General features: G+C 37.1%; 17 protein-coding genes and 2 pseudogenes across 26 annotated transcripts; 9 read left to right on the top strand and 10 right to left on the bottom strand.

The window, feature by feature from the left end:
- The first annotated feature begins 4,819 nt into the window (after nt 1-4,819).
- Nucleotides 4,820-9,436, top strand: LOC125214625 (kinesin-like protein KIN-7F). The gene is made up of 14 exons (XM_048115727.2): nt 4,820-4,995; nt 5,230-5,450; nt 5,530-5,619; nt 5,689-5,789; nt 5,868-5,981; nt 6,058-6,139; nt 6,262-6,320; nt 6,400-6,465; nt 6,548-6,672; nt 6,756-7,092; nt 7,172-7,276; nt 7,348-8,199; nt 8,270-8,541; nt 8,632-9,436. The coding sequence occupies exons 2-14, from the start codon at nt 5,252-5,254 to the stop codon at nt 8,951-8,953; spliced, it is 2,724 nt and encodes a 907-aa protein (XP_047971684.2). The 5' UTR covers nt 4,820-4,995; nt 5,230-5,251; the 3' UTR covers nt 8,954-9,436.
- Nucleotides 9,123-11,060, bottom strand: LOC125214626 (uncharacterized). 3 transcript variants are annotated; one of them, XM_048115728.2, is made up of 2 exons: nt 10,771-11,060; nt 9,123-10,118 (listed from the first exon to the last, which is right to left on the bottom strand). In XM_048115728.2, exons 1-2 carry the CDS (start codon nt 10,966-10,968, stop codon nt 9,252-9,254), a joined length of 1,065 nt encoding a protein of 354 aa, XP_047971685.1. In that variant the 5' UTR covers nt 10,969-11,060; the 3' UTR covers nt 9,123-9,251. The 3 variants fall into 3 exon arrangements, with proteins under 3 accessions (XP_047971685.1, XP_047971686.1, XP_088924625.1); XM_048115729.2 differs by having other exon boundaries at nt 10,780-11,060; XM_089068499.1 differs by lacking the exon at nt 10,771-11,060 and adding an exon at nt 10,197-10,755.
- A 1,930-nt stretch (nt 11,061-12,990) lies between these two features.
- Nucleotides 12,991-17,779, bottom strand: UMAMIT21 (nodulin MtN21 /EamA-like transporter family protein). Its single transcript, XM_048113896.2, has 7 exons — nt 17,514-17,779; nt 16,615-16,677; nt 16,382-16,498; nt 15,320-15,554; nt 15,078-15,236; nt 13,972-14,123; nt 12,991-13,341 (listed from the first exon to the last, which is right to left on the bottom strand). Exons 1-7 carry the CDS (start codon nt 17,684-17,686, stop codon nt 13,179-13,181), a joined length of 1,062 nt encoding a protein of 353 aa, XP_047969853.1. The 5' UTR covers nt 17,687-17,779; the 3' UTR covers nt 12,991-13,178.
- Nucleotides 17,780-21,872: 4,093 nt separating this feature from the next.
- Nucleotides 21,873-22,898, bottom strand: LOC148930263 (uncharacterized; annotated as a pseudogene).
- A 2,825-nt stretch (nt 22,899-25,723) lies between these two features.
- On the top strand, nt 25,724-26,228 carry LOC125213382 (histone H4). The gene has a single exon (XM_048113897.1). The coding sequence runs from the start codon at nt 25,788-25,790 to the stop codon at nt 26,097-26,099; it is 312 nt and encodes a 103-aa protein (XP_047969854.1). The 5' UTR covers nt 25,724-25,787; the 3' UTR covers nt 26,100-26,228.
- Nucleotides 26,229-28,020: 1,792 nt separating this feature from the next.
- LOC125213380 (putative mannitol dehydrogenase) lies at nt 28,021-30,202 on the top strand. Its single transcript, XM_048113895.2, has 5 exons — nt 28,021-28,167; nt 28,683-28,796; nt 28,886-29,399; nt 29,604-29,757; nt 29,842-30,202. Exons 1-5 carry the CDS (start codon nt 28,085-28,087, stop codon nt 30,042-30,044), a joined length of 1,068 nt encoding a protein of 355 aa, XP_047969852.1. The 5' UTR covers nt 28,021-28,084; the 3' UTR covers nt 30,045-30,202.
- Nucleotides 30,203-30,923: 721 nt separating this feature from the next.
- Nucleotides 30,924-32,065, top strand: LOC125216797 (uncharacterized). Its single transcript, XM_048118568.2, has one exon. It carries the CDS (start codon nt 30,962-30,964, stop codon nt 31,904-31,906), a length of 945 nt encoding a protein of 314 aa, XP_047974525.1. The 5' UTR covers nt 30,924-30,961; the 3' UTR covers nt 31,907-32,065.
- An 886-nt stretch (nt 32,066-32,951) lies between these two features.
- Nucleotides 32,952-35,622, top strand: LOC125215103 (Transducin/WD40 repeat-like superfamily protein). Its single transcript, XM_048116415.2, has 8 exons — nt 32,952-33,185; nt 33,291-33,393; nt 33,829-33,936; nt 34,088-34,197; nt 34,362-34,469; nt 34,550-34,595; nt 34,714-34,845; nt 35,222-35,622. The coding sequence occupies exons 1-8, from the start codon at nt 32,977-32,979 to the stop codon at nt 35,303-35,305; spliced, it is 900 nt and encodes a 299-aa protein (XP_047972372.1). The 5' UTR covers nt 32,952-32,976; the 3' UTR covers nt 35,306-35,622.
- A 3,868-nt stretch (nt 35,623-39,490) lies between these two features.
- On the top strand, nt 39,491-45,655 carry LOC125212959 (cellulose synthase A catalytic subunit 2 [UDP-forming]-like). Of its 3 annotated transcripts, XM_048113274.2 has the most exons (13): nt 39,493-40,072; nt 40,877-41,072; nt 41,190-41,389; nt 41,519-41,736; nt 41,929-42,195; nt 42,353-42,707; nt 42,837-42,974; nt 43,122-43,247; nt 43,433-43,645; nt 43,729-44,002; nt 44,069-44,265; nt 44,347-44,697; nt 44,801-45,655. In XM_048113274.2, exons 1-13 carry the CDS (start codon nt 39,992-39,994, stop codon nt 45,383-45,385), a joined length of 3,201 nt encoding a protein of 1,066 aa, XP_047969231.1. In that variant the 5' UTR covers nt 39,493-39,991; the 3' UTR covers nt 45,386-45,655. The 3 variants fall into 3 exon arrangements, with proteins under 3 accessions (XP_047969229.1, XP_047969230.1, XP_047969231.1); XM_048113272.2 differs by having other exon boundaries at nt 39,491-40,072; nt 44,069-44,697; XM_048113273.2 differs by having other exon boundaries at nt 39,491-40,072; nt 43,729-44,265.
- A 1,011-nt stretch (nt 45,656-46,666) lies between these two features.
- On the bottom strand, nt 46,667-49,185 carry LOC125212960 (Tetratricopeptide repeat (TPR)-like superfamily protein). Its single transcript, XM_089067419.1, has 2 exons — nt 48,848-49,185; nt 46,667-48,639 (listed from the first exon to the last, which is right to left on the bottom strand). The coding sequence occupies exon 2, from the start codon at nt 48,624-48,626 to the stop codon at nt 46,689-46,691; it is 1,938 nt and encodes a 645-aa protein (XP_088923545.1). The 5' UTR covers nt 48,627-48,639; nt 48,848-49,185; the 3' UTR covers nt 46,667-46,688.
- Nucleotides 49,186-49,891: 706 nt separating this feature from the next.
- LOC125212958 (Splicing factor, CC1-like protein) lies at nt 49,892-56,983 on the bottom strand. The gene is made up of 13 exons (XM_048113270.2): nt 56,184-56,983; nt 54,533-54,611; nt 54,355-54,411; nt 53,989-54,044; nt 53,305-53,530; nt 52,804-52,890; nt 52,627-52,701; nt 52,394-52,477; nt 51,757-51,821; nt 51,483-51,678; nt 51,302-51,390; nt 50,925-51,039; nt 49,892-50,174 (listed from the first exon to the last, which is right to left on the bottom strand). The coding sequence occupies exons 1-13, from the start codon at nt 56,852-56,854 to the stop codon at nt 50,133-50,135; spliced, it is 1,842 nt and encodes a 613-aa protein (XP_047969227.1). The 5' UTR covers nt 56,855-56,983; the 3' UTR covers nt 49,892-50,132.
- A 2,194-nt stretch (nt 56,984-59,177) lies between these two features.
- LOC125214697 (ethylene-responsive transcription factor ABR1-like) lies at nt 59,178-60,383 on the top strand. Of its 2 annotated transcripts, XM_048115827.2 has the most exons (3): nt 59,178-59,250; nt 59,459-59,753; nt 59,884-60,383. In XM_048115827.2, exons 2-3 carry the CDS (start codon nt 59,492-59,494, stop codon nt 60,297-60,299), a joined length of 678 nt encoding a protein of 225 aa, XP_047971784.2. In that variant the 5' UTR covers nt 59,178-59,250; nt 59,459-59,491; the 3' UTR covers nt 60,300-60,383. The 2 variants fall into 2 exon arrangements, with proteins under 2 accessions (XP_047971784.2, XP_088923888.1); XM_089067762.1 differs by having other exon boundaries at nt 59,192-59,753.
- A 105-nt stretch (nt 60,384-60,488) lies between these two features.
- Nucleotides 60,489-64,859, bottom strand: LOC125214696 (26S proteasome non-ATPase regulatory subunit 12 homolog A-like). The gene is made up of 11 exons (XM_048115824.2): nt 64,709-64,859; nt 64,423-64,620; nt 63,357-63,464; nt 63,162-63,266; nt 63,001-63,057; nt 62,696-62,889; nt 62,230-62,329; nt 61,985-62,097; nt 61,726-61,879; nt 61,523-61,600; nt 60,489-61,081 (listed from the first exon to the last, which is right to left on the bottom strand). The coding sequence occupies exons 1-11, from the start codon at nt 64,709-64,711 to the stop codon at nt 60,863-60,865; spliced, it is 1,329 nt and encodes a 442-aa protein (XP_047971781.1). The 5' UTR covers nt 64,712-64,859; the 3' UTR covers nt 60,489-60,862.
- Nucleotides 64,860-64,982: 123 nt separating this feature from the next.
- LOC125211855 (uncharacterized) lies at nt 64,983-71,752 on the top strand. Of its 3 annotated transcripts, none has more exons than XM_048111798.2 (14): nt 64,983-65,313; nt 65,535-65,660; nt 65,915-66,046; nt 66,380-66,535; nt 66,661-66,764; nt 67,262-67,444; nt 67,558-67,711; nt 67,858-67,967; nt 68,628-68,803; nt 69,121-69,184; nt 69,278-69,396; nt 69,736-69,825; nt 70,378-70,492; nt 70,837-71,752. In XM_048111798.2, the coding sequence occupies exons 1-14, from the start codon at nt 65,019-65,021 to the stop codon at nt 71,005-71,007; spliced, it is 1,995 nt and encodes a 664-aa protein (XP_047967755.1). In that variant the 5' UTR covers nt 64,983-65,018; the 3' UTR covers nt 71,008-71,752. The 3 variants fall into 3 exon arrangements, with proteins under 3 accessions (XP_047967755.1, XP_047967754.1, XP_047967752.1); XM_048111797.2 differs by having other exon boundaries at nt 65,529-65,660; nt 65,921-66,046; XM_048111795.2 differs by having other exon boundaries at nt 64,984-65,313; nt 65,529-65,660.
- A 1,841-nt stretch (nt 71,753-73,593) lies between these two features.
- On the bottom strand, nt 73,594-78,264 carry LOC125209253 (TSL-kinase interacting-like protein). 2 transcript variants are annotated; one of them, XM_048108858.2, is made up of 8 exons: nt 78,099-78,264; nt 77,436-77,569; nt 77,074-77,186; nt 76,739-76,980; nt 76,417-76,660; nt 75,244-75,909; nt 74,703-74,826; nt 73,594-74,569 (listed from the first exon to the last, which is right to left on the bottom strand). In XM_048108858.2, exons 2-8 carry the CDS (start codon nt 77,557-77,559, stop codon nt 74,565-74,567), a joined length of 1,518 nt encoding a protein of 505 aa, XP_047964815.1. In that variant the 5' UTR covers nt 77,560-77,569; nt 78,099-78,264; the 3' UTR covers nt 73,594-74,564. The 2 variants fall into 2 exon arrangements, with proteins under 2 accessions (XP_047964815.1, XP_047964814.1); XM_048108857.2 differs by having other exon boundaries at nt 73,594-74,539.
- A 5,465-nt stretch (nt 78,265-83,729) lies between these two features.
- On the top strand, nt 83,730-84,361 carry LOC125213931 (dirigent protein 4 pseudogene; annotated as a pseudogene).
- A 79-nt stretch (nt 84,362-84,440) lies between these two features.
- Nucleotides 84,441-86,947, bottom strand: LOC125213930 (uncharacterized). Its single transcript, XM_048114730.2, has 3 exons — nt 86,685-86,947; nt 86,230-86,310; nt 84,441-85,130 (listed from the first exon to the last, which is right to left on the bottom strand). The coding sequence occupies exons 1-3, from the start codon at nt 86,841-86,843 to the stop codon at nt 84,729-84,731; spliced, it is 642 nt and encodes a 213-aa protein (XP_047970687.1). The 5' UTR covers nt 86,844-86,947; the 3' UTR covers nt 84,441-84,728.
- A 1,089-nt stretch (nt 86,948-88,036) lies between these two features.
- WRKY13 (WRKY DNA-binding protein 13) lies at nt 88,037-90,314 on the bottom strand. Of its 2 annotated transcripts, none has more exons than XM_048114728.2 (3): nt 89,907-90,314; nt 89,583-89,819; nt 88,037-88,643 (listed from the first exon to the last, which is right to left on the bottom strand). In XM_048114728.2, exons 1-3 carry the CDS (start codon nt 90,176-90,178, stop codon nt 88,472-88,474), a joined length of 681 nt encoding a protein of 226 aa, XP_047970685.1. In that variant the 5' UTR covers nt 90,179-90,314; the 3' UTR covers nt 88,037-88,471. The 2 variants fall into 2 exon arrangements, with proteins under 2 accessions (XP_047970685.1, XP_047970686.1); XM_048114729.2 differs by having other exon boundaries at nt 89,583-89,807; nt 89,907-90,312.
- Nucleotides 90,315-105,581: 15,267 nt separating this feature from the next.
- On the bottom strand, nt 105,582-111,071 carry LOC148930262 (uncharacterized). The gene is made up of 3 exons (XM_089066402.1): nt 108,690-111,071; nt 108,414-108,533; nt 105,582-105,941 (listed from the first exon to the last, which is right to left on the bottom strand). Exons 1-3 carry the CDS (start codon nt 111,069-111,071, stop codon nt 105,582-105,584), a joined length of 2,862 nt encoding a protein of 953 aa, XP_088922528.1.
- Nucleotides 111,072-113,526: the final 2,455 nt, after the last annotated feature.

Genomic DNA, 113,526 nt, shown 5'->3' with positions numbered 1-113,526 from the left:
CCTCCGTCCCCAAAACATAAAGCAATTTGTGTACGACATGAGTTTTAATGTGTAGAATTGGTAAAGTAAGAGAGAAGGGAAAAAAGTAAGAGAGAATGAGAAAAAGTAATTGAGAAGTAGTGTTAGAAATGATGTGTAGGGTTATTATTTATTGAAAACACTCTCTAAATGAATGTGCTATATTTTTTGTGGACGGCCAAAAATGATAATTGTGCTCTATTTTTTTGGACGCCCAAAATTCTTTTCCATGACAATCTCAGTCAATTATCAACGCCGTTCCAAAATTCCTATGCAGCTTCTTCCCTTCCATACAAAGGTCTATATTTTTCTCCTCAACTACATGTATACGAAAATCTCCATACCAAGACTTAAGACTTACTTCATAGTTCCATACAAAGGGGAGATTATGTTAAAAAAGACATTGCTACTTGAATATTAGATTCCCATTTAAATTTGACACACATCAAAACAAGAATCCAACATAATATATATTCAGCACAAAATAAATTAAAAGGAATTCACGAAGAAAAGAAGAATAAAATGTAAATATAAAATGAAAAGTTATTACTCCATAATCGATTTATTAAAAGAATACATCAAGGTTAACAAGGATAGTAACAATTGCAAAAGCTAATATTTTCTGGAATAGATATAACACAGTCAGATCTATATTTTGTAATTGCGCGCCTAATAACATAGGCTTTGCAATAGTCTGCACATTCTCCTCCCGGCCCCACTCTACATCTGATTTGATCACTAATTTGGCAAACCTTTGACGTGCCATCTTCTCCTGCGAACATTTATCAGTAATCATCATTTTTATTGACATATTGTCGTAGGATACAATCCATAATTAAAAAATATTAGTGACGAATTTATCATCACTAATATTATATGCCATCTCAAAACTTGAATAGAGAGAGATATTTATGTGCTTACCCGCTGCTGAAGCAAGAGAGAGATAAAATATGACTAGCAAGAGAGATGCGATGAGCTTAGCCATTTATGATATGAAATGATATAGCTAAATAAATAAAATTAAGTGAGATTGCAATGTTTTCGAATAAATTAAAACATGCATGACCTATTTATACGTACAATTTACGAGCTAATAGAATTTCAGATCCTAGGCATTCATGGTAATTAATCTCTGCATTCATTTTAAAAATAACTAAAATTTCTGCAAGATTAACTTGCCATCTGTCTTTTACTATAATTTTCTGCTTAAATCAAGGAGTGGTATTATATGCTAACCAAACGTTAGGATGTACTGATTTAAAATTTTGTTTTGATTAGATTCCTGATTCCAATTAAATAGAATGTATTTATTGCTTTAAATTTTTGTGTTGATTAAAAGTCAGCATATATTTTACTATATTTTGAAAAATATCTAAATTTATTATATAAATTGCGGGATTTATTGTTATACTTTGCATGATTAGCAATTGATTATGATATACAATGATATAGTAATTAGTAAATAAAATTATGTGGGATTGCAATGTTTACAAATAATCCAAGCATGACCAATATATATACGTTCATACATTTACGAGCTAATTAATCAATTTCTGATTCTAGGTTTTGATATTCATTAGAGAGAAAAATAGTGATGATATTCGACTAAAATAAAGGTTGATTTAAATCATATACAATAATGCAATGATTCAAAAGATTATGGTAAATAAAAGTCAAAATACACCAGTATTAATTATTATATAGATTGCTTGATTTACTGTCATAAATTGCATTAAATTAGAATTTCTCTCATGTAATTTGAATGAAATCGATATTTACGTCAAAGTAGTACGTAGACAAAAATTTGAAATTAGTATACAAAATTAATCATGCCGCTAGACAATTTTTATTATAGGGACGTGAATGAAAGAATATACACTCCATATCTCTCTCTAAGGGCATCCTTAACCCCATCCCGGATTTGGGCCGCAAGTCCCCTCCACGTCACCATTCCCTCAAATTTGGGATTCCAGGCCACAACTCGAACCACAACTATTCATTTGCACTATTTACAACTATAACATATTTTAATCGTAAAATAGAATACGTTGAACAATTAAAACCGGGAAAATCATTGTTCAGTCGAAAAATAGAAAATTAAAAATCCGAGGAAAATTTTTTACAAATCCTAGAAAAAATAATTATTAAGACCTAGAAAATAAAAATTACATCCTATAAAAAATATTAAAATAATTTAGAGGATAGGAATGGAGAAATTGGTGGAAGAATGTTGAAGAAATAGATATAATAAAATGGCAAAAAAATCAAAAAAAGAAAAAAAAATAAAAAAATTGGGGGTTTGCGGCCTGTCCCGATGCATATAACCCTGAGCCGGGCCGGACCCCGGGAGCGGTCCAGGGACGGAACTGCAGTCCCAGGACCGTCCCGGGCCGTGACTCTCCCCCCTCCAACGCTGAAATCGGGCCAGGACTCGCGAGTTACGACCCGTCCCAGTAGCGTTAAGGATGCTCTAAATCATGTGGTAATTTATTCAAATAAACACGTAAATTAAATGGATCCTATCATGACTTTAATTCTAAATCATGTGGTACTTCATTCAAATCAACACGTAAATTAAATGGATCCTATCATGACTTGTATTTTTCGTGATACTATTGGGAAAATTGACTTTGCATTTTTACATGTAAAGTGAAATGATATGAAGGGGTGGGTAGGTAAGGTATACCTTACCGAAACCACCATACCGTATACCTTACCGTAAATACGGTATGCGAAAAAGTCATATCTTTACCTTACCAAAGTTTTTGGTATACCGAACTTCGGTATACCTTATATTCGGTATGACAAATTTCCATACCGATACCGTACCTCATTTTCGGTATACCGTACTGAAGTTCGGTATACCTTATTTTTGCGGTATACCTGACTTTCAACATCAATTAAAATAGAAAATTAGAGTTTTTAAAATATTATTTATAATTTATAATTTTAAAAATAAATTAAATATAATTTATTCATAATTATATTTATATTTCACAATAGATTTATAATTTAAAAATATATAAAATATATTTTATATACAATTGTGTTTATATTATTGTGGCATATACCTTAATTTACGGTATATACCTTAGTTTACGGTATATACCGAATTTCGGTATGCAGCGGTATACCGCGGTATTTGAAAATTCATATCGTTACCTTACCGCAATCTTTCGGTAAGGTATCATACCATACCGAAAGTCACGGTATACCAAAACAACGGTATTTTTGATATTTTTTCGGTACGATAAGACCGGTTTTTCGGTATTTCGGTATTTTTCCCCAGCCCTAGATATGATTTGTGAGCATCATTCGTGTGCATCGAAACTCTAATTGGTCTAATGCATTTAATTAGCGTTACGTGTTTTTGTATACATTTATTTTGATTCTAACATATTAAGAATTAGTTATACAAATTTTTAATTGTACAATTTTCATAAAAATCAACTCTATATTATACAAGTTGATGTAATAAAATTGTTTAACTCCCTCGGTTTCTTCATAGTTGAGTCATTTTTCAATTTTGAGTAGTTTCTTTATAGTTGAGTCATTTCTATATATTGTAACATTTTTATCTTTCTTATTTTACTCTCTTTTACTTTATTCTCTCTACTTTATTCACTTTATATTTTATTCTCTTTACTTTTCCTCTCTCTTACTTTTTTATCTACTCCCTCCGTACGATTAGGAGTCTCAGATCTAAATGGTGCGAGTTTTAAGAAATGTTAAGAAAAGTGGGCGGAAGAAAGTTAGTGGAATAGGGGTCTCACTTGTATATATTAGTTTTAAATGATATGTGAGTGGAATGAGTCAGTAGAATGTGGGGTCTCTTTACCATTTATGATATTCATGAACCGGAACTCTTATTTGTGGACGGACCAAAATGGAAACGGGACTCTTATTTGTGGACGGAGGGAGTATTTATTTAACACACTCAATATTTCTTTATAAAACTCCGTGCAAAAAAATTTCGTCACAACTATGGCGAAACGGAGGGGTATATTTTAGTGGCAGCTAATATTCTAAAATCATAGGTAGATACGTGGGACTTATGAATTCCACACCAAATGTTGAAAGTTGGCCTTGGACCCCGAAAAGTACTTCTACACCTATGGCCTATGGGTTCGTCGTGGGAAGCTTCTATGATTAAGAGACAATAACTTTGAGAGATACCAACGTTTTCAAGAATATAGAAGCTTTTCAAGGACGAACCCATAGGTGCAGAAGTACTTTTTGGGGTCCAAGGTGACCCGAAAGTAGTTGACGGCCACCTCCCGGGACAGAAGATGACGAGCCGGCAAAGAGTGAGTAATCATCAGCGCCAGAGGAAGAGAGGCTCGAAGTGCATCAGAGTAGCTTATCCGCCGTCGCGGAGTGGATTCCTTGTCGTCTGTGCTTCCACTGCCACTACCTTCCCCCTTCGGCTTCTAGGAACTTTCTTGATGGTCTCTGTGATGCCACCAATTCTCAAAGGGCCAACAAGTGACGACGTCATTTATATCTCTGCAATTGCATCAAATTTCAACAAGAAACGTGTCTCTGTTTTGTAGTATTATTTCTTTCATCTCTAAGAATATGGACTTAATTCTATTTTTTGGCTACAAAAACATAGGTTATAGTTTGTGGATGATTCTATTTTTTCACATCCAAAATGGGTAGTTCAATATTCAACTTTTTTAATACGAAACCAGAAAACTTGATTAATATATAATATATTAATTCGAATAAGTCAGGTGAAAAGTTGGTTAAATTGGTTATATTACATTTCACAATCCGAAAAACCCAATTCAACTGCATTTCCATTCCACATTCAAACTCAATCTCTCTCTTCCTCTCTCTCTCTAGCCCTCCATTTTCATAAGGGCTGAGAAGGAGAGGAGTCTGAATCATCATCAACCAGTTTCCTAATACCAATCACAATCCAACATTATATGGAAACGATCTCTTGATCAGACAGACTTTCCCAAGTTTCAGGTAAATTCAATGTTGTTTCTCAACCCCTTGATTCATCACATTTCACATTAATCCATTAATCTAATCATCCATAAAATATAGAAATTCACCAAAAAGGATGGCAATTTCTCATAAACTGCCATGCCATGATCACAAATTAGTATATTTCCACATGTAATCTTGATTGGTTGTTGCAAGATTTACCTAGTTTTTCGTTCGTGTTGGCAAATTAGTAATGTGGATGATTGTGATCAGGAGTTCAAGGGGAAGAGAGAAAATGGAGAGTGGAGGGGAGTTGATCAAAGGGAATGAGGAGAGGATTTTGGTGTGTGTGAGATTGAGGCCGTTGAACGACAAGGAAATCTCGAACAACGATGTTTCAGATTGGGAATGCGTCAGTAGTGATACTCTTGTTTACAAGAATGTCGGCCATATCGCTTCAGCCACATCCACCTATCCCACATCCTACACATTTGGTAACAAAATCCTTTGATATTAGCAAATGATCATGATAGTACGGATGCATTGGTGTTTGATCTTTGCTAATCTTTGTAGATCGCGTGTTTGGGAGTGATGGCTCCACGAAAACAGTGTACAAGCAAGGAGCCAAGGATGCTGCTATGTCAGTTGTCCATGGAGTGAATTGTGAGTAGTCTGTTTTTCTTATTTTCTTTTTATCCAATCTGTGTTTGAGACTGATGAGTGTCTCTCTAGCGACTATTCTCGCGTATGGTGAGAGGAGCAGTGGGAAGACGTATACGATGACTGGGATTACTGAGTCTGCTGTTGCAGATATATATGATTATATAGAAAAGGTGCTCTTTTTTAATGCTAATATTTCAGATTTAGAGGCTAATGTTTGGTTTGCTTATCTGATGAGTGATGATTTTCAGAATCCGGAAAGAGAGTTCGTTGTGAAGTTCACTGCTATGGAGATATATAATGAATGTGTCCGCGACCTGCTTAGTACCGATAACGCCCCTCTAAAACTCGTAGATGATCCAGAGGTGAGCCCTCAAGACCTATATTCTCAAACACTGCCAAATGCATATTCAGTCGTCTAATATGCAAGATTTTCTGTAGAGAGGAACCGTGATAGAGAATCTCACCGAGGAAATCTTGAGGGACCGAGATCATCTCACTGAGCTGATGTTTATCTGCCAAGGTAAGGAAATTGTTCATTTGTCTTTGCAATCAATGATTTTGTTATAAAAAGGGATGAATTTCATCGGTCCAGTCGTTGGCCTCTTAATTCTGAGTATTTCTTTCTGTCTACGGTTGCTGCAGCTCATGGAGACGCGTCGCCTAATAAACTGAGCCTCCGATCTCACCAGATTATTAGACTGGTATTACAAATTTCTCTGAGTTTCTGCATAACCTCATCTGAAAAAGACTAATGACGATTAACGATGACTGTTTCTGCAGACGATTGAAAGCTCTCCACGCAGCAATTTAGAGTGGGACGGCTCCAGCACTCTTGCAGCCACCGTGGTATGCAAATTCGACAATGAAAGCAGTAGTAACACATCATGATATATCGCTTCCACGTTTCAAAAATTTTAATGTGATGCAGAACTTCGTTGATCTGTTTGGAACACAACGATCGTCTCAATCATCGTCTACTGGAACGAGGTTTAAAAAAGGCAGACACATTGATCAAAGCTTGCAGACTCTGGGTGCTGTTATTACCAGCCTGAGGTAGTTAATATGTCAAATATAAACATTTTGAAAAATCAAAATCTGCTAAAATACTTGAATTCTGTTGTTTGCAAACTATACAGCAAGGGAGGAGAAGAAACCATACCTTATAAAAACTCCAAGCTAACTCGAATCTTGCAAACATCGCTGGGAGGAAACGCTAGAACTGCCATCATATGCACGATGAGCCCTGCTCGTAGCCACATTGAGCAATCAAGGAACACACTTCACTTTGCGAGCTGTGCAAAGGAGGTACTTACCAATGCACGTGTCAATGTAGTCGTCTCCGACAAAGCATTGGTGAAGCATCTGCAGAAGGAGCTGGCAAGGCTCGAGGATGAGATAAGAGGTAGCCCTTCCAGCGTCTCGCCTCAAAATTTCTCAGCATTACTCAGAGAGAAAGATGATCAGATTGAAAAGGTATAAAGAGATCTTGTGACAGAATTCATGTATCTTGACAATTTTATACTTATATAAGAAGAAATAAAAAAAACTGCAGCTGGAGAAGGAGGTCAAAGATCTGATCCTGCAACGAGATATTTTCGAGTCGCAAGTTAAAGATCTGTCGAAAATGGTTGGAGACACTGCAAGTTCAATCACACAGGTAGGTAAATGCATCAAGATACCTTATCATGCTTATCTTTACGAGTTGATGGTTTGTTCGGTGTTTTTCAGCAATCAGGAGTGGGGAACTACCCTCACTTACGAGTGCAACGTTCACCGGATGTATACCACCAAGAGCAAATCAGTTGTAAATTGTCATACTCGGATGCTGAGGCCTCGGATATCTTCAGTCGCAGCAATTCAGAGTGCCGTCCTGCAAAAGTTGCGTATGTTAATTATAGCAACAGCAATGCATCTCCAAGCACCCTACCAAGCGCTTCACGCTATACCGAGAGTGAACTGTTTTATGGTTGGCACGAGATCGACAACCAAACTAGTTCCGATTTGGAGGACTTGTGCAGGGAGGTGAACTGCCCCGACAAGGAGTATTGCAGAGGTGCAGAGAATAATTCCAAATTCTCGTATTTTCAAGTCGACACTCGATTTCCTGTAGGCAAGGTGCATGTACCACCCAGAATAAGGCCCTCCAAAGAATCAACTTCAGCAACGCCTGCTAAAGAGAGCGATGATCATAGCTCCACCGAGACTCCTGAGAGCACTGTGTCATCTCTTCCAAAGAATTCTATGTCGCATGATCAAGCTAGGATCGGATTTCTCAATAGAAGTATGCAGTTGGTGAGGAGCCTGAGCTGCAACTCTAGTCATATCTCCGGATCGCCTTCTCCATGGTTCAAGATCACAGACTACACACCAGAAAAAGAATGTCAGAGCTGTAAGAGGAAGCTATGTGAATTAAACTCTGGTTCCGGCTCGGAGAGATGCCAATCTCGCCCCAAAGGCTCGCCTGGTATGGAGAGCGCCAGACCAGCAAGAGGAGCTTCGAGTGGCGATAACTGTGCTCCCGACACGAAGAAAAAAGGCAATGATCTTCTCACTACTGAAGAAGAAAAGACTAAAAACAAAGTAGGTTCATTTAAAATTTCTGAAAATTACTATGATTTTCTTTCTTTTTGAGATGCATGTTTGAGTGCAGGAAAAGGTGAAGGATGTGAAAGAAGATAAATTCAGAGGTCTTACAAGTTGGCCAGTAGAATTCAAGAGGCTTCAGAGAGAAATAATTGAACTTTGGCATGCTTGCAATGTTGCATTAGTCCATAGAACATACTTCTTCATGCTCTTTCAAGGCGACCCCACGGATGCTATCTATCTCGAGGTGGAGATCAGGAGGATGAAGTTGTTGAAGGACAAATTCCTTCAAGGGGAGAAGGTTTTTGTCGATGGACAACGCCTATCGCTCTCCTCAAGGTTCGAATTCCATGTTACCTGACAAGACTAGAAAGTTATACACCGCTTTGAGTTAGATTGTTACAGTTTCTGTTTTCTCTTGATGAACAGTGCGAAGGCCCTTCGTCGGGAGAGGCGGATGTTGAGCGACCAGATGATGAAGAGGATGACGGAGAGAGAAAGAGAGAAGCTCTTCACCGAGTGGGGAATCGATCTCGACTCCAAAATGAGAAGGCTGCAGCTGGCTAATCTGGCTTGGTCCAAGGCAGGAGACATAAACCACATCAACAAGAGTGCAAATCTTGTTGCAAAGCTGGTCGGGTTTCTTGACCCAGGCCAGACTCCGAGCAAAGAGGTGTTCGGGATGAATCTAACGCCTAAGTATTCCACAGGAATCTGCACTTACAAACGCAGTCTTGGATCTCTCCTATGATGTTCTTCACTACATACGGCTGCATTTGTAATAGTTTATTGACATGTAAAATAAGGGCCCTCTAAAATTTTGCACACATTGCTCTTTCTTGTTTTTGCATTTAACAAACATTAAAAATTTTACATAGATTTTGCAATGTTGCTTAACATTGTCTGCTTGCGGCAGGAAATAGAAAAAAATAATTTAAATAAACAATCAAAATGCAAATTTTCACACATCAGAACTTGCAGTCTCAATCATGATTAACTAATTCAAAAGATTTTTGCTGATTCTAGATAGGCATAGTGGCATTCCTCAATTACTTTGCCTTCTCTTCTTCAGCTTTAGGTTTTTCTGCATCCGATGCTGGCTTCTGCTCCTCAACCGAGCATGTTTGGGGCTCCAAAACATGTTTGTCTTCTACTTTCTCTGATGTCTCAGTCTTGGAATTCTCAGCAGGTTTCTCTTCGATCACGTTCTCATCTGTATCTGCAGCCTTCTCCACCTCAGGTAACTCGGGTTTCTCAATTGATACCTCACATGGCTTCTCTTCTGAAAGCTTCTCTTCAGCATCTGAGGCTGGTTCCTGCTTCTCAGTTTCTTTTGGTTCCTCGGGTTTCTTCTCTTGTGTTTCAATAATCTCAGCTGGACACTTTTCCACACTTCCCTCAGCCTCTGGTGTTTCAGGTGTCTTCTCCGGAGCTTCAACCGTTGTAACCTCTGGTGTTTCAGGTGTCTCCTCCGGTTTCTTCTCAGGTGTTTCCACAATCTCAGTTGATTTTTCATCTGTTTCCTTCTTCTCAGAGTCCAGAGCTGGACACTCAGCCTCTGGTGTTTCAGGTGTCTTCTCTGGAGCTTCAACCGTTGTACTCTCAGCAAGCTTCACTTCCTCTACTTTCGTTTCTTCATCCGAAGCTGGTTTCTTCTCCTCAGCCTTCTCTGTCTCCAGAGTTTCAGGTGCCTTATCAGCACAAGGTATCTCTACTGCCTTGTTTTCCTCAGGTTTTTCTGTCTCAGCAGGTTTGTCTTCAATTTTCTCTGCTTCCCCAGCAAGGGGTGCACTCTCTCTTTCAACCTGCACTGCAGCATCCGCAGCTGCTTCGAGCTTCACCTCAGCTGCATCAACATGATTCACATCCTCTGATTCTTTGCCATTACAATCTGCTGAGCCCTTCTTCTCTTCAACCTAAACAATTCTCTAAATATCAGATTCACCATACAAAGAAGAGGTCTACAAAGAATCAAAAAAACCACAACCACATACTTGTTTTTTGGAGAATTCACTTATGAAATTCAATAAGATCGTGTCATGTTTCATTATTCTATATTCAATCCATGACGTAAAAAAACAGAATCCAAAGGATTGACTTGTTTGTCGCCTACCAAATAGTAGCAATAAACAATTTCCAACAGTTGCACAAGAAAAAGACATTGATATTATCCAAACAAGTGATGAATACGACTTGTTTTAGCCGTCTGTAAAGGCAAAAGAAGGCAGTAAATAAAGTGTCAAAAATTGATGCTAAACTCCACTGACATTCTAATCAAGCAGCAAAAGCATGCCATATCACATATAATAATGATATAAAGCAATACCTAAAGTTGAAAAGCCACAGTAAATCACTTTTGAAATTGGAAACATCACGACTCATGAGAATCGCGTGATTCCTCATTTTCAATCAATCTCAGATTTCAATCGGAAACTTAAAAAACGCACTTCACAGTTTACAGTTTACATCTATCAAACAAACTAAATCTCCGAGTTCATAACAATAAAGCATTAGTGCAAAATCCAGATACAGTCAAAAATATTCAAATGTAAACGCATAGGTTTGTACCGATTTCACCTCTTGGAGCAAATTCCCAAGCGATTGACGACGATTCGCCTCGTCATCCACCGGCGGCGCAGCATCCTTCTCCACCACCACTTCCTCAACGAGATTCACCTCCCCCTGCTCCGCCTCGCACTTCACGTCCGGCGGCGGCGCGGTGGAGGTGTCCTTCAGAACGGCGAACTTGGTCGCACACGCTCCCATTCTGTATATCTGTTTACAATTATTTGAATTTGTGGAAACCCACGCAGCTCTGTAGAGAGAGAGAGAGACGGAGAAGATGAATTAGATGAGAGAGAAAGAGGAGAAGGGTATATATATAGGCGCTAAATGAAGGGGTGCAGTACACCTCTCTACTCCGACATACATTCGATAATTTCTCGGAATATAATTGGGTCACTTTCTTCCATAAATTCATACACTTTGACTCATTCCATTTTTTTCATTTTTTTCAACCATTTTTCAGCTTCTAATATAAAATCCAGTAAATATTAACCTAACCAATATTAAATTAAATAAAGTTGCCAATTTTTTATATTGTTTTCAGACTCAACAAACAATTTACGAATAATATATTATACTATATCCTAACGAATTTTGAAAATGTCGTAGTTCATTTACCTCCAAAAACGTGACAGTTGGATTTTTGGACTAACATATAGGTAAATGACTAAAAGATTATATCCAGTGTGAATTTTTGGGAAAACATATTTATTTTGCTCGGATTCTCGTATTAATATGGGAGTATTCATAGGATCAATTTGTACAAATTGTCAATGATTGATGACTCCCTATTGGTTTCCAAAGAAAATGACATCCCATACATATATTAGCAAATAGAAATAAAGAAAATCATTATTAATAGTTCACTCTGTGCTGTATAGCTTTAGTGGTATTTCTCTTTTTTGAAAGGATTCCTCATTTCAAAAAATAAAAGATACTAGCACCTTTATGTGATGACTATGATTTGATTCAGTTATACTAATAGCATAATTATATATGTCAATTATAAACTCTTGATAAAAAAAAAATTCGATTGTTTGAAATATGCGATATAATTAATTGTATGGCAAAACACACATAAAAACGGCATAGTAATTTATTGATATCCTAGGCTGTCTAACGAAGAGTCACACCAAGATTTTATTAATTTTCTGATAAAATTACAAAGTCAATTATAGTTTTAATAATACCGGAAATTTTAATTATAACGGTAACAGTTTAAAATTTATTCGTAATCAATACCATTTGCATATGACTAAATATAAATGTCGAGTAATTGATAAGTAATGAAGTTGGTTTGTGTAAAAAGGAATTGCATAAGATATTATTTCAAACCAAAAGTTTTTGTGACAATAATGCTAAACCAAAAGTAGCGACACTTTCCAGATATGTGATTACAATGTACCCATTAACCTACTTTTTTCAAGTAATATAAAATATGTTAGTACATTTTATTTATATAGCATACAATTTCATAAATGTGAGTAGCAATTTGTACCTTAATACTCATTTCAAGTTGCATAGACTTTTCGTGCTCGCACGACTATCTAGGAAAATAATTGAAGAGAGTTCCAAAATCAACCTTAATAGTCATTATAAACTTGTAACCATACCAACTTCATACATCATTATTTTGTATTAGTATATTGTTACCATTAATTTAATAATAGTACAAAATTTGAACGAGTATGAGTTGGCCATGTTGCTACGGTCGAAACTTTGAAAACATGTTGGTTATGTTGTTGGACCCATGACCATTTCTTTTGTCAACTGCAAATATGAAATTCTTAAAATAATTAAAATAACATAGTGGAATCCAGGTTGAAATAATTTTATTATGAAAACTGTGACATAAGATTATGTTATTAATCTAATGATATCTAATAAGCCAGCCCACCTACCCTAATATTTGGGCTTTTAATTAGTCCATTTATGAAATTATAGAATTCAAGCCCAATATTCAATTTTTAAGATAATCATACTTAATTGACCCATCAAAATGATCAACTCATAAAGATTCTCTATTTTTTCATTAATCTAAATGGCTCAATATATTGATTGAAGGATATGTGTGATCATCACTTTGTCTTTTATATATACAACGTATAATATGAATATAATAGGAAAATTAAATCTCTTTTACATCAAAGTGTACATGTAAATCAACACTTTTTTTTTAATTTTTTCATCCTAACTAAGTAGAGATACTAGTATACATTCAAATAATATTGATTAATCCAAATCATCTATATTATAAATAGGCGTTGTACAAGAGTAACATACTACCAACAATCACATATATGTAAATTTATACACATATTTGATTCAAAAGAAAAGAAACATTAAACCCATTAAATTAGTAGGGATAAACAAGAATCTAAAAACACCTAATCTTCATTGTTTAACTCTAATTAAGACTTGATTACCGTCGTTGATTCTTCAACCTTCAACTCTCCACAAGCTTTCTCCTCATCAAGATTTGGATAGTATGCCGCTCTTGCCCTTTGTTCCTCTTTGGTCTTTCCCCACAACACAAAATATAGCCCTCCAACTAGTAAAAGTGCTCCCAAAACACTATCACAAATCAAACACATCAAAATCAAAATCAAACTCAATATAATATGCATGTGCTCCCAAACAAATTTGTCTTCTTTACATCTAGATGTAGACGTGACAATTGGTTTAGAAACATCCTTGTATAAAATTTAAATTTCTCCTTTCAAAAAGATTTCCATTTACTTCCTTTACAGAAGTATTGTTCTCACTCTTACTTAATTTTATCTCCATTTTAACTAATGATCATCATTATTTTCAAAACAGGTGCGCAAATAAAACATCTCGCTTAAGCTGAGAGTCTGAGACGGAAGGAGTAGTTCTTTTTTGAAGAAGGCGTTAAGCGACATTTTTAGATTAAAAAAAATCCAACATTGTGGGAAAATACAATTTTGCTCCCATTAAAGTCGAACAACTTCTCGTTTTCCTGTTTGTTCACTTCAGGCTACAAAATATTTTCATCAAATGAATTTTCCCAAATTATGCCATGGATCCGTAGATATTATGATGTTTGGTAGACTCCCATTTAACCTCGGTGGTGATTGAGCAATGGAGCCACCCATTTAATTAATCTAATTAATTACGTCATAACACATTTCGAGGTGATAATTAAATTGAAGGAAATAAATAATTACAGTAAAATTATTATACCTTCCCAAAGTGATAGTTTCGCCCAAGACGAATGCAGACATGATTAGTGTAATAACCATGATTAGAGGAGTGGTCATGGCCAAGAAAACTGGTCCTTTCTTCTCAACAACCCATGCTTGCATGTAAAATGCAACACCGGTCACAATTATACCCTGCAATAACCATTAATTACCCAACTTAATTAGTAATCTTGAAACTTCTTCATTTTTCCAAATTCATGATTAAAAAAGTGTTTAATTAGCTTTGATCGATGCCCTTTTTCTTTTCAAATTAATTAATGTTTATAAGCTGTCAATTATGTTGAAGTGATTTGTGTCCCAACTTTTTTTGCTTAATTAAATTATCTAAAAGAAGCACTAAGACAACAAAGTATGATTTATCATGTCACAACTCCATAATAGTAGTATTTTTGTTTCGAACTTTCTGTTATTATAATGGGAACAAAGTTCAACAAATCTGGCTTGTCGTGAGATATAAATTAGTTGTTTGGTCCACCTCAATTAGTTATTAAAAAATTGAAATATATGCTAAATTAACCCGTCAAAATTTATTATTTAATCTATTTTTTATTATATTTATGCATGATTCCCGTTCTTTACTAAATGATTTCTTTGTTTTAATATATGATTTATTTAATATTTTCAATCTCTTTTAATGTTCGGTCACATTTTTTTTGGTATATATTAAAGGTCATGCCACTTTTGTAACTTGGCCTAAAAACTAAATTATAAAGCGTAATTACCTCCTTTATCCAATAACCTAATCCTCTAAGCAATTATACATCTAATCAAGCTACAGTTTTTATATGATCATTAACTTCAAAATATAGTATTTAAGATTAACTTTTGTTTTTCAATTTATAGATGCTACCCCATATTATAGCATCCTCAATAATTCAATTTATTTACCATTTAATTTATCATATGGCCCAACACTTTTTACATTCATTAATCCTTTACTTTTAAGACGAGACTCTTTCTCTATTGAGAATCTATTACTAAACCTCGAATCACATATTATTACGACTATTTATGAGGATGCACGAATATATTACTCGATATAATAATAATAATAATAAAAATTGAATAAGCTATAAATATACTTACACAATAAGCAACTGATACAAGTCGTACATTCCATCCAATTTTCCAGTGAGAAGGCTCCCTTGCAAATGCTAAAGCCACCAAGAATGATTGTATTGTGCTTAAAAGGCATTGCACCGTTGTCAACATCAGCTTTGAAGGATAACTCTTAAGCACTCTCCCCTACATATAAATATTTCTCTTAATTAATTATTCAAATTCAATAAATCCAAAAATAAAATAAATATATATACATTTAAAAAAACCTGCAAAACAAGCCAGAAAGCCCAGCTAATGTTGGAGAGGAACATGAGGAAGACACCCTTAATCCATGTATTGGTCGGAGTGATGATGTGAGAATGGAGAGAGGTGTGGTGAAGATGCCATATTTGGAGAAGAGGACCTCTGTAGAAAGCAATAGTTGCTACTCCTCCCATACACAAGCTTACTCCTGTCATTTTCATTATTCCCGGGCTTGTCCTTATCTTCACCTTCTCCATCCTGTCACCGACTTAATTTAACTCTTTGGAATATATAGAGTCGCACTAAAATAAGACTGGTTGTTATAACAGAAATATGACTCATAGACGATTTAGATTTCATATTCATGGTATCAGTATACATATTGCTCAATACGATAAAATCGTCGACTATAATGATCTTTATTGATTGTGAATGCACAAATGTACAAATGAAATAGCTTCACGATCGAGCATGCATGAAATGTGACATGTTTGAATATGTGCTCGATCCTATGCAATAGCTTGCAAATCATATTGACCTAAGAAAATACACACTTTGCTACTTTGACTAAATTTAAATATTTGGTCATGCTAAGTGAAAATATTAGATTTAAAAAAAAAGTGAATAAAAATGCATTCATAATCAAGTGGTTGATTATATTTATTGCTCTTAACTATCTTTAGACAACGTTACTTCTCAACACCCAAAATATCAACGCAGAGAATAAAATAAAATTTGACCGTGTGTTATATATTCCTTAATTAAGGGATACCAGTTGATGATTATTTTAACAAAAGACATATGTTATTAGTAGTAAAGCCACGATTCTTCTTAAATCTTCTTTAAAGAACGAGAATATTTACTTGTCCCCTTTAATGTATTAATGTGCTGCATTAATTATATATAACTCTCTTCTTTTCAATTAATTCTGCTTAATCAGCTCGTGTTTATTGTGTAAAATAAAATACAAATAAACCGTAATTTTGAATAGAAGATATCATGAATTGTACCCTACTCACACTAGTGAATGAAGCTTTTCCAAATTAATTATTTAAAAATAAGTATCAAATAATAATTTTACATACCTTAATAAAACTGCAAGGAAGAAAGTGATAACAGGAAGACTATTGGTAATTGCAGCGCCCAAAGATGCCGTTGTGGACTTTAAAGCTACTCCAACAACATCTAAGCTCATCGTAATTCTGCAACAAATTAAAAAATATATAAAAGTAAATAAATAAAACTCTGTCATTTGGCTTTATATTTTCAAAATATTTTAATTTTGTGATCATATGTGTTTTAAATTCGAATTACATACCCAAATAGGGAAAGGAAGAAAATCTTGAGGAATATAGAGAGTGAAAGCTGAGGAGCTGTCTTCCTGCATACTCAAAGAAATTAATATTTTACATTAGCAGTATTTAATAAAGGATGAAAAAAGTAGTACCATATATTTGACAAATATACATCACTGTGTGTAAGGTGTAACCTAATCTTGCAGATTGAAAGATTGATGACAATGCATAGTTATGTCAATTTATTATTACATATACACTACTTTCTAAAGTGTTAATCTTTCTTGAAATCTACCCCATCGTGGAAAATAATCTTTGAAAATCGTAGAAAAAAATAAGGATATATAGTTATGTAATTTGAATATGCATGGTTTAGCATTTTCATATACTACCCTTTACTGAGACCTGATTATCAGTAACTAGAGTCTCTCCAACCATTTACACTAAACTCAAACTCATTTTAGTATAAATGTCACATTAAATATGATTTTACTCAAACCATTCACACTAAACTCAAACTTAAAAGAATAATCTCTATATTATGCATTTTTTACTCACAAAATTTGAAAAAAAATTGGTTTGGTTTAGTGAAAACCTAAAGGATATGTATTTTTCACTAAAAAACCAAATATGGAATTTGTTTTGGAGTACTATTAGAGTTAGAGATGATCTAAAAAATAAATATATATTGTTGTCAAAATATTAGTAATAGAAATAATTATTCCGTCTTGATTTGATGCCAAAACTAAGACTGAATGCTTCAACGAAAGTAAAATTTAACTAAATTGGCAATCATATATCGCCAATATCAAATAATTTATTTTTTTTAAAGTTGAAATTATGGTAAAGATGAAGCCAAATCTCTTTTGAAAAAATGATCTATATATACGTACATAGAAAATGGAAATCAAGATTGAATTACCTCTCAAAGAAGATGGCAATAGGGGCCAAGAAAAGAGTAGCAGCAGCTTGTCTGTAGAAAACAAACACAAAGGTGTCCATTCCCACATCAAAAGCAAGCTTGGTAAGCAAGAAGTAGCCTGCATAAATGGTTTGAATAGCAATTACAGCCAAAATCGCCTTGCTTTCACCCATTTTTGCACTTTGATTTATGTTTCTGCCTCCACACTTTGGGGTATAAATACTAAGTTTACATGAGAGAGAGAGAGAAGAAAGTATTGTGAAGGAATCTCTCGTATAAAATTAATATGGAAGGGAAACTTTAAAGTGAAAATGAAAATGAAAATATAAGCAAAAAATTTAATATTGGGGTTTGGCATTCACAGACTTGGGGATGATCTCACTGATATCTTATAGGAAAAGTCATTGATGTTTTACTAGGAATCACGAACCAGAATAAATTATCATGTAGTTGGCTAAACAATTATCTATAGCCTAAATACAAAGTATTTGCTTCCTACCATTGCACTTTACGGTTTTACAGTATTGATGATTATTTCGTTTCGCCCTTTATAATATGAATTAGATTCATGTCACTGTTTAATTTGGCACGAATTTGTAGATATATAAAGAAAGGTTATTGGAAAGTAAAATCTAGTTTTACATACCTATTAATTTTATAAATAATACTATGAAAAACATGAATAAGTGGAATGCGGAATCCATATATCAAAAATAGTAAAAATGAATAAGCGCAATGTGGAATTCAATTTACTAAAAATTACAATAAAATATGCCAAAAATACGAAAAAAAAGTTATTACTAATTTGATGACTAAAGAGGAGTACTACGTAAAGGTCGGTTTAAAAGATAATTAACTAAAAAATAAGAAAAAATATAGCAGCAAGTTTTGTGAGCGTTTCTTAGCCATTCGTATACTGCATCAAATACTTATACCATCACATCCAAATACTTCCCATTTCAACTAAGAAAACGTAAATACTATAAATGAAATATTCGATTTGCATGACTGCAACTCTGCAAGTGGAACTATCTGGCTTCATTAATTAACGGCTTTTTCCCAAATTAAATATTTTTTCTCGTTTACTTAATTCAAAAAAATATTTAAGTTTGTTCCTTTGTCTGATTAGTTAAAACTAAATCACAAAGTACCTCTGTCCAGCCAATACATGCATTCCATGTATTATGTACTAGTTAGAACAGCCAATGTTTAAATTACTATAGAAAATCGTTAAATTTATTATGCACATATAAATTGGTCACATACATTTCTCGTGTGAAACGTGATGTTATCAACTACAGAAAAATATTGTAGCATATGTGAATTTTATTGGACTGCATATTATTCAGTTATATAGTAATTATTTGAGTTGTTGCTTTGAATATATTATTCCAAGGCACGACATATATATTATGCCAGAACCTATTTTCGTAGCGACGACCGACTTTTTTTCCTTAATATTTTATGTTAATATTAAGTGCATGATTGGGTAATTAAAGTAAAGATAAGAATTCTTGATTCCCACCCCTTTTTTCTTTAATTTGTGCCAATACTTTTTCTCTTTCTTATATGCAAATTGATTAATTTATAAAAATCGACAGCTTTAGCCTTAGTTTATATATTTTGATTAGGAAGTGGTGACATATTGATGGCTAGAAGCTGTCCAAGTTTCAGTTTTTAGAAAAAACAATATATAGTTTAGCAATTAGTTGGTAATCACATGCCATGTATTTGATCGTATTATATATAGTTTATTTTCTATAAATTAAATTTTAATTCACATATAACGATGTTATCGTAAACATTCGGCATACTTGGAGTAAAAAACAACAGTCAACATAATAAAAATAATTATTCTTTTGACTAATAGCTAATCTATATACGGAGAGTTCAATCATGTATAGAACCGTAATTAACCTAATCAGTTAAAAAGTGGTTCCATAATCTTTAGTGTAAACCCGTGCGTAGCGTGAACAAGCCTTTAAATAATTTTAACTTTTTTCAATGTAAACAAGCCTTTAATCAAGCCTTTAAATAAGTGAATTATGTAACATGGCCAATAATTTCATTTTACAAATAATAATAAAAAATTAAATCAATTTGATAATTTGCCCCAGAATAGTTGTCATGGGACAATTGACAATTTTTATAATTTTGTGATGTGACATTCAAATTTTGAAAAATAAATCAAAATTTGATTAAACATAGTAAATGATGTTAAATCTAATTTCTAAAACTATGTAAAGTGTTTAATTATACGTGTGATAACTGATACGGAACATTTACCAAAAGGATAGGGTCGGGATCACTTACTACAAATAGTGGTAACACTTTTTGAGTTTTAAATTAAAATAAAAAAGATTAACGATCTATTATGTGCAAATCCAAGAACGAGAAAATTCTATTGATAAACTCATAAGGAAATAATACTCCATGCTATTCACCTTACATGAGCTCCTTATTCAATTAATACACTCGTTACAAGCATGTTTAACATTATTCGTTTTAATTTATATATTTAGTTTGATTTTTTACACTAAAAAATATTATTGAGATTATTAATTTTATAAAATTCACAAAAATCAAAGCTCGATTCATTCTTTTTCTCTACAACTTTAAATAAATGAATAAAATAACAAATCAATTTGTAATTTTTATGAATTTGTGAAATTAAAATTTTCAGTAACATTTTTTAATGTACTAGAATCAAACCAAATATATAAATAAAAATGAATAATGTTAAACATGCTTCAAACAAGTGTGGTGCTCTTACATTAGGTATTAGGTGCACAGTATATCATTTTCCTAAACTCGCACTGTATGATCTGTTGCGAAAAAATTTAGATTTGTTTTTTAATTTAAAAATCAATATTTGTTTTAATCTTAAATAGAAAGTTATAGAAGCTACTAGTATACAAAATGCCTTAAAATCCCTGATTAATGTCCACTATTTATTACCACTGCCACTTTTGTTTTCTAACTTTCTCCGCTTTTCCAGTTCACTCAAACAATGTGGAAAATGAAAATATTATCACTAAACACCAAAATGAAATTTAAATAATCTAGTTTATTAATGGAAAAAAACATTTATGTTTTAAACCATGGGTAAAAAGTAATATACTGTGTTCCACTTCCATGATTCGTATGCGGTGAACCGATTCAAAATTTTCAATACAAAAATAAAAAGAAAACAAACTAATAGTACTAATATTTATTATTAAATGGTGCATAAAACATAGTCATAAAGGTGAGAAAGAGATAACTCTGTTTCGTTTGGAATTGGATAATCATTCCACGGAATAAAACACCCTTTAAATAGGGATTACAAAGTAAGTAAATATAGTGGAGCTTGTGCTCTAAGTATTATTGAGCACCAAGTATTCTTAGACACTAAGTATTAATTCTATTGTATTTTCTTTTCTAACACTCCTCCTCAAATCGAGTAGTGGGATCTCCAATACTTAATTTGCTAAAAAAATCTTCAAAATTTCTAGCATTGACAGCCTTTGTCAGTATGTCAGCAAGCTGATCTTCTGAGCGAACAAACGGTAACTCAACAATACCCATTTCAATGTTTTTTCTTGATAAAGTGTCTATCCACCTCCACATGATTGTTCGATCGTGTTGAACTGGATTTTCTGAGATGCCTATAGCTGCCTTGTTATCACCGGTACAGTTGACACTTCTTGCTAGGAGAGAGGTTAATTTCCTTCATCAATCTTCTTAGCCATAATATCTAAGTCAACGCACTTTTGATCCCATGGAATTGGACTTCTGCACTCAAGAGAGCTACTACCTTCTATTTTTTACTCCTCCATGTTACTAAGTTACTTCCCACAAAGGTAAAATAGCATGTTGTGGATCTTTTATCGTTCGGATTCCTTGCCTAATCAGCATTCGTTTATCCATGAATCTCAAGGTTTCCATTCTTGGAGAATAATAATCCATGCCTAGTTGTTCCCTTTAGATCGGGACAAATCCTAAGTGTTGCCTCCATATGATCCGCCTGTGATTTATGCATGAATTGACTCACAATCCTTACTGCATAGCAATATCAGGTCTAATATGTGAAAGGTAGATGAGTTTTCCAACTAGTCGTTGATATTGACTTCGATCAGTCAATTTAGCTCCATCGCTAATCTACAATCCATGGTTGATGGCCATACGTGTATCTGCCGGCTTCCATTCTAGGAGACCTGTCTCTGCCAAAATGTCAAGAATATATTTCCTCGGACTTGGGAAGATCCCTCCTTGTGATCCCTCCAGTGTGGCCGCCGCGGTTCCAGGGTGCCACGCAAGCAGGTGGCGGTGCATTAGGCGGTTTTCCATGTTTTTCTATCCACCAATCAGGGTACACGATTAGCTCGAAACACGACTCCTTGGTGTGTTTTTTCTTCTTGCAGTACAAGCACACCAATTTCGACTTATCCTTGTTGTCATTCCATCGATTCCATCCTGTTCCGCCGCCGCCGCCGCCGCCCCGCAAGCCGTTGATTCTGCCTTCCTCGAATGACGAGTCTAGCCCTGATGCCGTCCTCAGTAACTTCATTGTTAGTATTTCTGGGCTGTAGCCCTTAAGACCGAGTTTCTTCACGCTGGACCAGGTTGTAGGCTTGGTCCACAGAGGGAAGTGGCTCATCTTCACTATCTCCCTTTTGGTAGTTTCGTACTAATTGTCAATTGCAATTAAAAATTGATATAAAGTCTCATTTCCTGAATGAACTGATCATGTATCTTGATATCTTCAGGGTACTTCATCTGATTGGTTTGTTTCTGATCTATTGATAACCATAAATCTTGTAGGGTACTCCAAGTTTCCTCCAACGATTGGTTGTCATGTTTTACCATACTTGCCCTCGTGTACAGGTCGTATACTTGGAGCTTATCTCCTCCACTCTCGTATGTGACGACCAACGCATCCCAGATATGTTTGGCAGTCGGCTGTTTCAAAACCCGACTAACCAACCGTGGTTCGATGTTCTGCATAAGCCATGTAAACACGCAATGATCGGCTTGCTGCCATTGCGGGAAGGCTGGATCTGTCCGCAGCGGGAAAGGCGACACTCCAGTTATGTGAGAAACCATTCCATTGCCACTTATCGTTGTTTGCATCAGTACAGACCATGTAGAGTAATTCTCTCCATTCAATCAGTTTCCTCCGATGTGGAGCGGTTGAGTATCGATCTTGTAGGCTATGGGTGTTTCTCGTAGGTTATTAGTGTCTTCTGGTTTGACTGTTGGTGGTTTCATCACGGCAAAACTTTTGCTCACGATCTCAGCGATTTGCCTTGCAATCTCATCCGAGTAGGATGAGACAATTGTTTTATCCGTTAGTGATAAAGGAGATAAAGAGAGAACTCGGTTTGTTTGGAATTGGATGATCATTCCATTGAATATAGCACCCTTTAAATAGGGATTACAAGACAAGTAAATATGGTGGAACTCATGCTCCTAGTATTCTTGGGCACCAAGTATTATGATTTAATTCTATCTTACATTTATTATACCTACTCTCACTTTTATAAGTCCACAATCACTCTTTATTTCCACCACCGCCTCCTCCTCCTTTCTCAGCCATGTCAATCTTATTTCACTCTCGTTTGGTATCCAAAACAGCAGCCCCTGACCCCACCGCCGCCGGCAACAATCGGAAACTCTCATTCTCTGGTGCCGGACATCTTCGCCGGATTGGGGGTCGGGCTGGTGGTCATCGTGGGGCTAATAGCGCTCGTCTTCATCATCCACATCTGCTGCCGGAGGCTCTGCAGCCAACCTGGCGGCGGCGAGGAAGGATGCGGTAGCAGGCCCACCGTGAAAGTCGACGGCGGTGAGGACACGTCGCCGGTTGAGGAGATTCTCGTGATCATGGCCGGCGAGGTAAACCCCACTTTTCTTGCAACTCCGGCATCAACCAACAATTCTTAGTGATAGAGTTAAAGATTATGAAAATAAGAAAATCAGAAGACTTTCGAGAATTTTGATTAAGCCAATAATATGTCATTTTTGTTTAAAAATTGTGATGTAAATGTTGAATGGAGAAACGAAAATTTTATAGATGAGGCCATCTTTAAATTAATCCCATCTATTTCTTTGAGTTGTTCGACCAGCCATGTTCTATACGTTGCAACTTATTTTTCTTTTATCTATTTGTGAAACGATTTCAATTTTCAGTTTATTAATGGAAAATAAAGATTTATTTATTAAGCATGGGGAAAACGTTTGTGTTCCATAAATTTTCAATATAATCAACAAAAAGGAAATTAATTTATTCTACTTCCTCTATCCGTGAATAGGAGTCTCGTTTTTCTATTTTAGTTCGTCAGCGAATAGGAGTTTTGGTTCACTTTTATCATAAATAGTAATAAGGTCTCATTTTCCACTAACTCATTACACTCACATTTCATTTAAAACTAATATATTCCAATAACATTTTTTCGCCCACTTTTTTACATTTCTTAAAATTCATGTCCCCTATAAATGAAATTCGTAATGCCAACAGAGGGAGTATAATAATAGGCTGAAAATATTTTTCATTTTTCTTTTATTTTAGCATTTATGAACCCATTATCCACTATACTATTTTAATTATTTTTTCTTTTGTTATTTCTTACAATTTCTCCCCCTCAATTCTATTCTATAAAGCCACAATCACTCTTTATTTCCACCGCCGCCATTTTAACATCTCCAAACTATGGACGCCAGCGCCCTTGATCCCACCGCCGCGGCGGCAAGAGAGGCATTCTCGCCGCCTCCAACTGTCGGAATCTCACCGAGCCACTCTCCGGCGCCGGAAATCTTCGCCGGGCTGGGGGTCGGGATGGCGGTCACCTTGGGGCTGATAGCAATCGTCGTCATCATCCACGTCTGCTGCTGGAGGTTGTACCGCCAAGTTGGCGGCGGCGAGGACACGCCGCCGTTTGAGGAGATTCTTGTGATCATGGCCGGGGATACGAAACCTACTTTTCTGGCAACTCCGGCATCAGCCACCAACTTTTAGTGTAACAAGAAAGAAAATCAGTACGAGTCTCGGGTGCGAGTACTTCGTGACGCGGCCATTAAATTTTGTTCAATTGGAGAAAATCGAGATTTTTTTTATTAAGCCTAAGAATGGCATTTTTGTTGATTTTTTTTTTTATGTGAATTTGGTTGAATTTAATGAAGAGAATCGTGATTTTTTGTTGAATTAGTTTTGAAGATGTGTATTTGCTGTGCTTATGAATCTAGATTTTTTGTTAACCCTGAGAATGTATGTTGATTTTTTTTAATACTACTTCAAATTTTGTTGAATTTAATCTTAAATCATGAATTGTTTTGAATTAGTTTTTTTTAGATGTATATTTTGGGAGTCATCATTGTCCACTGAGACTCCATCATTTAATGATTTGATTCTGTTTTTGTTTTTGTTTTTGTTTTTTCTTTTCTATTTTTAGAATTATGATGTATTCCCTCCGTCCGCGAATAGGAGTTTCATTCATCTCCGGCATAAATTTTAATAAATGTTGAAAATAGTGGATGAAAGAAAGTTAGTGGAAAATGGGTCCCACTTATTTATATTGGTTTTAAATGATACTCCATGTGAATAGAATGAGTTGGTGGAATTTGAGGTCTTTATACCATTTATGGTAATTATGAACCGGGATTCCTATTCGCGGACTGACTAAAATGGAAAAACGGGGCTCCTATTCGCGGACGGAGGGAGTACGAATATTTTAAGTTTTTAACACACGTGACTCCAACGTCGGAACAAATGAGCATCGAAATTGATTACAGCGAAAAAGACGATTCTGTCGCCTTGGCGGCCCCCACACTCCAACCCAACATCATGCGACGTTTTGGAATTCCGAAGACAATATTCAAGGCGTCACATAAGAAGAAGGGGAACTGAAATTTTGATGGTTTTTATTTTAAAATTGGGGATATTATCAAACAAAAATGATAACAACAAATAATCTACTCCAGTTGATTTTGAAAATGCTAGTACTTTGTTCATATTGCCAGTATAAATAAAAATATTTATACTTTGCTATAGCCGTCGATCCCATAAATCGTACAGCCGAAAACCAAACCCGCTAATTCACTCAGATCACCATCTCAGCCGTTCATCACCAAAAAATCCAACAGCTCAAAACATTTCCGCCAAAACTCGAAATTCAATTGAACACAAATTCCCTCCTTCCCTCTCGCCTACAAAACCCTAGAAATCGATCCACACATCAAAATCTAAATTCCATCTCTCCATTCCCCCACATCAAATCCAAATCTCGCAAATCAAAAATGTCTGGGCGCGGCAAGGGAGGCAAGGGGCTGGGCAAGGGCGGAGCGAAACGTCACCGTAAGGTGCTCCGCGACAACATCCAGGGCATCACGAAGCCGGCGATCCGGCGTCTGGCGAGGAGAGGCGGCGTGAAGAGGATCAGCGGCCTCATCTACGAGGAGACCAGAGGAGTTCTCAAGATATTTTTGGAGAATGTTATCAGAGACGCCGTCACATACACCGAGCACGCTAGGAGGAAGACCGTCACCGCCATGGATGTTGTCTATGCTCTGAAGAGGCAGGGCCGGACGCTCTACGGCTTCGGCGGCTGAGTTTTTCCCTAATTTATTGAGATTTTGGTGTCGTTTGATTTGATGTGATGGTGAAAGTTGTAGATCTGGTATTTGTTGTTCGACTATATTCAATCTTGTTTCATCAATGGAAGAAAATGCCTTAATTAATTTGTTTTAGAGCACACATTAGCGATTTTGGAGATGTAGATTTGACGTGCTTATTTAGTTATTTCATCAATTGGAAATCATTTGCATTTACATTCATATTGATGGCCTCTTTGATGGCACAGATGAGTACAAAGAAGGGAAAGAGAAATTTTAATGATTTTTAGTCTGAACTTGGTAATATTAGCAACGATTTGTAGGCAACGCGAAGAGATGAGATAACAATGAGAGATGGAGTCGAGAGAGGATTTAGCATTATATGAGAACAAATGAACAAATATTTTTTTTATGCAAGGAGAGAATGAAACTATTATATTGACACGAGTTTTAATGGAAAATTGATAAAATAAGAGAAAAAAAAAAGTAAATTAAGAAAGACATTAAAAAAAGTAAATAAAGTTTGAGAAATTAAAATGAGACTATTGTTTGTGGTGTGCCCTCCATGTACCCTCTCTTCCAAAAATGAAGTATACGTGAATTCAATTGCATATTTGTGAGTGAGCTGACTTTATTAGTACATTTTTTTAAATTTTTAGTTATAAAAATCAATTTATGGGAGTGATCATTCACATAAGTTAGGATAGGTCTATGTGATTTTAATACTACTAATTAGCTTTAGTAAATCTCCTAATTATGTGAGGACACTAAGCCTGGAGTGCAAATGTAATCATTCATGAAATATGTGTATGCGGATGCTTGGCATGAATATAGAGATTCATCCTCGCATTGTGTTAGTTCTTATTCATTTCAGTATTATTCCTCTAAGTCACTCCACAATTCGTTCATTATCACTCTATAGATATTAGGTGTTTATTAAGACTGAATTTGTTAATAATGGATTTTATAAAAAAACAATTTTTTAATACAAATATAGTCCACTGAGAAAAGACTGTAAAATGGTTGCCTCAATATGTGTTAATTTGCCCAATTCCCACTGAGTGTAGAATGCCAATATAACACTGTTCAAAGGGCTTCGACTATAGGTGGAAGAGAACGGTGGTCATTTCAATTTATTTGTATTTTGTGATAATTTTACGTATATTGGGTGTATATGGAGTATTTTTTATGCATTATTTTCTACTCCACATATATTTATAGGAAGTTGTGCAAACAATTGCTCTTGAAATATGCAAAATTTATCATTTTCTTCAATTGGAATTAATATATGAGAAATTGACAACAAATTATGTTCTTATTCGATAATTTAATTTATCATTTTCTTGAAATTAATATATTTTGGGTTGCAATTTTTACACCACTTTTCATTTTCCTTACATTGCTCTCTTTCATTCAAATTATTAATTTATATTTTCTCTTTTAACTTGCAACTTGATTACCCTTGTTCCGATTAGAGCATCCACAACACTATCTTCATTCTATCTCCAATTCATCTCATCTCTACATTGTTCATAGGCCTTACACCACTTTTTACTCCATGTCTTCCTAAAGAGATAGCACCACCTCCTCCATCTTCAATCAATCTCATCTCTTAACTCTTCATGGGTCCTACTATTTCATTTCTTTATTTTTTGCAGATAAATTTAATTTAAATTGAGATGAAATACTATTTAAAAATAATATTCATATATTTTATACAAAAATATGAAAATTACATAATTCATACGTATCGCGGATTAAAAAGTAAAATTATGGTTACCTTAAATGCAGATGTGGCTGCATTAATACGGAGTATAGTGGAAATTGACGCAGATAGACTATACGAATCCCGAAAATTATTAAAATTTACTTTTTTTAAAAAGTGAATGTTTACCACTGCTCTTGCCTGCACTATAAGAACAGAGCCAGAGAAGATTTTATTCATATAATTTCTCAGAGAGAAAGAGCAGGGAAGGAGATCGATGGCGGAATTCAGACAGAAAGCATTTGGTTTGGCAGCGACAGACACCTCCGGCGTTCTCTCTCCCTTCCTTTTCTCTCGCAGGTATTCACATTTACTTGCGCTTCCGTGTGTGTTCACATTCGCAAACCAATCGCTGTTGGAACTGCGTGATTCTGGATATTGAGATATACTATTTGCTATATGCTTATATCGATGTTTAGACTTGAATCGAATTTTTGCATGTTGCTTCGATGTTTAGCTAGTTTTACTTTTTCGCGCTCGATTTGTGGATGCTCTTTCCGTTTACGCAGATTGCTGATGTTCATTGATTGGAATGAGTTTGTGTTCATCAATTTTAGGTTTTCTATGTGGCATTTCGCCTAATTTAACGTGTATCGATTTTGTTTCTGTAAACATCGATTATGTTAGACTCCATGGAATCGTTGTGTAGATCATTAATATCCAATTGAAACATCTACAGATTGATACTCTTTTAGGTGCTAGATAGCGATAGATGCGACTGATTGTTGGTGCTGCTCTCTGTTTCGTTGATTAATTCAATTCTGGATATGTTAATGTGAAAATGAATTGAGACATATTGATGTTATGGTTGACAGGGATAATGGAGATGACGATGTGACAATCAAAATCCTCTACTGTGGAGTTTGCCATTCTGATTTGCACAGTGTGAAGAATGATTGGGGAATCACTCAGTATCCTATTGTGCCAGGGTATGGTTAAATTTTGTGAATACCTTGTTTAAGCTACTTATGAAGTTAATCTGATTTTAATTGTTCAATGTTGGCAATGTTTGTTGCAGGCATGAAATTTCTGGTGTTGTGACCAAAATCGGCAACAATGTTGAGAAATTCAAGGTTGGTAACAGAGTCGGGGTTGGGGTGCTAGTAAACTCATGTAGGACATGTGATGTCTGCCAACAAGACCTCGAGAGCTACTGCCCTAAAATGATATTCACATACAACTCCACTGATAAAGATGGCACGATGACATATGGTGGTTACTCTGATACAGTTGTTGTTGACCAACATTTTGTGCTTCGTTTCCCTGAGAACGTGCCATCAGATGCTGGTGCTCCTCTGCTTTGTGCTGGAATCACTGTCTACAGCCCAATGAAATACTATGGAATGACTGAGGCTGGAAAGCATTTGGGTGTTGCTGGACTTGGGGGACTTGGCCATGTTGCAGTCAAGTTCGGGAAGGCTTTTGGGCTGAAAGTTACTGTTATCAGTACCTCCCCGAGAAAGAAAGATGAAGCCCTAAACAAGCTTGGTGCTGATGCTTTTGTTGTTAGTACTGATGCTGCTGATTTGGAGGTAAATAGCTCTAGTATTGACATTATTAAACTCTCACAAACTAGACAAATGATTCATTCAAATTTTGGACAGAGGATTACATGTCCATATTTCTATATTTGCAAGAAATTAGTTTCTATCTGAGATGGATTAGACAAATCATGTACATACATCTTAATAGATCTTTAAATATTGTACTATTCTCAAGTATCTTCATTGTTGCAGGCTGCGACCGGCACAATGGATTTCATCATTGATACCATTGCAGCTGTTCATTCGTTGGCTCCATTGCTAAGCCTGTTGAAGATGAATGGAAAACTTGTAACAGTGGGATTGCCCGATAAGCCCCTCGACCTTCCTATTTTCCCTCTAGTTTCCGGTAAGAAGACTTGCTACCTTCGAACACTTACATTACCAGATTACATCTTTTTTATGCTAATTTCAACTCTGGTTTTTTTTTCAGGTCGAAAGATGATTGGTGGAAGTGAGTTTGGTGGTATTAAAGAGACGCAGGAAATGCTCGACTTCTGTGGGAAGCATGGCATAGCAGCTGACATTGAACTGTTACGCGCGGATGAGATAAATGCTGCTATGGAACGACTTGCCAAATCCGATGTTAGGTACCGTTTTGTGATCGACATTGGAAACTCCATCTGCAATCTCTGAGATAGCTTTCCGCATCGAACCAAACAATTTATCCGTTTATGAACTCTATCAAAACATTTTCCTTTATCATGGTATTTCATCCCGAGTTAGAACATTGCTTTTGCTTGAGATGTTGTTAAGATACCAATTGCTATGAAATCAATCATATTTCGCTCCTATTTTGCCTTTTCCAATTTTCACGCCGTATGATATTTTGCTGTAGTGAAAACAACAAGCTAAAGTACTGAAGCTGCAAAATGCAATTCATCTTATGCTCAATTTAGTGCTTGTTTAGAAGCTGGTATGGAAAACAACGAACATCTTCAAAACAGTAGCTAATATTTTTGGTGAAAATAAGGTTACTGCTACCAGTATATCTTCCTACTATTATTTTATCAAAAACAAACAATACATTATTGGTAAGTAATCATAACATACCAATAACTCTAACATCATCATTCAGCCATGATATTAGGTGTAATTATAATTTAACATCTAGCTTTTGACATAAGGAAGTAGTATACCCGTAGTGACGACTATGATCTACTAAAATTTTAAGATTTTAACTTGGCGTAATATTGAGAAGACGAACGAACTAGGAAAACAATATGAGTAAATTTGTTAGGGTGTGTTTGTAATTGTGTTGTACCTTGTAACTGAATTAAGGTTATAATAATTCTAATTCATTTTCAAATAGTTTGTCAAGTAAAATCAAATAATAGATATAAAATTATAATCTCAAGTAGAACGAAAAAATTACCGAAATGAAGTAGAGTAGGAGTATAATATTTAAAATAAAGAAAAGACGAAAAGGATGAAAATATTTGGAGAGAGATAAAGGCCCAATTATTCACGATTCAAACTAATATAAAAACAAGTAAAGCGCCAAAATTCCCAAACAACTGAAATCTGAACCGCTTCTCTCTCCACAAACTGCCATGGCGTTTCCCTTCTCCTCCGCTATCCTCTTCCTCCTTCTCCTCTTCCTCTCCTCCGCCGCCAATTCCCCCACCAGAACCCGCGAATTCGACGACATGCTTCAGTCCCTCCGCAGCTACGGCTACACCCTCTTCACCAACGGCATCGCCACATCCGATCTCAAATACGAGCTCCTCTCCGCCGCCGCCGCCGACTTCACCCTCTTCGCCCCGCGAGACGAGCTCCTCTACGCCCTCGACATGGCCGCCGACGCCGCCTTCTACGTCAGCACCCTCCGCTACCACGTCATCTCCGGCCGTCACACCTTCGCCGGCCTCAAGAACCTCTCCGCCCCCTTCCTCGACACCCTCCTCCCCGACTACGCCGTCCTCATCGGAAAAGTCCGCGACGTCGACGCCGACAGCGACCGCGCCTCCGTCGGCCTCATCGTCAACGGCGTCCGGATCGCCTACCCGGACCTCTTCCTCGGCTCCCGAATCGCGGTCCACGGAATCGAAGGAATCCTCCTCACCGGCCTCAACATGAGCCGCGATCTCGAATACGGCTCCGGCCATTTCCCGCCGATCGGATCTCCGGCGCCGGCCTTCCACCCAATTCCTGCCCCGCCGTCGAACGAATCGAATATTCCCACCGAAATGCCCAATTCTCCGACTCCGGTGATCGGGAATATTCCGGCGAAGGCGAAGGCTCCGTCTCCGCCGGCGTCTACTTTCATTGGGATTATTCCGGCGAAGGGGATTCAGAAGTCTGATGCGCCGGCTCCGGTGCCGGAGACTGACCGGAATGATGTGCCGGCGGAGGCGTCTCGGGAGTGGGCTGCGACGCCGACAATCTCGCAGGAGCAGATGGAGAAGATGAAGAGGCTGGGCATGAAGACGCCGGGGAAAAGGCTGCGGAAGGGGCGCCGCCGCCACCGGAGGCGTAAGGAGCTCCGTGATCTGTAAACTGCTTGGGCTGTATTGGAATAATCCCGATATCTTGGGGTCAATGTGTCATTTCTTGGATTTACAAAATATGGATTCTTGCTTAACAAAAATATTTAGTGCTTCTCTTCCTTTCAAAATATGCTGCTGAATGTGAATTTTTTAGCATATTGATCACTATGTTCATCTAAAATGTTACATCCTCTTCTCATTTTTAGTCTTTTATCACAAATTAATTTTGTATTTCATTTCGGATTGTCCTACTACAATTTACTTACATATATTCTTAAACAAAAGGAAATTAAAGAAAAACATATAGAGCAACATGACTTGCATATAAATTGATAGCTCAGTTGTGCTTAGGAGGACACATATATTGAGAATTGATATAATGAAAACAAATTAACAAAGAAAGGTGCAAAGAAGGATTTTATTGGTGAAAATGAAGATGTAATTTAAGTGAGGGCGTCGCAATAGCCACGGAGAATGTCTCCTTGTTGAGTGGAATAGCCAAGAGAGCTCATCATTTCGGGCCAGCAGTCATGCTGGATGATTCTTATGGCCTTGCAACAGCCCAACCCGAGATACGTCTCTCCGTTGAGGAAAAACATGACAACTTCAGTGGTGCAAGACTGGAGGTGGAACATAGACTCCCAACAGCTTGTTCCCTCTTCCTCCTCTAGCATTCGCCCCGCGACACACATCAACAAACAAAGAAGGAGAGCTATGGAGACGAGCTTCAACGTTAAATATGCATATGCCATTGTGTATTAGTAGTAAGTGTGGTGTGTAGAGTGTTGTTGTCAACGGAGTTATATATAGTTGGATTTGAGAAAGAGAGACATAAATTTATGTATAGATAGCCAAGGGACACTGCGGTTTTCTTCTAGTAACTCATTATATGAATTTATTATGCAAATTCATTGATTAATCGACGATTCATTAATCTATCAATTTTTGTTTAACTAAAGTGTAATTAATGAATTAGTAATGGGCCGAGTAAGGATTGCAAGGCCCAAAAGAAAAGCCCAAACCCTTTCTTCTCTCTAATCTCTCTCGGTGTAAACAGCCCAAAATTAGGAAGCTTAGCAATGGGATCGGAGAATCTGCCGAGGAACGAGGCGAACGTGCTCCGGGGGCACGAAGGGGCGGTGCTGGCGGCGCGATTCAACTCTAACGGCGAGTATGTCCTTAGCTGCGGCAAAGACCGCACCATACGCCTTTGGAATCCCCACCGTGGATTGCACATCAAGACCTACAAATCGCACGGCCGTGAAGTCCGCGATGTTCATGTCACGGGGTACGGAACCTATACGAGTTGATGTTGGCGTTTTTGTTGGATTTGTTTTGCTACCTTTTACATGCTCCGTGTGTGTGTTTTGAAATTATGATTTTGTTTGAAAAGGGATAATTCGAAGCTCACCTCGTGCGGAGGCGATCGGCAAGTGTTCTACTGGGATGTGGCGACTGGTCGTGTTATTCGGAAATTTCGCGGGCATGATAGTGAGGTCAGTTTAATCTATAGCATCTTTGCCGGTTGAATTGGTTTTATGAATTTATTCTGAGAATTAGGGTTTGAAATGAATGTGCAAGTGGAGGTATCGCATTTCCTTCCCTGCATTAGTAGTAGGTAAATAAACTTCGTAAAATCTACTTTTTGGACTTTCTGAAATGCTGAGGTTGTAATTCGTAACAAATCCTTCTTTCTTCACAATGTGTCTTCTGTGATCATTCACAATTATATTGTAGCAATTGGGGAATATCGTTGGTCACAATAGTAGCTGGAGGAGTTGATAAGACTGTATGTGTGTGTGTTTCAAAAGGACGGTAAAATGGGGGTGATGCATTTCAGATTCTTCGTTCGTAAAATAAATATGGACACGGGGATAAATTGATTTGAAAGATGGAATTATTTAGTTGACATTCCTCGGCCTTGTTACCAGGTGAATGCTGTGAAGTTCAATGAATATGCATCAGTGGTTGTCTCAGCTGGTTATGACCGTTCATTGCGTGCTTGGGATTGTCGATCTCAGAGTACCGAGCCTATTCAGGTTCGTTGTTTTGTTTTATAAAAGATGATACCAGCTACCTCTGATTTCATTACGTTAATAATTTTCCCTGTGCTTAAACTTCCTGCAATTTGTGTTTTAAATTTCCAGATCATTAATTTTGACCAAACAAATATGTTGGATGGCTCTGCAGATTATTGATAGCTTTGCAGACAGCGTCATGTCTGTTTGTTTAACAAAAACTGAGATAATTGCTGGAAGTGTTGATGGGACTGTTAGAACATTTGATATTCGAATTGGTAGGTATGTGTCTTTAAAAAAATTATAAAACTTCTTATGAGTGTGTCTGTGTGTGTATTCGTTTTCTCCTCCCAGCCTGACAATTGCATAGGTCTTTGCTTATCCGGGATCCTTTCGATCCATGATTGTTTGCGATCTAATTTTGAGCTATTCATGTATGTAAACAGAGAAATATCTGATGATCTTGGGCACCCTGTGAACTGTATTTCCCTCTCAAACGATGGCAACTGTGTATTAGCCAATTGTCTTGATTCGACTTTAAGGCTTTTGGACAGGTAAATGCTTCTGAGTTAATACGTATGTAAATGCTTTAAGTCTTAAGTGTTGTTTCTCAAATAGATTCCTCCTGTGACAGATCAACTGGTGAATCGTTGCAAGAATATAAAGGCCATACTTGCAAGGTTTTCTGTTTAAACTTTATGACATCTTTATTGTTGTGATTTGTTACAATACACCCAACAACATATGAAGGCCATCAGCTTGATTTAACGTAACTCAGTATTGTTGTATCTTCGCCAGTCATTCAAGATGGACAGTTGCCTAACAAACTCAGACGCTCATGTGGCTGGTGGCTCGGAAGATGGTTATATTTACTTTTGGGACCTTGTAGATGCACAAGTGGTGTCCAGTTTCCAAGCTCATTCATCAGTGGTAAAGTTGTTATTTCATGCTTCATCTTACTGCGTTTTCATTCATGTGCCAATGCAAGTTCTTTGAAGTTTGGTTTACTAGTCAAATATGAAAATTGTGAACAAATTGTCAAATATCAAGTTGATCTAAACTAGTTTTTGGTTCAATGACCGACCCTCTATTTGTTTCACATAGATATAGTTTCCAATTTTTTACTTGACTTAATCTCTGTTTATAAGCCATACTATGATTTTTGGTATGCTGCAGACACTTTGTTGTGAGATCACTCAACATATTTCCTAATCTCAGCTCCCCTCATTTATTCTACTGTCTATCTTTGTTTTTGCTTGTTGGTAGTTATTGTTTATATTTTGCTTTATCATTTTTGGCCCGACAGGTAACTAGCGTGAGTTATCACCCAAAAGACGATTGCATGATTAGTGCCTCTGTCGATGGCTCGATTCGAGTTTGGAAAGCCTGAAAAACGAGGAGTAGTAGGAGGCAATGAAGAACGTCAATTTGCCGTTGCCTTGTTATTTGGTCTCGACTTACTGGTTCGATTGCTGAAAGTTTCATCCAATCCCTAGTGAAGAAATGCCAAGTTTGATCGATAAAGACAGTTTTTCACAGCATGGTTCTTGTTTTATTAGCTTTTATCTTTTTTTTTTTCTTTTTTTTTTTTTCTGATTTCCTTCGTCATATGTAAATGTAAAATCGAAGCTAATGCAACCAAAAAAAAAAAGGAATAACTGCTCCAAAAAGCATGAACTTTCCAAAAAGTTTGGTATTTCCCACCAACTTAAAATGTTGCACCAAAAATCACGAACTTTGCCGGGTTGTGCAAATTTCCCATCCGACCCGATCCTGTAGTTTTCTGCCAAAAATTTATCCAACGTGGCACAACTCCGGTATGACCTGGCAAATCGTCAATATAACATTTAAAACGACAGCGTTTTATTTATGTTTATTGAACTAAATTAAAAATTAGGAATTCACTCCCTTCCTGCGATTTCACGATTTCACTCTCATCGCGGAGAAGTTTCTCCGTCCATCCCGTCCATCCTGTCGCGATTCGACCTTGTTCTCGTCCATCCCGTCGCGATTCGACCTTGTTCTCGTCCATCCCGTCGCGATTCGACCTTGTTCTCGTCCATCCCGTCGCGATTCGACCTTGTTCTCGTTCATCCCGTCGCGATTTCAACATCAACTGAAAACGAGGTTAGTTTTTTGGAAACAGTAAAGTGGAAAACAAAGAAGAAACTAAAGTAAACAAAAAACCGGCGAATCAACTTCTAGATTCATACAATTCAAATTGAGAAAACTGAATCGAGCAATCTGAGTACAATTGAGCAACGAATTTAAAACGAAATGCATAACTTACGGAGTTGGCGGCGCCATCGGAGGTTGCGGTCGCCGTCGCCGTCGCCGTCGCGGTTGCCGTCACAGTCGAGGTCGCCGCCGCTGAGCAGAAGATAAGATTCAGAAGGTTGAAGTTTAATTTTTGATGTTAGGGTTTTCCTGATTTTTGTCTTAGTCGTTTTTACATCTTCCAATTCCAATTTGAGGGTGGGTGAAAGGGGGGTTATGTTAGAAGAATTTTTTTAAAAAAAATTATTTTTTATTTATTCCATGTCATTGCACATATCAGCATCCACATCACCATCCACGTCAGACATATACACACGTCAGCACTCTACTTAGCCGGAAAACCCGACTTGGGAAATCGGAGCACGTTGGCAAAGTTCGTGATTTTTGGTGCAACATTTTAAGTTGGTGGGAAATACCAAACTTTTTGGAAAGTTCATGCTTTTTGGAGCAGTTATCCCAAAAAAAAAACTTGTGGTTTCTATGAATTTTTTTTGTGAATTGATTCAATCTTATTTCATTTTATAGGACCTTCGAAACAAAAATTAGGCATGGTCAACTTAGATATAAATTTCATTTTAAATTATGATATGAGCATTTCTTTTACCTACCGCTTCATAATGTGTTTTTTCTATAATTCCATTAAATTTATCATCAGTTTTCCAGCTTAAAAGGGTTTCTAAAATATTATCCCTGACCCTGACTGAGTAGTTGCATGGAAAGGAATTGTAGCATTTTACAAAGAAAACGAATTGAAGGCAAAAAGAACATTACAGTTAAAAGTGGTTATAATTACAATAACACGTCTTTTACAAACATAATATTAGTATAATATTTACGACAAGACTTGTTTGATTAGTTCTCACACGTAACCCTATTTTAACATTTTTAAATATAGTTGCTCCCATTTAAAGTCATTTTCCCATAATTACCATACGTTTTGCTTGTAATAGAAGTTGTTGGTTGGAGTAGTTTAAAGAAAAAACATTGTTATATAGCTCGAGATTTTAATTCACACTTTACTTTCTTGCTAAGTAAAAACCAAAAACAAAAGAAGATAATAAAGCCACTAACATAGTAGTACGTGTGATTGGCCAATAATTCGATTATTTTCCCTTTTATGGAGTGCAATAGACTTTACTTTGCAACTCAAATTTCATACAACAACAATTGGTAAATACTGGGACAGATGTCGCATTGCCCTCAAAAGTTAACGATCACACCAAATATTTTCTAGTGGTGGTTAATTGATTAAAAGCAAAAATGAGAAAGAAAAGTGTGTGAATCATTCAAAATTTGAATCTTCTTTTACACACCCCCTTAATGTTTTAGGTGTGTAGTTAGAATTCACGTTTTAATTATACTTACGTTCATTTAATTTAACTTTCAATAGAATGGGATTAGATACAACTAACAAAAGATCAAAATAAATACTCAAAAGTTTACTTTATTAATACTTAAATTGAAGTTATTTTGAAAGGGAATCCATGGTTTTTGGTACTAGAGTACAATTATTCTTCAATTCTCGGATTCAAAAAATTATACAAAAAATATTTAAAACTTGCATGTTTCTGTGCGTTAAAATGCTAATTTTTCTTAAATTGCTAACTTGCTAACTCATGAGCATAGTGTATTAAAAATATCAACACGATCACATTAAAATATCAACATATATTTATGTTGACATTTTAATGAACTGTGTTGACATTTAAATATAAATGTCAACATAATGTATTAAAATATCAACTTAAGTTTATGTTGACATTTCAGTATCATCGTGTTGACATTTCAGTATCATCATGTTGACATTTTTAATATATTTCATTGATAAATTAGCAAGTTAGCAACTTAAGAAAAGTTAGCAACATATTACATCCCTACGTAGTTAATTCCTAATTAACGTTTAGTTCGGACTTAAGTGATCTGCTAATTATTCATAACTATAATTATAATTTAATTAAACAAGAACCAGGGCCAATTAGGTTAGCGCATGCTAATATAGTTTTATATTATACAAAATGAGAAGGAACTTAGTAGTACTAACCTAACTAGAAAACTATAGTACTAGATGAAAGTAGTGACAACGATATTATTTGAGTGTAAATATGGAGCATAATATTACAATCAATTGATAAAGTGCGTCCACCAATATAGTGGTCAAATTTGGATTTGTATCTGTTTGTACATGTGTGATTTTTTTTGGACTAGTGTCTAGTGCTTCTGTGCAAAACAACAATTGGCAAATATTTTCAAATTAAAATCAATCATGTGACACTATTAGATAATGTTCGTCGCTTCAAACTAATAGGAGTAATAAAAAAAGTTAAACATACGGGTCATGTATCTTAATAAATTCATTTGCGAAGTAGTTAAATTTATTTGGCTTTTAAATTCAACTGAATTCATTAAATTAAAAATTCATATAATTATTAAACTCATATGTAAACTAAATTAATTGTATTAAAAAAAATGGAAAACACTCCGTACGAACATAACAAAAAACAAAAATGAACCGAGAAAAACTAGAAAACAAAACAAAAAATATTTTTGTCACGTCTGAAAAGCAAAAGTAGATTAACGTGAAAGACCTAGCGTATCAACCAAAATACTAACATTAAGCGACTTATGGTTTTTCCCTCATATGCAATTTAGCTCGTCCCTCTCTATCCTTTAGCCTTTCCACAGCGTTAATTCTAGTCCCATGGCACAAGCCAAAAGCACCATTACTCGCGTTGATTTTAGTCTCATATGACTAGCCAAAAGCACAGTTATGTTATGGATGTCTTTATATCAAATAAAAATAATACTCTGATCATCCACACAATTTTAAAACTATACAAAAAAACATAAAAAGTGCTGTCACAATTTCCAAGATCACTGGACTAAAATAGAAATAGAGAGAGATGAAAGGAAATCACTCCCCAAAACCAAAATTTCACTTTCCCTCCCTTTCTTGCTCTCTCTCCCTCCAATTTCATCACACTAGCAAATTTCTGAATACCAAAACTGTGCACTAAACAATGACCCAAAGCCAAAATTTATTACAATACTACTCTCACTAGAGAAATGACACAGGAAAACAACAAATTTTGTGCTGTACCCAAACCCCAATTTCCCACTATTTCTTCTGCAATTTCTCCCTCCTCTATCTTTATATACACATATTTACATATATTTCTTTTTATAATATTAATGACCATAACCAGAGTGGGAAACTAACAACATTTCAGACACACCATTATGAATTACTCCATCATCTATTTAAATTTTCTCACATAAAATTAATCCTCTCTCTCTCTCTCTCTCTATTGATGACACTGCAGAGAGTTAGGTTGTAAAGAATGATGCATCTTTGTTTGCATTTTAGTTAATTTGTTGCCATTTTCAAGAAACACATTAGCCACCTTTTGGTTTACTTGGACTTTCCACCCTATTTTATTCATTTCCCATCGTTTTCACTCCTTTTATCTCACCACCTCTTGCTATTTAACCATCAATCTTCCTAAATTAAACGTATTCTAGTCCAAGACTCAACCTTTTTGGCGCATGAGCTGCCATTTTCCTCTCCCATTTTACTCAAACACCACAATCTTGGACCTCCATTCTTTGTTTTCTGCTTACTTCTTTGAGTGTAAAATCTCACTTGTTTCATTGCCAGTGAAGTACATTTGCAAGTTCGTTCCTGTTTTATTTTTCTTGGACTCGAGCAATTAAAAATTTAAGCTTTCGGAGATTGAGGGCTGAAGTAGGTGTTTTTTGTGCTAATTAAAAAAAAGTTGAGATTTTTTTATTGGTGGAAGTGATGAATACTGGAGGGAGGCTTGTGGCTGGTTCTCACAACAGAAATGAGTTTGTTCTCATCAATGCTGATGAAATTGGAAGAGTAAGATTTTTATTGGCCAACATTTATTGCTCTCTGTTTATGGGGTGTTGTGTATGGCTCACGTGAGATTTGTTTGGGATTTCTTGAAATGCATATTAATGTTAAAAGGTAGATAATGTGTGATTTCAAGTTCCATTGATAGTTTGCAATTTAGTGTTCATTACTTCATTTGTGTAGTTAGGAGTCCCAAATTATGTGTATAGGTAATTACTGGGTTATTTATCAACTGCTTCTTGGATTCAGTCCATTCAACTTTTATCTGTATTTATAGTTTCTCCAAACAAATGTTAGAATTTGTTGTATTTAGGGCTAGTATACTGTATGTTACTGTATTTGTTTATTTTTGGTTTTCTGGGAAGAGTTAATGTGGTTTACAATGTTTAATTAAAAATGTATATATACCCCTGACCAATTGTAATGAAATCAATATTCATTTTTATTTCCATTTTAGTAAATAAATTATTCTTTCTTCCAAATCTCCCTGAAAAATGTATGAATTCATTATATTCATTCTAGTAGCTTGATATTTTATCATGATTCTTTTGTCGGGATTCTTATGTGTTGTTAGCTGAATTTTGATTTTCTGTCATTTTGTGTGAACTTATTATTAGCACCTTCTACATTTTTTCTATGGAACTAAAAAAGTTAGCTGAATGCAGTTTAAAGTATTATCAAGTTCTTTATCGTCTGTAAAGCACAACCATTACATTGCAGAACTTGAAACTTAGTGTTTTCTTCCATAGCAAGTGATTAAGAAGCTAACCACAATGAGACTTCTCATGGTTATCTTTTGTGATTCTTTAGATCGAGTCTGTTCAAGAATTGAGTGGAGAAACATGCCAAATTTGCGGAGATGAAGTGGAGATAACTGTAGACGAGGAACTCTTTGTTGCATGCAACGAATGTGCTTTCCCTGTATGTCGAACTTGTTATGAATATGAGAGAAAGGAGGGGAGTCAGGCTTGTCCTCAGTGCAAAACCAGATACAAGCGTATCAAAGGTTAGTCTAACGACTAAACTTTATCTGTTTTACTGATTGTAAAAGCCATAGATGGTGAACTCCTTGATATATTTCTGCTTGGATGGAACCACAATCTCTGGTCTGTTTATGCTGCAGGTAGCCCGAGAGTGGAAGGTGATGAGGAAGAATATGAGACGGATGATTTAGAGCACGAGTTTGATTATGGAAATCCTGATGCCCCTGGCTTTAAACAAAAAGTGGGTGTTGTACCCTCTGTTCCTGCTGGTTCAACTGGATCAGCCACAGCCTCATCTTCTCAAGAGTTCGAGATCCCTCTTTTGACATATACTGCAGAGGTAGTCAAAGAATCATTACTCCTCTGTGTCTGTGTCTGTGTCTGTGTCTGTGTCTGTGTCTGTGTCTGTGTATGTGTGTGTGTGTGAATGTTTTGGCTTTTTGGTGATATGGGATTCTGATTTCTCTAGGATGCTGAGATTCACTGTGACCAGCAAGCTATCATCGTGCCTAGATCTATGGTTCCCGAAAAAGACATTGCCTTATATGGCTATGGAAGTGTTGCATGGAGAGATCGGATGGAGGAATGGAAGAGAAGACAAAATGACAAACTTGAAGTGATCAATCATCAGCAGAGTAATGGCAATGGTGATTTAGATATCAGTGAAATGGATCCTGATTTGCCTATGTGAGTATAGTCTTCTTATCAGATGCTTGGATGCTGTTTTATCATAGAGAATCAACCTTAACCGATATCATATAACTACTTCTCTTTCACTAAACGGATCAAATTCTCCTGACTCCTCACAATTTTTTTCATTGCACTAATATTTTCTGTTTGGACTTGTGGCTTATTTCTCACTTCGTAATGTTTTTCTAGGATGGATGAAGGGAGGCAGCCGCTGTCGAGGAAAATACCCATATCTTCAAGCAAGATAAGTCCATACCGATTGATAATTATACTCCGCCTGGTGGTTCTTGGCTTCTTTTTCCATTATAGGATTCTCCATCCTGTCCACAATGCCTATGGCTTGTGGATTACATCGGTTATTTGTGAAATATGGTTCGCTGTGTCGTGGATACTTGATCAGTTCCCGAAATGGTGCCCAGTTGAGCGAGAAACATACCTTGATCGGCTTTCTCTTAGGTATATGTGTCTGCATCTTAAGACATCATTTCAGTTAAGATATTTGAGCAGCTGAATAATGATTTAATTTTCAGCTGTCTAAGCTACTTGCAGTAATCACAGTTTCTGGTTTTCGACTGCTTGATGGTGGATGACTTATTTGGCTTCATTTTTTTAGGTATGAAAGAGCCTTTGAAGGAGGAAAATCCTCGGAGTTAGCAAGCGTAGACATCTTTGTGAGCACTGTTGATCCCATGAAAGAGCCTCCTCTTATAACAGCAAACACAGTTCTCTCCATTCTTGCAGTGGATTATCCAGTGGACAAAGTCTCTTGCTATGTTTCAGATGATGGTGCAGCAATGCTTACATTTGAAGCACTTTCCGAGACATCCGAATTTGCTCGTAAGTGGGTTCCTTTCTGTAAGAAGTTCAGCATTGAACCTCGAGCTCCAGAATGGTACTTTTCACAGAAGATGGACTATCTGAAAAACAAAGTGCATCCTGCATTTGTGAAGGAAAGGCGTGCAATGAAGGTATGTAGTCACGCGTGAACAAACTCATATCATATCCATGCTCATGTACACAAAGAAAGAGATCGAGAAGAGGTCATCAAGGCCAAAACTTTTTCTAACTTTTTCATGTATTTGTTTGTTTTGTACCAGAGAGAATATGACGAGTTCAAAGTTCAGATCAACCGTTTAGTAGCCATGGCAGAAAAAGTCCCTGAGGATGGCTGGACAATGCAGGATGGAACACCTTGGCCAGGAAACAACGTCAGAGACCATCCCGGTATGATCCAGGTTTGTGACACAAACCTTGAGTAGTCTCAGTTTACGGTAATCAAGCACATGTCACATGAATATGGAACCAACTTGGATTCTGAAGGCTGATTTATACCCATGGAAACTTCATCGAATATTCTTAGTTATGTTTTACCATGTCAACAGGTGTTCCTCGGTCATGATGGCCTTCCTGATGTGGAGGGGAATGAGCTGCCTCGTTTGGTGTATGTTTCCCGTGAAAAGAGACCTGGCTTTGAGCACCATAAGAAAGCCGGGGCCATGAATTCTCTGGTAAATATCAACTGCATATTACTGCCTTTGTCCCAGAAGCACAGTTCACTATTCATTTTACCTTTTCAAGTACATAAAAGGCATTAACTTACTACTATATTTTTGTGATGGAGGGAGTATTTTTTTTATTTAAATTATTTCTCCCCTTTCACTTTATTAAATTCTGCTGTTTGTAAAATGTTCAGGTCCGGGTTTCAGCTGTCCTGTCAAATGCTCCTTATCTTCTGAACGTCGACTGTGATCACTACATAAACAACAGCAAGGCACTGAGAGAAGCTATGTGTTTTATGATGGATCCCACTTCAGGAAAGAAAGTAGGCTATGTGCAGTTTCCCCAGAGGTTTGATGGAATAGATCGCCATGATAGATACTCTAACCGTAATGTTGTGTTCTTCGATGTAAGTGTAGCTCATTTTTGCATTTTTCCGGTCTATTGCTCTTGTTATCATCCAGGAAAGCTGACATCTTCAACTATAAACAGATCAATATGAAGGGTTTGGATGGTCTGCAAGGACCTATATATGTTGGAACGGGGTGTGCATTCAGAAGACAAGCTCTTTATGGATGCGATGCTCCAACAAAGAAGAAGCCACCAAGCAAGACTTGTAACTGCTGGCCAAAGTGGTGTTGTTTGTGTTGTGGTTCTAGAAAGAAAAATGGAGGAAAATCGAAGAAAGACAAGAAAAAGAAGACGAAGCAGAGAGATGCCTCCAAGCAGATACATGCTCTTGAAACCATTGAACAAAGGATCAAAGGTAAAAAACATTATCATATGCATCTTTCTTTTAAATTTCTTACTAGTTGGTATCTCTTTGCGACAGAGCCAAATATAGCAACTCCACCTCGTATCTCCCAGGAGACACTCGAGAAGAAGTTTGGGCAGTCACCAGTATTTGTAGCTTCAACGCTATCAGAAGATGGTGGCGTTCTAGAGGGAGTTAGTTCGACATCACTCTTGAAAGAGGCCATTCATGTTATAAGCTGCGGTTATGAAGACAAGACAGAATGGGGAAAGGAGGTGAGTCGTTTAGTTTCTTGCTTTTCTGTTTACTTTGACATGTTTTCAAACGACCGTCTAAATGTCAACATGCTAAACCAGGTTGGATGGATTTATGGCTCTGTCACGGAAGATATACTCACAGGGTTCAAGATGCACTGCCGTGGCTGGCGCTCAGTTTACTGCACGCCTAAGAGGCCTGCATTTAAGGGATCAGCTCCCATTAACCTCTCTGATCGTCTCCACCAGGTTCTGCGATGGGCTCTTGGTTCAGTCGAGATTTTCCTGAGCAAACACTGCCCAATCTGGTATGGCTATGGAGGTGGCTTGAACTGGTTGGAACGGCTTTCCTACATAAACTCTGTTGTATATCCATGGACTTCTATTCCATTGATCGTGTACTGTACATTGCCCGCCATCTGCCTTCTTACCGGGAAATTTATTGTACCTGAGGTATGTGATGATATAAAATATACTCCCTATTCATCTCTGTTACAATCATATTTATTCGAATTGCTTTTCATATATCCCTTATAAGTTATATCTTAACTTGCAGATCAGCAACTATGCCAGCATTGTATTCATGGCCCTCTTCATCTCCATTGCCTTGACTGGTATTCTTGAAATGCAATGGGGTCGTGTTGGCATTGACGACTGGTGGAGAAACGAGCAGTTTTGGGTTATAGGAGGAGCTTCCTCACATCTGTTTGCTCTTGTTCAAGGATTGCTCAAGGTTTTGGCTGGAGTGAGCACCAACTTCACGGTAACCTCAAAAGGAGGAGATGATGGAGCTTTCTCCGAGCTGTACTTGTTCAAGTGGACATCACTGCTGATCCCACCTACTACATTGCTCATAATAAACATCGTTGGAGTTGTGGTTGGGGTTGCAGATGCCATCAACAACGGATATGACTCTTGGGGTCCGTTGTTTGGCAAGCTATTCTTTGCGTTTTGGGTCATAATGCATCTCTATCCATTCCTCAAGGGATTGACAGGGAAGCAAGAGAGGTTGCCAACAGTTATTGTGATCTGGTCGATTCTGCTGGCTTCGATAGTGACCCTTTTGTGGGTGCGAATCAACCCCTTCGTGTCGAGAGATGGACCTGTACTTGAACTGTGTGGACTTAACTGTGATGACTAAGACAGCATTTGCACACAGTTTACTATCTGAGTAGTGATGATGGAGTTTTGTGTAGTGTAGATATAATTCTTGATGTTTGTTTGGAAAATGGTTCTATTCATTCTTTGTTAGATATATTTATGCTTAGTAGTGATGGTTTGTTGATTCTGGTTTTCTAGTTTGTCATCTTGGTATTCAAATGTGGTGGCAAACCGCAACTGTGCTTAAAGCTCATCATTCTTTGTATTATTATTGTTGATTTTTCTTATATGTGATTATAATTTAGAGTAATTGCAGTGTTTCAATTTCAAGTCTTGATGAAAAAGATACGTTTGTTGTCAGGGTTCTGTCTGGAGAAGTAATCTGATTCCTTAAGTTTGAAATTCATGTGTTTGTTTCGGTTCATAATTAAACTGGGAAATTAGTCAAAATCTAAGAACAATGAAAGTTAGTACAACTTTCCAGGATTCTGAATCTTAACTTTTCTTAGGTATTCTTTTTCCCAATTTTAGAATTCTTACATATTTAAAGAATATAATATAATTTATTAATAATAATAATAATAACGACATAATAATAGTAATGATAATATAATAATTATAATAATTACAATGTTCTAAAAATAATTTAAAATTATAAATCATACTTAATTTCACTATAATAAATAACTATAATTAAAAGTATCATAATTATAACTATATTTTATAATAATTCATAATAGTAATAATAATTTATTAAATAATTAAAATATAATTATATAACATAAATCTTATAATAAATAATAACTATTATATTTTATAAATTAATAATTAATAAATAAACTCATATTGCAATGTTAATTTATAAAATTTATTCAATTGTAATATCCGTAAATATTATAATTATAATATAATAATTATATTTATTATTATAATAAATGAATACTATAATACTCCATGTAACTATAATTATAATTATATTATTGTATATTATGATGGATAATCCATATTTAAACTATCCATCGTAATAATAAATATAATAATATAATAATTATTATTTGTAATTAATAATTTATTAAAAAATTTACAATATTATTTTTTTATAAATAAATAAATAATAAGTATATTTTTAGTTTGGTGTTTAAATTAAATATAAATTTAAAATCTTGATATTTTCCAAACACAAGAAAGTAAAGTTACTAGGAATCATATTGCCGGGAATCATTTTCCTTGCCAACTTTACTTTCCCGCCAACCAAACATGGCCTAAGAGGTGCGAAGAATAAGGTGGAATATTAAAGTATTTATTGAGAAAAGTAAAAAAATTTAAAAATGAAAATGTCATGACTAAGATTCATCACAAGAAGAAATGTCCATGTCATCTTTCAACTGTAAAACTAAGTAATTCAATGTCTCAAATATCATACAGTTATTAGGATGGCACCGATCCTCAACTGTAAATGAATAGCATTTCCCATCAATATGTACAACACTTTGGCCAGGGATTTTGGCCACTTGCTTGGCCTTCATCTCCATGCGCATAGCAGCTACCCCACTCCACTCATTAGCCAATGCATATACATTAGCCATTTCAACGTAAGGTGCTGCAGCCCCTGGCACCAGTCGAAACAGATGACGTGCTGCATGCTCAGCAATCTCTAAGTCGCGATGGATCTTGCAAGAACTAAGCAAAACACCCCAAATCCCTGCATCTGGTGTGACAGGCATCTCTTGGATGAAATGCAATGCTTCTTTAAGCTTCCCCCGACGCCCAAAGAGGTCGGCCACGCACGCATAATGATCCAACCCGGGATTCAAATGGTACTCACTAGTCATCATGTTAAAGATCTGCCACCCTTTCTCCAACAAACCAGCATGAGTGCAGGCTTGAAGAACAGCAAGGAAAGTTACATGATTTGGCTTCTCACCAGACTCCAACATTCGATCAAAATGATCCAATGCCTCTCGGGATCTCCCATTAAGTGCGAATCCAGATATGAGAGCCGTCCAGGAGACAACATTCTTCTCATCCATTGCAAGAAAGACGCTCTCAGCGTGTTCCATGCTTCCACATTTCGAGTACATGTCTATCAGTGCATTACACACCATCAAATCCTTCTTTAGCCCCTTTGCAGAGCTGTAAGCATCGATCCATCTCCCAACATCAAGCCCTCCGGATTTACCACATGCTGCTATGAGATGGAAAACTGTGACTGAATCAGGCTTCTCGCCAGCAGCTTCCATCTCATGGAAGAGGGATAATGCCTCATCCAAATCACCCTTATCTGCATACGCGCCAATCATCACAGTCCACGTAACGCAAGATCTCACACTCATGCAGTCGAATACATACCTCGCGGATTCAATGGCACCACACTTAGAATACATGCAAACAAGGGTGTTAAGCACGGTGATATCTGCATAACACCCAATTTTCACTCCATGAGCGTGAACAAGCATCCCACAGAGTAAAGAATCCGACTGCTGAGCCATGGATGAAAGCAAATTAAGAACCGTGCTTGCATCAGGCTTGTATTCATCACGAAGCATCCTGATGTATACCTCAATCGCCTTCTCCCACTCTTCAAAATAAGCAAATCCAGCAATCAAAGCATTCCACGAAACTACACTCAAACAATCAGAAGCAATGCCAAGGAACACCTTCTCAGCCAAGAGCATCTCGTGGCACTTCGCATAGCCAGCTATCAAAGTGTTGGCGACCAAGACATCCTTGTCAACCCCACATTTCATCCCAAAGCAATGAACACCATTCAATAACATTGAATCCTTCAATCCAGAAATCAAATGAGTCAATCCCATCAGAGTAACTGCATCTGGCATAACGCCGGCAGCCCTCATTCTACTGAACAGCAAAGAAACCCTATGAAAGATGCCTGCTCGAGCGAAACCCACAACCAACGCATTCCAAGAAGCTACATCACACACAGGCATTTCGTCGAACACGCCCTGCGCACAACCCAAACTACCACATTTCACATACATGTCCACTAATGCAGTATGCACATACACATCCCAACAGTAGGGCGTTTTCACAACGTGAGCATGAATCATTGTCGACAGTTTGAGGTCTGATAGCTTCGCACATGCTTTTGCAACAAAAGGATAAGTTAAATTGTTGGGATGTAAATGAGAGTGTTGTTTCAATTGGGCAAAGAGAATAAGCGCTTTGTGAAAATCGCCATTGTTGACTGCTTGCCTTATGCAGTAATTCCATGAGGTGACTGAGAGTCGGTTGAGTAGAGGAAGGGTGTGGGTTGATACCATGTCCCAATGTTATCTAGAGTAGCATCCAAAAATCAAAGTATTAACCAAAAATGCAATTGATCCAAAAGCTTCAATATTTCATGCATTTTAAATCTTTGCTAACAGCATTTGTTCATCAGCTAGCGATCTCTCCATGGAACCATGAGCATTAGTACCACTGTACTCTGCACATAGCCATTCCCAAAGTTACTAAATTTGTCACATAATGTGGAATATACTACCTTTAAACCCAAATTGCCTCATTGGAATCACTTAATCCTTCTCCTCCTCGTTGCCTGTGGGAGAATTACATACAGGAGAGATGCCGGAGTTCGTCGACGGCGGCGGAATCGGCCAGATAAACGCTGTACAGAGAGATGAAAGTATGTGTGGATGTGGATATGGAGAGAGAGGTGTTGAGACAGAGAGACAAGGAGAGGCTGCCACGTTTGACAGAGGAAGGTGGTCGCCGGCGGAGGGCTGTGTGTATGTGAATGGCGTTATGATTCCGTAACTCCATTTTCTTTTCTTTTTTAAATCCTGTACCTATAACTTAGATATTGTTTACTAAAATTAATATAAATACATTTCTAATCTTTTTACTTTCCTACTAAGCTTTATTCTAATTTTAGGTTTAGCAAACATTTTAATTTCTCATATTTAATTCTCTTCCCTCTAACCTTTATTACATCAATTCTATATTAGGACCTATGTTAGGATACATCAATTTTTAAAATCTCATATTAGGACCTATATTAGTACGAAAACGAAGGGAGTATTAATCTATAAAAATACTCATTTAATGGTACAGTTACATTACAAAGAATATGAATAACGAATGATAACAAATACTCTCTCAGTCCATCAATTCAAGGCCAATTTTAAATGAGTTTTAAGAAATGTAGTAAAAAAATAAATCTTACTTTTACATACTCTCTTCATTCTATAAGAATATGTACTCTTTCATTTTTAATCCGTCTCACATCTCTCTTATTTTACCAATTTTACTTTAAAATCCGTATCGATCCAAAAATACATATTATTTGGGGATGGAAGAAGTATTAGTTTTATATTAAAGTGTGTTTGAAATAATGTTAGTGAAATATAGGTTCCATAACAAAAAATAGTAAAAAAACAAATGAAATATTTATTTATAGGCATACAAAAATTTAAAAAATAGGAGACTTATTAGTGGACGGATGGAGTTTTTACTCCCTAGTACCCAGTATAAAATCAACTTTCATATAAACATTTTATGAATAATATCTTAATTTAATGAAACAAAATTTGTAGCAAAACCCAGCTGAATAATGGAATTAGTAATCGAAGCTGCGTTCACAAACAATATCCATTTAAACGGTAGCTCAATTCATAATATTAGAACTGTAACGGCAGTCTGGAAAATTACAAGATTACATTGATCTGGAACGCTTAGAACTAAGCCTAGCATAATCAAATTCAACATGGTGTTTCGAGGATGGGGACTCGGATGCGAAACCTAAGTCGCACTTTCACCAGCAGGCTTGATCAGGGAGCACCTTTGAATTTGGCATCGTATTCATAAGGTTGCTGCATCACAAAATACAAGAACCATAACAATTAGAACAAAATCAACGTTATAATATAACTGAGTGCACATTAAGAACCATATTTGAAAAATAAACCCCACAAAACTACTGTCACTAAGATCACAGCAGTGGAGCATCATAGCAACAACAGTCTCCCATCTGGATTTATAGCATTCTGATGAACTACATAACTTCCTACCGCAACAGAGAATTGTTTCTTACAACTCATGAATCTCCAAGGCAGGAAAAACTTGTTTTCGTGGCTAGTAAACATGTTAAGAACCTCAGCTAAGCTAAATGCATGTTTTAGTAAGTTCACAAACAAAAGAGTAGGAACTTCCACAACTATCTTTAAAAATACTAGTAGAACTAACTATACTGAACAGAAAATCCAAACTCTTCTTATTCTGCAACTAGAGTCAACTCAGTCGAGGCATCCTTTGGAAGAGGGTTGGGGTACGCTCGAAAATTTTAGTTCTGTATGGGCTTTAGCTTCTGAAGACTTTTGAATGCTGTACGAGGACGGACAGAGATATGTATGTCTCTATTCAAGTGATGAAACATGATATCACCACAGACTAGGTCATTAACCTAAGGATCAACTCCCCCCCCCCCCCCCCCCCTCTCGACACAACCAAAAAAAACAAAACAGAATGAAAACATTCAGACAGTAAATGGGACCCAAGACATTTCACATATATAATCACACATTCAAGGAGGAGAAAGATGGTGACTTGTTGCAGAAAACTACCAAGAATATGGCCGAAATCAATCTGCGAGCAAACCATCTCTTGTGCATTGCCTGTTGAGCACGTGATGCAGCCTCCACACTTTCGAACCTCAAATAAACATAACCGGCGCTGTTCCTGTTAAGTAAACCAATGTATGATTAGATTTCCAGCACAACAATGGCTACTTCAATAAAACCATGTGCAGGTTAAAAAACACATCATATGGAACAAGAATTTCTCTCTTTTTCAGTAATTTTGGGCCGAGAGTGCTGGAGAGAGGGAACAGGAAACACCACTGTGCCCATTTTCAATAAAATCATGGGGGCCGACAAAGTACAACCTTTGGATGTCAATCATGCCATTTCAAAAGAAGTGTAAAGTGAGTGAGTCCCCTTACTTGTCAACATATGCATGCTTCACACGACCATATTTGGAACATTCTTCTTGCACATCATCTCTAATGTCCAGATCAAACTCAGGATCAGACTGCAATATGATAACAAAATAAATCATTAACATGCAGCAAGTAAGAAAAGATACAAGTCTCACTGAGACCAGAAACATACAGCAACACTAACCTCAGTGGCTGGATCGAACATATTCTTCAACAACAAACATTCACTGGGTGTTCCAATAGGTTCTGGAGCCATAGAAGCAACCTGGGCAGGAAGAACTGCATTTGGAAGGACTGCTGTTGGATTGATGGGCATGGTGATAGATTGCTGTGAAGGAGCCGCTCCATTGAAGGCAGGCACTCCAAGGGTCCCTACAACACTGTGGAAGAGATATCAATTCAACATTCAACATAAACCAGAAGGAAACTACTGATCAAACAAAATCCTGCATGCGTACCTTGAAGCTATACCACTGCGGTCGAGCTTTGCCATGAGCATAGCTCTGGATTGAGCATTCAGAGCCTGCAAAGATTATAGACTTGACAATGAGACCCATATAAAAAGATGTTACCAGGTTCATGTTGGAAGGAGCAGCAATAATGATCATTCCTTAATAAATCCAATAAAAACTAACAAACTTAAAATTTCAACACCATGCACAAGCAGAGATCAATTTAAATTGCCCGAACATGAATTCTTAGTGCGAAATTGATCATTCCTTTGGTTAACATTATAGTTGTGCTTTTTCTTTGATAGTCACTCACCAGAAGAGCATCTGAAGTAAAGATGTCTCCTCTGGATAAGTAATTTGGTTTCCACATTCCACCATATTCAATATACACCATTAAAGTGTTAATGACATTTTTCTTAATGGGGCTTTCTAACATTGTAATGTACAAAAAATCCCGATTCAAAGATTAGAAGAAATGACAAGGATGTACATCAGGGCAAGTTAAGACTAATTCATCATTCAAAATTGAAAAGCAATGTTAACTAGGATAAGTTAGGAACCGCCATTGCAAACCTAAGAACAGTAACAAAAATATCTCAAAACAATATTATCATCCAGGAAATGCGATAAATTATTCACTCACCAAACCACCTCCATCATCATCATCAAAATCTGCAGTTTTTGTTCCAGAATCTTGTACTCCGACATGATCAGTAACTGAGGATACCTGAATTTGACACAAAAAAAAAGTATGACAACCAGAAACTGTGTATAATTGTCTTCCTAAAACTTTTATGTTGTTAGGTGACAGAAACTGTTCTGAAGAGACTGTCAATACCATTCAAAACATGGAAATCTAACAGCCAGCCCAATTACCTTAATGGTCCGACCAGCAATATCTAGCTTCCCATTCAAACTTTGTGCTGCCTTTGCATGTTCAAGTTGCCCAAACTGTAATAATGTTTAGATAAGTAAACCAGATTTTAAATATATAGAACATCCCATCGACAGATAATTAAGTATTAATTCAGTCAACATGCAGGAAATACTGACTTGGACAAACCCGAAACCTTTGCAATGTCCCGTCTCAGGATCTGTTGGTAGTTGAACAAGCTCAACAGGCCCAAAAGCCTCAAAAATCTGCAAATGATCAAAAGGCAATAGTTACAATTACAAATAAATAATAATAATAAAGGGTGATTAACCAAAAATAGGCCAATAGTAACAAAAATTAATATTTTGGACATTCCAAGAGATGACACAAAGCAACAATATGCAACAGCTTCAGATATCTACAAGAGTATTAAAGATCAATCTTTGGACATTAGAACGAAAAAATATATATTTATAGGCCCGGCTAAAAGATATTACAGACAACAAAATGGATAAGACCATAGCAGAACAAAAGTAGAGGAAACAAATCTCCAAGTCCCACTAATGGTGGGTTAAGATGGAAAAGGTTACGCATTAGTGGTGGTAATGGACCTAATGGTAGCACAACCAAATGCATGACAGATAAATTGACAACACCAGGAAGAAGCATAAAGATATTACCTGTCTGAGCTGAAACTCTGTCATGTTGAAATGTAAATTTCCTACATAAAGCTTCCTGTCTGTTGCACCATATGGTCCAGTAACTGACCCACCAGCAGAAGTGTTTGATTGAACAAGATTCTTTTCAGCCTCTGAAGGTTTCACCATTACAGGTTGTCCAAGAAATAGGTGCCCAGATAAAGCTATAGCCATTGGTACAGACATAGCATCATAAAATTCAATGTACCTGCAATCACAGTAAACAATCTTAATTGTGTGGAACAGACGTTTACAAGTAAAGGCTATGACGACTTATAAACACAGTACATTTAAGCCTTCTTGCAAATAAATGATTTAGTTTATTTTATTTTATTTTTATTCTAAGTCCACTATCAGGCTATCAGCAGAGGAACAGCGGGTTAAGCTTTTCCATTTTTATTCTAAGTCCATAAGCAGAAGATGGACATCCACATCAAGCTTTTCCAGCATGCAGGCAGCAGGTTACGGAATGGACTTAGACATAGAAAGATACAATGCTGAACCTTATTATCTTCATTTGGCATAGAATAGGAGTGGAAGTATCAAGTCTTCAGAAGTAAAAGGCATCCTATCCCTAACAATAACTGGAAAAACAACAATTCATACTACAACACAATATACAAATTTAATAGTGTGAAAGGAAAAATCAAATTAAGTATTACATACCCAACTCCTTTGGATCTCCTCGAGTTTCGATCCATAATCAATTTAACATCCCTGACCTGAACATACAAACAGGCAAGCATGATATAATTGCATGCTATCATATTATCAAAATGGGGAAACAGATGTATTGAACTTGGAGGTCAACAAAAATATAATACAAGCTTTAGAATACAAGGTTCAACACAAGGAAATTTGTAACCAATTACATGAGCCAATTGCCTCAAGGTGAAATCATATTTTTGGGAATTTTCACATTTCTCAGAAGAGAAGTGTTAAAAATCACCAAATGGTGGCATTACAAGGTGGAAACTAAAGGGAGTTCTAGATCATTAAATCAAAAGTGTCCCTATCATATCCTTAACCAACCTTTCCAGCTTGTGAAAAGAACTCAAATGCATCCCTCTCGGTCGCCTTCAGAGGCATCTACAATTAGGGAAGAGGGAAGAAAAATGATTAGAAATGATGAGATAAACAATAATGCAGGATGCATGAGGATTTCAGCATAGGATTATTGAGATATACACAATTACAGTCCAAGTAATACCTGATATACGAAAACAGTTCTCTGGTCCCTCTCTGGATCGGCTTCAGGCTCTACAGCTTCTCTTTTGTCCTTGAATCTCCTGCACAAATGACTCCAAGTAAAATGAGAACATATATAATCATTGAAAAAGGTCAGTATTCCAATAAATGCAGCCTTATTAGTGTCTTTGAGAATATAATCTCAAACCCATCCTTACTCTCCCCCAAAGTTCATGTACTTTCACCCCACACACTCCTCTGCCAGCACCCCTTGTATGAGTTCAAAAAAAACAAGACTATTCTTAAAGCAGACCAGTGGTTTTAATATCAATTCAACAAAAACAAGAACTAACTTATACTTTTACATATTACATGGTGAGCCTCTCCATCAGACACCAAAATGTAGACATCATCTCAAGCACACCAATATGATTCAGAACTATAAAATCGCATCTATTACAAGTCTGCGTAGTTTAGAAATGCAAGCTTAGAAGCTTTACAACATTACCCCCCATAAAAATTTGGGATTATGGCATGTATATTCAGAGATTACTATGCTTTGTAAAATGACTGCAAATTCCAGAAAGGTCATAGATTAAACCTAATCGCAATATCTTATATACACATTCACTAAAATCCCTGTTCAGAGTAAAAGGAATGCCACAGTTATGGAGATAAAGCATTTTCGTCTTCGAAGTGAAGAAAAGGATGGAAAACTGATACAGCTTCACCACAAGCCTTGCCGACCTAAAAATTGAACACACCATCGGTCAACATCTCAGTTTAGATGCATGAAAGTAACCTTAAATCCAGCTGTGCAAAAACATTAGAAGGATGGAAGGGTGAGCCAAATCTAATAGCCCAAATCAAAGAAACAAACAGACCTCATTGGACCCATTATGTGGTAATTCACTTTCTTCTTTGAAGAAGCCTTCACAGGGTTTCCGCATTGTTATCCCATTAAGATGCAAATAATCCATCTACGAGTTTAACTCAAGTTAGAATGCTAAATCCTCTATGATAAACTCACTATTCGTTTCTGCAGAATATCCTTAAATGTATTTCCCTAAGATTACCATTTACAACTCTCCTGAAAGAGTGGAAATTTTTTAGTAAAAAATAGATAATGCAGCAGGTCGTGTTCAATAAAACCACAGGCATATATAGCAGGGGCCAGGGAAGTATCTAGTTATTCTGGCTTCTACTATACATGATTGCTCCATGTGAGCAAGGCCTTAACTCAGCTGCTAGCTAGTCTTGATGGCAGTGAAGTGTAATTGAAATATAGAAATAAAAGGATAAGGACACTCAGAAAATTAAACTAAAATTTAAACGTCCAGCAGTTCGAGAACTCACAACGTTGGAATCAAACAAACCACTTAAAATGGATAAAAAATGAAAATTGTTGCATCAATAGTAACCAATCAAAATGACACTGGTAAACCAGTGCCTTTAAAAGTTAAGCCCCGCCATGTTGCTCAGGGAAAAGCCAATGCAATATGATACCCAAACACAACACCCGTTTACTTTGCAACATACTTATTTTTGTGATCATACTGGATTTTAGTGGCTAGGCATTCAAGGGAAGACCACACGATGGAAAAACAACACTAGTAACAGAATAGAAACAATAAATTTAAAAATTGAATCAAGAGAAAGCTGCAAGATATCACCTGCTCTCCTCACGCTCCTTATCCCTCAACAACTCCCTCTCTCTTTCACGGTCCAACCGACTCCGGCTGCGGCTCCTCCTCTCCACATCCCTCTCTCTGTCGCGGTCTAACCGACTCCTGCTGTGGCTCCTCCTCTCCCTCTCTCCGTCACGGTCTACCTGGCTCCTGCTGCGGCTCCTCCTCTCCCTCTCCCTCTCCTTATCCCTATCTCTCCTCTCTCTCTCCTTTTCCTTCTCTCCATCCCTCTCTTTCCTCTCCTTGCCTCTATCCCTATCCCTTTCCCTCTCTTTATCCTTCTCCCTCGAGCTCCGCCTCTCTCTCTCTGAATCCCGTTCTCCACTCCGATGCCTCGAGCTCCTTTCTCTGTCTCTGTCTCTATCCTTATCCCTTTCTCTGTCCCTGTCCCTATCCCTTTCTCTTTCGCGATTCCTATCCACATCCCTACCCTTATCCTTCTCTCTTTCACGGCTGCTGTCACCATTCCTCGATTTCTTGCTGCTGCTTCTCCTCTCCTTCTCATCTTCATCGAGCTCATCATCTTCACTCCTGTCTCTCCTTCTGTACCCCTTATCGCTCCTCTCTCTCTCCTTCTCTGCCTCTGGAGACCCCTTCGGTGAGCCGTTGGTTTCTTCCACCGCTTTCTCGAGGTAGTCGTACTCGTCGAAATCCATCCTGATCGGAAATTTTCAAGCTGCCGGAGGTGATAACGCAGCCACCACACTTGAAATGATTGGATTGTGTTGTCGAAACCCTAGCTAGTCGGGAGTAAATTAGGGTTTTTGAGAAGATTGTAGAAATGGTGAAGGACAAAATCGTAAAATGCAATTCTGGTTACTTAAACATTAATTTTTGTTAATATAGATCAAATATATTAGTGTAACTTTTATTCTAAATTTTTCATATTAATAAAAATAAATCATACAGTTTTACGTCTAGGGAAATGATCAATAGCAATCCCAAACTAAGACTAAATCTTAAACATTAGATTAGAAGATCTAGTGGTTGAAATAATATCACATGGATTATATTTTTAATTAAAAAAATTAATAAATAAAATTATAGGGTATTAATGTCAATTCTCTCTCATTAAAATCATCTAAAAACTTTAAATTTACGTAACTCTATCGATTTAAATTATTTTTTCGTAAAAAATATATCAAATTAAAGATAATTTTATAAGGATTCCAACGAGATTTCAATTGCATATGTTCCGACGACGTTTGGATGATGAAATTTGATATTTTTTATTTTAGTTTTCGTAAATGTTGATAACCAGATTTTTATCAATAAATATATCAAAAAATCTCAATAAAACCATGTAAAAATCTCAATAAATATGTGTTGATATTTTCTTGTACTAGTGTTGATATTCTTATGTCATATTGTTGATATTTGTAATACACTATGTTGATATAAAAAAACATTCACGAAAATTATCATATGATAACATAATGACGATATTACCCTTTGTTGATATTTTGTCTACTATTTATTGAGATTCGTAAGATTTAATCTCATCCATCATTTTAAAATCTAAAGGTGGAGATTTAGTCTTAATTTTAGATTAAGGTGCTATGAGCATTAGAACATGACCATTTATGTCTATTATGTAAATATTATATATTTAGTTTTGCAGTATATTACTTTTAAATGTGGATCAATTAATTTAGTAGTACTAGCCGACAATTTTAAAAGAGAAAAAAAATATGAATGCGAAGAATTATGATTGCATCATCCAGTAATAAAGAGTGAAAAAAAATGTTTATACATCCTTCATATTATTACGGCAAAATAAGCATTAGAACTAATTTATACTCCCTTTAATAATAATACATGGACTTTTTATTTTTCTTCAATTTAGTAATGTAGTTCCACTGTCCACTAAAATGTGCAAATCTTAGGAAAGACTAATTTTGAATGTTTGCTCTGATTCTAAACAACATGAGCTCTGATTGCATTTAATTTCTACTATATTAAGGAGAGTTTTTCTAATATGTTTTTTTTTTATTAAAACAAGAACCTAAATTCTGCTAGTAGTTTCTATTTTCAAAGATGTGTTTATGCGACCTATGTTTACTTTTTTGCCACATAGGAGACTAAGGAGACTACAATGGACACAAAGGCTACCAATATTTGACACACTTAAATAACACAGGAATAACACGTCTTGGAATTATAAATAAGATCGCTTATTTATTGGTCTATGTTTAGTGGAGTACTATATGTTTTGAAGGGATATTAGTGTATATTATTAAAATTAATTAGAATACGTAGAAAGATGAGATAAGACCAAATATATATGATGAGAAACTCATCATACTCCGTACTATACATTTTATTGATAACTCCAATATTAAAATGGACATTTAATAGTATGATGTGTGCTATATATAAGAACATATTGTACATTTATATTGATAACTCCAAGATTAAATCAGATATTTCATATTATTGTATCTCAAAATTAAATATGTAGCGTATTTGGTGCATGAGATTCAATCTCATAATTTAATCTTTAATAAATAAATAATTAGTCATAGTCAATCCCCTCTAAGTCTAACTAAATTAATTTCGACACTCAATTCTAGATTTTATCTTGATATTACTATTTTATCAAGAAAACCGAACACTACCTATTAGTATGATATACGCTATCACTTACAGATTTAATGATCATATCTGATTATGTAAACAAGAATCAATTGACTTCACACTAAAATATCCTAAGTGTATGTCCTTGCTCGAGCAATTAAAATCACTACTATCATTCGAAATTGTACAATTTTTGAATTTAAAACGAGAAGCATATATCTATCGACTAATTCCGCCGACATGTTACCGCGTCCTATTATGAGATGCCCATCCACTTATTCCAATTCACATTACAACCTTAATCCAAACAACTTCTTATTTTTTTGGGTTATAAACTCCTCATAAATTATAAATTGTTGTCTTATATATTCATCCCAAAATTCGAACCACCACTTGTCATCCTTCCCAAGAAACCGACCCTTAATTGATATTTAGAGAGGTCGACCAGTTTCATTTTGACGGCTAGTATATATGGGTAAATTTTACTAGTACTACTCCATTTCCCCTTATTTAGAAACTTCAAAGTCACCAACAACTTGCTGTCGAAGGAAGTTCAAAATATCTTCTAGAAAAATAATTCTTCCTATTTTGTGTTCGAGAATGTTTCCTCATATTTTTTTGAAATGCTATATTAAGGAGTAGTGACTTTTATTGTAGTGTTTCTTTACTTGAAATTTTTGAAGGTGGTGAAAAGTCCAAATATAGGTGATGAAACGATGGATTCTTCGTTGTACTCTCCGATGCTGTATGGATTCGATAGAGAGCAAGAGATGTCGGTCATGGTGTCGGCTTTGGCCCATGTGGTGGCCGGAGACGAGGCTGTGGGAGGAGGTGGCGGCGACGGCGACGGCGACGACAATGGCAGCGGTGGCTCTTCATCTACATGCAAAAGAGGGCGTAGCGATATAGATGAGCTTGAGCAATATGGTGATTTTCACTTTTGGAATACCCACTCTATGCCACCTTCAAATTCATATGGTAATTAATTATACAACATTCATTTTATTAGTCTTAGTTTAGTGTGGCATGCATGTGACTTTTTAAATACATAGTATCAAAATTCATGCAAAAATAGTTTCAACTTATTATGATTGTGTACAATATGCAGAAGCTAGTCAAAACATGAATACTTCAACACAAGCAACAGCAACAGCAACAACAGCAGCAGTTTACTCCTACTCTCCAACACCTCCACCGCCATCAGGTGGCAGTGGAGGAGCTTCGAGAAAGTACCGAGGAGTGCGACAGCGGCCGTGGGGGAAGTGGGCCGCCGAGATTAGGGATCCCCACAAAGCAGCCAGGGTGTGGCTGGGCACCTTCGACACCGCGGAGGACGCGGCTAGGGCCTACGACGAGGCAGCCCTCCGTTTCCGAGGCAACAAGGCCAAGCTCAACTTCCCTGAGAATGTCACCCTCATCCACCACCCTCAGCCTGCAATGGCCTACTCAGCCCCCTCTGCCTCCCAGCCACAATTTCAGTGGAATTGTTCCAGTCATCAGGATACTTCAGCCGCTCATAAATGACTAGAATGTTATAACTCATCTTTTTTTTGCTGAATTAGTCACTTTACATTACATGAAATAAATACTGAAGTTGTTTCCTATGAATATTCTGCTTCTGGTCAAAGGCATTTAATACACCATCAAAAGATCTCCTTTGTCCACAATCCTTCACTGTTGGAGAACAGTCGCAAATGATATTAGACTACACACTTTTGAAAAGCTTGAATTTTTCAATCAAATTAGATTGGACCCAGAAAAGGAATAATAAGAATGTAACATGAGCCTAGTTAAAGAAAAAGCATAGCCAAGATCAGAGTTGGATTACAAGTTTGAACTATTTGAGCACATAACAAGTAGTGCAAGTGTAATGAGAGATTTAAATGTAAATCTTAGTTGACTATGAACGAATGAGCAACTCCCGAGTATCAACGGCGTCGGGAAGGACTTGTTATATCAAAACCAAATGAAGGACAGGGCAGGTCCATCCACGGTTATGTTCCCTGCCATGAAAGTAGAAACTGCTTCTGGAAGGGCAAAAAGCATCAGGAAATATGAATGAACCTCTCCACTTCGGTGGCCAGTTTTCAAGCTCTAAGTGCAGCTTTGTGAACCATCGTCTCCTTGTGAATTTGATGGCAACTTTTCTCTACGAGCTCGAGCAGCTTCTCCAAGTTCGTAGACCATGAATTCAGGATCTCATTGCTGTCCTTGGCTGTCTGGAAACATACCACACCAATAGGTCTGTCGATCTTTGCTACTAGCGCTTTGGAGACAACCATGTCTGAGAGATGTTTCTCGGCTTCCTGCATCATGAAAGATGACAACATACAAAATGCCGGATCATTAGAAGCAGAAAAGAGAATTAGATAAAAAGTAAGGTAGCGGACATATTATAGATGTCCAAGATACTTCAAGGAGGGTGGACTAAAAATTCGAAGAGTGAAATTAAAAATAATATATGCAGGTATATAACTAATTTAGACCCCAAAGTTGAGGCTTAAGAAAAATAAATTACTACTACTACTGTATTTACTAATATGCACATGTTAGAAAAGTCTACAACAACCAGCCCCTACCATGCCGTTTAGAAACAACAATTCTTTCTCTGACTCAGTATATCAGTTTCAGTATCAAATGAAACATTGATGACCTTATTAAATATTTTTGAGAAACCAAAACTAAAGTTACACAAAAAAGTTTGCAGGTTCCAGGAAATAAATTGTTATACAGAGAATAAGACAGACCTGGAGGTTGAGGCATAATAAATCTGCCAGTCTCTTCAAGGTTACCCGGGAATAATATTTCGAAACTACATGGATATTCTGCAAGAAATCACAAAAAATATGACACAGTAGCTATACAATGAAACTTAACAATACTATCACAAGAGTCAGTATCCAGAAAGAGAACTCGGCAAACACCAAGTATTGGTTATCAGGAGTATTACATGTTCTATCACTCTAAGTCTAAGATCTTCAGCAGCCTTTTCACCCAGTGAACCGCCAAGCATATTCTTCTCATTCTCAAACTCATCTTTGAACGTATTCCATAGTGATGTCCATATAATGACCTCCATGGTAACCAACTGCTTCAATAGTAACCTAGTGGCAGGGTAAGTAAGCAATCAATAAGACTGTTTCTTACTCCACGTGGTAGAAACAAAATGAAACCGAAATAAATAGCAATATGGGTTTATAAAAACTTACCTGAAATGAGGAATTTCGGAAAGGTTCTTATCCTCCAGGGTTGAGTTGAGGAGGCTAGACTGCATAGGGTCGTGAGGTGACAGCACAAGATACCAGCATATTTTTCTCAGCACCTTCAGTAAAAGCATCAAACACAAATCAATTAACACCACAGATAGGGAAACATTAATCTGAAGTATATATTTAACCAAAAATACATTATGATAATTGATAACATGAGAATAACCACAGAGTAGATGTTTTACCGGTATCCAATGGGCTGGGTCCTCTTTCACGGATGGAATCTCATATATTGATTTGTAACATCGGCATATTTCAAGGTAATCATTGTTGTGCGAGTAATACCTAATCAATTGCAGTTAATCATAAGAGTTTGGAGCACATACCAAGACTTTAGATAGATGTAGACAAGAGTATTTAACATCACAGGTTAACACAAACAATGATAGGAGGCAGGATCAGCATCAATGGGAGAGGTATAATCTGATTCAATCATTTAATACCATACTTTTTTGGAAGTGTCTATAGAAGCAAAGCCAAAGTGCAACAATTTCAAATTGTATACATCCATAATAGTTTATACTTACCTAATCAGTACATATGTTAGTGTACTCATCAAGATATGTATGAGGGATTGGAGGACCCTGACACCAATGTGTAGAATCATAGGGAAAAGAACCTGGAGTAAAACAAAACAAATTGGTATATTACCGGATCATTAATTGGTAATATATGCGCTTTAACTCCAGCAATGATGGAATATCAGCAGGAGCCTCTTCAACAATACTCTCCCCTTCTTTGGTCTTCTTTTCTTTTGAAGGATCAGCTTCAAAAACTCTAGGACTTATTTTCCTCGCAAGTATTTGTGCGCGCACATAATCCTGGCGATCTAAACACAAACGGACCTGCAGAATACGAAAATCAGACATCACATTAAGCCTTATCAATTGTCATGGGGTTTCATTAAACCCAGCACAGTTTCAACATAATATATGGAAATAAGAGAAACCACATACTTGCTCGAGAATGAAAGCTATTTTTTCAGTTTTTGCCATTGCGCCAAATGTCTCAACCTGTATAGTTCAAATTGTAAAAAAAAATGGAATGCTGATAGTCAAGTATGTATGTGAAATCAGCTACGATGTTATTTAAGATATAACGTAAATTATCCACCAACCGCAATTTCTTGCATCAAATCTGCAGCTTCAGCTATCTGCCCTTGTTCTTCCTTGATCTTTGCAAGCTTCTTGATCAACCTAGCCCTCTCTATCTCAACGTATATCTGTATAGTAAAATAAGAATTTAGAAATAAAGTAGAAAACTTGAGGTCCGAAGACAAGGGAGATGTAGAAAAACTGAGTGCAAAAATCACCTTCCCAGCAGATACACTGTTAAGTGTCTTTATAAGCTCTATTTTAGAATCAAGATCTGGTGTTTTATCAATATATTGCATAGCTTGATGGACCATTGCTTGTACAGCCTGCATAATAACAAAAACAACAAAAGTACAGAACAAATAATTATTCTCCAAACGCAGACACAAATGAAAATCAGTAAATATGAGAATCCAATCTTTTTATGAATACTAGTTGATGTGACTCATCATTTGGATATGTTCGGTGGCTGAAAGAACTTTGCGCAATAGAAGCTAAGAGTGCATCAATTTGCATCAATTTCTTCAATCTACGTGTGTATCCATATTTTACAGTGAAAAAAGACACAATAGGCAACGGATCAGAGCAACAGAAGGCTAAGACATGTTAAACGTTTCAGTTACTCGAGAGGCAGCACAAAATGTAACCTGCATCTTTATTCTTTCATCTTCTGTTTCTTACAGCGTGTCTAGAAACTTCTAAAAGCTGAAAACTAGATTTAGCCAGGAATTCTAAGTGTTTTTTCAGCTGTTAGCTTTTGTTAACTGAATACAAAGTAGAATCTGCTAATTCCCACAGTGTTAGCAGCACATCCCGCAAACTGGATTTTAAAGTTTTCATAACACACAGTAGAACACAGGCTAAATCGTCATTCAGATGTAAAAGTGTTTTTTTTATGAAAAATCTATTTACTAATTTTTCAGCTTTCCCTTCGTTTAAAATGCTACCTACTTATGCTTTGAAGCAATTATTACATACTCTACCCGTATGATCAGTAAACCAAATTACCAGAAACACATTTTTCGACAAGCACTCATTTGATATCTTGAACCTAGCAACAAATCAGACATACGGGTGAACCATCTGTACTTGTACGTCTATCACAAGGTAGAACTACAGTTAACTGACCATGTCTAAGAGACTAAGATACCACCTCATTTAACACCCCTCAGTCATTCCAGCTAATTTAAATCATTCAACTTTAACTAAAACAAGATACACTTAATCATTATGAACGTAATATAAATATAAATAAATATAAACACGATAAATCGAAAATCAGACCTGCTTTAACTGCCCCCGGCGCTTGGAGATGAGCACAATCTGCTCGTTGAGCGTCGCCCACGCGCCGGCATCGATGCATAGCTGTAGAATATCAGTGACAGCCTTCCTTGTTCCTGCCACGTCGCCGATTTGTCTCATTTGTTTCTCCACATTCAGCAACGCCTCGATTTTCGTCTCCAAACTGTTCCCTCCGTTTTCCTACCAAAATTCAATCAAAAGTCACGCCGCGAGATCTAAATTGAGAGAAAATTGTTCAACCGAAACTCCGTGATTAAGAACAGCTAACCATTTTGATTGCTGCAACGAATTGGAGAATGAAACTCTGAGCTAATGAATTTGTAATTGTAAATCTCTTTTTCGGATTTTTATCACTCTTTATTTTCCTTTTTCTTGAATAGAATCAAAATTTCTTGGAAGAGGGGACACTTACTAATTGACCCCCACACAAATGAAAATTAGCATTAAATGCCCCAAACTTTAATAAATTTGTGTTGAGTCCCCAAATATATGAGATTTATCATTTATGACCCAATGAAGCCCAATTTTGATCCCGCGCAAATTAGTCTCAAAAAAATTCAGTGTGTTTTGACGACGAAATGCAGCGCCCAATTCCCGTCGACATTCTCTCCGACTCCGATTCCGATTCCGAACCCGGCCGAAATCGCCGGAGTCTCCGAGACGAAGCGATTGACCTCACTACGCCGCCGCCATTCCCTCAATCCAAGAAGAAACAAAAAACCGACACCTTTTCAAACCCTAGTAACTCCACCGTCTTCATCATTGACGATGACCCCACGCCAATCAAGTCAAATACTCATTCCTTCGTCGCCGATACGCCATTCTCCGATGCGTCCTTCGTCAAATGCTCTCGAGGAATATCCTCCTTTTCAGGTAATTTCCCAGTCCCCGTCGTATTTCTGAAAATTGAATTTCAGGGTTGGGCGTAATTGGATTGTGGTATTTGAGTTGCGTGCAATCAAATATCGAGGGAGTTCAATCTGAGTGGTGTATAGTTATTATTTTTGTAAAGACAATGCTTTGCTGTTTAGCAACTTGGAGATTCTTTGGTTTCTGCATTTACTGGATTTCGTGTTTAATCGCACAAGGTTTAGCTCCTGAGGAACTTGTAGTTGCCGAAACTCCAATTTCTGAACTCCCGAAACCTAAGGTTGCGATCAGCACAAGAATCTCCATTGCCGAAGATGCTTGTCCGTTTGTTACAAACCACAACTCTGGTGGTGAGTTTAAATTGTTCTTGTTTGCTGATCCAAGTATCAACTTTGCATATTGTGTGCTTTCTTTCGAACTTTTACATGCTTGTGTACATGCTTTGGCTTACGCTTGGTCACTATCTTGTAATTTTCTCAAAGCAGTAGTTTGAAATCCTTATGCATAATCCTTATGTAAAGACAAAATGCTCTGCTGTGCCTGTTAAGCAATGTGAAGATTCTTTGTTTATGCATTTACCGGATTTTGTGTTTTATTGCACAAGGTTTAGCTCCTGAGGAACTTGTAGTTGCCGAAACTCCAATTTCTGAACTCCCAAAACCTAAGGTTGCGATCAGCACAAGAATCTCCACTGTTGAAGATGCTCATCCGTTTGTTACAAACCACAACTCTGGCGGTGAGTTTAAATTGTTCCTGTTTGCTATTCCAAGAATCAACTTTGCGTATTATGTGCTTTCTTTTGAACCATTACGTGCTTGTTGTTTGTCAGCAGCACATGCTTTGGCTTACGCTTGGTCACTATCTTGTAATTTTCTCAAAGCAGTAGTTTGAAATCCTTATCATGATCTCTTTATTTGATTTAATACAACTTTGAATTAAACACTAAGGCTGCTTGATATGATAAATTTCCCTGAATAACTGTTAAACAACTAAATGAATCTAACATGGATTATGTACTTGCAGCCCTAGCTTGCAGTTCTTATAATCATATCCATGTCTTTTGTTTTAGAAATCAAGGGATGGATATGTGTGGATTCAGATGATGAATCTGAAGATATTGGTCGAATTGGAGCTATGGATGATAATGCAAGTACTTTTGCTGCTAGATTGGAAGATGAGACAGGAGTTCCATCGAGATGGGGTGAATCCTCGTCATTTTCTTGTGGTACTGATATCAATCTGTTTCTTGATGCTATCATATAATTGAAAGTCACTCTAGTGCAACCTTTTTTCACAAAAAGGAGAAAGAAAAGAAAAGAAACCACTGAGTTGCTCATCATTGATTTTCAGGGACTTCCTTTCAACATCAAAAGAAAGACACACAGAACTCAGCTAGAATGCATATCTTAGAAGACTGTTCAATTCCTGGAACATCAGACGATGGCATATCTGAGGTTAGTTACTTTGACATGCAATTTCATGCTCTCAATGATACCTCTCCTGAGTCTCTCTATAGTTTAAAATTGAAAACTCTGATGCTGGGAAATTGCATTAATGGATACCTCCTGCCTCACAATTTCCCTTTTCTGTTCTTCATATCCTGCAAAGTACACTTGTCTAGTACACTTGTCTAGTTTCTGCAGATAGAATTGGGAGACTTAAGAGAATACAACTGCAACTTCCTTTTGCAATTTGCTATATCTACTGCTGCTGTTTCTCTGATTTTCTAAGGCCATCTACGGATATGTAAATTGGTAGCATACTGAAGCAACTAAGGATCATTTGTGAATTGTGAATTATTAATATTGTGTCCTGCCTCTGCCTCAGGTCTATAATTGTGTTAGTAATAGTGATGCTTAATATGCCTTTTTGTAAAAAATGGTTTTACTCCAATACTCCTGTTTGAGATGTGTTTATCCTTTTGAGTGGCTTTAATAAAGATCTAATGTAGGCACATGTCAGTCGTGATGACAAAGCTAGTAAACTAGACGATACAGATCAGATTTTGAATCAACGGGATAACAATACATGCTTCTTGAAAGAGAAAAAGAAAAGAAATGACACAGTGAATAAAAAGGGAACAGCCAAGGAGGAAAGACTTCGTCTGATGGAAGAAAAGAAAAGGCTCAAAGAAGTAAGTCCTTGCACACAATCTCTTATTAATATCTTAAATAAGAGATGGCTCTCTTTCCGCTATTGAAGTTATCAGATGATTAATAGCTGCACTACTTGATTTAACTTAAATAGCAAGAGAAGTTGCTTAAAGCTGCTTCAAAGGCTGAGGCTGCTGAGTTGAAGAAACGGGAGAAGGAAATGCAGAAATGGGAAAAGGGTAAATATGCTCTCAAATCCATTGTTGCTGAGATTGATACAAAAGTGATTGAACTGGGAGCAATTGGAGGTAGGATATTTGTTCTTTTTCCAAATAATAATCTTTTGGAAAGATTGCATTTTTATTTGCTTTTTTTTCTTTACTTCTATACTTAAAAAAATCGGGTTACTTAATTTTGCTAGGTGCCTAAGTTAGTTTGTTACTTTCTAGTATAGGACATCTTCTCACTAGATTTGCTGAAAAGGGGCTCTCATATCGAATAACATCAAATCCAGTGGAAAGAACTATTATATGGAATATGGCTGTTCCTGAAGAAGTTTCTCTGGTAATTATTTACTTCACTTCTCAGTAGCTCTTCTATTACCATGAAATCTATGTACATACTGGACTTTTAGCATGTTGTTTTCTTAGTTCTGATTCCCCGCTGCCTTTTCTGATCCCCCTCGTGCTCTAGTTTCTTGCTATCGTCTTCTGATTTATTGAGCTCTTGATTCCACAAGAATAAACAGGATACCATGCCTTTCTTTCGATATTATCTATATATCTAGCATCACTCAAGAAATCATAAAGATGTCATTACAAGTGAATGTTAACTATGCAACTCTGGCTTAAAACGCTAAGGAAAATTGCTTGTTTTAAAACACTGAGCTGGCATTACAAGTGAATGTTATTGTTAAGTATAGTTCCATGTTACTTAAGATGTTAGTGACATTGCTGAATGCTGATCTTTAGTTCTAGTTATGATCCTATCTGTGTGTTATTCATTCACATCTTCAATACAATCTGGAAACCGAACAGCGTGTTCTTACTGTCTTATTTACACTACAAACTCGAACATGATTCTGTTGGTGATCACTGCAACACACTCCTACTTAATTTATATCTCGTTATATAAGACTGTATTACTCCTAACATTATTAATGTAAGATTTGGAGGTTATGCAACTTCAATTCAATCAAGATTGACTCTAATTATTTATTGGCAGATTGCTCCTGAAAGAATTACAGTCTCTTATATTCTAGTTGTATATGAAGCTGAAGAGTTCTGTAACCTTGTCGTGAATAAGCGCCTGATGGATCATGTTAAGAGTGTTCAACGTTGTTATCCTCATCACACTGTATGTTACGTCACAAATAAGCTTATGGCCTACATCAACAAAAGGTTAGCAGAGTAAAAGAAAGCGTGCATCATTTTTTTCTTACAAGGTTATTTTATTAGGAATTCATTCAAAACATCTAACAATAAACAACATGAACACATCATAACTACTGATATTATGAGTTTTGTTTGTTCTTTTTACTGTCATGTCCCCTCTCCCCCTGAAAGGAAAAAAATCAGAAAAAACAAGAGAAAGACATGTAATGCCCTTCTAAGTTTATTTTTTTTTTTTAAATTTTATTGCACCCCTAAATGATTTGCACATTTAAATTCAATCTTGTTGTATCCACTTAAAGATATCCATGGTGTGGCTGGTGTAGGGAACAAGCACATTACAAGAACCCTGCTAACAACCCTGGTTGGAAGCGACCTGCTGTAGAGGAGGTTACTGAAAAACTGTACTTTGAAAGAAATGGAATGATGTGCCATAGTTATCTTATCGGATTTTGAACTGAATAAACCTATTTTCTTGTTTAGGCCTTTGCGAAATTGACCACCCATTTTTCTAAAGTACATTCAAGGCAGTGTGTTGATGAAGCTGAATTAGCTGAACATGTGGTCGGTTTAACTTGCAGCCTCGCAAATTGCCAATTTAGGTGAGTCAGAGTTGAAGATTTTTGCTGGAAAAGTAAAATATATGTATGCATGCTGGTCTGCTTCAATATGACTTTCAATATGAGGATGAATTTAGGTGCAGTGATACTTCTATTGATACAACCAAAGTGAGTGCAAAAAATTCGTCATTTGGTTGTTTCAATACAGTGTGACGACTATAAGCATCAAACCAACTCTCCTACAAGGCTTATTATTTTAATTTTAGCATAATTAATTCGTTCACTCTAAAGCATCCAATATATTTAGTGGTAGAAATTGGCTATCGCTAGTGTGGATTATACTTATAATTATGCTTAATAATCCTCTGGTTTTTAATGCAGGAAAAGACTGACGCGGTTTTCAGTTAACGCAAATGGATCTGCTATCCCTAAAGACTGTGTTGATAGGAATTTAATTAAGAAAAATTTGTGGTAAATATCTTCATCCAAACGCCAAATGATCAAGTCTTTACTTTTTCGTCATTCTCAGGAAGTTCTGTATTGGAATGACCCCAAGTTTTATAGGATCAAATTTGAATACATGCACCTTTTTAGCTAGATATAGAGTTGTCATCTTTTGCTTTTGCAAGAGCATTCTGTTTGCCTATATGGTCAGTTTTTAGGTTAAGTAAATATTGGCATAACCTTTAATCTGTACTTTTACTCTTTTAGGCTTGTGGGCTAGGCATACTTCTCTTGAAATGTTTTAAGTATGTACTCACTAGAGGTAATGGTTAAATGTAACTGCGTATCAGATTAGGTAGGCTGCTTATTCAAATTCTTGAAACTTACCTGACTCTTTTGACCTTAGGTTTTTGGACTGGGTACTTACATGTTGTATATGTGTTTCTACTCAAAAGAAAATATACTAACTAAACTCAAAAGTCCCTCATTGAATCTGTAGCATGTGTTTGTGTGTGTGCATTTGCTATTGTTTTGTTGTCAGTTAAGAGGATGGCATTTACAGTTTATTTCATCATGCAGGCTAAAGGTATTGGTGGCTATCCCTAAGGTGCAGCCACGGTTCGCTATAGCCATATGGAAGAAATATCCTACAATGAAGTCTCTTTTAAGAGTGTACATGGATCCAAAAAAATCTGTGAGTCTTGTACATGAGAAAATAAATGTTTTCTCCTTTTCATGCAAACTCTCACTGCATTACTAAGGAAAAAAAATCTATTGCTGCTAAAATTCTGAAAAATGAGCTTAATTGCATATCCTGGACAGTACAATAAAGACTTTATGTAAATTATGCTTCCTTTTTACTCGTACTGAAGATTTCCGGAGCAAGAATCTTTCTGCCAATACTGTTTCCTTTGATGGAAATAGATGAGTTTGGGCCGTCAAAGTTTAAGAACAATGTTATAGAACGCTGTTTGTGTATTGCTTTTCAGTTAATTATCTTGGTTATGCAAACCTTATTTATCTTTTCAAAACTATCAGGTTCACGAGAAGGAATTTCTGCTCAAGGACTTAACCACAGAAGGCTTACTCGGTGATGATAGACGACTCGGTGAGGTTTGTTCTAAGCGAATGTACAGAATCCTTATGGCTCAATCCGGACACATCAAGACAGATGATGTTGAGGATGGGGCCGATTTCTTTAATCTCTAGCGATGCTATCAGTGATCAGATATCCATTATGGGAACAGTTGAGGCCAGCAACTTCTTATATGCTCATGTGTTCCGAAATTCAAGTCAAATCTATGTTCTCTTTCTTTAGCTTCTGTGGCCCCTGTGTATAGCAAAAATCCCACAACGGCCCCTCCCAGACTCACTCAATGCTGCTCGAAATCAGCGAGAAGATCAGTTTGATGCTAACCCTTCACTGTGGGAAAGCCTTGTAACTTTAGAGACATGCATCTCTCCATGAGCTGCTATTGCACTAGAAGACATCTTGGCTTTGCAAAGTGAAGCATGTGTTATACCCCACCAACTGATCAAGCTAGTTTCTTCACACACTGCTGTGTGATGGTTTCTTTGGAGACACAAGATTCAGAAAACAGAGGACAGGCTGGCAGGCAGGTGACAACAGTTTTGGCTGTGGACCCCCCTCCCCCTTGAGAGAATATAGTCTGGTTATACTATTTGCTGAGTAAAGAGAATGCTTTGACCTGCTTTAAACAGGGCATGCTTGAGTGGTGAGGAAGGGCTTGTGACTTAGAAAGTGACATTATGGATTATTCATTTCAGCAGTTTCTGTTTATTTCTTACTTCAATAGCACTGTAGGGGTGACTGTGACTTAGTTTGAATTCTATAGTGTATAGTATTAAGTTACTCAGAGTTTATATATGTGTTGTGACTGTGGATTACTGTTTACTTGTCTATTAAAAAAGTACAGGCTGGGGTTGGTTGTAATATTGGTAGTAAAATATGACTATTGCAAGTATTTAATTAGATATTCGTTGTATTTAAGTTTATATCATACACAAATTCAAATTGGTCCCAACTGCAATGAAGTAGTAGGACCAGATTTAGGTGGCCACTGAGGAGAAGAGAAAGGATCTCTCTTTCAATTGGTTATATTAATCACGAATTATGATGGCCATTAGTTGTGCAAATTTTACGTATGGTGTGTGAACTCCATATTTATGATACACAATATTCTTCTTCCACTATAAAAATGGACCTCGCATTTCATTCACTCTATTAGATAATAGAAAGTGAATGACAATTTAATTATCCTATTGCCAAAAAAATTTGGAATGGCTTCATCTTTTGATGTACTCCCTCCGTCCTTTATTATTTGAGGCGTTTCTTTTCGTCATAGAATTTAAGAAAGTTGTGTTTAGTGAGTGAATTTAATAAAGTAGAGGAAAAAATAAAGTAAGTACTCTTTGGATACTATGATAGAAAAATTGCTCAAAGACGGACTATCCGTAACAGTGAAGACATGTAGGACACCTGATTTATGGCCATGAGACAATTGAGAAAATTATTTTTAAAGTGGTGGGAATGATCAGAAATTAACTACATTTAGAGATTTTTGTAGTAATTTTCCATTTAGGAAACACATGCTAAGAGTAAATAAGACTTTTAATCGTGGACGAAAGGAGTATACTCCGAGCGCGGCACCTGGAAATCACTTGATTGGAAAAGGTAGGAAAACTGGGGGGAAAGAGTTAGGAGACAAAAGAAGGGCCACCAATTTAAGGGGAGAAAACAACCCCATTTGCCTGATTTAAAAGTGGAGGGTTTACACTCCCACTATTGTTGTCTCTATATTAAAAGCCCTTTGGGCCCAAACTACTCCTCTGGGCCCCACCACCCCATCCCTTTCACAACTCACTAAACCACTATTTTTAATTACTTCACCCAACCAACCTTATCATACTCATACAACTCCCACTTAGGCTTATCATTTCACATACTCAATCAAGTGCTTATGCATATATATTCATTTAAACAATTTCATTAAAACGATTCAATTGTCTACATATCTAGGTCATCATTTACTATAGACCTTATTACTCGTTGTCTTTTGATTTGATGGGGTAGACTTTTTTGCGTATTTATATGAAACCTCAATTCATACAACATTCGATAACAAAGACAATTTTGTTTTTATTTTTGAATCGTCCATTAAAATTAGTCTCTATTTTATTTGTAGTAAATTTCTTTTGGTCTAATAAGGTGAATGTCATTTTCACTAACAATACCACACCACTTTTTTCTCTCTATTTCCCTCTTTACCGATTAAAATATGCGTCGTCCATAATTAAACCTATTTTTTTGTGGAGAGTAGTACTCTCTCCATCCCACAAGAATATGCACTTTTGATTGGACGCATGTTTTAATGCATAATTGATAAAGTAAGAGAGAGGTAGAAAAAGAAAGTAACTAAAGTAGTCATATCTCATTAAAGAGAAAGGAGTTTCCAAAATTAGAAAGTGCATACTCTTGTAGGACGGACTAAAAAGAAAACAGTACTACTTTTATGGGACGGAGAGAATATGATTTAGTACATAGGGTTGCTTCTTAAATTAATAAAAAACGACAACCAAGTGCAATGGAGAGATGATTAATGGCACACATGAATCTTTAGAGAAATCTTTCATCTTGAAATCAAGGTCACACTCATGGCCCATGCAAATGCAACCCACCCACACTAACGTACGCATTTGTCTCACCTGACTTCCATATATTCACTCTCTTCCTCTCCCAAAGACTAAACCATTTGGCTACTTTTCAGAAAAAAAAAAATTGATGGAGAAGAGCAGGTCATTCCCTTATTACTCTTCCTCATATGCTGAGGCAAGATTCGACTTTGAAGATCGGGCCAAATCGTACAGCTTCAACGGGCCGCCCGACAACCCGGAGGTGAAGAGGAGGAAGAGGGTGGCTGGATACAATATGTATGCCGTGGAAGGTAAGCTCAAGTCATCCCTTAGAAGCAGCTTCAAGTGGATCAAGAGCAAATTCACAGAAAACCACTATGATTCTTGAACTTCATGATTACAAAGCCAAAGACAAGTGGTCTTTTCTTTCCTCCATTGTTCAGAACTGTAATATTTTGCTACTACTTTTTCCAGCTAGAATGAAGTGGGATTGTGTACATATCCTTTTCTCCTCTTGGCTTTTTACATCTGATGATGATTCTATATGAATGAATAATGTCTTCTTGGCTTTATCTCATGTGTGTATGAATGAAATGGAATCAGACATGAAAGCACAATAAGAAAAAAAAATTATCCAAGGCAACGAAGATCAGATTGATTCATGGTTATAAATTTGGAGTTGAGTAACAAAGATAGAGATCAAAGATGTATACATTATTTTGTTGGTTTCAAAAAGACAGAAGAGAATATTGAGTTAGTGTTTAATAACAAAAAATTGAATCCCATATGGAAGAAGCTCATCTTATTGTGAAAATCATATACACAGTGTGTAGTGTGTACCTTGAGTAAACAATTTTCTAAATAGAGAGAGAGTTTGAACCATTCTTCTGTCTCAACCAAAACACATCTTGCTCAAGAGTGTTGAACAAATGTAAACTACAAAATTTACTTAAGAAGAACCGGCGTTGCATTAGAAGCTCCTCGATGATTCCAATTTAAGACCACAGCAAGTTTCTCCTCTTGATTGCTTTCTTGGAGAATCAAACATTATATTTACGCAGATCAATGTTGTCTCAACCAGCTCCAGCTGCATCCAATAGCCAATCGAAGGGTCATTCTACCAACATAAGAAATGTATACTTTGTTAGTTTGTAGACTTTAATTGCATAATTAGTTAGTCTGGAGTATGAAGGCTCAAGCATTGAGAGAACTTTAGATGTTTCAGCAATTGATAAAGAGAGAACTGCAACCTGATTGATCCCTGAAAGGCCATAGTCTACTATCCTCATCAAAGGTTCCTACTGGACGAGGCAAGCAATCTTTGTCCAATCCTTGACGAGAAGAATCTTTGGGAAAAAGCATTCCATTGATCGTCTACAATGAACAAAGATAATGTTCATTTACTAGATTATCAACCATAACATGACATGCAACTCCAAAAATACAAAGTGTAAAGATGGCTCAGTATGAAACTAAGAAGGCTTCCGTTGGTGGAAAAAAAATTAAAACTTGAGAATTCAGCTTTTATCAAGTTGGTGGCAGAACCTTCCATTTTTCAAGGCATGTATGTTGACCAAGCTATATTTCAGCAATTGATAGTAACCATAAAATTTTTTCCAGCCCCAATTTTTCACTGTCCGGACGGTCCAGAGAACCATTACCACTCTCTAGAGTCTTGATTTGGTTATGTTCAGCAGTTAGCTGCTTTTGTACCTTTAGACTTACACATGCATGTGAAACTAACAATGTAGTCAAAATTAAAGTTCATCAAGGAATGAGTGCTGGATATACCTTAGCAGCCCTTGGAATTTGGGATTGTTTTGAGCTTGTACCAATTCTGTTTGACTGAAACTTCTGGATGGGAAAAGCATGGCATGTCTCTTCAGCATCTAAAATGGATAAGTTTGCTTCATGCATTGATAGTTTTGGCTTTCGGGAAGGTGCAAGAGGTTCAAAGCTTGATTTGATCTCTTTTAATTCCACCTTACTACCAGCATTGGCCTCCAACGAGGCCTCAGATAACAAGCCCCCAATGCTTAAGGTAGTAAAATTATCATCCCATGGAGATTGGAGTGGTGCATGACCTGCTTCCGCTGATTGTGAATCTGACTTTTTCAACTTTGCAAGTAATGATGCTTCAGAAAATAATCCTCCAATGCTTACATCACTGGATCCCAGAAAAAGAGGTTGCAAGGATGATTCATTTTCCTGCTGCATGCTTGGACATCTCATCTTACCCAAGAAAGAATCTTGAGAGAGCAGATCACGGATGCTCAAGTCGGATGTTGGTGCAATAGGCTGCACGTGAGTTTTGCTTGTAGAGCTTGCATATGATCCACTAATTTTCCCCTGCAATGATATTTCAGATAGGAGGCCTCCAATGCTCAACATGGTCATATCGTTATCCCAAGGTACACTCGGGCAAACTGGATCAGTCTCAGTCGTCACTTTATCATCCTAAAAAGAACAAATACAGACATTGATGACCTAATAATCTCTCTAACAAGGATCATCAACTAGTCTAGAAAGTGTCCATCTGTCAGTACTTCAATAAATATGACTAAATGCAAATTCAGTACAATTCAAGATAATTCTAAGTGCCATAACAGTATAGAAATATTCAAACAATTTTTGAGATATAAGTGGCCGAGATAATTCTTCCTGGCTGCTACCAATCTTCATTATATATCTTCAACTTCTAATTCAATAAATTCAGATTCCATTTACTTTCTGTAATTCATTAACATTCATCCGATTAGATCAGCAATATCGAACGGTATAATACATCCAATATTTTACCCAGGTCAAGGAAGTGTCCCAATTCACCAATCCCACACATTCCACTTTCTATCAACCTTCATTAAACTATATACATGTATCTATTTTATCATCAAAAGCTCCATTCTCAGAACAAATAGATGCAAGTAAACAAAAAATGTATGAATAGATGGACATGAAAATTACCACCAAACCAGTTAGTGCATCTGAAGCTTTCAGCTCATTCATGTCTGAACACAAAATTCTATCAGCATTTCCTTGTATTTTAAGGACTTCACAAGATTCATTTGTTTGTGCCTCTTGGTGATTTGGGCTCACCAAAATTCTGGGTGAGCTGATTTTGTCCGCAGAACCTGTATGAGCCTCTGGAAGACTAGAATTGCAAACTCTGACAAACATCTCAGTCTGATGATTGCACAACCACCCATACCTAAAAATAAAAAACAATAAAGTTAATATCCAAACTCCAGGAGAAGATTCTACAGATCAAAACGGACTGGGTACATACCTTAGGCGGAAAATGGAAGGACTGCCCACATCAATATACACCTCCCATACACTGATGGCACTGTCATTCAAAGTCCATCTTCTGCATGATTTCAACTGTTCCAACTTTGTGTTGTAGGGAAAAAGCATGAGTTGACCTGTCACTGCACTTGAAGAACTCCACTTAGCATCCAGGTGTCTAACAACTGATGATATCCTCTTCCGAGCACTTAGAGTGAGCTCTAGAAATGGATTGTGACCATCCTGCAATAAACAACAATGCAGTGCATTTTCTCATCCAATTTTATAATTTCTTGTATGGAGGTAGGGTAGTTGGGCAGATGAAACTTTTCATACCTTCTCTAATCCTAAGCGAGCTTGTTCATTTATTGGGAAAAGCTGCAGCTTAATTTTTCTAGATGGAACCTGCAGTTTAATTGGATGATCTAAATGTGGCCTTGTTAGACACTCTGCAGTAAAGACACAATATTATGAGAGCCTTTAACCATAAAAAACGGACTAAATAAGATAAACACGAGCTCCCAACATAATAAATCTGGATTTCAATGAAACGAGGTTAATAAATGCAAGAAAGCCTAATTGAACATAAATACAATCATGATAGATTTGCAAGAAATAAGACAGGATGAAAGGTGTAAAAAACAAGCTGCTGCCCATGCCATGTACAATACTAATGCTAGTTTATCCAGTTGCCTAACCTGAAGTGCTCTGAGGCTCTTGACCAGTTACATTGGCAGGTTTCTTTACATTAGCATCGATGCATTCATCCTGATTTATGTTTACATCAACTCTCTTTCTCTTCTGTGGTCCATATGACTTCATGGAAGATTATCTGCAAATGAAATCAGTAGTTTGAGAACAAAAGTAGACAGGCTGAGAATTTCTCATCTTTCACTGCAATGACACCACAAGGTTAGCCCCAATTTATCTCGGAATCATTTATACATTATCAGATTTGTCAAGCGTGTATGCAAAAAAAAATTATGGAAAAAACAAATTTAAACAAACAAGGCTCGCAGGCAGAAGCATCAGCTACACCACTTCGATTGCTAAACAGAAGCAATTAACAACCAATAAATTATACTACTATTCCAGTTGCCTACAGTTGAATTGGAGAAAAACGGTATGATGTTTACCATAATTCGATTAAAAAACGGAGCTACGAGAAAACAATTTAAACCAGATGATTGATTGATTAATAGATCGAGTCTTTCAGATTAACACTAAAACCAGCAAATTAATACAAATACAATTTTAGTCAAGAGTTATGCCGGTAAAAGGCATTTTATAGGTCCGCCATGAACAGCAACAGATGATTAATACAAAATTCGCAAATACAGAGATCGGGATACGCGATTTACCTTGACGCGGCATGTACAGCGATTCTGATCGGTGATAGTAGGCGTAGATCTGGATGAACTGGGCTTGGATGCGCTGAGTGTGAAAATCGGCGGCGGCGGGAATAATTGGAATTTTGGATGTGAAATCACCGCGTTAATTTGAATTTTTTTTGGAATTTGGAAAGAAAGGGCAAAAGATGGATAAATATGAGATTTAAAATACAATACTCTTGCGTATAGATTATTCAATTCTAATTAGATTAATTTAATAATTAGGGTCTCAAATCTCAATACGTCATTAACAATCTAAATTAACTTCAAACTGAGTTTTTTTCTTCTTAAAGGTTCCTAAATTGGAAAAAATTAACTTCTAAAAATGGAAATTGCGCCAAATGAAATATTGTGTTTAAAAGATTAGTGTGTTATATGCCGCATTGCTTTGCATTTGGCTTTTTATTTTATTTTGCCAAATTTTTCAATAAATAGTGCCTTACCTTGGTGATTTCTTTGAAGAGCGATACTCTTATGGGAAAAAATTAGTAATAGCGGAGACCTCAGTGCATAGAATTCTCACCTCGTTGAAGAGCATTTGCACGGTAATGCGCGTCTGTTCTTAATCCTTAAATCGAAAACCTCCAAATCCGTTTCATGCATCTGCGAGGGACTTTAATTCTCCACGCCGATTTCCGTATATTTTTGTAAATTTTCAAATGATCCTTGGGATAGTCTGACGAGATCATGCACTCAATGATCAATCTCAAGTCTGACTTCGTACGGTCGAGGAAGCATCTTCAACCTCATAAATCGATCCATTTGTTGCCTTCGTTGTCGTTGATTTAAGAAAAGCTAGAAGCAATGGGTTGATACATTGTTAACTCTCGAAGATTTTAGTAGGATTGATACATTGTGCATCGAAATATTACCGAAGTAGGAGTATATATTGGTCCTTTCCCTTGCAAGGTATATTGGTAATGGGGAATCCTACTCAAATTTGCACTCAAATGCTAAGCATTATATATATAACTTCCCTTACTAAAAACTTTCTTTTAATTCTTAGTTTATTTGACACTTTAGTTGGTATCAAGACATCTTTAGTTTTCAACGACTACCATACGTGACTTGTGAAGTGTATATTTTGACAATTCATGAATAACATCCAAAGTTAAATACTGACAAGTAGAGCACACAAATAGTTGTAGAACTTGTAGTACATGGTTCGAACAGAATACGAACCTATCAATCAGTCCATTAACTAAAATTAGAGTTGGGTGCAAGTAACCTATAGCATATAGTTAAACTTATTGTGCTAAAACTTAAGTTGGTAGTGGTAACCTTGCTACATATATATATGGTCTTCTTCTACTCTAACTTACAATTCTTGGTCGAAGGGGATTTAATTATTTCCAACTATGAACAAATTATTCACGAGAATAATTTGTTCGATTTGGACTTAGAATACTAAAAACAAATTATTAGTATTATTTATTATCGAGTTCCGTGAAGTATATAATTTGCTTCTTAAAAAAATTAAAATCGATAATTTGAAAGCTTGAATGCCTAAAATTCAAAATTGAGCAAATTTTAAATAAGTGTGAAAGGATAGGGTTCTTGAGTATTTATAGATGGACTTCAAATAATTACGTTTGAAGAAGCATCAAACAAACCTCTCCAGTTTGTTGTTTGAATTACTTCTAATATGTCGCTTTCAATTTCTTTCTTGATTTGAAAGATTCTATGTAGCTCTTCTCTAGTAGTCAAAGTTAGACACTCAAAACATATATGTTGACTATGTGTTTCTTCACAATCCCAAACTATGGTTGGCACCATACTACATAGTTTTTGATTAATTTTGTGGTTGACACATCTATATTTCAAAATATAAGAAACAGAAAATCATCACATGATGAGGAGAATACTAGACACACATAAAAACACAAAGAGAAACTATGCCTCCTTTCAAACTAGTTTCAACTTCAACACATACACTCCAATATAAGCAGAAGGCAGTTGAAGGCATGGAATTAGACAAAGAGAGACAAATAAACAACCTTATCATCTTCATTTGGCATAGCATAAAATTGGTAATGAGCATCCCAAATATAGTCCATGATTTCTCCACGGAGGTTGCTTCTCGCCCTTCCTTGCAAGGGAATTCCACTTCCGGAATTTTATAGTGTAGACTTCACAACAAATAAGATCATTATATAAGTTGCCATAAATATGTTTCATTTCGGCTATAATTATATTTTCCATCATACTCAAAGCTTCAAAAATTAGTATCCTACATTCCACTAACTCTTTTACACACACATTTTATTATAAAAACTAGTTTTCTCTACATTATTTTCTCTCTTACTTTACCATTTCTCCACTTTAACTATATCATTTTTATAAAACGAGTGCAGAAACGGAAGTGTGACTCCTAATGAGGGACGGAGGAAGTATATAAAAGTAGGACTCACATGCCACCAACTTTTTCAACTCACTTTCTATTACATTTCTTAAAACTTGTGCCCGGTCAAATGGTGACGAATTATTAGCGTCGGAGGGAGTAATTGAGAACTCCATACTGTCTGTGCAAAGTTCTACTCCCTCCGTCCCGCCATTAAATGTCCTATTTTTTCTTTTTCGTTCGTATGCCAATAAATGGCTAATTTCACTTTTACCATATTTGGTAAGTCGACCATACATTCCACTAACTCATTCCAATCACATTTTATTATAAAATCAATATATAAAAGTAGATCTCACGTTTCACCAACTTTTCTACCCACTTTATTTTATAAAGTCAAACAATTTCTTAACACTCGTGTTGGTCAAATACGGGACGTTGAGAGAGTATGACAGAATGACGTTTATAATGATCTAAGTATTGAATAACTTTTCGAATTTCAGTACGTAAAGAAATCTTTAAGTTGTAATCACATAGAAAGCACTTAGTTGTTAATTACTGTTAGGCCCGACCTAGCTCAGCTCGGCCTGGCCCTGACCGGCCCACTTATCAATTGGGGTCAGACTGGGCCCATTATTTATACCAAAACCTAGGCCCAGACCACCACAACATGGGCCTACCTTGGGCTGGGCCTAAATGCAGACAGGCCTCACCAGGCCCGGGCCTAGGCTTGACCAGCCCACTCACTTTCTCATTCGGCCGACGGGGTTTCAGGGATGACGGTTGAGATTGGGGACAATTCGACACCAAACTTTGGTCAAATGACCAATAGACCAACGAAGGCAGAGGTTGAAGGTGTGGAGAGGGTGGTGATGGCGGCGGGTTGTGGAGAGGGTGGTGATGGGGGTGATCGATTTAGGGCATAAAGAATTATCTTGTTGTGCAAAGAGAGAGATGGAAGGCAAAGGGGTTGTGGGGTGGTTTTTTGGTTTAATTAAACTTTTATTTTGAATGACAGAATTTGGAATTAAGGTGAATAAGGAGGGTTATTGTTGTTTCCAAATATAGAACATTTGAACTGGGACTCATAAAGTGAGATGAACTAAAATGGATAATGGAGATTACTAAAGTGAGACGAATGGAGTATTAAAGAATCTCATAAGCTTTTCTCATAGCTCATCACATTTTAAACCAACTTTAATTCATTATTTACCACTCAACGAGAATCAGTTTTGAGAAAATGAATATACTGCGGTCATCTACTTCGACGTCAACACTATATCATTTAATTTTACAAAATTAAATGTCTCATCATCCTTATTCTTGATCAAAACTCTTTGACCGGACACACAATTCCAACTAAAAACAACGCTTTTATCACTATTATTTTACTTTTCCTTATTAGAATACTTTATTGTCTTATTATTATTTTATTCTCTTGGCCATAAATATCATTTTCCTAAATATCATGTCCAAAATAAAAATCCTCACGTCGCGTGTAATGGACATAGGGAGTATATATATTGGCGAGAGTAAAATATTGGGATGTCGTAAAGCGTGGACACACGTGGGACTTATGAATTCCAGAGCAAATGTTGAAAGTTGCCTATTTTTGCTCAAAATCTCACGCCAATATCCAAAACAAACACATTCTCTCCACTCTCAATCGCCACCTCCCCCTCCTCCTCCCAGCCGTTCTCACGTCCACTCTCCCTCTCGATTCTGCACCAGCTACCACCATCGCTACCAATGTCGCTCCAGCCACCGCCGTCGCTATCATCTCCTCCGGGCTTGCGACGCCAACCATTCATCTTCGTCACCTCTATTCCGTCTCATCTCTCTCCCGCAGCTAGTAATTTAAAACTGTGATATTTCAATCCCTGATATTTCATGTTAATTCTTCTAGCTCTCCATTCTCAATTTCAAAATGGAGAAAGATGGCAAAGAATACTGTGGAGGTAGTGGCCATTGACTCGGGTTATTTTTAACACAAGTATATCCGCAAATGTACGAGGCTAATGTAACAAATAGTAAGCAAAGAGTATCGTATCCACAGAGACAATGAGTCTCAACCTAAAGAGACATACTAGACAAACATAAACCCAAAGAGACAAACATAGACCCAAAGAGAAACTAGGCCTCCATTCAAACGAACTAATTTTGTTTCAAATTCAATACATACGCTCCCAACTCCTTTTTTTCAGCACATCAACATCTCAATATAAAGTTGAAGGCATGTAATTAGACATAGAGAGACTCAAAAAACAACCTTATCATCTTCATTTGGCATAAGATAAAATTGGTAATGAGCATCCCAAATATTGTCCATGATTTATCCACCGAAATTGCTTCTCACACTTCAAGTGAATTCCACTTCCGGAATTTTACAGTGCACAACAATAAGATCATTATATAAAATGCCATAAATACGTTTCGGTTTCGGCTATAACTATATTTTCCATCATACTCAAAGCTTCAAAAGATAGTTTCATATAAAAAATAATGATTGAGGACTTCATACTGTTCGTGCAAAGTTCTATGACGGAATGACGTTTATAATGATGGTAATAGTGAGATCCAAGTATTGAATAACTTTTCGAATTTCAACATAATATTCAAATTCTTACCATATGTATAGAAATCTTTTAGTTGTAAGAGCATTCACCATGGAAGGGCCGATCACAAAGCCACTATGGAAGGGCCGATCGAGAGGCTTTGTGATCGGCCCTCATCGGCTCTCCATTGCGAGAAAAAGGCCTATCAAAGGCTCCTCCCATATGGCCGTCGGAACGGCCTTGGCCGATCCCAATTGGCCGATGATCAGCCACCCATTGCAGGAATAGGGCCGATCATCCACTCTTACCTTTTTTTTTTATTAGTTGTAATTGCAGGGATAGGCCCGATCATCGACTCTTACCCTTTTTTTATTATTAGTTGTAATCATAGAGAAATTTTTGAGTTGTTAATCACTGTTTGGCACAAATCAAGGAAACAAGATCCAATTTCCCCTCTCAATTGTAATTGCACCAATACACACACATATCAATAAAACCAGATCCAATTCCCTCTCCCGACTGCAATTGCACTAATTAATCCACACACACATACATTAATTATATATTATAAAGTTGATAAACTAAAATTTACACTATTTAATGACTTGCAAAAACCGTCAACCTCAATCCCTCGTTTATTATAAATCACAAACCCCTCTCCACAAAAATTACCACACATAAAATTAAACTTTTTTCTTCAAAAAAATGGAGAGAGCAATTATTTTCACCTGCATTCTACTCCTCACCACATACACAACACCAGCGCAGTCAAAGTACTACGGCAAAAGCTCGACGTACAAACCAGCCAAGCTGAAAAAAACATGCCTCCATTTCTTCCTCCACGACGTCCTAAGTGGTGCCAAGCCCACAGCGGTCCGCATCGCAGGGCCGCGCGACCTGCTGGCGTTCGGGTCGGTCTATGCCATTGACGACGTGCTGACGGAGGGACCAGAAGCAACGTCCGAGGTCGTCGGGAATGCTCAGGGAATGTACATGTCGTCGAGCCAGGGAAAGAATCTGACGTTGGTGATGTGTGTAGATCTTGGATTCACAGCGGGGAAGTACAAGGGGAGCTCGTTGAGCGTGTTATCGAGGAATCCGGTGACGGAGAGCCGCCGTGAGCTTGCAGTGGTCGGAGGCCGGGGGCGGTTTAGAAGGGCTCAGGGGACTATTTTTGTGAAGACTCACACTGTGAATTATACTAATGGAGATGCTGTGCTTGAGTATAATGTGGAGGTAGTTCATCCTTGAGGGTTGGTTTTGAAGCAAATTGTAATGTAAAACTAATCCATATCAGATCAAGAACATCAATTCATTATTGATAGAGACTACTATAATATCAAATCCAAAACCAAAACTATGATTTGAGTTTCAACTTTCAACCCAGTACCAAAAATCAGTGACCAGAATAATCACTAAGACGAGAAAAACTAAATGAATATATCTATATAAAGGATATTTCGACACATTCGATGTTCCAAAAACATAAGAAACAGAGAAGGACAATACTAGACAAACATAAACACCAACAGAAACCATGTCTCCCTTCAAGCTATTCAACACCCCCCTTTTCACACTTCAATCGATTTCTTTTACTCCCCCTTCGCAATTTGCTTCTTTTAGTACCACCATCATCATCATAATTTCATCGCTTTCTCATCACCGGATGGGATTCTCCGACTCCAAAACATACATTGGACTACTTCAGTAAGGAGAGTCGTGACCTGGACTATCAGAATGCATATCCATTAAAGTGTCGTTGGAACTGAGAGGGTTGGCGTCTCTGTTTTGACTGTTGCTGTTCTCATTGCTCCTTGTGGCATTGTTCGAGGAGAAACCACCTTGTGATAAGTGATAGTGCTGGAGAGTGCGACGCACTGGACTAGAGAGAGCATTTGAAAACACATAATTCTTACTTTGATCTAAATTTCCTGCTCGAAGTCCTTGTCCAGTAGTTGCAGGACCAAACGCATTAGAAGATAGGGGAACTCCTGTTTGAGGTAACTGCATTAAATTATTAGGCTGTTGTTGAGGGTGAGGTTGCGGCTGCGCTTGCTGCTGCCTATGGGACAGGGGAGGTTCTTCTGTTCCATAATCAAGTTCGTTCTGCATATGTTGAAAAGAACAAAACAGTGTCACAACGTTAGTCCATCCAGCCCTCTAACTAAGCTTCCATATTAGAAATCGGGATAATACATAAAACACGGGCAATATGATAAGAAAGAATCCAAGTTCCTTGAGCTTCAATAGCAAACTCTGAGCCATCTACCAGCTATGAGATTTCATGGTAATAGCAGTGATGTCAGTACCTTCTTTCATGTCACAAGTTATATTTCCAAAGAAGGGGGTCTCATTTCAACCACAAATCTATGAAAGGAAATGATGGACCAGACAAGACAACTATGACAGAAATGTACAAGACTATATAGACTACCAGCTGAACAACAGCATCTGAATTTGTTTTGTGACCTTCACCATAAACATATATATTTACAAAGAAGTAAAGACGCGCATCAAGTTAGTACAGGTCTGTATCTCTCGAAGTCACTCTCTCTGCCAGATACCAAACTAGTAACAAGCTACAGCAATTGCAAAAATTGTTGTATTCAAAATACCAATAAAAGTTCATCAACATAGAAGAAAATGCTAACAGCACCAGCAGTCACAAATATCATGAGAAACTTTTAATAGTCCAGAGAAAACATCCATGGTTCTCAGACAGAACTCAAAACACCTGAAGTTCATAACTGTATTGATTCCTTCCAACATAAGAATTAGCAAAGTAAAAATACAATGTACTTCCATATGCACATGTTTTGAATTGAAGCTAACAAATCAGCAATCACATGGCTTCGAATTCAAAAGTACAAGCCACGAGAAAACCATCCAGGTTCAATGCTCAGTACTATAGAAGACTACTATCATGATCACATTCTTGGATCATTTATCCAGCTTTGTGCCAGAATTCAACACCACAGACACAATTACAGCTCATATAACAGATTACTGATATATAGATACACTACAAAATTCTAATTAAGAATAGAAACAGTGATAAAGCAACACACAGAATATATTGATAACAACCCCAATCCACATTGTGTGAAGAGTACAATTCAATAAGCACCAAGAGCTGATAAAGTACACTAGCTTAATTAACAAGTGGTGAACACATTAAAGCAATTTCCTGAGTCGAAGAATAAACCTGCAGATATGCGAGTATGTCGCCACCCATCACTCTAACTCCTTGCTCTTGCTGCCTTGAAATCCAATTGTAAAGCTTTTCCTACATTGGTAAAACAACAAGCAAACAATGAGCATAAACACAAAACCCATAATCAACAGTGCTCAGTTATGACTACATTATTCAATATAGTTTAAGCCAAAATACCAATTATAAACCCCAAAGACATACCCCCAAAAAAGTAAAACCAGAACCCATTGATCAAAATTCATACACATATGAGGAGTATCAGCCATACTAATTACTCAATTCACAGGGATTCATCAGCGAAAAACTGTGTAACTACTGCAAGAACATGAATACATTTAAATAGACGGATAAAGTAGCATCCAAACAAGAGAAACAATCAACAACAAACAAAAACAATTGATTATAAAATTAAAACCAAAAAAAGAGGGAGGGAAAGCGGCAGAGACCAGCGAGTGGCGTTCACCGGCTTGGAAGGAGAGGCGCTGCTGGTGCATCGCGTGGGTGTAGAGCTGGGAGAGGGAGTTGGCCGCGCTGCAGAAAGTGGTGTACATCCCTCGATCGACCTCGTCGAGGCGCGACGCTTCGGATTTCCTCTTCTTCGCCATTCGTAAGGGGGGAAATTGAAATTGAAATTGAAATTGAAATTGAAACCCTAGAAAGATATACACACAAAATTGATGTGCGTGTATCTATCTTTGTAGGTGGTGGAGAAAGAAACAATTTTTATACAGGGAAGATGGAGAGAGGCAGTGAAGGAGGTGGAACTTTTTCACGAGCCACGTGGATACCCAGGTGGCATTTTTATTCTTTTTATATTCTTTTTGCATAACTGAAATATTTCAAACAAAATACGAAAAAACTGAATAATAGGAGAAGCGGCTATAAAATAGGTAGTTGGCATTTTTAAAATCGAAAATTTTGAATAATTAATTTAAGTTTTTTTTTAGGATTATTTTATATATTTTGCTTTTTACTCAATTCAGTTAGTTTTTATGTTGAATTTTGAATACTTTAGATATGATTTCTTGGATACATCAATTTGTTTGGGATTTTTCGTTGAAAAACTACAAATTCGTTTTTTTCATATTCGCAAAAGCCATCAATGATGATACTCCGCAGAAACGGTTTTACAGAACCTTCGAGCCAAAGAAAATACACATTTCTTGATATGAATAAAATAGAAAAATAATAATCCAAACCCATTGGAAATACAAAAAATTGCAAGTATCTGATAATCCATAGTCAGAAAAGAGTATTGATCTCAACGCTTTAGATAAAATGATAAGTTCAAATAATGAATTCAAAAAATAATTATCGAATATTGGTATCTTACTTAATTTGTTCGTGACTCTCACATAGTCACATCTACTTTCTCATCATAATCATTCAACACTCACAATAGCATGTTTTAAAATTTCACTTCTCCTATTACTATTCACTTAATTTTTCATATAATTTATATATGTATCTTATTTAAATTGAGTTCAAATAGTCAATGTTTTAATTGAATATTCTAGCCCAACAAATAGTTAAAGAGAGTTAAATTGGATTGGATATGTAAACTGTCCCAGTTTTTTTCACTAGTATTTTTGCAATTCACCAATCCGGATTATAGGCCCATAATCAAAATTGGGCTTAAAATTGCATACAAGAAGTCTCAATCTCCATTCCTTGTCTATTTTGATATTTTTAAGTTTCTCAGCTTCTCCAATTGTATGACAAAACTCTCAGTTAAATAGATGTTCAATTAATGCTTAAGTTCATGAAAGTTTAGATTAAATCAGATATAAGTACAAGGTTGAGATCAAATAATACCAAGACTTGATGAAATACTAGTTGAAAACAAGGTTACAATGCAAGCCCACTCCACTAAACATGTTAGAAGAGTTCACATACATGATAGTAACTACAAAACAGTGGCAGCCCACTAAAATGAGGGCTGCATAAATGACGTACGATACCCTCTATCTCGTATTGTATTTCAATCTCGTACACGCCTAGGCATAACAAACGAGTTACACCTAGTAGCGGTTATTTGTGGAGCAAAATACGAGATTGAAATACAATACGAGAAGGAGGATCCGAATTGCATGGTGGTGGTGCGCATTGATACGATATCATAATGAAATTACAATGTTTCTATCCCTTTGGAGTGTCGTTATTTCGAGGTTTCTTAAGTATAAGGCGAGTAAAAACACAATTGATACAACCATGGAGATCTATTTCCATGGCATTACCAGAAGAAGTTGCCGAGTTGGGAGGCGCCTTGAGAGTCCTCCTCGTCGTGTGATGGAGAGTGGATGTGCCTTCCTTCGTACGATGTTATCACCATTCTAGGATCGTCTGCTAGTCTCTCTACGCGCTTCTTCACACGACAATTGTCTTGTGTGCATCTATAGTAGCTCCTACATACATAAAACATCTTCCATCAAAATAAATATTTGCTTCAAATGATGCATATATTGATAAGTACTATTAGTATAGAGAAAAAACTATGTATATATGTATATGTGTTGTGTACATTATTAGGTGCAACATTTTATTGGTGGACTAAGATTTACACCAATGGCCCAAGATATATCACTATGCACAAATGTGGTAGGGTGCCACAGTGGAAAATCATCATGGGTTTTTCTAGTACAAGAAAAAGAGAGAAAAAAAGGACAATGAGAAGAAAAATTGAGGTGGCAATGGGCATAGTAGTACTGCAATATCAAACTGGCAATGGCTGGATTCATGATCAAAACATTTTGCTTTAATAGACAGAGTGGGCTCTCTTGGATAGCATATAAAGTTTGCACACTTTGGTAATTGAGAGCAATGGCTCCTACAAATTTTAAGAGGGGAAAAAAAGAATATGTATACTGTAATCATTTGGTAATAAAAAGTTGGATTTACTTTTTAACCCTAAAGCTAGATCATGAAAAAGGTATCCTCATTTCAAAATATATGTAGCAAGGATGGAGATATGAGCATAATAATTGTAGTTATTATGACCATTATTATTAGGGTTTTCCCACTCATTCAAGATTTGAGTTTAAGATGAATTAACAACAACATTGTACTACAATAATGCATCAGTTATTAGTTACTACACACAGTCTGTGTTTTGCTGTAATAAATCAGCAATTATACTTCACTTTTTCTCTTTCTTGTTGAGCATCAACAAAAATTAATCAATTGGTAAATTGATTAATAATGAAAGAAACAATTATGCATACACTCGATTGCTCATGCATGAGATCTGACATTTCCCAACTCATTAACATTCTTTCACAAAAGTCATGCTCTCAGCAATCAATGAATTAAAACAATTTGAAGAAGAAAATCAATCAATTAATTACCTAGGATGTTGAGTGTTCTTGACAACCTTCTGCCCATATTTTCTCCATTTGTAGCCATCATCAAGAACATCCACATCACTCATGGTCTTGAAGCAAAACCTGGGCTCTCTAACCTTTCTCCTTGCCTTGATCTTCTTCATCTTCACCGCCGCCACGCCGAGGTGGTGGTGATCCTCCCCACCATTCCTCTTCATGCTCATGCAATCACTCAACCCACCCCATGCCCTAAAATCAAAACTTTCCATCAAAAAATGCCTAAAAATCAAATCTTTCCATAAAAAAAGTGCCTAAAAATCAAAACTTTGGCATGTGTGTGTGTTTTACCAGTGATTTGAAGCTGATCTTTGCAAAGAGAGAAGCTGGGGGAGTCCAGAGAAGTGAGGTGGGAAGTCTTCCTTCTGCTTAGTGAGTGTGGAGTGATCAGAAAGAGTTGTGAGAGGTGAAGGAGGAGAGAGGGTTTTGAGGGGCTGGTTGAACCCTAGTGGGAAATTAGATGATGACATGTTTGTGTGGAAAGGGAATATCCCAAGCTGTGATGACATTATCATTTCTTGCTCTTCAAACAAGCTCTGATTCAGAGATGCACCAGAAGCCATCTTCACCTCCTAGTGTGTGTTCAAGATCAATTCTTGCTGCTTTTGCTCAATACAAACAGCACACAGGAAAAGGGCTTGGAGCAAGGATTTAAGAAGAGATATATATGGGGAAAAAAGAGATTTTTTTTTCTGCTAAATGTGAACAATACCATATATATATATATATAGTTACATACCAATCACTCATGTCACATCCACCATCCGCCACTAGATCCTCTATTAAAATAGTTATCATTTTTGTATTTTTGTATTTCAATTCATATTATGACATTCGTGTATAAAATGATACCACTAAATAGAAAAGAAAATAAAATGGAATGTAGCAAGAATGGCCCTTTTCCTGTCCTTTCCACTACTCTTGGCAGCATTCAATCTGAGAATAGAGAAATATACATATCTGAATGTAAACAGTCTGAGCCCACACACTACAATGAGGAGGCCTATGAAAGCTGTCTGTGATGTTACTTTAAGGATAAAGTTAATCCCCGCATTTTGTTCAATTAATTTATTGATTCGGAATTAATTAAGGAATTTAATATTGACATCCTATTTTCAACCATAATATAAAAAAAGTGAGATACTATGATCATTGTATTGGGTGATAAACAGTGTCCCGTGGACTTTGCTGCACAGAGGACTTGAGTCACTCAACCTACATAATACAAATAATTAAAGAAGTTTGCACACCATGAGGTCTTTTAAGCTGAGCTATATGGATATTGTCGAGACAAGGGAGCGAAATGCAATCCCTCGTCTTACAGTGGCGGATCTAGCATAGAAAAAAATAACACAATATATCCACTTTTTAATAAATACGGTAAATTCTTTCAATTGTTGTCATTTCGTACTTGGTAAACCGTAAAATACAATAAGGTGATTTTCCACATTATCCACAATCATTTAGTAGTAGCAGTTTATTAAGTATTACTCTAATCATATATTATTTCCTATTCATCATTTTTTTAAAGTTTAACTTCTAATCAAATTATTCTGCAAATAAAAGAAAATTATTAATTTCATTAAAAAAAGTACACAATCAATTTCAATTGAAAGAAAAATGTACATATATATATATGAGAGTCCCAATTTGACTAAGAGCATGGCACAAACCGACACATTCCTTGTAGTTGGTTTTGGTAAGGGTGTTTGGACCCACAGTAGAATTTGGATAAAATTTGGAAAGAATATGATAAAGAGATGTGTAGAAAATTAGAGGTATATTTATATTAAAAAAAGGTATTAAAATTATAAAAGAAATACAAAATGGAAATTAATTTTTAAAAATAGCAGTTGGATTTATAAAAAATTAAATAAAAATATGATATAGAAAATAGAAAATTCGATGATGTGCCACGTGGCACACGATCATTGACCAACGATGATTGAGTGGCATATGTGTGTATGCACACGCGGGCGTTAAGGTCCCCTCCCCGAGCACCGAGTTGAGGTTTCCCTAATGTGATCACTTGCTTAAGCGTGTGAGTATTTGTTCATTTTGACTACTCGACTTATATGTGTAGAAATTTAATTGCTATGTATGAAAATTAAATAAGTTATGGTTTATAAATAATTGTTGAATGCAAGTTTATAAATATAAATTATTTATCCAAATAAAGATCCGTGCATATATAGGATAGATTCTTCAGTAAATCGCATAAAAATCCCCAATAATACTTTTCATATGTACATTTGATAGTATTTCTTTAATCAAAGTAGGATTTGTATAGTTGCAACTGCCATCATTAACCCAAAATTGTATAGCCTTTTTTTTGAAGAATCATTGATTCATAATATAGGCTTATAGTAGTATTTGTTAAGATGAATTAAAATTTTGGGATAATATATACATTTTGTGGATCATTATAGTAAACACCAAAAAGGTTGAAAAAACGCAGACAAAAACAATAGGAATGTTGTAGGATGTTTGAAGTTAGAGGCTGAGTTGTCTAACATTATTCTTTAACTTTGTTTGCTTCTGCAAATGGACTGTCAACTTTTTTGAGCACATGACTCACACCAAATATCTACTCATTTTGTGATCTTTTTGTGGATCCTATGGCAATAGTATCCCTGCTACAAAATAGCAAACAGTAATATACTTTAATTAATTCATCTCATTTAATTACACACTCCACCATCTTCAAATTAATTTACTAGTTATAAGGTTCCCAAAATCCCAGTTTACTTTTTCTGATATGCATGAAATCATCAAATCATTACATGGCACAAGTGTAAATTCTTTTTATTTCTCTTATCTATTGTTTTGGACTATGCCAATTAAAAGTGATTATATTATTTTCAGAAGGCCCAATAATTAAAATTCCGTTATTTCGCAAAACCTTACTAATTCATTTATTTTGTTAAAGAAACTAAACAAGAGAACACAAATATTCTCTAGATATTTACAAATCAGCCTTCCTTTTTTGAAAAAATGGGGGGTGTGAATAAATCTAGGGTTTCTTTTAGCTAGGGTTTTCTTTTTGCCTCCAAGAAAAACAAAAAATAATAGTAAATTAATAATTATTAATCAAAATAGGCAATGATGATGAATCTTGGTTGCAAATCTCTTCCATTCTGAATCATGAGCAGTAGAGATATGATTGTGATTATTGATGGTAGGAGGGGCCTATTTGACTTTTGGCAAGAAAAAAGCTTGTTACCTTTCCACTCTCCTTTATATCACTTTCCAACCCCACTTCTACCCACCATATTTCCCAAGTTCCAAACCACCCTATTATAATGTTATGATCTCTTCAATTGCAAACATTAATCTATTATTTGCTTTGTGCTCTAAATATTTGATGGTGGGCCTCAAGGGGCATTTGTGTGCCATCATTCCATCTGATTGCATGACACTAGCCATTGATGAAGCAATTTTCCATCTTTCTCATTCAACAAGTGTCACCACCGTCGAATCTTGAAGTTGATGGATTCTACTTCATCGACTAACTAATGTTAATCCACATTTACAGTATGTCTTTATTTAAGTATATATAAATTGTTAGGTTACGGAAAAGTAGTTATACAAAAACATTCTGGATGGTTTTCAGACTATTTTTATATGTTATACTATAGTATTTCAGTAAAATGTTGCCTTGTTTCATCGAAACAAGACAACAGTAAGCCCACCCTGCAGGGAAAGGAAATTAAGGTTGCCCGGCCGCTCACCACGAGCACGTGTGATACACGTAGCCTTCTTAGCCAATCATTTTGGCGCGCACATCCTACACGCTAGACGACATGCAATGGATTTTAATTTGACAAGTTTTTTGTTATATTTTTATAAGAAAAATGAACAGAAATTTAAAGACTTCATCACGCGTGCATGAAAAAAATCTAAGATTTGAAACTTGAAAGAATCCCATCACACACATATAAGAAAAAATGGAGCGGTTTAGGCAAGGCAGAATATGCAATTGCAAATTAAGAAAATTAAGAAAATAAATAAATAAATAAATAAGATATGAGATCCATGTGATACAAAACGAATCAAGAAAAATAGTACTATTTGAGGATGCATTTAATTGTGAGTCATGCATGTTAAGTCAGCTATGTAACAAAAAATATAGGAAATGCAAATTGTGTACATAAATTGAAAGATGATGAGATCATTCCATCCATATGCAAATAGGTGTCTCTTTTTTTCATTTCAATCCATATGTAAATAGGAGTACCAGTTCATTTTTATTACGTTCAACTAACTTATTTTACTCACATTTTATTTAAAATTAATATATACAAATGAGACTCTTACTTCACTAACTTTTTTCCATTAATTTTTCTTAACAATTTTTTAAAACCCGTGCTATTAAGAAATGAAACTTCTAATGGCGGCGGAGGGAGAACATTTAAAATAAGGACATTTAAAATAAGGATTTATAATTGCAAAGCTGACTAAAAATTCGTGTTATAGGTAGCTGTTCATCCTAAATTATTTCCAAATCAGAATATAGTGCTGTGTGCGTGTGTTGAGTGTGTGCATTCTCAAAGTGTTGGCATTTTCTAGTTTTTCTTAATATGTGATATCATGAGATAGAAAAAGATGGACCAATCAAAACTTCACGTGATTGAGTAACAAATAAAGGTTAATAGATGCATTGTATCTCCTTAATCCCATCAACATTTCAGTTGCTAAATGTAACTAGCAAGCATCAATTTGGATAATGCATAATTTAAGGTTTTAGACACTTCTCCAAATTCCTAAAATTACCTAGTTTGAATCATAGTAACTGAAAACACTATACACCTTTTATCTACTTTGAAATTTATCATAGAATTAACTACACAATAGTGAAAGTGAGTTTTTTTTTCTCAATAGACATATACTATATGTGAAGTGCAAATCTTTATGCACTTTTTGCAATATACTAATGAGCTAGCATTGAATCCTTTTACATATAAGCACTTATTGCATTCCTATGTCACACACACAAAACCACATTATATATTCATGAGTGATTTTATGTTTCATTGGTTAAACACCCAACATTAGGTTTATCCTATTATGACATCTTGAACAAAGTCCTCAATAATGTTTTCTTAACAAAATTGTTAATCATGAATTAACTTCAAATTTAAGTTAATGATGGGCAGGAAAAGAAAAAATAAACAGAAGCATAACATGTGACATGTCCCTACCTCTACTGAACTTCAAACTCCCACTATACAAATTATAAATGAACATGATATGTCAATTAAATAATAAAATAAAGTATCAAGATCAGTGTATTTTGTTTTCCCTTGAAGACATTAAATTAAACATATTATAGAAGGACAATGCCATAATTTTGGAAATATTATATATAGGAGTACTATAGTTGAAACATTTTAATGGAAAAATAGAAAGAGGGAGTGTTTGGTGGCGTTAGACATACGTATGCATGATGTAAGTGGGCGGTGCATAGGTTTTGGTGAGAGTGTAGAGTGTTGGCAAACAAGCATCATTTCTTTTTTTGTTTCTACTCTCCATAGGTGCCCAATATCAATCATGCCTCCAACAATTATAAACTTTAATACACAACACATATGTACTACCGTGGGGTGTTCAGTTGCCAAGATTAAATCTCATGATTAAATATGTATCATGTTTGGTTCATAAGATTGAGCCCTATAACTTAATCCTAGATGGATAATCTTATTATAATTGATTATAGCCTCTCCCCTCCAACTAAAATAATCTCACAACTTAATCCTAAATGGATAGTCTCACGATATTAGTCATAGCAACCGAACACCACCTATGTGTACATACAAGATCACAGCCACATTTTAACCTGAGGAGGGGTGAGTGTGTTATTTTGCTTCCTCAATTTTCGTATTGAAGGGGTCGTCGCCAGTACATTTTTTTTGATAAAATAAAGGCTCAAACCATATTTAGAATGAATAAACAAGTCAAAATAACAAACAAGTCTAAAATAAAAAATAAAAAAAGGCTATAGTAAGCCAAAACAACTAGACTAAAACGAATGGACAAAAGGATCCAATAAAAGCTCACACAGAAAAATAAATGGAGGAGTACAAAGAGAGATCACCTTAGTAACGGCCATTAAGTAGTGATGGTCCAACAATTTTTTGCCTAACCTTTTCCTGTCCATCGTCTAACTTTGGGTAGCTCCTCGCTCATTTGACTTGGTAAAATTGAAAATCCCAGACCTCTAGCTTTAGTCCATGATCCCAATCTCCATAAGATAAGCTTCTTCTCAATATCCCAATTTGGCTCAGTCTTTTCAAAAGTCACCTCGTTTCTCAGCCACCAAATGGACCAAGAGACAACATAAAAAAGCGAGGTCCAAATCTTCTTATCGAACTTGAAAAAGGGTGTGTGCAACCAAGAGATAAAGCATAAAACAAGATCCATAGGCAAGCATAAGGAGATGTTCTAGCGGCTACAACAGAAATACCACAAGCTACTTGAATATTTGCATCCAAAGATGATGTAGGCAGTGGCGGAGCCAGAAATTTCATCATGCGGGGTCCAAATTTAAATTTTAAAAAAATTATATAAGTTAAATTATAAGGTTCAAAATGTAGAGTTAAATGCAATCACATCATACATTTTTCTTCTATTCTTCATCTTCTGAAATTGCTGCATAATAGTTCCATTGGTAACTTTAACAAACACATCCTTTTCCATATAAGGAACTAAACAATCATTCAACAGATGAAGAATCAACGGAAGAAAGTTTCTTGAAATAACGATCCATATACCTACAAAAATAGTTAACATTGATTAAGTTTGCAAAATATAAATCATACACAAAAAAGGATAAAGTTCATCTTATGCTTTACAACTAAAAGAAGAAAGAGTAAACAAAATATACAATATGCTCAAATCAAAAATGTTGATGTCACAAATCAAATAGTGTAAAACTATTAATACATACACATCAAATTAAAAATAGGGGTTAAAGAATTCCAACACCGAACCGCCGTAGCCATTGAATTACATAAGTTGTCTTCTTTCTTCCCATTTGAATTTTATGTGTACCAATTTAGAGCTTGAATATGATTATTTAGGTCTCAATTTATATAACTGTTGCAGCCAAACAAAAAACAACACATGTAGAAAAACCAATTGAATTATATTTGAGTTTTAAAATATACCTAATTTTATATAACTAGATTTCAGATTACACTGAAGAAGGAGTAGAATGGCAGCAGAAGGAGAAAACTAATTAAGAGGAAACGATTTATAGAGTACTCCCTCCGTCCGCCATTAGGAGTCTCATTTATGGGTGGCACGAGTTTTAAGAAATATTAAAAAAAGTGGGTGGAAAAAAGTTAGTGGAATGAGGGTCTCACTTGTATATATTAGTTTTAAATGAAATGTGAGAGGAATGAGTTAGTGGAAGTTGAGACCTATTACCAGGTAAAAGTGAACCGGGACACCTATTCGCGGACGAATTAAAATAAAAAAACGAGACTCCTATTCGTGGACGAAGAGAGTATAATTTTGATGAAATCTATCTTTAATATTATATATATATATATATATATATATTATAAATTATAATTAATGTGAAATTGCTAAAATACCCCTAGTTTTTTAAAAAAATTAGTAGGGGGGGCCCCACCCTCCCTCCGCCCCTGGATGTAGGAAACTGTTTCCGAATGCTCTTTGCAAAAGGCACAAAGATTATCTTCAACATCTGGGAAGCCGAGCTTGAATAGCCTATCCTTGGTATTAAGTCTGCCTTGTAAAATAAACCAAAGTAAAAGTTGTGCACGCGGTCGTCGGCTGCACATAAAAATGAAGGGGAAATATCTTTTTTAGTCTGCGAATTTTGTTAATATTAATTTTAACATTTTAAAATATTATTTGAAGCTTATAAATTTCAATTTAATATCATATGATTTACTATTTTTTTATTGTTTAAATGTTTTTTATGAAAAATACTCTCAAAGCGAAGGACAATTCAGACTATTTACTCTCTATTTTTATTAAAATATTTAATTTTTCTTTCTTTCTTCTTTCTCTAATAGGAAGTAAGTCCTCATGAACTTAAACACAGAAAAAAGAGAAGGAATAGAAAAAAAAATTAAATATTTTAATAAAGGAGAGAGTGGATTCATGATTTTGCACTAGAAATCTCCAACTACATTTGGTGCTATATTTCCTATTACACATACTACGAAATGATAGTAACTTATAGTTGAGGGTATTTTGACCCAATTTTTTTTCTTTAAACATTGAAAAAGTAGTTCATATCATATCAAAGTCGAAGTTATGGACATCAAATGCTATTTTGAAACGTTACAGACCAAAAATGATATCTTGACAAAATTTGCGGAGCAAAAAAAGATATTCACTCTAAAATAAATTTATTGTGTGCTTCAATTTTTACGAGCTATTTTCAGATAATTATGACTCTATGCAAGCTACACTACAAAAAACACCAAAATTATCGATGGAAAATTTCTTTTTTTGTCGGTAAACAGTGTTACTAGTGAAAATTTTCCATTTGTAATTTGTTATCGGTAATTTTACCGACGGATCATAGTTCGTCGGTAATTTTTCTGACGGCGTCTCCTACAGAAAACGACGTCGGTAACTTGATTTAGAAAATCCGTTGATAATTACCAACAAAATTTTTTCGTCGATAATTCTTCTGTTTTTCTTCTTGATTCTTTTTTTATTCTATTAACCTATATACAACAATATCCTAATTTTAGTTATATTATCAAATTAAACAAAAAACGAACTCCAAATCCAATCACAAAAAATACCAAAATGAAAATTAATAGGTAAACCAAAGGTATTACGTAAACACAACCAAAGTACAGAAAAAAGAACACATACTATCCAATTTTGTGATTAGTTTATGATAAATATCAAATCGAGTTCATCTTCTCCTCGGTCGTCGTAAAGTCATATTTCATTTTCGGTCATTGCTCATTTATTTCTTGCCACAATTCCTCTTTTAATTCCTCTCGCGTGGAAGGATCCAAACCTGCTAAGATAAGTTGCTATTGTAGATTGTTTAGAGTTGTGGACCACGAGGCTAGGTGCCAAGTTGCTATTTGGTTCATATTTAGGTTCTCGCCCTTTGTTGCAGCAATCACTTGTAACTTCACTTCGAAGAATACACAAATTAATTCTATTAATATGCATTACTCAAGGATCTAAAATAAAATAAAGTGATGATTCTTGAAAAAACACACACATCAAATGAAATCATAAACAGTAATGATGAGTGAAAGGCAAAGCATAAGATTTTAAAATGCTATCGGTAAACCAACACAAACTTTTGTGCAGGTCCAATATCCAATCCTTCTAAGACTGATAAGTCGTATTCTAAGCTTTGGTTATTGGTCAGTATGTCGTGAAATGCATGTATTATCTGCAAAACAGTTGCTCAAGTGTGCAGGATTAAAGGGTCCAAGTCAGTAGGAGATGATTCAAGTGACGCAAGTGAAAAGGGCGCTAGAAGGGTGCAATACTGACCAGGATGCATGCCAGAGAAAAGGCTCGAGATGGAGAAGAAGGATAGCTGGGATGATCATTAACAAGGGCAGAAAAGTCAAAACTTGAAGAAAGTCTACCCTAAAAGCAAGGGCAAGCCTAGGGCTGGGGAAAAATATCGAAAAAATGATATATCGCTCGTATCGTATTGAAAAATATCGAAAAATTATCAAATTTTCGATATATCGTAATTTTCGATACGATACGATATCGTATCGTAAGTTTTCGATACGATAACGATATGAATTTCCTTATATCGCGATATATCGTTTTATATCGAAAATACGATATATATCGAAAATTTTCGATATATCGATATTTTTGATATATATCGAAATTTTCGATATATATCGATATTTAACGATATATCGAATTTCGATACGATATATCGAAATATCGATACGATAACGATATGAAATTTTTTTATATCGAAAGTTCGATATATCGAAACTTTCGATACGATAACGATATGAAATTCTTTCATATCGATATTTTCGATACGATACACGATACAACGTTTTCGATACGATATATCGTATCGACCCACCCCTAGACAAGCCTCCCTATAAAAGAAGCCACTTGGAGAGAGAGAAAAGAGTTCGCCTTTAGAGTTGGTCCCTTAGAGTTCGGTTAGGAGCTCTAAGTTTTCAGTTCAAAAAAACACACTTAGTAGAATTCTCTCGAGAAGATCAGTCATTCAGCATTGTCCAACCTCTCGTTCCTCGCCACAGCTATGGTCACTTGACGTCCAAGAGTCTGCCGGAGAAATCATCGATCCACCGTTCCAGCCAGTTGCCATAGTAGTATAGCAGTATCATCGCCCAGAGTGGCCAAACAATCGTTATTTTGCTTTCTAGTTTAATCTTTACTTGTTTTCGTCGTTGGTTTTGTTGCAAACACTCATTGTTGTTGCCTTTTGAAGTACTTTGTGAAGTTCCAACGCTTAAATTATGAAGTTTCTATTTCGTATGTCGCTTTGGTTCGAGTTTGCTTCATTCTGCCTAGGAAAATTAGATCTAGTTGTTGCTTTTAATTTCTAAGTGTTTTCTTACCTGGAGTTGTCGATCTGAAGTTGTAGTTATGTTTTAGTCTAATCTTCGTGCTTGAGTCTTTGACTTAACTTTATTTTACCCAAATAATACCTGCAAGTGTACAGGGCTATTGTAGCAAATAGCAAGCAAGAGTATATCGTATCCCACAGAGACAAATTCGTATCCACTTAACTACCACGAACCAATGTTGACTACTATCTAGAGAATCAGGAAATGTTTGGTTTTGTTCTAACACTATGAAAAGCATATAATGCAAACAAAATAGATAAATAAAAGTAATCAAACACAGAGTGAAAAGATAATATGGAGAAAAATGTAGAACTCAAGGATCCGATGCACAATTTCAAGCTCTTATCCAATCAATTTGTCTTACCTTTTGGTGTCTCTAGAGTTACTAAGTCGACCACATTTATAGATTAAACCCCCTCCCGAGGTGAGAAACCTGTAGATTAAGCGCTAGGATTGAAGTCCCCTTCTAATCCTGAACCCCTAACTCCCAAAAGCTCGATTAGGTCAAAGACCTCACTCAAAACCTCAAACTCTCCCGAGTTTTATTGCATTAAGGTGTGAACTATTCCTATTTCCAGATTAACTATTTCATCTCCCGATTAATCTAATCAATCCTACACAATCAAGTGGTGATCAAGCAATTGAAAGGAATAAACCCAAGAATAATCAAATAACTACAAGAGCAAGGTAAGAATAAAATCAATTGGATAAAAACTATGAAATTAATGCATCTTCACCAAGAATTCTACATGTAATGTTTAGCTACTCATATTCATGGAAGAAAACAAGTCTAAACTAAGGAAAACAATAGAAAACATGATACGGAGTACAATTGGCGGAGGAATTGAAGCTTGAATCTTCAATCTTCTTCCAAGAGTGCTTGAGAGAGATCGGTCGTGTCTTTCACAGCGGTCCAGAATGAGTGGAGTTGCCCTAGCTTTCCTTTCTTATTTCCCTCTTTCAGAAAATCGCGTTTTGGCTTGGAAAATCGCCAGAAATACGTACCCGGCCGGGTGGATTTATTGTATAGGAAAATCACCCGACCGGGTGGGATTCTTTTGGCACTCTCTGGAATTACGCAGGCCAAAATGTTCCACCCGGCCGGGTAGAATTGTTGTACTGTAAAATCACCCGGCCGGGTGGGGCTTCACTCGAACTCTCTGTATTCTTCGCGGCTTCTCAATGCCACCCGGTCGGGTGGCTTTTCTGCCCAATATCTCACCCGGCCGGGTGAGACTCTGTTTCACTTCCTTTTTGCCTATTTTGCCTAAAACACTCAACAAACACGTGAACTCCGAAACAAATAGTAATTGGCTGGAATTAACCATTTTGAGCACAAAAATTCAACAATTAAGCATATCAACATACCAATCATGACACTAAAATACGAGTTTGTCAATTCCCGCAAACTTAAACTCTTAGTTGTCCTCAAGTAAGAATAAGAAATCATGAAGAACAAACTCATGCATAGAGGTGGGATTGATGTTTTGCTTCAGAAAACTTTCAAACAAGCTCGAATGTAGGATACATACAAGAATTATCCAAACAATAATTGAAGCTACTGTCTCGTATATCACTTGGTCTCAATGCTCTCACAAGGTTTAGGAGGTGTGATTTTCTCCCTTTTATTCTTTCTCACTCAAGTGTATAAGAAGTACCATAAACACTCGAATCAAGTAACATGTAATGCTTGCCATAGGCTTGCTCAACGTCAAACGTCTCCTCTATTCTGATGTGAAAGCGAACCTAAGATCAGAAAGGTCTTTATTTGGGTTGTAATGTAGGCTCTTTGGACGGTATGGTGAATTTAGGCTATAGTGACTAAAGAATGTAATTAAGGCACACATCTCCACAACAACCATTTCTCAAAATGATTCTCGATACTCGGCTTTATCAAGTTTCCTTCCAAGACCCCCTTTTTCAAAGCCCTATCACACTATTTATTTATTTACAATACTTTTCTCTCCACCTCTTTTCTTCTAGACTTCGTCTAGCTTATACCTCCATTTTTTATTTTTTTCTGAACGAATATGCATATCTTCCCATCTTTTGTAACCTTGTGCTTTTCTCCCCTTTTATAGGTCTTTCGAACATTCCCTTTTCAACTATCGAACACAATTTTGGCTATGAAGGTTAACTAGGGATTTATAAGCATATATGAGGATAATCAAAGAATGCCTAACTTCATCTCTTAAGTTCACATCCACTATAAAGACTTGACATGACGAGGAGCAAGTTCTAGAAACAAAAACAAGTTACCCAATCAAATCACACATGAACAAAGTATGGCTCAAATCTCACCGGGATTAGCATTGACCAAGCAAACAAGCACTTCACTCGCAATTAAATCATGGAATGATTACGCAATCCCTAGCCATTCTAACCACAATTTTTAAGAAAAAAACAATTATCATCATAAGCCATCAACCCCGTACTTAGCATCAATTATCTTACATTCATCCATATTCGAATTTGAGTCCCACAGGCGGGACTTACACCAAATGACCCCAAATAAAACATTAAAAAGAAAAAGACTTAATAACACAAGTGCACATCATTAGCACATGGAGAAATGGAACAACCAATCCACGTCAGAACCCCCCCAAACTTATTCAAGCCAGAGGATAGGATAAGTTTGAAGAGAAGTGGATGGTTGAGATACCTCTATTCGGCCGGCGGTGGAAACCTCGCGTAGTATGCATGGTAGAAGGCCTGGCTGGCGGCATCACTAGCATCGAAACGAGTCTGTAGCTGCTGAAGCTGCTCTCCATAGTGATCCAGGCGAGTTCCAAAGTTGTCAAGTCGAGTATCGCACTGGAACCTCCATGCCTCGGCGTTCGCGTTCCACTGCTGTGCCTGGATCCACCGGGCCTCCTGCTGGTCTCGGCTCACCCGAAGTGACCGAACTCCTGCAGCAATTTCCGCCAAGTAACTGTCGTTGGATGGCCTCCCTCGTGGTCGGCTCCTCTTGGGCTGGCTGCTCTGGCCTTCTTCATTCTCCGTGGCAGGCTCTTCATCATCCTCGTTCATAGCTGCTTGGGCGTTCTCTATCTGCATGAGCTCCTCAGGGATATGCGGTTGTGGAAGATATGCGGGGTCCACATAATTGGGCACGGCATCTGCGGCTCCTTCCCCTTGAGGGGGGTCACTCTCGATCTTCTCCAAATGGTCTGGAGTATCCATTTTCCAATTGGTCTGGTAGCCCCATCCGCTGACTGCGAAAAGCTGGGGGTCGGGGAACCTAATGCACGTGTTTTGATCTATCCTGAAGTACCCAGCGCCCCGTCTATCAACCAGAATGATGTTGGACCTCTTAAATGTGTCCCAATCCAATATCATGGGACCGGGATCTGGGGTCCTTCCCTCGAAGCTCACTCCAAACTTGAAGGCCAATGCCGCTACAATTCCTCCACAACACAACTTGCCACTCTGTCTCTTTGACTGCCTCTCCAGGTTTTTGATTATATAATGCCCAATGTTGATCCTCCTTCGTTTGAGCATTCCCCACAACACAAATAGTATTTCTGTGGACATGCTGCCTGCTTCTGTGTGAGCTAAAGGGTAGTAGACCAAGGCCTTTGCCATGTACCGAAGGACAGGGTTTCTGATTGAGTTGATCTTGGCTCTGGATGGGGTGAACACCGCTTCGCTGCTGATTAAGCTCCAAAACTCGTTTCTATTATAACCCTCAGGCTGGGGATCCTCTAGAATGCCTTCCTCACCTTCCTCCATCAGTTTGAAAAGTTCATTGAACTCTTCGACAGAAATTGTGTGTTCTTCGTTAACAAGGCGGAAGGACATTGAGTTGATGTTCCTCCCCGAGGACTCCACTGTGAGGGTAGTGAAGAACTCCACCGTGAGGGCTTTGTAGGACCCGTGCTTCAATGAAAACAAATGGCTAAGGTGTCCAGCTTGGACAAGGATATCCCAGGAGTGCTGAATTCCAAGTCCGTTTAAAGTGGCCCGACTTTGATACCTGGACGGTATGCTGTCTAGTGCCGCCAAAGCCTCCCATTTCCTGTTTTCCCCTTTTCGAAGGGTGACACCGACCTTCTGTGGTTTGAGTGTTCTCGGGGCCATCAGTAGTGGGTACCTAAAAAGAGAAATGTTAGTGACTCCCCCAAACTTTAGGACATACAAGTAATCTAGCTAGAAATTAGAAAGATAGACTCGATTTCTAAAATCTATAAACGCAACATAGCAATTTTCGGGTGATAGACTCAATCTCTATGCCTATTGTTCACCAAAATCCTTGAAGGGAGATAGACTCAATCCCGGAACTTACATAGATCAAAAAAATTCAACAATAAAATCCTCACATCGAAAGAATATCAACCCTATTCATGCCCAAATTCAAACTCAACTCAAACAAGCTAATGTAACCTCTCAAGTCAACAATGCATACTCAAAGACTTCACCACAAGCAAAATTCATACCAAAACCCCTACAATTTCACAAATTAAGCACAAGACTATCACCAATTCAACTTGTAGAGGCTACAAACTTCATACCCATCACACATTGCACATCATATCCATGGGTAGAGAGGGTTAGAGGTGAAGAACATACCTTTGTTGCTTGTGGTGAGAGAAAAATCGAAAAGTAGGGCCCTTTCCCAAGTGTGTTGGTACAACTCCTCTAAATACACAAAATAATCGGACCAAAACACTCTAGCAAGAAGGAATTTAAGCTAGGGGGTGTAATATGTGGTGGATGAGTGAGATGTTGAGTGAAATTGTGTGTGAGAGGGAGAGAAATTGGGGGGGAAAAGGGAGGCGGGTGGAGGGGGCGGGTGAGGGAAGTAGAAATCAGACATACCTTTTTATACATAGGTTTCGCAGCGTCGGACCCGGCCGGGTGGAATTTCTCAACTTATAAACCACCCGGTCGGGTGAAAGAAAATTAATACTCACTGGAATCCCGACGCTGTTCGGTCGTGACCCGGCCGGGTGGAATTGTTGAACAGAAAATTCACTCGGCCGGGTGGTCGTGATACAGTCCCCTCTGGAATTTTTCTTTGCAAAGTATATGACCCGGCCGGGTACATTTGTTGTGGTAAAACCACCCGGCCGGGTGACTTGTTCTGGGCAGATTTTTGTTCTCCATCCGAATTTTCACTCCCTTTTTACCAGTGTTTCCAACTTATTTCTGCAAAATGTCAGTTCCCCCGCAAAAACCAAATCCACATCCGATGAGATACTTGAGAAAGGGAACAAAACAAAAAAAACTAAAGATACGAAAGCCACAAGAAGGAAAGAAAAACAAACACACCAAAAATCGAAAGACAAATCACACAAAAAGCAATAGAGTTACCTACTAGGGGTTGCCTCCCCTAAAGCGCTTTTGGTTAAAGTCGTTAGCTCGACATCTCCATAGTGTATCACTGTGCCTCCAAGGAGAGACGGAACACCTCTTCCTTTTGCTCCATAGAGTGGAACTTCTTCACATTCTGACCATTGGCCGCGAACACTCGCCCATCATCAGCTTCGAGCTCCAAAGCTCCATTCTTCATTACTGTCTTGACTTTGAAAGGGCCGGACCACCTTGACTTGAGCTTCCCGGGGAAGAGTTTTAGACGTGCATTGAACAGTAGCACCAAATCTCCGGGGAAAAACTCCCTCTTCTCTATCCTCTTGTCATGGTACGTCTTGAGGCGCTCCTTGTAGATTGCTGAGTTCTCAAATGCCTCATTCCTAAACTCATCGAGCAAGTTCAGATAAGCTTGCCTTTCCTTTCCGGCCTTATAGTAGTCAGCATTCAACTGCTTCACTGCCCAATATGATTTGTGCTCAAGCTCCACTGGAAGATGACACGATTTTCCAAACACCAACTGGTAAGGTGACATGCCGATCGGCGTTTTATAAGCCGTCCTATATGCCCAAAGTGCATCATCGAGCTTCAAAGCCCAATCCTTCCTATTGGCATTCACCGTCTTCTCCAAGATGCCTTTGATTTCTCGATTGGCCAATTCAGTTTGACCATTGGCTTGGGGATGATAAGGAGAAGTGATTCGAAGCTTGACACCATATTTGCTCAACACAACCTCCAGCCACTTGTTTTTGAAATGAGACCCCCCATCACTTATTAAGGCTCTCGGTGCCCTGAACCTCGTGAAAATGTTCTTCTTCACAAAGTTTATCACCACCTTAGAGGAATTGACCAGAGCAGGAATTGCCTCTACCCAACGGGAGACATAGTCAATCGCCAAAAGGATGTATTGTTGACCGGAGGATGGCGGGAAGGGACCCATGAAGTCGATCCCCCATACATCGAAAAGCTCTATCTCCATAATAGTAGTCATCGGCATTTCCTTCTTCTTAGAGATACCCCCCGTCCTCTGGCATTCATTGCAGTGGAGAACAAACTTCTGACAGTCTCCATAAATGCTTGGCCAATAAAATCCGCACTGGAGCACCTTCATCGCTGTTCGATTTGCTCCAAAATGACCTCCGGTGGGGCTTGAATGGCAATTTCTTATCACAGCTTCCCATTGTTCATCGGGGGTACACCTTCGAATGACCATATCTGCACATCTTCTGAATAGGAGCGGCTCATCCCAAAAATAGAATTTGACATCATGAAAGAACTTCCTCGTTTGATACTTGTTGAGGCCTTCCGGGACCACCTTGGCTACTAGGAAATTCACAATGTCCGCGTACCATGGCGATGAACCTTGAGCATAGAAGAGGTGGTCATCGGGGAACTCCTCGTTTATCGGCCTCTTCAAATTCTCTCCTTCAAAACAGTGCTCCAATCTCGACAAATGATCGGCTACTACGTTCTCACATCCCTTCCTGTCTCGAATCTCTAAATCAAATTCCTGTAGAAGTAAGACCCACCGTATCAGTCTCGGCTTGGCATCCACCTTGGCGAAAAGATGGCGGATAGCGGCATGATCGGTGAACACAATAGTCCTCGCCCCAATGAGATAGGGACGGAATTTATCGAACGAATATACCTCCGCCAACATTTCTTTCTCGGTAGTAGTGTAATTTGCCTGCGCCGCATCCAGTGTCCGACTTGCATAGTAGATCACCCTGAAAATCTTGTCTCTTTTCTGGCCCAAAGCAGATCCCACGGCCACATCACTAGCATCGCACATGATCTCGAACGGCTGTGACCAATCCGGTGAGATGAGCACGGGTGCGCTCACAAGCGCCTTCTTCAATGTCTCGAAGGCCTGCAAACATTCAAGAGAAAACTCAAACTTGACATCCTTAGCAAGTAAATGACATAAAGGCCTAGCAATTTTAGAAAAGTCCTTAATAAACCGCCTATAGAACCCGGCGTGACCAAGGAAACTCCTCACGGCCTTCTCGTTGGATGGTGGTGGCAACTGCTCAATCGCCACTATCTTAGCTCTGTCCACCTCAAGTCCTCCTGCAGGTATTTTGTGCCCGAGCACAATGCCATCTTTCACCATAAAATGGCACTTCTCCCAGTTGAGCACCAAGTGTGTCTCTTCACATCTCTGTAACACACGAGTTAGATTCCGTAAACAATTATCAAAGGAGCTACCAAATACGGAGAAGTCATCCATGAAGACTTCCATTATTTCTTCCACCATGTCGTGAAAGATGGACATCATACACCTTTGAAAGGTAGCTGGGGCATTGCAAAGGCCAAATGACATCCTCCTGAAAGCATACACACCATAAGGACAAATAAAAGCAGATTTATATTGATCCTCGGGGGCAATTAAGATCTGATTATATCCGGAGTAGCCATCTAAAAAGCAATAGTACTCATACCCCGCCAACCTATCTAGCATCTGGTCAATAAATGGGAGGGGGAAATGGTCTTTTCTAGTCGCGGCGTTAAGGGCTCTATAATCTATACACACTCTCCACCCGGTTACCAGCCTAGTGGCTATCATCTCATCGTCTCCCCCTTTTACTACTGTCATCCCACCCTTCTTAGCTACCACTTGGGTGGGACTTACCCAATCACTATCCGAGATAGCATAAACAATCCCGGCATCCAACCACTTAAGCACTTCCTTCCTCACCACATCTTGCATTATCGGGTTAAGTCTCCTTTGGTTTTGAGCTTTGGGTTTAGACCCCTCTTCTACAAGAATCCTATGCATGCAAACCGTAGGACTTATCCCCTTGAGGTCCGAGATGGACCACCCAATTGCACCCCTATGCTTCCTAAGCACTCTAAGCAATTTATCAAGCTCATTAGTAGTGAGTGAAGATGATACAATTACCGGGTAAGTATCATTCTCCCCGAGAAATGCGTACTTAAGGTGTGACGGCAACGGTTTCAACTCCTCTTTCTTTTCCTCCTTCTTCTCCTCTTCATTTGGATCCTTCAATGGTAAGAATTTCTGTCGAAACCTAGGGATCTCCTCTGCTGAATTGAGAACACCTACAAAGTTTAACAAATCAGTATTAGGCTCATTAATATCATTATAGTAAGGAGAGAAGATAGATTGCGATAAGCATCGCTCCAATTGGTCTTGTGGTGAGATGGCTTGAGCCACCTCCTTTACACAATCATCGACCACTTTAACCATGTTGCAGTGCTCCACTCTCCTTGCATCTTCATCATCATGCCTCTGCATTGCATTGTAGATAGAAAATGTGACGCTCTCATCATTAAGTCGGAGTGTGAGCTCTCCCTTCTGCACATCGATCATTGCCTTCCCTGTAGCTAGAAAAGGTCTTCCCAGTATAAGAGGAACATCCCGGTCTTCCTCCATGTCAAGCACCACAAAATCCACAGGGAAGATGAAGTCATTGACTTTGACGAGTATATCTTCAACAATCCCCCTTGGATACGACACAGATCGGTCGGCCATCTGGAGTGTGATGGTGGTGGGCCTCAGTGTCCCAATCTTCAGCTTCTTAAAGAACGAGAACGGCATAAGATTAATGCTCGCTCCCAAGTCACACAGTGCCTTGCCCACTTGGCTATCCCCCACTATGCATGATATAGTGAAGCTTCCAGGATCTTTCATCTTAGCGGGCAGTTTCTTCTGGATAATGGCACTACAGCTTTCCGTCAAGTTGACGGTCTCGTGCTCCACCCATCTCCTCTTCTTGGAGATAACATCTTTCAGAAATTTGGCATAGCTAGGCATTTGCTGCAACGCCTCTACCAACGGAATGTTGATGTGTACCTTTCTAAAAATGTCAAGAAATTTAGAAAACTGATCATCTAGCTTCTTCTTCTGCACCCGCTGTGGGAATGGAATTTTAACTTCAACTGGAGGTGCAGGTATCACGGTGTTTGCCTTGGGAGGCGGTGCTTCCTCCACTGGCTCTTCCTCTTCTTCCACTACATCTTCTATAACCACCCCTTCTTGTGAGATCTTCTCCTTCTCTGCAGGCATGGTTGGAACTTCATAGCTTTTGCCATTCCTCAGATTGATGGCTTTGCAATCCTTGCAGTCCTTGGGATTGACAATGGTGTGTGAGGGAAACTGGCCCGGTTGATGTTGAATACCCACAGCCTGTGAAATCTGGCTCATCTGAGTATCAATGCTCTTCATGTGAATGCCTAGGCTCTGCACATCTGTCTCTACTTGCTTCAGTCTCTTATCAGAATTAGCCATTATTTCCCCTGTCTGCTTCATAAACGTCATCAAGACATCTCCAAGCTCATTCTTCTTCGGCTCAATGATCTGTCCATTCGACACTTGAAACCCCGGAGGTGGCTGCAGGGCGCTGTGAGGATTCCCATAAGACAAATTGGGATGTGCCTTATTCCCAAAGCTGTTGAAGTTACCACTCCCTTGATGGTGGCGGTAGTTGTTGTTGAAATTCCGATTGTTGCCTCCTTGGTGCACATAATTCACCTCTTCACTTTCGAGCCCAGTTGGCTCTGTTTCCATACTGCTGAACTTACTAGTCAAGAAATCCAGCTGCTTGGCCATTATGTCCATCTTGTCAACATCCGATGCGGATGCCACCCTGTAGGTTTTGCTTCTCTCATTTTTCCACCCATCATCGTTGGAGGCCACCCTCTCAATCACCTCTAATGCCTCGTTTTCTCCCAGCCAAAGTAGTGACCCCCCTGCGCTCATATTCAACTCGCGTACTGCCTCCGGAGTGGCTCCTCTATGGAAGGTTACGATCTGTTGCCCCGGGCTTAACCCGTGGTTGGGGCATCTCTTCATCAAGTGTTTGAATCTCTTCCATGCCTCGTGAATATTCTCTTGAGGGTGCATTGCATAAGAGATGATTTCAGCTTGGCGCTTTAGTGCCTCGCTCGGGGGATAGTATTTATCCAAGAAAAGCTCAACCATTGCGTCCCAAGTTTCGACCGAGTTGGGATCCATGCTATCATACCAATCCCTGGCGTCATCCTTCAAAGAAAAAGGGAACAATCTGAGGCGAATCTGATCATCGGAGACCCCATTAGCCTTCACCGTGTTGCTGATTTGTATAAATTTGGTCAAGTGCTTGTTGGCATCTTCTGAACCTGTTCCACCAAATGCGTTTGCCTCTGCCCTGTTTATCAATCCCGGCTTTAACTCAAAGCTGTTGGCCGCAATCCCAGCATTATTGATTGGTGGATTGTTAACCCGTCTATATGCATACAGATTCTGCACGGGCTGGATTGGTGGTCTCGCGTTCTGCTCATCCAACTGCCTCTGCATGTTGGCCATCTGATCACGAAGTTGACGAATAACAGGATCCTCATTGTTGTTGTTCTCCGCGTCCGCCATTAGGATTGGAGATGGGCGTGGAGATGGACTAGGTGACGGAGTTCTCTGGACAGGGGAAGGTAGACGCCTATGATTGGGTGAAGATACCCGAATCCTCTGGTTTAACCTTCTCTGTGCGTTCCTCTTCCTGTTGGATGCTTCGATCTCAAGATCGATTGGCTCTAAAGGTGGACCTTTAGAACGCGTGTGCATACAACCTGCCCAAGGACACACAAGAATTAGAGAACTCAAAATTAAAAATAAAAATAAAGCAAATAAAATCTAGATTAGTAATCTCTATTATTATCACCATATTAAGCTATAATGACACAAAATTGTCCCCGGCAACGGCGCCAAAAACTTGACTTAACTTTATTTTACCCAAATAATACCTGCAAGTGTACAGGGCTATTGTAGCAAATAGCAAGCAAGAGTATATCGTATCCCACAGAGACAAATTCGTATCCACTTAACTACCACGAACCAATGTTGACTACTATCTAGAATCAGGAAATGTTTGGTTTTGTTCTAACATTATGAAAAGCATATAATGCAAACAAAATAGATAAATAAAAGTAATCAAACACAGAGTGAAAAAGATAATATGGAGAAAATTGTAGAACTCAAGGATCCGATGCACAATTCCAAGCTCTTATCCAATCAATTTGTCTTACCTTTTGGTGTCTCTAGAGTTACTAAGTCGACCACATTTATAGATTAAACCCCCTCCCGAGGTGAGAAACCTGTAGATTAAGCGCTAGGATTGAAGTCCCCTTCTAATCCTGAACCCCTAACTCCCAAAAGCTCGATTAGGTCAAAGACCTCACTCAAAACCTCAACTCTCCCGAGTTTTATTGCATTAAGGTGTGAACTATTCCTATTTCCAGATTAACTATTTCATCTCCCGATTAATCTAATCAATCCTACACAATCAAGTGGTGATCAAGCAATTGAAAGGAATAAACCCAAGAATAATCAAATAACTACAAGAGCAAGGTAAGAATAAAATCAATTGGATAAAAACTATGAAATTAATGCATCTTCACCAAGAATTCTACATGTAATGTTTAGCTACTCATATTCATGGAAGAAAACAAGTCTAAACTAAGGAAAACAATAGAAAACATGATACGGAGTACAATTGGCGGAGGAATTGAAGCTTGAATCTTCAATCTTCATCCAAGAGTGCTTGAGAGAGATCGGTTGTGTCTTTCACAGCGGTCCAGAACGAGTGGAGTTGCCCTAGCTTTCCTTTCTTATTTCTCTCTTTCAGAAAATCGCGTTTTGGCTTGGAAAATCGCCAGAAATACGTACCCGGCCGGGTGGATTTATTGTACAGGAAAATCACCCGGCCGGGTGGGATTCTTTTGGCACTCTCTGGAATTACGCAGGCCAAAATGTTCCACCCGGCCGGGTAGAATTGTTGTACTGTAAAATCACCCGGCCGGGTGGGGCTTCACTCGAACTCTCTGTATTCTCCGCGGCTTCTCAATGCCACCCGGTCGGGTGGCTTTTCTGCCCAATATCTCACCCGGCCGGGTGAGACTCTGTTTCACTTCCTTTTTGCCTATTTTGCCTAAAACACTCAACAAACACGTGAACTCCGAAACAAATAGTAATTGGCTGGAATTAACCATTTTGAGCACAAAAACTCAACAATTAAGCATATCAACATAGCAATCATGACACTAAAATACGAGTTTGTCAGTCTTCGTGTTGCATTATAATCACCGCCTTGCATGTTAGTCAGTAGAAGTAAAATTGCAGTTTCACCGTTTATTTTAAGTTTGAGCATTTTAATCAATGTATCTTGAGTTTGAGGTTATGAATCTGAGTTTAGTTATGGTGTTTGTGTTCATCTGATTTTTTTTGTTAATACTTGGTGAAGAAGAAAACGTCAAAATCAACTTTAGTTTGGACCACTTTACTTTTAAGTTACTTTTGCTTTTGTTCCCTACTTTTCAGTTGTACTGTCCAGACCTGTCAGAGAGCCACCCAGCCACCAGATATGCCTTGTAGTCTAAATTTCCTCTTTTAGTAACTGTCTACTTTTCATATGCCTCTGAGACAACTTGTTCCCTATTTCCACGAACACCACCACATGCCTGTTATTTTCACACCCACTAGTCAGTAGAGTACCTCCTTTATTTCTTGCCTAGGTAAAATCTCAACCCAAGCGTGGTAGCTAACCAAAAACACCCAGGAAAGTCACCGCAGTTATCCAAACGTGTCCATCCTTGTGGGATTCGACCCTTACCTCCACTATACTAATCAGCAGAAGTGGGTTGAGGAAAATTGTTTGAAACCAGGTCCCGGTTATCGTACCAACGACTCAGCTGGGTCGGGAATCTCTTCCTGATCAGTTGAATACACTCCAAATTACATACGAAAACCGACATAGAGACCACAACCTTCAAAGACTAAGAACCGGCTGCTACAAGATTAATGTATAAAGTATAAACATTACAAGCTAACTGAGCTTTTCAATTTATAAAGGTGCAGAAGCTTGTATTACATGTGTACTTACAAATCCCACTAGCAACTACACACTTAAGAGTAGACTGCTACAAGATTAATACTACTATATAAACATTACAGACTAACCGATCGAGCCTTTCAATTTATTCTTTAAGGGGAGATGATCCTAAGTATGCATGCATCTAAATCC

Source organism: Salvia hispanica, chromosome 3 (genome assembly GCF_029641045.1).
Source record: "Salvia hispanica isolate PSC_SH4W2 chromosome 3, Shi_PSC_v1, whole genome shotgun sequence".
Lineage (NCBI taxonomy): Eukaryota > Viridiplantae > Streptophyta > Magnoliopsida > Lamiales > Lamiaceae > Salvia > Salvia hispanica.
This window is presented reverse-complemented; position numbering and strand designations above follow the sequence as displayed.

Coding starts and splice junctions, on each gene's coding strand:
- LOC125213382 (XM_048113897.1), top strand. CDS start 25,788: ATGTCTGGGCGCGGCAAGGGAGGCAAGGGGCTGGGCAAGGGCGGAGCG.
- LOC125213380 (XM_048113895.2), top strand. CDS start 28,085: ATGGCGGAATTCAGACAGAAAGCATTTGGTTTGGCAGCGACAGACACC. Junction 28,168..28,682: donor CCCTTCCTTTTCTCTCGCAG/GTATTCACATTT, acceptor TATGGTTGACAG/GGATAATGGAGATGACGATG. Junction 28,797..28,885: donor CAGTATCCTATTGTGCCAGG/GTATGGTTAAAT, acceptor TGTTTGTTGCAG/GCATGAAATTTCTGGTGTTG.
- LOC125209253 (XM_048108857.2), bottom strand. CDS start 77,559: ATGAAGTCATATGGACCACAGAAGAGAAAGAGAGTTGATGTAAACATA. Junction 77,187..77,435: donor AGAGCCTCAGAGCACTTCAG/GTTAGGCAACTG, acceptor TCTTTACTGCAG/AGTGTCTAACAAGGCCACAT. Junction 76,661..76,738: donor CCTTCCATTTTCCGCCTAAG/GTATGTACCCAG, acceptor TTTTATTTTTAG/GTATGGGTGGTTGTGCAATC.
- LOC125211855 (XM_048111795.2), top strand. CDS start 65,019: ATGCAGCGCCCAATTCCCGTCGACATTCTCTCCGACTCCGATTCCGAT. Junction 66,536..66,660: donor ATCCTCGTCATTTTCTTGTG/GTACTGATATCA, acceptor ATTGATTTTCAG/GGACTTCCTTTCAACATCAA. Junction 67,968..68,627: donor TTCCTGAAGAAGTTTCTCTG/GTAATTATTTAC, acceptor ATTTATTGGCAG/ATTGCTCCTGAAAGAATTAC.
- LOC125212959 (XM_048113272.2), top strand. CDS start 39,992: ATGAATACTGGAGGGAGGCTTGTGGCTGGTTCTCACAACAGAAATGAG. Junction 41,390..41,518: donor TTTTGACATATACTGCAGAG/GTAGTCAAAGAA, acceptor TGATTTCTCTAG/GATGCTGAGATTCACTGTGA. Junction 43,646..43,728: donor GTAATGTTGTGTTCTTCGAT/GTAAGTGTAGCT, acceptor AACTATAAACAG/ATCAATATGAAGGGTTTGGA.
- LOC125216797 (XM_048118568.2), top strand. CDS start 30,962: ATGGCGTTTCCCTTCTCCTCCGCTATCCTCTTCCTCCTTCTCCTCTTC.
- LOC125214697 (XM_048115827.2), top strand. CDS start 59,492: ATGGATTCTTCGTTGTACTCTCCGATGCTGTATGGATTCGATAGAGAG. Junction 59,754..59,883: donor GCCACCTTCAAATTCATATG/GTAATTAATTAT, acceptor TACAATATGCAG/AAGCTAGTCAAAACATGAAT.
- LOC125214626 (XM_048115728.2), bottom strand. CDS start 10,968: ATGGGAGCGTGTGCGACCAAGTTCGCCGTTCTGAAGGACACCTCCACC. Junction 10,119..10,770: donor TGCTCCAAGAGGTGAAATCG/GTACAAACCTAT, acceptor AGAATTGTTTAG/GTTGAAGAGAAGAAGGGCTC.
- LOC125212960 (XM_089067419.1), bottom strand. CDS start 48,626: ATGGTATCAACCCACACCCTTCCTCTACTCAACCGACTCTCAGTCACC.
- WRKY13 (XM_048114728.2), bottom strand. CDS start 90,178: ATGGCTTCTGGTGCATCTCTGAATCAGAGCTTGTTTGAAGAGCAAGAA. Junction 89,820..89,906: donor AGATCAGCTTCAAATCACTG/GTAAAACACACA, acceptor TTTGATGGAAAG/TTTTGATTTTAGGGCATGGG. Junction 88,644..89,582: donor AAGAACACTCAACATCCTAG/GTAATTAATTGA, acceptor TTATGTATGTAG/GAGCTACTATAGATGCACAC.
- LOC148930262 (XM_089066402.1), bottom strand. CDS start 111,071: ATGCACACGCGTTCTAAAGGTCCACCTTTAGAGCCAATCGATCTTGAG. Junction 108,534..108,689: donor TCGATGATTGTGTAAAGGAG/GTGGCTCAAGCC, acceptor AGGTTTCGACAG/AAATTCTTACCATTGAAGGA. Junction 105,942..108,413: donor GGGAGAATGATACTTACCCG/GTAATTGTATCA, acceptor GACTACTATAAG/GCCGGAAAGGAAAGGCAAGC.
- LOC125213930 (XM_048114730.2), bottom strand. CDS start 86,843: ATGGCGAAGAAGAGGAAATCCGAAGCGTCGCGCCTCGACGAGGTCGAT. Junction 86,311..86,684: donor CCGGTGAACGCCACTCGCTG/GTCTCTGCCGCT, acceptor TTACCAATGTAG/GAAAAGCTTTACAATTGGAT. Junction 85,131..86,229: donor ACATACTCGCATATCTGCAG/GTTTATTCTTCG, acceptor CAACATATGCAG/AACGAACTTGATTATGGAAC.
- UMAMIT21 (XM_048113896.2), bottom strand. CDS start 17,686: ATGGGTGAAAGCAAGGCGATTTTGGCTGTAATTGCTATTCAAACCATT. Junction 16,678..17,513: donor ATTGCCATCTTCTTTGAGAG/GTAATTCAATCT, acceptor TTGAGTATGCAG/GAAGACAGCTCCTCAGCTTT. Junction 14,124..15,077: donor TTGTATCAGTTGCTTATTGT/GTAAGTATATTT, acceptor TGGTTATTGCAG/GGTATAATTGTGACCGGTGT.
- LOC125214696 (XM_048115824.2), bottom strand. Junction 63,465..64,422: donor GCCGGGGGCAGTTAAAGCAG/GTCTGATTTTCG, acceptor GTTATTATGCAG/GCTGTACAAGCAATGGTCCA. Junction 63,058..63,161: donor ATTTGATGCAAGAAATTGCG/GTTGGTGGATAA, acceptor TGAACTATACAG/GTTGAGACATTTGGCGCAAT.
- LOC125215103 (XM_048116415.2), top strand. CDS start 32,977: ATGGGATCGGAGAATCTGCCGAGGAACGAGGCGAACGTGCTCCGGGGG. Junction 33,394..33,828: donor TTCGCGGGCATGATAGTGAG/GTCAGTTTAATC, acceptor CCTTGTTACCAG/GTGAATGCTGTGAAGTTCAA. Junction 34,596..34,713: donor ATAAAGGCCATACTTGCAAG/GTTTTCTGTTTA, acceptor TATCTTCGCCAG/TCATTCAAGATGGACAGTTG.
- LOC125212958 (XM_048113270.2), bottom strand. CDS start 56,854: ATGGATTTCGACGAGTACGACTACCTCGAGAAAGCGGTGGAAGAAACC. Junction 54,612..56,183: donor AAGGAGCGTGAGGAGAGCAG/GTGATATCTTGC, acceptor TCATTTGTGCAG/GAGATTCAAGGACAAAAGAG. Junction 51,040..51,301: donor AAGCATGCATATGTTGACAA/GTAAGGGGACTC, acceptor TTTACTTAACAG/GAACAGCGCCGGTTATGTTT.
- LOC125214625 (XM_048115727.2), top strand. CDS start 5,252: ATGGAGAGTGGAGGGGAGTTGATCAAAGGGAATGAGGAGAGGATTTTG. Junction 5,790..5,867: donor TATATGATTATATAGAAAAG/GTGCTCTTTTTT, acceptor GATGATTTTCAG/AATCCGGAAAGAGAGTTCGT. Junction 6,140..6,261: donor GCTGATGTTTATCTGCCAAG/GTAAGGAAATTG, acceptor CGGTTGCTGCAG/CTCATGGAGACGCGTCGCCT.